The 143,119-nt window shown below is 43.9% G+C and overlaps 1 protein-coding gene and 3 pseudogenes across 5 annotated transcripts; 2 read left to right on the top strand and 2 right to left on the bottom strand.

Annotated features, from left to right (window-relative positions):
* Positions 1 to 21,458: 21,458 nt before the first annotated feature.
* Positions 21,459 to 21,607, top strand: LOC128589270 (uncharacterized; annotated as a pseudogene).
* Positions 21,608 to 45,562: 23,955 nt separating this feature from the next.
* SLC35F2 (solute carrier family 35 member F2) lies at positions 45,563 to 128,198 on the top strand. 4 transcript variants are annotated; one of them, XM_053593825.1, is made up of 8 exons: positions 45,563 to 45,983; positions 99,733 to 99,908; positions 101,226 to 101,353; positions 107,109 to 107,268; positions 108,714 to 108,870; positions 109,398 to 109,450; positions 115,065 to 115,219; positions 125,629 to 128,198. In XM_053593825.1, exons 1-8 carry the CDS (start codon positions 45,874 to 45,876, stop codon positions 125,689 to 125,691), a joined length of 1,002 nt encoding a protein of 333 aa, XP_053449800.1. In that variant the 5' UTR covers positions 45,563 to 45,873; the 3' UTR covers positions 125,692 to 128,198. The 4 variants fall into 4 exon arrangements, with proteins under 4 accessions (XP_053449800.1, XP_053449799.1, XP_053449802.1 ...); XM_053593824.1 differs by having other exon boundaries at positions 125,550 to 128,198; XM_053593826.1 differs by lacking the exon at positions 45,563 to 45,983 and adding an exon at positions 98,945 to 99,056 and having other exon boundaries at positions 125,550 to 128,198.
* Positions 75,533 to 76,224, bottom strand: LOC128587562 (39S ribosomal protein L30, mitochondrial-like; annotated as a pseudogene). Its single transcript, XR_008380612.1, has one exon. The product of XR_008380612.1 is annotated as a 39S ribosomal protein L30, mitochondrial-like (transcript).
* Positions 119,004 to 120,184, bottom strand: LOC128587561 (dynein regulatory complex protein 9-like; annotated as a pseudogene).
* Positions 128,199 to 143,119: the final 14,921 nt, after the last annotated feature.

Here is a 143,119-nt window from a genome sequence, read left to right as displayed (position 1 = left end):
CAATCAGAAATGATAAAGGGGAAATAACAACTGATCCCACAGAGATACAAGAGATCGTCTCTGAATACTACCAGAAACTCTACACCCAGAAATTTGACAATATGAAAGAAATGGATCAATATTTGGAATCACACCCTCTCCCTAGACTCAGCCAGGAAGAAATAGAGCTCCTGAACAGACCAATTTCAAGCACTGAGATCAAAGAAACAATTAAAAATCTTCCAACAAAAAAAATGCCCTGGTCCAGATGGCTTCACTCCAGAATTCTATCAAACCTTCAAGGAAGAGCTTATTCCTGTACTGCGGAAATTATTCCAAAAAATTGAGGAAGAAGGAATCTTCCCCAACACATTCTATGAAGCAAACATCAACCTGATACCAAAACCAGGAAAAGACCCAACCAAAACAGAGAATTTCAGACCAATCTCACTCATGATTATAGATGCAAAAATTCTCAACAAAATCCTAACCAATAGATTACAGGTTATCATCAAAAAAGTCATTCATCATGATCAAGTAGGCTTCATCCCAGGGACGCAAGGCTGGTTTAACATACGCAAGTCTATAAACTTATCCACCATATTAACAGAGGCAAAAATAAAGATCACATGATCCTCTCAATAGATGCAGAAAAAGCATTTGATAAAATCCAGCATCCTTTTCTAATTAGAACACTGAAGAGTATAGGCATAGGTGGCACATTTCTAAAACTGATTGAAGCTATCTATGACAAACCCACAGCCAATATTTTACTGAATGGAGTAAAACTGAAAGCTTTTCCTCTTAGAACTGGAACCAGACAAGGTTGTCCTCTGTCACCTTTACTATTCAGCATAGTGCTGGAAGTTCTAGCCAATATAATTAGGCAAGACAAGGAAATAAAGGGAATCCAAATGGGAGCAGAGGAGGTCAAACTCTCCCTCTTTGCTGACGACGTGATCTTATATTTAGAGAACCCCAAAGACTCAACCACAAGACTCCTAGAAGTCATCAAAAAATACAGTAATGTTTCAGGATATAAAATCAATGTCCACAAGTCAGTAGCCTTTGTGTACACCAATAACAGTCAAGATGAGAAGCTAATTAAGGACACAACTCCCTTCACCACAGTTTCAAAGAAAATGAATTACCTGGGAATATACCTAACGAAAGAGGTGAAGGACCTCTATAAAGAAAACTATGAACTCCTCAGAAAGGAAATAGCAGAGGATATTAACAAATGGAAGAACATACCATGCTCATGGATGGGAAGAATCAACATTGTTAAAATGTCTATACTTCCCAAAGCAATCTACCTATTCAATGCCATTCCTATCAAAATACCAACATCGTACTTTCAAGATTTGGAAAAAATGATTCTGCGTTTTGTATGGAACCGGAAAAAACCCCGTATAGCTAAGGCAGTTCTTTGTAACAAAAATAAAGCTGGGGGCATCAGCATACCAGATTTTAGTCTGTACTACAAAGCCATAGTGCTCAAGACAGCATGGTACTGGCACAAAAACAGAGACATAGACACTTGGAATCGAATTGAAAACCAAGAAATGAAACTAACATCTTACAACCACCTAATCTTTGATAAACCAAACAAGAACATACCTTGGGGGAAAGACTCCCTATTCAATAAATGGTGTTGGGAGAACTGGACATCTACATGTAAAAGACTGAAACTGGACCCACACCTTTCCCCACTCACAAAAATTGATTCAAGATGGATAAAGGACTTAAATTTAAGGCATGAAACAATAAAAATCCTCCAAGAAAGCATAGGAAAAACACTGGAAGATATTGGCCTGGGGAAAGACTTCATGAAGAAGACTGCCATGGCAATTGCAACAACAACAAAAATAAACAAATGGGACTTCATTAAACTGAAAAGCTTCTGTACAGCTAAGGAGACAATAATCAAAGCAAAGAGACAACCTACACAATGGGAAAGGATATTTGCATATTTTCAATCAGACAAAAGCTTGATAACTAGGATCTATAGAGAACTCAAATTAATCCACATGAAAAAAGCCAACAATCCCATTTATCAATGGGCAAGAGACATGAATAGAACTTTCTCTAAAGACGACAGACGAATGGCTAACAAACACATGAAAAAATGTTCATCATCTCCATATATTAGAGAAATGCAAATCAAAACAACCCTGAGATATCATCTAACCCCAGTGAGAATGGCCCACATCACAAAATCTCAAAACTGCAGATGCTGGCGTGGATGTGGAGAGAAGGGAACACTTTTACACTGCTGGTGGGACTGCAAACTAGTACAACCTTTCTGGAAGGAAGTATGGAGAAACCTCAAAGTACTCAAGCTAGACCTCCCATTGGATTCTGCAATCCCATTACTGGGCATCTACCCAGAAGGAAAAAAATCCTTTTATCATAAGGACACTTGTACTAGACTGTTTATTGTAGCTCAATTTACAATCGCCAAAATGTGGAATCAGCCTAAATGCCCACCAACCCAGGAATGGATTAACAAGCTGTGGTATATGTATACCATGGAATACTATTCAGCCATTAAAAAAAATGGAGACTTTACATCCTTTGTATTAACCTGGGTGGAAGTGGAACACATTATTCTTAGTAAAGCATCACAAGAATGGAGAAGCATGAATCCTATGTACTCAATTTTGATATGAGGACAATTAATGACAATTATGGTTATGGGGGGGGGGAGCAGAAAGAGGGACGGGGTGGGGCCTTGGTGTGTGTCAGACTTTATGGGGGCAAGACATGATTGCATGAGGGACTCTGCCTAACAATTGCAATCAGTGTAACCTGGCTTATTGTACCCTCAATGAATCCCCAACAATAAAAAAATAAAAAAAACAAATGGTGCTGGGTGAACTGGCCGGCAATCTGTAAAAGACTGAAACTGGACCCACACTTTTCACCATTAACTAAGATAGACTCTCACTGGATGAAAGATTTTAAACTTAAGACACGAAACTATACAAATACTTGAAGAAAGTGCAGGGAAAACTCTTGAAGGAATTGGTCTGGGTGAATATTTTATGAGGAGGACTCCCCAGGCAATTGAAGTAGTATCAAAAATACACGACTGGGACCTGATCAAACTAAAAAGCTTCTGCACAGCCAAGAACATAGTAAGTAAAGCAAGCAGACAGCCCTCAGAATGAGAGAAAATATTTGCAGGTTATACCTCCGATAAAGGTCTAATAACCAGAATCCACAGAGAACTCAAATGTATTAGCAAGAAAAGAACAAGTGATCCCATCTCAGGGTGGGCAAAGGACTTGAAGAGAAACTTCTCTAAAGAAGACAGACGCACAATCTACAGACACATGGAAAAAAGCTCATCATCCTTAATCATCAGAGAAATGCAAATCAAAACTACTTTGAGATTATCACCTAACCCCAGTAAGATTACCCAAATAACAAAATCCCAAAACCAGAGATGTTGGCGTGGATGTGGAGAAAAGGGCACACTTCTACACTGCTGGTGGGAATGCACACTAATACTTTCCTTTTGGAAGGATGTTGGGAGAATACTTAGAGATCTAAAAATAGACCTGCCATTTGATCCTGTAATTCTTTTACTAGGTATATACCCAGAAGACCAAAAATCACAATATAACAAAGACATCTGTACCAGAATGATTATTGCAGCCCAATTCATAATTGCTAAGTCATGGAAGAAGCCCAAGTGCCCATTGACCCACGAATGGACTAGCAAATTGTGGTACATTTATACCATGGAATATTATGCAGCCTTAAAGAAAAATGGAGACTTTACCACTTTCATGCTTACATGGATGGAGCTGGAATGTATTCTTATTCGCAAAGTAGCTCAGAAATGGAAGAAAAAGTATCCAATGTATTCAGCCCTACTATGAAGCTAATTTATAGCTTTCATATGAAGGCTATAACCCAACTATAGCACAAGAATATGGGGAAAGGGCCAAGGGAGAGGAAGGGAGGAGGGAAGTCAGGATGGAGGGAGGGTAATGGGTGGGGCCACACCTACGGTGCATCTTAGAATGGGTACAGGCAAAACCTACTAAATGCAGAATACAAATGTCTACATACAATAACTAAGAAAATGCCATGAAAAGTACGTTGAACAGTTTGATAAGACTATTTCAGATTGCATATAAAACCAGCACATTGTACCCCTTGATTGCACAAATGTACACAGCTATGATTTAACAATAAAAATTAAAAAAGAAAAAAAGAAAGAATTGATGACGTACCTAAAGTTACCCGATTTTATTTCCAAAGGTGTATTATATTCCCAGGAGAAATTGTTTACTTTCAAGAGCTTCTTGGAGTTTGTCCTAGCTTGAGAATTTCACGCTGTCACTCTTCCTCAGTTTTTACTTCTTCCTTCATTTTTCCTTTCATTCCTTAAGCATGTACTTTGTGTCCAGAGCTGCTAAGCAAGGTGGAAAATACCAGAACAGCAGAAGACACATAATATCTGTCCTAAGAATTTACAATGTATTGTTTCCTTCTGAATATTTGTTTGAATAATCTACAGCTAACTTCAAACAATCTTAGCCCAAGGACAAAAAGGGAGAGAGAGACCAAGCTTGCTGGGTAGACTACTCTAAACACACCTGCTGAGTGCCACTGTTAAGATGCAAAAATGAACAGGCAGGCTGTGTCTCAGAAGCGCCAGTCTACGGGATGAATAGGCATGCAAACGCATAGTTAAGGCACAGCAAGATAAGTGCTGAAATGGGTGGGTCTAAAAAACACCAAATTCACCAGACAGGCAAGTAAGGAAAGGCATTTCAGGAAGGAGGACTACCATATACCGAGACACCGAGCCCTAAAACAATATGGCACTGTCAGAGATTTCAAATACAGGGTGTCCCAAAAGTTCCCATACATGGGCAGAGGGGATGAGAAATTGAAACTAAATGCACCTGGTGGTGCCTGTGGCTCAAAGGAGTAATGCACTGGCCCCATATGCCATAAATAAATAAGAATCCCTGAGCAATAAATAGCATTATCTTATTTTTTTATACATTTTATATAAATAGTATCATACTATATATATGATGCAACTTGCTATTTTTTTTTTTTTTATTGTTGGGGATTCATTGAGGGTACAAGATACCAGGTTACACTGATTGCAAATGTTAGGTAAAGTCCATCTTATAATTGTCTCTTGCCCCCAAAAGGTGTGTCACACACACCATACCCTCCTCCCTCCTCTCTCTCTGCTGTCCCCTTCCCCCACCCAGCACCGTGTACTAGGTCATTAATTGTCCTCATATCAAAATTGAGTACATAGGATTCATGCTTCTCCATTCTTGTGATGCTTTACTAAGAATAATGTGTTCCACTTCCACCCAGGTTAATACAAAGGATGTAAAGTCTCCATCTTTTTTAATGGCTGAATAGTATTCTACAGTACATATATACCACAGCATGTTAATCCATTCCTGGGTTGGTGGGCATTTAGGCTGTTTCCACATTTTGGTGTTTGTAAATTGAGCTACGATAAATAGTCTAGTGCAAGTGTCCTTATGATAAAAGGATTTTTTTCCTTCTGGGTAGACGCCCAGTAATGGGATTGCAGGATCAAAAGGGGAGTTCTAGCTTGAGTTCTTTGAGGTTTCTCCGCACTTCCTTCCAAAAAGGTTGTATTAGTTTGCGGTCCCCCCAGCAGTGTAAAAGTGTTCCTTTCTAGGCAGTGCCTGTGGCTCAGTGAGTAGGGCGTGAGCCCCATATACCAAGGGTGGTGGGTTCAAACCCAGCCCCGACTGAACTGCAACAAAAAATAGCCGGGCTTTCTGGCAGGCACCTGTAGTCCCAGCGACTCGGGAGGCAGAGGCAAGAGAATCGCCTAAGCCCAAGAGCTGGAGGTTGCTATGAACTGTGATGTCACGGCACTCTACCATGGGTGATAAAGTGAGACTCTGTCTCTTAAAAAAAAAAAAAAGTGTTCCTTTCTCTCCACATCCACGCCAGCATCTGCAGTTTTGAGATTTTGTGACGCGGGCCATTCTCACTGGGGTTAGATGGTATCTCAGGGTGGTTTTGATTTGCATTTCTCGAATAACAGGGAGGATGAGCATTTTTTTCATGTTTGCTAGCCATTTGTCTTCTTTAGAGAAGGTTCTATTCATGTCTCTTGCCCATTGATATATGGGATTTTTGGCTTTTTTCATGTGGATTAATTTGAGTTCTCTATAGATCCTACTTATCAAGCTTTTGTCTGATTCAAAATATGTAAATATCTGGGCAGCGCCTGTGGCTCAAGGAGTAGGGCACCGGTCCATATGCCAGAGGTGGCGGGTTCACACCCAGCCCTGGCCAAAAAAAAAAAAAAAACCCAAAATATGCAAATACCCTTTCCCAGTGTGTAGGTTGTCTATTTGCTTTGGCTGTTATCTCCTTAGCTGTACAGAAGCTCTTCATTAAGTCTCATTTGTTTATTTTTCTTGTTGTTGCAATTACCCTGGCAGTCTTCTTCATGAAGTCTTTCCCCAGGCCAATATCTTCCAGTCTTTTTCCTGTTCTTTCTTTGAGGATTTTTATTGTTTCATGCCTTAAATTTAAGTCCTTTATCCATCTTGAATCAATTTTTGTGAGTGGGGAAAGGTGCGGGTCCAGTTTCAGTCTTATACATGTGGATATTCAGTTCTCCCAGCACCATTTATTGAATAGGAAGTCTTTCCCCCAAGGTATGTTCTTATTTGGTTTATGGCTGTAGGTGTTAGTTTCATTTCCTGGTTTTCTATTCTATTCCAAACGTCTATGTCTCTATTTTTGTTCCAGTACCAGGCTGTCTGGCCACTATGGCCTTGTAGTACAGCCTCAAGTCTGATATGCTGATGCCCCAGCTTTTTTTTTTTTTTTTTTTTTTGTAGAGACAGAGTCTCACTTTATGGCCCTTGATAGAATGCTGTGGCCTCACACAGCTCACAGCAACCTCCAACTCCTGGGCTTAAGCGATTCTCTTGCCTCAGCCTCCCGAGTAGCTGGGACTACAGGCGCTCGCCACAACGTCCGGCTATTTTTTGGTTGCATTTTGGCCGGGGCTGGGTCTGAACCCGCCACCCTCGGCATATGGGGCTGGCGCCTTACTGACTGAGCCACAGGCCCCAGCTTTGTTTTTATTACTAAGAATTGCCTTAGCTGTACGGGTTTTTTTCTGGTCCCAGCAAGTTGCGGTTTTGATCAACACTGTTACAGAGTTGTTCTAGGTCCTTCCTATTCACTACTGTATACTACTCCACCACATGCCCATAACCTACTGTATTCATCCGTTCTCTTTATTAATACATATTTAAGTTGAATTCCAATATTTTTTGCCCTTATAAACAATGCCTCAATAGATATCCTTGTATATGTCTCCTGATGCACATATCTAAGAGTTTCTAGTTTTTAGCAGACTGGTAAAAATGGGTTACAGATATGCTAAGATGTAATCTTAGTACACAGCACGGCCCGATGGAGGCCATCCAAGCCATCTAAGAAATTCTGGTCTGTTGCTTTCTGCTAAGAGCAATAAACTCAAGAGTATTCTACAAATATAACTATATTTTTATAAGGAAGTGTAAAGGAATTGTTTCCTCTGGAAATACATTCAAGAATGGAACTGCTGGTCTTAGGGCATGAACATCTTCAAATTTACTTGTTTTGCTAGATTGCTCTTCACAGGATTATTTTACTTTATGTAGTTTAGTCCATTATTCCCAAAAGGAAGGAACTGAAGGAAATCTCTGCCCTTCAAGGGGAAAGAAAGATGTCAGGAACTGGACAAATCCAAAGACATTTTATTAAGCTACTGAAGGACATTTTCACCAAGATGAAGCAGGGGTTAAGGACATGGTCCCTGCAGGTGCAGTCTTTCTGGGCATGCTCTGTCTGCCACCGACTGATGAGGTCAAGCAGGTGACAGGTCACTGCCCCTTTCTCTGGTGCACATTTCTTCCTGATTGCTTGAACTCAGGAGTACAAGACAAGCCTAAGCAAGAGCAAGACTCTGTCTCTACTAAAAATGGACAAACTAGCTAGACGTTGTGGCGGTCACCTGCATTCCAGCTACTGAGGAGGCTGAGGGAAGAGGATCCCTTGAGCCCAAGAGACAGAGATTACTGTGAGCTATGATGACACTATGGCCCTCTATCCAGAGTGACAGAGTGAGACTATGCTTCAAAAAAAAAAAAAAAGCTGACGGTGCCTGTAGCTCAGTGGGTAGGGCACCGGCCACATACACCCAAGCTGTCGGGTTCAAACCCAGGCTGGGCCAGCTCAACAACAAGGACAACTGCAACAAAAAAGTAGCTAGGCATTATGGCAGGTGCCTGTAGTCCCAGCTACTTGGGAGGCTGAGACAAAGAGAATCGCTTAAGCCTAAGAGTTTGGCGATGTAATTAGGTTGCTGTGAGCTGTGACACCACAGCACTCTACTGAGGGTAACATAGTAAAACGCTGTCTCAAAAAAAAAAAAAGCTGCCCTATCCTAAACACAAGAAATTTACCACTTTTTTTTTTTTTTTTTGTAGAGACAGAGTTTCACTTTATTGCCCTTGGTAGAGTGCCGTGGCGTCACACAGCTCACAGCAACCTCCAACTCCTGGGCTTAGGCGATTCTCCTGCCTCAGCCTCCCGAGTAGCTGGGACTATAGGCGCCCGCCACAACGCCTGGCTATTTTTTTGTGGCAGTTTGGCCGGGGCTGGGTTTGAACCCACCACCCTCGGTATATGGGGCCGGCACCCTGCTCACTGAGCCACAGGCGCCGCCCGAAATTTACCACTTTTAATGAGCCAGGAGTATAGTGTGCCAAGAGTCTACAGGAATATGGGCCAAACCAAAAAGTGGAAAAGTAAATTCATTTTGTGTAACTGTCCCCAGCCACACACACTTCCCTCAGAAATCAGCCAAGGAGGGGTACCTGGCCAAGGAACAGGCCTGTAAAAGACTGAAACTGGACCCACACTTTTCACCATTAACTAAGATAGACTCACTGGATAAAAGATTTAAACTTGAGACATGAAACTATAAAAATACTTGAAGAAAGTGCAGGGAAAACTCTTGAAGGAATTGGCCTGGGTGAATATTTTATGAGGAGGATTCCCCAGGCAATTGAAGCAGTATCAAAAATACAACACTGGGACCTGATCAAACTAAAAAGCTTCTGCACAGTCAAGAAGTAAAGCAAGTAGTAAGTAAGCACATAGTAAGTAAAGCAAGCAGACAGCCCTCAGAATGGGAGAAAATATTTTCAGGTTATACCTCTGATAAAGGTTTAATAACCAGAATCCACAGAGAACTGAAACATATTAGCAGGAAAAGAACAAGTGATCCCATCTCAGGGTGGGCTAAGGATTTGAAGAGAAAATTCTCTAAAGAAGAGAGATGTACGATCTACAGACACATTTTAAAAAGCTCATCATACTTAATCATCAGATAAATGCAAATCAAAACTACTTTGAGATATCACCTAACCCCAGTAAGAGTAGCCCTCATAACAAAATCCCAAAACCAGAGATGTTGGCGTGGATGTGGAGGAAAGGGCACACTTCTACACTGCTGGTGGGAATGCACACTAATACTTTCCTTCTGGAAGGATGTTTGGAGAATACTTAGAGACCTAAAAATAGACCTGCCATTCATTCCTATAATTCCTTTACTAGGTATATATGCAGAAGACCAAAAATCACAATATAACAAAGATATCTATACCAGAATATTTATTGCAGCACAATTCATAGTTACTAAGTCATGGAAGAAGCCCAAGTGCCCATCGACCGACGAATGGACTAGCAAATTGTGGTACACGTATACCATGGAATATTATGCAGCCTTAAAGAAAGATGGAGACTTTACCTCTTTCATGGTTACATGGATGGAGCTGGAACATATTCTTCTTAGCAAAGTATCTCAAGAATGGAAGAAAAAGTGTCCAATGTACTCAGCCCTACTATGAAGCTAATTTATAGCTTTCACATGAAGGGTATAACCCAACTATAGCAGAAGAATATGGGGAAAGGGCCAAGGGAGGGGAAGGGAGGAGGGAAGTCAGGATGGAGGGAGGGTAATGGGTGGGACCACACCTACGGTGCATCTTAGAATGGGTACAGGCGAAACCTACTAAATGCAGAATACAAATGTCTACATACAATAACTAAGAAAATGCCATGAAGGCTACGTTGAACAGTTTGATGAGAATATGTCAGATTATATATGAAGCCTGCACATTGTACCCCTTGATTGCACAAATGTACACAGCTATGATTTAACAATAAATAAATAAATAAATAAAACAAGTTAAGAGGATAGATCTTGTATTAAATGTTCTTACCATAATAAAACAAAACAAAACAAGACCTTGAGGTTATCTTTCAGTTCTTCCTTTGTCCTGCCAAGCAATCACCAAGTTCTATAGATTCTACAGACACTTCCTTTGTTTTGGTTCATCTTTTATTCTCCTATACCACACTCAAGTGGACCCTGTTACTACTCATGGTGACATAACAATTACTTTCCAATGTCTTTCCCCACACTCAGAATCTTTTCTTCCTCATTTATTCCACATGGGCAAGCTTCTTAGTACTCTACTGCTCAGGAAAGCCTCTTAATGATTGTCCGCTGCCTATAGAATGAAATTGAAAGTTTTTGACTTGTAATTCTAGACGTTTCACAATTTCATTCCAATTTATTCTTCTTTCCTTTCCTTCTCCTGTTCTCTGTCATAAAAACCCATCTTTCAGCTAGACTGTTTTGTTTATTCTTCCATGTTATACGTGGTACTCCAAATTCTCTTACTCATCATTACCCAAGCCCTGATCGTAATTTAAAGTTCAGAGAAAGAGCTGTCCTTTTTTTTTTTTTTTTTTCCTTTTTTTGAGGCAGAGTCTTTAGCTGTCACCCTTGGTAGAGTGCTGTGACATCACAGCTCACAGCAACCTCAAACTCTGGGGCTTGAGCAATCCTCTTGCCTCAGCCTCCTAGGTAGCTGGGACTATAGTCACCTGCCACAACGCCTGGCTACTTTTGGTTGTGGCTGTCATTGTTGTTTGGCAGGCCTGGGCTGGATTCAAACCTGCCAGCTCCCGTATATGTGGCTGGTGCCCTAGCCACTGAGCTACAGGCACCGAGCCAGAGCTGTTCTTTTTTCAAGAATCTTTCTCAGAATGAATCCAGAGCTAGCTCATCTAGTTCTGAATCCCTATGTAATTTACTGCACTTGTCATTTGATGTTCTACTTTGTCAGTTAGGTCTTAATGCATATGCCTTATTTTTCTAATAAATTGCTAATTTTTTCAATGTGAAGAACACATATACCTATATACCTGTTAATACATATGATAATGTCTTGAGCCCAAGGATCCTACACATTAAAATAAATATTTGGCCAGGTGCGATGGCTCAGGCCTATAATCCCAGCATTTTGGGAGGCTGAGGTAGAAGGATTACTTGAGGCCAATAGTTCCAGATTAGCCTACTAACATAGCAGGACTCTGTCTCTACAAAAACTTAAAATGATAGGCAGGCATGGTGGTGGACACCTGTAAGCTTCAGCTACTTGGAGGGCTGAGATAAGATGATTGCTTGAGCCTAGGAGGTTGAGGTTGCCGTGAGTTATGGTGATACCACCGCACTCTAGCCCAGGCAACAGAGCAAGACCCTGTTTTTTTTTTTTTTTTTTAAAGGAAAACAAATACAAAAAGATAGTACATAAAATAAAATACGTCAGGTGCAGTGGCTCATGGCAGTAATCCCAGCACTTTGGGAGGCAGAAGTGAGAGGATCCCTTGAGGCCAGGAATTCAAGATAGCCTGGGCAACATAGTGAGACCCTGTTGGAACATGTGGTGTAAATGTGTCAGCACTTGTGGGGACACAGGACTGCCATTTGAATTTGGGGTGGAAACTCTGCTCACATTTCATGAAAAATAAGTCCTTTTTGTTGGTATATTTAGTATGTTTTCTTTTTTTTTTTTTAGAGACAGAGTCTCACTTTGTCACCCTTGGTAGAGTGCCGTGGCATCACAGCTCACAGCAACCTCCAGCTCTTGGGCTTAGGCAATTCTCTTGCCTCAGTCTCCAAGTAGCTGGTACTACAGGCGCCCACCATAACACCTGGCTATTTTTGTTGTTGCAATTTGGCTAGGGCTGGGTTTGTACCTGCCACCCTTAGTATATGGGGCCGGTGCCCTACTCACTGAGCCACAGGTGCAGCCCCCCACCCCTTTTTTTTTTGAGACAGAGTCTCAAGCTGTTGCCCTGGGTATAGTGCCATAGTGTCATAGCTCACAGCAACTCTTGGGCTCAAGCAATCTTCTTGCCTCAGTTTGTCTATTTTTAGTAAAGGTAGGGGTCCTGCTTTTGCTCAGACTGGTCTCAAACCTGTGAGCTTAAGCAATCCACCCACCTTGGCCTCCCAGAGTACTAGGATTATGGGCGTGAGCCACCTTGCCCAGCCTTGAGTATGTTTTCTAACCAAGTGTTTTGCAGGGTGGTAAGGGTGATATTATTTGGTATTATGAATTGGAAGTTTAACTGTTTTTTACTCTGTCTGATTTAATGAGAAAACAAGTAAATCAAAGCATGAAAATCAAATACATTCAACCTCAGAATATTCTTAGCTGATTTATTTTGACAAGTGATTAAATTATTTAGCTATTCTGAATTTATTGGAATTTAATTATTTATAACAACACACTGAAGTGCATTAGTAACTGCCTTAAAGAGTGTTTTGTAAAAGTAGGCAGCATCTCAGTAATACCATCACTATATGTCTGCCATTTAATTTTTGCTGACAAGTGGGCTGAGCCTGTAAGGAAAATTTTAAGAACCGTTAAGGGGCGATGCTCAAGCAGTTGGTGCAGGATGGCCCTGTATTTGCCTTTTCAATTCTTTGTGCTACTATTGCTTTTCAATACTTTCAAAACGGTCCCAGCAGTTCAATAAGACTTTCTAGTTCATTCGTTCTTGAGCTTAAAATATCATCTTTATATTGCTCAATGCTATATGCCCAAAGTTCTCAAGTGCTTACCTACTCATATTTTACCAGCAGCACTTTTAAATGCTGCTCTATTTAAATGTCCAAACCTCTTCTCTTTTTACTTCCCCTTGGGAAATTTTCAAAGGCACTTTAGTATTTGAACAATAATTCAATAATCTACAATGTAGATTTTGCATGCAACAATACTAGATCATGGGACTGGCATCCTTATGCATTTTTCCCCCTTAATTGTTTTTCCCTTGGACATTTTCTTTCTTTTTTTAAAGTATAATTTCCATTTTACTTTTTCCCAAAGGATAGTTTTTCTTCAGTCCTCAAGAACTCAACTCTTCACATGGCTTTGGTGGAGGTCGTGGGGGCAGCACCGCAAGTCTAAATCGGTCCTTGCGGCTGCCACTGGTACAGTAACGTAGCTTCACCTCCAGCTTGGGACGCACACAGGTGTCCAACACGCTCGCTTCACAACTGCCCCCACAGCTGCGGCCGCCACTGTTCCCAACCACGAACTTCCTTATGGCCTTGTCTTTGGCACAAGGTGGGCGCAGTTCCTGCAGCTAACAGGTTGCACGTGGCCACCGCCCTGTTTGGCACAACCGTTGTTTCTTCTTTTCTTTGTCATCTTCGAAGTAAGAACGCCTCCCTGGGACATTTTCAACAGAGGCCACTCAGTTACTCCTCAGTGAGATCAGTATGAAGAGGGCCATGGTGAGACGTTCCCAGAGTCTGTTGGCTTTGAGAGCAAAACCAAGATGAATCAATGCATTAATTAATTAACTCTAATGGCGGAGTTCAGCTGCAGGCTGTCCACTCTCAGAGGCGCCCTGATGAAGAACACGGGGACCAAGATGTGATCCCAGCGCTGGCCAGCAACCCAGACAGCACCTCTGGCACCATCCAGGGGAGGGAGACACTGTGTTTCCAGATGTAAACACTCCGCTTACTAAAGAGATGGACTCTCCTGTTGGTCGGGGCTTTCCAATTTATATAACCCCTCTTTTTGGTTTTTCATTTATGTGGTAACGTGATAGCTTAGAACTTCATCCTCTTCCTTTACAAGTGTGCCTTCCTCACTTGTAAAGATTAGAAAGCTAAAAATTAGATTCCCCAGACTCCTTTGTGGATATGTTTTTAAAAATATTTATTTATTTATTTTTGAGACATAGTTTCACTTTGTCGCCCTTTGTAGAGGCTGTTGCGTCATAGCTCACAGCAACCTCAAATTCCTTGCCTCACCCTCCCAAGTAGCTGGGACTACAGGTGTTGGCTACAACGGGCAGCGATTTTTAGAGGCGGAGTCTCGATCTGGTTCAGACCACCCTCCTTGGCCTCCCAGAGGAGGGTGGTCTGCTAGCATTACAGGCATGAATGATTTTTTTTTTTTTTTAAAAAAGGGTTTTTTAGAGGTTAGGCTTGGTGACTCACACCTATAATCTTAGCACTCTGGGAGGCCCAGGCCTGTGAATTGCTTGAGTTCAGGAGTTTCAGACCAACCTGAGCAAAAAATCGAGAGCCTATCCCTACTAAAAATACAAAAATTAGCTGGGCATTGTGGCAGGCACCTGTAGTCCCAGCTGCTTGGGAGGCTGAGGCAAGAAGGTGGCTTGACCTCAAGAGTTTGAGGTTGCTGTCAGCTATGATGACATCATAGCGCTCTACCCAGGGCAACAGAGTGAGAGTCTGTCTCAAAAAAAAAAAAAAAAAATTAGTATCGACACTTTCAAACAAACATTTACAAAAGTAGAAAAAAAGAGTATAATGAAGGGCGGCGCCTGTGGCTCAGTGAGTAGGGCGCCGGCCCCATATGCCGAGGGTGGCAGGTTCAAACCCAGCCCCGGCCAAACTCCAACAAAAAAATAGCCCAGCGTTGTGGCGGGCGCCTGTAGTCCCAGCTGCTCAGGAGGCGGAGGCAGGAGAATCGTGTAAGCCCAAGTGTTAGAGGTTGCTGTGAGCCGTGTGACGCCATGGCACTCTACCCGAGGGCGGTACAGTGAGACTCTGTCTCTACAAAAAAAAAAAAAAAAAGAGTATAATGAATGTCAGGCGGAACTTAATTTCTAAAATAAAGCCAATGATGGCCCGCACCCATAGCTCAGTGGTTAGGACACTGGCCACACATACACTGGGTCTGGCAGGTTCCAACCCAGCCAGAGCCTGCTACACAACAATGACAACTACAACAAAAAAATGGCTGAGCATTGTGGTGGGCGCCTGTAGTCCCAGCTACTTTGGAGGCTGAGGCAAGAGAATCACTTAAGCCCAAAGGTTTGAGGTTGCTGTGACTGTGATGCTACGTAGTGAGACTCTTTCTCAAATAAAATAAAATAAAATAATAAAGTAAAATCAGGGTACTCTGAGGGATTATCTTTTTTTTTTTATTTTGAGACAGAGTCTCACTTTGTCACCCTTGGTAGAGTGCTATGGCATCATAGCTCAAAGCAACCTGAAACTCTTGGGCTCAAGCCATCCTCTTGCCTCAGCCTCCCAAGTAGCTGGGACTACAGGTGCTCACCACAACACCAGGTTATTTTTCTTTCTTTCTTTCTTTTTTTTTTTTTTTTTTGTAGAGACAGAGTTTCACTTTATCACCCTTGGTAGAGTGCCGTGGCGTCACACAGCTCACAGTAACCTCCAACTCCTGGGCTTAGGCGATTCTCCTGCCTCAGCCTCCCGAGTAGCTGGGACTACAGGCGCCTGCCACAACGCCCGGCTATTTTTTTGTTGCAGTTTGGCCGGGGCCAGGTTTGAACTTGTCACCCGTGGTATATGGGGCCTGCGCCCTGCTCACTGAGCCATAGGCGCTGCCCTCTTTTTTTTTTTTTTTTTTTTTTTAGAGACAAGGTCTCACTCTTGCTTAGGCTGATCTCAAACTTCTGAGCTCAAGCAATCCACTGGCTTTGGCCTCCCAGAGCGCTAAGATTACGGGCGTGAGCCACTGCACCTGGCTTATTTTATTTTATGCACTATATTTTTATATGTTTTCTATTTGTTTTCCTTTGTGGGGGGGGGGAGTGAAACAGGGTCTTCCTTTGTTGCCTGGGCTAGAGTGCAATGGCATCATCATAGCTCACTGCAGCCTCAAACTCTGGGGCTCAAGTGATTCTCCTGCCACAGCCTCCTGAGAAGCTGGGCTGCAGGTGTGTGCCACTATGCATGGCTAACTTATTAACATTTTGTAGAAAGAGGGTCTTGCTATGCCAGGTCTGGTTTCCAAATCTTGGTCTCAAATGCTCCTCCCACCTGTGCCTACCATAGTGCTAGGGTTACAGGAGTAAGCCACCATGCCTGTCCTTACTTACTTTTTAAAAACTGGTTATAACCTAAGTGTAAAGTGCACATAAAAGTGCTGGTCAGTGAATTTTTACATCTGTATACTCCAAGTAACCACTATCCAGATGGAGATACACACCATTTTAGAGCCCCAGTGGCCTCCTTCATGCTCTCTCCGACTTGATATCTCCTCACACTGTCCTAGTATTAGTTTAGTTTTGTTTTTTTTTTGAGACAGAGTCTCACTATGTTGCCCTGGGTAGAGTGTTGTGGCATCACAGCTCACAGCAACCTCCAACTCTTGGGCTTAAGCGATTTTCTTGCCTCAGCCTCCTATGTAGCTGGGACTACAGGCACCTGCCACAACACCCGGCTATTTTGGCTGTAGTTGCCATTGTTGTTTGGCAGGGCCAGGTTCTAACCCACCCGCCCCAGTGTATGTGGCTGGCGCCTTAGCAGATGAGCTACAGGTGCCAAGCCCAGTATTAGTTTTTTAGAGCTGCCATGGCAGATTGTCACAAATTGGGTGGTTTAAAACAACAGAAATGCATTCTCTTACAGATCTGGAGGCTAAAAGTCCAGGCATGAGCCACCAAACCCCCTAATCCCCTACCCTCTCCATCTCTCTACCTATCCTGTTGCTGGCCTTGAAAAAGTATCTAGCAGGGCGGCACCTGTGGCTCAGTGAGTAGGGCACCAGGCCCATATACCGAGGGTGGCAGGTTCAAACCCAGCCCCGGCCAAACTGCAACCAAAAAATAGCCGGGCGTTGTGGTGGGTGCCTGTAGTCCCAGCTACTCGGGAGACTGAGGCAAGAGAATCTCCTGAGCCCAGGAGTTGGAGGTTGCTGTGAGCTGTGATGCCATAGCACTTTACCAAGGGCGATAAAGTGAGACTCTGTCTCAAAAAAAAAAAAAAAAAAAAAAAGAGAAAGAAAGAAAAGAAAAAGTATCTAAATGGCTCTACACCTTTATGTTACAGATTAAGTAAATGCAGAGAAGATCCATTTCAGGCAGTGATGTCAATTAGATACTCCCAATGACCCTTCAAACTAAAGAAAATAAAAGTCATGTAAGATAATTTAAAATGCACTGCTGAACTGGTAGAAAAGAAAGGACTCTGAAGGGGTCTCCAAATAAAGTGAACTCAGAGACCTAGAGAAGTAAGAATGTGCTAAAGCCAGTATATGTCCTGAAAGTTTATGCTACATCTTGAAGAATGTGAGCCTTCTGCTTTGGAAATCTCTTGGAGCTACTTCTTTAAGTGTAGAATTTAAAGCCTAGGACATGCTTAGGTGAGAAACCTAGTAATAAGACTTCTGAAGTATACAAGAAAATGAAAAAATAAATCCCATTGTGCTGAAGGGATCAGAAAAGATAGCTGCCTGCCTTGAACTTGGAACTTGGCAGAGGAGAAAGATACTCCTTGAGGATTCCAGACACAAGCTGGCTTTTATGAGTTTTGCAGTTCTAATTCATGCTACCTGTGTGACTCAAAAAACCTCAAAGAGAGACTTTAAAGTGCTTCTATTTGGCAACTGTCCCAGTCTGAAGTAACTTATGCTTGGGAGGATTCAGCTCTAATTCAGACATCAGGCCAGTTGTGGTGACCTAGCACTTTGGGGGGCCTAAGGCAGAAGGATCCCTTTAGGTCAGGATTTCTCAAGCCCAGCTTGAACACAAGTGAGACTCCTCGTTTTTACTAAAAATAGAAAAAATTAGCTGGGTATGGTGGTGTACAACTGTAGTCCCAGCTACTTAAGAGACTGAGGCAGGAGGATCGTTTGAGGCCAGGAGTTGGAGGTTGCAATAAGTTAAATTGTGCTACTGTACCTGGCCAGGGCAACACAGTGAGACTCTATCTCTCTAAATAAATAGATCAATAAATAAATCTAGTTGATCAACACTCATGTGCACATGTGATAGTAAAACTCAATGGAAAGCAAGCAGGTGGGAGGGGCCGAAGGGGACACAGTGCACACTAACTGGGGGTTGGGCACACTTATAAATTTGACTCAAACTATACAAGAGCAATTCATGCAGGTGAAAGATTTATATCCTCATGATATTCTGAAATAAAAATAAACAAATAAATAATAAAATTCAGATGTCAAAATATTTACAGGAAATATTTCAGAGAAAACAGAACAGCTCAAAAGAAATAAGGCACCATTAGTGAGAAACAATAGAATTGATGAACAGCAGAAATATAAAAATTTCAGCGACTGGCATCTTAGGGTAGAAAATAAAATAACTTTGTTTACTGTGTTTAAAGAATGAAGAGTGAAGCTTGAAAATATTTGCAAAATCGGCTCAGCGCTCGTAGCTCAAGTAGCTAAGGCGCCAGTCACATACACCAGAGCTGGTGGGTTTGAATCCAGCCCGGGCCTGCCAAACAACAATGACAATTACAACACCCCCGAAATAATAATAATGATAAAGGCGGTGCCTGTGGCTCAGAGAGTAGGGCGCTGGCTCCATATACTGAGGGTGGTGGGTTTAAACCTGATCCCAGCCAAACTGCAACAAAAAAATAGCCGGTCGTTGTGTCAGGTGCCTGTAGTCCCAGCTACTCGGAAGGCTGAGACAAGAGAATCGCCTAAGCCCAAGAGCTGGAGGTTGCTGTGAGCTGTGATACCACGGCACTGTACCCAGGGCTACAGCTTGAGGCTCTCTCAAAAAAAAAAAAAAAAAAAAATATATATATATATATATACATTTGCAAAATGAACTCTAGAAATACAGGAGGCCCTCGATAGTTGACCACCTCCTTACAGTGCCCACCTTCTTTCAGAGACTGGATGTGTATCACATGTAGGAATCAGTATAGGAGGCCTAGTTCCTCATGTTGACCAATTTGTTACAGTTCCTTAGGTGGTTAACTTATAGAAGTTGTACTGTAACTGAAATTTAAAAAATCCCAAAAGTGGCTTAAACCACCACTAGACACAAGTTTTTTTTCTTTTTGAGACAGAGTCTCACCCTATTGCCCTGGGTAGAGTGCCGTGATGGCATAGCTTACAGCAACCTCAACTTCTTGGACTCAAATGATCCCTTTTCCTTAGCCTCCCCAGTAGCTGAAACGACAGGGGCCCACCACCCACCATACCCAGCTAGTTTTTCTATCTGTAGTAGAGACAGAGTCTCAGTTTTTTGCTCAGGCTGGTCTTGATTCCTGAACTCCAGCAATCCACCCCCTTCACCCTCCCAGAGTGCTAGGATTACAGGAGTGAGTCACGGCTCCTGGCCTCACCATTAGACACAATTAAAAAGAGAACTAACATTAATGCAGATAGATCTGAAGAAATTTGAAGAAATTATCCAGGGTAAGTTCAGAGAGGACTCATGCCTGTAATCCTAGTGCTTTGGAAGGCCAAAGAAGGAAGATGCTGAGGCCAGGAGTTTAAGACCAGCTTGGACAAGACAATGGGACACTTATCTCTAAAACAAAACAAAACAAAACAAAACAAAAAAACACCAGACTGGGCATAGTGGATGCACCTATAGCCCCAGATGCTTGGGAGAGTGAGGGAGGATTGCTTGAGCCCAGGAGTTTGAGACCCTATTTCTAACATAAATAAATAAAAAAGAAAAGGGTGGGAGGCTGAGGTGGATGGATTGCCTGAGCTTACAGGTTTGAGACCAGCCTGAGCCAGAGCAAGACCCCGACTCTGAAAATGGCCGGGCATTGTGCCAAGTACCTGTAGTCCCGGCTACTCGGGAGGCTGAGGGAAGAGAATCACTTGTAGTCCCAGCTACTTGGGAGGCTGAGGCAAGAGGATCACTTGAGCCCAGGAGTTTGAGGTTGCTGTGAGCTATGACTCCACAGCACTCTAGTCTGGGGCAACATAATGAGACTCTGTCTCCAAAAAAAAAAAAAAAAGACAAACGTGTACCACTAAAAACCAAAAAAAATCCAGCTATATGCTATTTCAAAAGGTGTATAGGGTGGCGCCTGTGGCTCAAGGAGTAGGGCGCCAGCCCCATATACTGGAGGTGGTGGGTTCAAACACAGCCCTGGCCAAAAACTACAAAAAAAGATGTATAAACATCAGCCAGGCGTGGTGACTCATGCCTGTAATCCCAGTACTTTTAGGGGTCAAGGGTGGGGGGAATCACCTGAGCGCAGGAGTTAGAGACCAGTCTGAACCACAGTGAGACCTGGCCTCTAAAAATAGCTGGGCTTTGTGGTGGGGCCCTGTAGTTCTACCCACTTGGGAGTCTGAGGCAAGAGAATTGCTTGAACCCAAGAGTTTGAGGTTGCTGTATGATGCCACGGCACTCTACTGAGGGCTACAAAGTGAGACTATCTAAAAAAAAAAAAAAAAAGTATAAGCGTCATTTTTATATAGAAATATTAAAAAGCAAAGAATAGGAAAAAAAATACCACAGGCCAATACTAACTAAAAAGAAGCTAGAGTAGATATCTTAGTATCAGGAAAAATAGACTTTAACACATAAAGTATTACTACAGATAAAAAGAGTCATGTCATAATAATAAAATATTCAATTCACCAGGATGGACAACAATTTGAAACTACTCTGTACTTAATATCAAAAATTGGGCAGCGCCTGTAGGTCAGTGGGTAGGGCACTGGTCCCATATACCGAGGGTGGCGTGTTCAAACCCGGCCCCGGCCAAACTGCAACAAAAAATAGCCGGGTGTTGTGGCAGGTGCCTATACTCCCAGCTACTTGGGAGGCTGAGGCAAGAGGATAGCCTAAGCCCAAGAGTTGGAAGTTGCTGTGAGCTATGATGCCTTGGCACTCTACAGAGGGTGACAAAGTGAGACTCCATCTCAAAAAAAATAAATAAAATAAAAATTAAGACATATGAAGATACTGACAAATCTATAAGGATAAATTGAGAAGGCCCCTATAATGAAGGAATAAATTGGTTCTTTTTTTTTTTTTTTTTGTAGAGACAGAGTCTCACTTTATAACCCTCGGTAGAGTGCCGTGGTATCACACAGCTCACAGCAACCTCCAACTCTTGGGCTTCAGCGATTCTCTTGCCTCAGCCTCCCGAGTAGCTGGTAAATTGGTTCTTAAAACGTAGTATTCCTCAGAATCCCATGATGCTCTTGTTAAACTGATTGCTAGGCACAACTTCAGAGCTTCTGGTTCAGTAGGTTTAGGGTAGTGTCTGAGAATGTCCACTTACAAGTTCTGAGTTGCTGCTGTTGATGTTTCTGATTCAGGAATAACACTTTGAGAACGACTGCTTTATCGCTTCTCGGCCTTTTGGCTAAGATCAAGTGTAGAACCACTGCTTTAACAAATATTTCAATAATTGATAGACCAAATATACAAGAAAAAAATCAGTAGGGGATGAATTTTGGTCTAATTCACATATTAAAACATTGAGAAAACACTTTCTTTAAACACACATGAAACATTTATCAAAACTGATTGTGTATTGGCTCAGCGCCCGTAGTACAATGGTTATGGCGCCAGCCACATACATTGAGGCTGGCGGGTTTGAGCCCCGCCCAGGCCTGCCAAATAAAATAACTGCAACAAAAAATAGCAGGGCATTGTGGTGAGCGCCTATAGTCCCAGCTACTCGGAAGGCTGAGGCAAGAGAATCACTTAAGTCCCAGAGTTTGAGGTTGCTGTGAGCTGTGACGCCATGGCAGTCTCCCAAGGGCAGCATAGTGAGACTCTGTCTCAAAAAAAAAAATTGATCGTATAGCCGGGCGTTGTGGCGGGCGCCTGTAGTCCCAGCTATTTGGGAGGCTGAGGCAAGAGAATTGCATAAGCCCAAGAGTTAGAGGTTGCTGTGAGCCGTGTGACGCCACGGCACTCTACCCGAGGGCGGTACAGTGAGACTCTGTCTCTACAAAAAAGAAAATTGATCGTGTATTAGGTCTTAAAACTTGTCTCAACAATTTGGAAGTATTCATATCATGGACTACACTATCATGCAGTTGAGTTAGAAATTAGTTTTATAAATATAACTAAAAACTATGCTTGGTAAGATACATCCTTAACCAACTCACAGGTCAAAGAAGAAATCATAGTGGAAACTGGAAAATACTGAGAACTGCGTGATAGTGAAACTATTATCAAAATTGGTGGCCAGGCACAGTGGCTCATGCCTGTAATCCTAGCACTCTGGGAGGCCGAGGTGGGTGGATTGCTTGAGCTCACAAGTTGGAGAACAGCCTGAGCAAAAAGTGAGACCCTGTCTCTACTAAAAATAGAAAAACTGAGGCAGGAGCATAGTTTGAGCCCAACTTGGAGGTTACTGTGAGTTATGATGCCACAGCACGGATCTATCCAGGATGATAGCTTGAGACTCTGTCTCAAAAAAAAAAAAAAAAAAATTGGTGAGATGCTGCTCAAAATTAATGGTCTTAACACATCTCTTAAAGAATTAGGGGAAGAAGCAAGCTACATGGCGCCTATGGTTCACTTGGCAGGGCGCTGGCCACATAAACCTAGGGTGGTGAGTTTGAACCTAGCCTGGACCTGCTAAACAACAATGACAACTACAACCAAAAAACAGCTAGGCATTGTGGTGAGTGCCTGTAGTCCCAGCTACTTGGGAAGCTGAGGCAAGAGAATTGCTTGAGCCTAAGAGTTTGAGGTTGCTGTGAGCTGTAATGCCACAGCACTCTATCCAGAGCAACAGCTTGAGACTCTGTCTCAAAAAATAAAAAAATAAAGGTCGCGCCTGTGGCTCAAACAGCTAAGGCACTAGCCACATACACCTGAGCTGGTGGGTTTGAACCCAGCCCAGCCTGTCAACACATACACCTGAGCTGGTGGGTTCGAACCCAGCCCAGCCTGCCAAACAACAATGATGGCCGCAACCAACAAATAGCTGGGTGTTGTGGTGGGGGACTGCTAGCACTGTGGGAGGCAGAGGCAGGAGAATCGCCTGAGCCCAGGAGTTGGAGGTTGCTGTGAGCTGTGATGCTACGGCACTCTACCCAGGGCGACAGCTTGAGGCTCTGTCTCAAAAAAAAAAAAAAAAGAAAAGAAAAAGCAAGATAAACACAAATAATGCAGAAGGAAGAAGCATAGATTGGGACAGAAATTAATGAAATAGAAAATAAATACAAAATAGAGAGAAATAAAAAGGATTTCTCAGAAGAGAGAATCCCTGAGCTGAGTGTTGAAGGATAACAAAGCTTTAGTTAGTCTAAGAACTCGACGAGGGCCATTGGAGACAAAGGGAAAGCAATGTACAAAGTGGCATGATAAATTTCATGAACTACAAGTAACTTGGTCTGTCAAGGGTGATGGTTGTTGTGAGCAGGTACAGGAGAGTGAAGAAAGAAAAATGCAACGAGAAAGACACTGAAATCAATACACTAAAACTTGTGGAAGATGTGTATGAAAAGATAAAATCTTGTGGGGGCCACTTTATGGTTTAGCTTTTTTTTTTTTCTTTTGAGATAAAGTCTCAGTCTGGTCTGACTTGGAGTACCACAGCCTCAGCAACCTCAAACTCCTGGTCTCCAGCAGTCCCACTGCCTCCGCCTCCCGAGTAACTGGGACTATAGTCACCCAGATAATTGTTCTCTTTCTAGTAGAGATGGGGTTTTGCTTTTGCTCAGGATGGTCTTGCCCTCCCTCCCTTCTCCTTTTTGTCTCTGTATCGCCTGACCCCCGACCTCAAGTGAGCCTCCTGCCTTGGCCTCCGGGACAGCCGCCATGCTTTGCTCCTGTTTAGCTTCTTTTGCTGAACTTTAACATGATTATCAAGGCACTTATGGGGCTGCTCTCCATAGACAGGCAGGGAAACACTAAATAAGTAATCAAATAAACGAAGAAGATAATTTGGGGGCAGGGAAACACTAAGTAATCAAATAAACGAACAAGATAATTTCAGATAATTTCTGTATGAGTTTGCTGGGCTTGCCATAACAAGGTACAACAGATTGGGGGCTTAAACAAATTTGTTTAAGACTAGAAATCTGAAATCAAGCTGTTGGCAGGGTTCGTTTCTTTGGACGCCTCCCTCCTTGGCTTGTGGATGGCCGTTTTTCCTCTGTGTCTTCCCTCTGTAACTGTCTGCGTCCTCATTTCCCCTTGTCATAAGGACGCTAGCCACATTGCCTTAGGACCCTCCTTAAGAGCCTCATTTTAACTTTTTATTTGTTTTATTTTATTTTTTTATTTTATTAAATCATAGCTGTGTACATTAATGTGATCGTGGGGCACCATACACTAGTTTCATAGACTGTGTGCCTCATTTTAACTTAATCACCCCTTCAAATACCTTGTCACATTCTGAGGTACTACTACAGGTAAGGACTTCAACAAACAAATTTTGGTGGGACACAATTCAGCCTTTAATACTCTGCCATCTGTCCAATACCCTCCAAAGTCATGTCTTTTCAGCTGCAAAATACATCCATGCCTCCTAACAGCCCCTGAAGTCTAAACTCATTACAGCATCATAAGTACAACATCTCACCTAAATTTCATCCAAATCAGGTGTGGGTGAGATTCATATGAGAGATATGATTCATGCTGAGGCAACGAAGTCCTCTCCAGCTGTGTCTATAAAACCAAACAAGTTATCCGCTTTGCAAATACAGTGGTGGGACTGGCATAGTATAGACTTTGCTGTTCCAAAAGGTAGAAATCAGAAAGGAGAGGAATACAGGTCTCAAGCAAGTCTGAAACCTAGCAGGGCAAATTCCATTAGATTTTAAAGATCAAAAATATTCCCCTTAGGCCAGGAATGTGGCTCATGTCTTTAATCCTAGCACTTTGTGAGACTGAGGCAGGACAGTCTTGGCAGGGGATCACTTAAGGCTAAAAGATCAACAATAGCCTGGGCAACATAGCAAGACCCTGTCTCAAGTGTGATCATCTGCACCAGTAGTCCCAGTTACTCCAGAGGCAAAGGCTGGAGGATGGGGAAAAAAAAAAAAAAAGGAGGCTGGGTGCCCTGTCTCACGCCTGTAATCCTAGCACTCTGAGAGGCCAAGTGGGTGAATTGCTTGAGCTCAGGCATTCAAGACCAGCCTGAGCAAAAGCAAGACTCCATCTCTATTGAAGATACAGCCAGATGTTGTGGTGAGCACCTGAAGTCCCAGCTAGTTGGGAGGCTGAGGCCAAATGATCACTTACCTACACGAGTCTGAGGTTGCTGTGAGCTATGACAACATGGCACTTTACCCAGGACAACAGAGTGAGACTCTCTCAAAAAAAAAAAAGAAAAAGAAAGAAAGAAAGAAAACAGGAAGAAAAGAATAATACTCCTTGGTTTAATGCTCCATCTTCTGGGCCCTCAGGCCGGTTGACTTCAACATATACATTTTGGGAGAGGCATACATAATTCAGCCCATAATAATTCCTGTGTTGTGGCCAGGCACAGTGCTGACACCTGTAATCCCAGCATTCTGGGAGGCTGAGGTGAGTGAATTGCTTTAGCTCACAGGTTTGAGACCACCCTGAGCCAGAGTGAGACCCCCATCTCTAAAAAAAAAAAAAAAAAAAAACAAAAAAAAACAGCCAGGCACTGTAGCTACTCAGGAGGCTGAGGCAAAAGAATCGCTTGAGCCCAAGAGTTTGAGGTTGCTGTGAGCTATGTGATGCCATGGCACTCTACCAAGGGTGACACAGTGAGATTCTGTCTCAAAAAAAAAAAAAAAATTCCTATGTTGTAAATGCAACCAATCAATTTGACTTGGAGACAATAGATTAATTTAGGTCAGGGATGTTTCCTCTGAAGAGATGACACTGGACCTGAGACTATGCTTAGATCTGGAGGCAGATTATTCCAAACAGAGGACATGAGGCACATCCCTCCCCCTCAACTCCTTCCGCAAAAGGAGAAGTAAATGGTGGAGGCAGAGCCTTGCAACACTCCCTTATGAATAAACAGCTGTTACTAATACCATACCTTCATCAGAGCCCCACAGAAAGGTTAAAGGTTAAAGGCTCAGGCATCTACAAGGACTGCCCCACAGATCATTCACAAGGACATTCCTTGCTGGCCTGCCATAGCAAGGTCATGCGAGTTGTAACTTTGGGCTAAGTCTAGTTATGAAAACTAAAGTCTGTTGGATTCCGCACTAATAATGTTCATTGTGAGTTTATCTTCCCCTTCCTGTTCGAACAAGGCAAGGTTAAACATTCTTCCACCCAAAGATATCCTTACAATTGATGCTTCCTTTATTTCCTTTTAACATTTGCCTTACATAAAATACAGATTTCCAGGGTATCACAAAAATGTAAATTTGTCTCACTGTCTACCTTTTTTCTTTCTGTATTCCCTACCTCCTTTAAATACTGAGCTCTCAAATTCCACTTTGGACAGATTTGTTGTGGTTTGTGTTTTTCCTGGGCACGTCCTCAAACTTTGACTTAATAAACCACCATTGATCGAGATCTTTGCCTCAGTCATTTATTTAGGGCTATAATTCCTTAGCTTGAGAAGTGAAGACTGAAATGCTGTATACTGGGACCGGAGGAAGAGGGGAAAGAGCAAGAAAGGGGGAAACAGGAAGTTTTGTTTGGGGCGTGTTTGAGATGCCATAAAGATTTCCTAGTGAAAATGTCAAGTAAGCAGTTATATATATGTGAATCTGGAGCTCAGAAGAGTAAAATTTGGGAATCATAAGCCTGTGGTTGTTATTTAAAACCATTGGTTAGATAAGGAGCAGTTATGGTTAATTTTGTAACAAAATTTTGTCCCTCTTTTTTTGTAAATTTCTCCCGTTCATTTTTTTTTTTTTTTTTCTTTGAGACAGAGTCTTACTCTGTTGCCCTGGGCATCCCTCTATTTTTTGATTTTCTTTTTGTTTTTTATTTTTTATCTGCAACCTATGTTTGTTTCCTTTTCATTATTCTTTCAGTACTTATTTTAGAACTTAGATGACCTCAGGAAAAAGGATTGGGCAATGGCATCTGGAAAAGACAAGAGGGAAAGAGAATCATGCAAGACTGTGAGCAGAAAGGAAGGCGTGAGTAGGAGTTTGCTGGGACTAAAGAATCATCAGAAAAGCTCATTTCTTAGAGTCCTTTCTCCTCAGTTAGGTAGTAAGTTAATTTAGGACTGTGAACAAGTCTTTTCTTTTCTTCCCTATTGAACTGTAAACTATATGAGGGCAAGAACCAACTTCTTTCCTTTCTTCCTTCCTCCCTCTCTTGTTTCACTTTATCACCCTCGGTAGAGTGCCGTGTGTCACAGCTCACAGCAACCTCCAACTCCTGGGCTTAGGTGATTCTCTTGCATCAGCCTACCAAGTAGCTGTGACTACAGGCGCCCGCCAGAACGCCTGGCTATTTTTTTTTTTTTTTGTGCTTTTTGGCCGGGGCTGGGTTTGAACCTGCCACCTCCGGCATATGGGACCGGTGCCCTATTCCTTGAGCCACAGGCACCACCCAACGCCTGGCTATTTTTTTGTTGCAGTTTGACCGGGCCGGGTTCTAACCTGCCACATTCAGTATATGGAGCCGGAGCCCTACCCACAGAGCCACAGGCACCGCCCATCTTTTTTATTTTTTAAAGATACAGAATCTCGGTGGCGTCTGTGGCTCAAGGAGTAGGGCGCCGGTCCCATATGCCAGAGGTGGCAGGTTCAAACCTAGCCCCGGCCAAAAAGAAAAAAAGAGACAGACTCTCACTGTTTCCCAGTCTGGAGTGTAATGGTATGATCACAACTCACTGTATCCTTAAATTCCTGGGCTTGCCAGGCGTGGTGGTTTTTGCCTGTAATTCTAGCACTCTGGGGAGCCAAGGCAGAGGGACCCCTTGAACTCAGGAGTTGAAAAATAGCCTGAAGAAGAGCAAGACCCTGTTTCTATTAAAAATAGAACAATTAGGGCGGTGCCTGTGGCTCAGTGAGTGGGGCGCCGGCCCCATATGCCGAGGGTGGCGGGTTCAAACACAGCCCCGGCCAAACTGCAACAAAAAAATAGCCGGGCCTTGTGGCGGGCGCCTGTAGTCCCAGCTACTCGGGAGGCTGAGGCAAGAGAATCGCGTAGAGTTAGAGGTTGCTGTGAGCCATGTGACGCCACGGCACTCTACCCGAGGGTGGTACAGTGAGACTCTGTCTCTACAAAAAAAAAAAAAAAAAAAATAGCCGGGCGTTGTGGCGGGCGCCTGTAGTCCCAGCTACTCGGGAGGCTGAGGCAAGAGAATCGCGTACGCCCAGGAGTTAGAGGTTGCTGTGAGCCGTGTGACACCACAGCAGTCTCACGGTAGAGTGAGACTCTGTCTCTACAAAAAAAAAAAAAAAAAAAAAGAACAATTAGGGCGGCGCCTGTAGCTCAGTGAATAGGGCACTGGCCCCATATACAGAGGGTAGCGGGTTCAAACCCGGCCCCAGCCAAACTGCAACAACAACAAAAATAGCTGGGCATTGTGGTGGGCACCTGTAGTCACAGCTATTCGGGGGGCTGAGGCAAGAGAATCACCTAAGCCCAGGAGTTGGAGGTTGCTCTGGGCTGTGACACCACGGCACTCTACCGAGGCCGATAAAGTGAAACTGTCTCTACCAAAAAAAAAAAAAAAAGAAAGAAAGAAAAGTTAGCCAGGCATATAGCAGGTGCCTGTGATCCAAGCTACTTGGGAGGCTGAGGCAGGAGAATTGCTTGAGGCTTAGAGTTGAGGCTGCTGTGAGCTATGATGTCACAGCACTCTAGCCTGAACAACAAACTGAGAGCCCATGTGGTGAAAATAAGATGGAGTCACTCAGGCTAGGGCCAACATGACATGCTGGTCTGGTCGGTTTAGATGCTGCGTGGCCTCCACCTCATGTCTTCCATACTTGTAGTTTTGTAAATTTAGCTTTAACTTAAAAGTGTATATCTATATCTTGAGTAGTTTAGAGAGTATAATTGGTTTAGGAGATTAACTTTTTTTTTTTTTTTTTTGTGGTTTTTGGCCGGGGCTGGGTTTGAACCCGCCACCTCCGGCATATGGGACCTGCGCCCTACTCCTTGAGCCACAGGCACCGCCCAGAGATTAACTTTTGAATTAGAAATGTTGTCTGGGTCATAGGTTATGCCGATTATTGTTTATTATGGATCATGGGTTATGTTGATTTTTTTTTTTTTTTGAGACAGAGTCTCACTTGTTGCCCTCAGTAGAGTACATGGCATCACAGCTCACAGCAACCTCAAACTCTTGGGTTTGATTCTTTTGCCTCAGCATCCCCCAAGTAGCTGGGACTACAGGTGCCCGCCATAACGCCCAGCTATTTTTTGGTTGCAGTTTTCATTGTTGTTTAGCTGGCCCAGGCTGGGTTCAAACCACCAGCCTTGGTGTATGTGCCCAGCGCTCTACCCACTGAACTACTGGTGCTGCCCAGGGGTTATACTGATTGTTGTTTAAAATAAGGGTTAACAAGGTTTTAAACTTGATTTTTTTAGGTATAAAACTGTGGTTTGGAAATGGATGTACAGAACAACCTTGGAGAGGCTACTCTCACTGTTTTCCAGAACTGCTAGCCTTCTGACAAAGTTTGTTGGACCTATCCCCATCTCTGCACAGTGGCTGACAGCGACAGGCAGCCAGACCCTCTTCTTCCAGTAACAGAAACACAGGTGTGCACCACCATGCTTGGTTAATTAAAAAAATATTTTTTTAGGCTCAGTGGCTCGGGTGCCAGCCACATACACCAGAGCTGGTGGGTTCGAATCCAGTCCAGGCCTGCCAAACAACAATGACAACTACAACCAAAAAATAGCCGGGTGTTGTGGCAGATGCCTGTAGTCCCAGGTACTTGGGAGGTTGAGGCAAGAGAATCACGTAAGCCCAAGAGTTTGAAGTTGCTGTGAGCTGTGATGTCACAGCACTCTATGCAGGGCAACAGCTTGAAACTCTGTCTCAAATATATATATATTTAGAGATGGCATCTCACTGTGTTGTTTAGGCTGGTCTCAAACTCTTGGCCTCAAGTGATCCTCCAGCCTTGGCCTCTCAAAGTTCTGGGAATATAGGCATGAGCCACTGTGCCCAGCTGAAGTCTTTATTGTTGTTGTTATTTTGTAGAGACAAGAGTTTCCCTTTATTGCCCTCAGTACAGTGCCGTGGCGTCACACAGTTCACAGCAACCTCCAACTCCTGGGCTTAGGCGATTCCCTTGCCTCAGCCTCCCAACTAGTTGGGACTCCAGGCGCCCGCCACAATGCCCGGCTATTTTTTTTGTTGTTGTTGCAGTTTGGCTGGGGCTGGGTTTGAACCCGCCACCCGCTGTATATGGGGCCAGCGCCCTACTCACTGAGCCACAGGCGCCGCCCCTAGCTCTTTGTTTTTTTTTTTTTTTTGGTTTTTGGCCGGGGCTGGGTTTGAACCCGCCACCTCCAGCATATGGAACTGGCGCCCTACTCCTTGAGCCACAGGCGCCACCCAAGCTCTTTGTTTTTTTTTGTGACAGAGTCTCACTTTGTTCTTCAGGCTATAGTGCAGTAGTGTCAGCCTAGCTCACAGCAACCTTAAACTCTTGGGCTCAAGCAATCATCTTGTCTCAGCCTCTCTAGTAGCTGGGATTACTGTGCCTGCCACAATGCCTGGCTATTTTCTTTTAATTTTTAGTAAAGAGGGGGTCTCAGTCTTGCTCAGGCTGGTCTCAAACTCCTGAGCTCAAGACATCCACCCGCCTGGGCCTCCTAGAGCATTAGGATTACAGGTGTGAGACACCACACCTGGCCCGACTGAAGTCTTATTTACTTTTACATTCTCTCTGCCACCTGGTATGGGGCCCTAACATTGCAGATGTTCTAAAGATGTTTGTGGAGGGAAGGAAGGATGGAAAAATGGGAGGAAGGGAGGCGCCTGTGGCTCAGTCGGTAAGGCGCCGGCCCCATATACCGAGGGTGACGGGTTCAAACCCGGCCCCGGCCAAACTGCAACAAAAAAATAGCTGGGCATTGTGGCGGGTGCCTGTAGTCCCAGCTACTCGGGAGGCTGAGGCAAGAGAATCGCTTAAGCCCAGGAGTTGGAGGTTGCTGTGAGCTGTGTGAGGCCATGGCACTCTACCGAGGGCCATAAAGTGAAACCCTGTCTCTACAAAAAAACAAAAAAAAAAAATGGGAGGAAGAGTAAAAACATTATTCACATCACAGTTCAGTCTAGAACAGTGGTCTTCACATCATTTGTATTCAACCAATATGTACTTGATTGATTTGCAATATATCCCATTATGTGATAATGGCAATAATGTGAATTCTCCAAACAAAGTTGCCGTCTAAGCAAACAGTACTATTGATTCACTCTGCTTAATGACCAATAATTCTAACATTCTCATTTGGTACCTTGTGTACTTTTGGCCATTCAAGTCAAAGACAGATTGGCACTAAGCAGTATTCTTTTTTTTTTTTTGAGACACAGCCTCAAGCTGTCGCCCTAGGTACAGTGCCATGGCATCACAGCTTACAGCAACCTCCAACTCCTGGGCTTAGGTGATTCTCTTGCCTTCACCTCCCAAGTAGCTGGAACTACAGGTGCCCGCCACAATGGCTTTTTTTTTGGTTGCAGCCATCATTGTTGTTTGGCGGGCCAGGGCTGGATTCGAACCTGCCAGCTCAGGTATATATGGCTGGCGCCTTAGCCACTTGAGCCACAGGCACCGAGCCTTTTTTTTTTTTTTTTGAGACAGAGTCTTACTCTGTCATCCTGGGTAGAGTGCCGTGGCATCACACCTCACCTCACAGCAGCCTCCAACTCTTAGGCTCAAGGAATCCTCTTGCTCAGCCTTCCAAGTAGCTGGGACTACACTGCAACGCCCAGGTTTTTTTTTTTTTTTTAGCAGAGATGGTGTCTTGCTTTTGCTCAGATTGGTCTCAAACTCCTGTACTCAAGCAATCCACCTGCCTTTGCCTCCCAGAATGGTAGGATTGTAGGTGTGAGCCACCGCACCTGGCCTAAGACCAGTATTCTGGAAGATCTGTGAAGGAGAAAATAAGGAAGCTTGACTGGAATAAGATAGCAATTTGCCTTTGTGAAACCTCCAAAGTAGTGAGTGGAAATAAATGTATTTAAAGGGTGCTAAAAACATAATTTTTTGCAATAAGGGCATAAGATGAACTTTCAATACAACATTTGGAAAGTTCCCATTGACTGTTCATAGAAATGACTTTATTTAACTACCTTAAACATTGGTTCTAGATTAAAGGAGTTTTATTTTTTTATTTTATTTTATTTTTTTTGTAGAGACAGAGTCTCACTCTATGGCCCTCGGTAGAGTGCCGTGGCCTCACACAGCTCACAGCAACCTCCAACTCCTGAGCTTAAGCGATTCCCTTGCCTCAGCCTCCCAAGTAGCTGGGACTACAGGCGCCCGCCACAATGCCTGGCTATTTTTTGGTTGCAGTTTGGCCGGGGCTGGGTTTGAACCCGCCACCCTCGTTATATGGGGCCGGCGCCCCAGGGACTGAGCCACAGGCACTGCCCAAGATTAAAGGAGTTTTAAATAGTGATATCTGTTTTGCAAGAATTGAAAGACAAACACGGGCTGTGCCTGTGGCTCAAGGAGTAGGGTGCTGGTCCCATATGCCGGAGGTGGTGGGTTCAAACCCAGCCCCGGCCAAAAACCACAAAAAAAAAAAAAAGAAAGAAAGACAAACACCACATGGACTCACTATTAAATTGGAGCTAATCAATCAACATTTATGTACACATTTGGCAGCAAAACTCAACAGAATGCAAGTTGATGGGTAGTGAGGGGACTCGTAAATTCACACCTAACAGGTATAACGCACACTATCTGGGGAAACGGCACCGTTTTATTTTATTTTATTATTATAATATATTTTATGTTTTTATTTTTTCAAGACAGAGTCTCACTATATCACTCTGGGTAGAGTGCTGTAGTGTCACAGCTCACAGCAACCTCAAATTCTTGGGCTTAAGCAATTCTCTTGCCTCAGCCCCCCAAGTAGCTAGGACTACAGGCACCCGCCACAACGCCAAGCTATTTTTTGTTGTTGTTGTTGTCATTGTTGTTTGGCAGGCCCAGGCTGGGTTCACACCCGCCAGCCCCCCGTATGTGGCTGGTGCCCTAACCACTGAGCTACAGGTGCCGAGCCTTGCCTCAGTTTTTCATTTTTAATTTATTTTTATTTCTTTTTGAGACAGAGTTTCACTTTGTCTCCCTCGGTAGAGTGCTGTGGTATCAGAGCTCACAGCAAAGTTTTCATTTTTATTTTATTTTAATTCCTCTAACTCATTTATTTTATTTTATTTATTTATTTTTTTTTTTGTAGAGACAGAGTCTCACTGTACCGCCCTCGGGTAGAGTGCCGTGGCGTCACACGGCTCACAGCAACCTCTAACTCTTGGGCTTACGCGATTCTCTTGCCTCAGCCTCCCGAACAGCTGGGACTACAGGCGCCCGCCACAAGGCCCGGCTATTTTTTTGTTGCAGTTTGGCCGGGGCTGGGTTTGAACCCGCCACCCTCGGCATATGGGGACGGCGCCCTACTCACTGAGCCACAGGCGCCACCACTTTATTGCCCTCAGTAGAGTGCCGTGGCGTCACACAGCTCACCGCAACCTCTAACTCCTGGGCTTAGGCGATTCTCCTGCCTCAGCCTCCCGAGTAGCTGGGACTACAGGCGCCCGCCACAACGCCCGGCTATTTTTTTGTTGCAGTTTGGCAGGGGCTGGGTTTGAACCCGCCACCCTCGGTATATGGGGCCGGCGCCCTGCTCACTGAGCCACAGGCGCCACCCCCTCTAACTCATTTATTTACATATTATATGTCTAATATATAATATGTAGATAAATGTATCCTACGGTGAAAAAGACCAACTTACTGAACTTTACATTATAGGACAAATTCTTGAAAGGTTTCATCTCACATTGGATTCTTTTAATAAAAAAAAATATTAAAAATCAAAGAAAAATGTCTGGGCAGGGCTGGAAAGACAAACAGGAATACTTCAGAATCCAAGGCAAGGGTCAGACTGTTTGCCTATCTTCAGAGGACTATAGGAGTGCAAAAAGGGAGGGCCAGATCATGCACAAAAGTACTTGCAAATTACATGCCCGCCCCCACCTCCCTCAATAAAAAGAGAAGAAAAAGATCCATCACTTGACACCGAACAGCAGCATTACCGATACACCCGTGCTGGGCTGCCCATCATGCCTTATTCCAAAGAGGAGGCCTGTGAGGAGAAGCGAAAAGAGCCAGGGTGAGAGGGAAGATCTGCACTCCAGGCTCATGTCCTTTTCTCTTACAGAAAGTCGTCAGTCATCGGATGCCTGACATTGAGCTCTGAGCAGAAACCGAGTAGGTGGTGCCCACAGGGGTGCCACTGTTGGCTGAGTAGCCTTGTCTCAACAGTATGAGGCCTGCACCGGTTTGTGCTCTGCAATGTTTTTACAGCGTCTTCTATTTTAAACCACTCCCTCTTCCTTCCCAAGTTAACTGAGTCCTCCCAGTCTCCAGCACTTCCGTGACAATTAGCACACAGACATAGGTCCTGTGCTTCCTCTTCTGGTCTCAAAAATGCCCGGGTGGCTCCTGTGGCTCAGTGAGTAGGGCGCCGGCCCCATATACCGAGGGTGGCGGGTTCAAACCCAGCCCTGGCCTAACTGCAACAACAACAACAAAAAAATAGCCGGGCGTTGCGCGGGCGCCTGTAGTCCCAGCTGCTTGGGAGGCTGAGGCAGGAGAATCGCGGAAGCCCAAGAGCTGGAGGTTGCTGTGAGTCCTGTGACGTCATGGCACTCTACTGAGGGCGGTAAAGGGAGACTCTGACTCTACAAAAAAAAAAAAAAAATCCCAACGAATCTTCCCAACGTGCCTCTTCACGGACTGCGGCCACGCCCGGCTGCTCCTCAGGCTCCGGGCCTCCTCCAGGGACAGCCCGTCGGTCTGGATGCCGCCCCTGCTCACGAGTAGCGCCTCCTCCTGGCTCTCCCTCGCAGATGCGGGTCTGGTTGGACTTGAGCGTCATCATCCTCCGAGCCCGGGTGGGGGTGCGGTGTGGGTCGCGAGAGTCGAGGGCTGGGGAGCCTGCCCCGGACGGCCGCGCGCGCCCGGCTCAGCCAAAGGAAGAAGGGAGGATCGCTGTTCCGCTCTCGGCTGTGCCGCCGGCCCCCGAGCCCGGTCCCGCGCCGTCGCTGCCACCAACCCAGACCCAAAGTCACAGGGTCTTACTCTTGCATAGGCTGGTCTTGAACTCATGAACTCAAGCAATCCACCTGCCTTGGCCTCCTAGAGTGTTAGGATTACAGGTGTGAATCACCCCAACCAGCCTTTTTGATGCTTTTCAATAGAAAATTTCTATACTGGGCGTTGTGGAGGGCGCCTATAGTCCCAGCTACTTGGGAGGCTGAGGCAAGAGAATCGCTTAAGCCCAAGAGTTGGAGGTTGCTGTGAGCTGTGACTCTACAGCTCTCTACTGAGGGCGACATAGTGAAACCATCTCAAAAAAAAAAAAAAAAATAGCCGGGCGTTGTGGCGGGCGCCTGTAGTCCCAGCTACTCGGGAGGCTGAGGCAGGAGAATCGCCTAAGCCCAGGAGTTGAAGGTTGCTGTGAGCTGTGTGACTCCACGGCACTCTACCGAGGGCAATAAAATGAAACTCTGTCTCTACAAAAAAAAAAAAGCTCCAGTTCCTTACTAATGGCATTTTTTAATGTTCAAATTATGTCCCACAAAATAATATAATATGAAATCATAAACACCTAGAACTATAGTTTTTTGTTTCTGTTTTTCAGACAGGGAGTCTCACTCTGTTATCCAGACTCCAGTGCTATGGCATCAGCCAAGCTCAAACTGCTGTGTTCCTCCTGCCTCAGCCCTTAGTAGCTGGGACTACAGACACCCACCACAATAACACCAGGGTTAATTTTATATTTTTAGTAGAGATAGGGGTATCCCTTTTGCTCAGGCTGGTCTGGAACTGCTGAGCTCAAATGCAGGATTATAGGCGTGAGCCACCTTGCCTGGCCTTTAGAACTATAATCTTATGCTTTCTGACTGATGGGATTGTTTTTTTTGTAGAGGCACAGTCTCACTTTATTGCCCTTGGTAGAGTGCCATGGTGTCACACAGCTCACAGCAACCTCTAACTCCTGGGCTTAGGCCATTCTGTTGCCTCAGCCTCCAGAGCAGCTGGGACTACAGGCACCTGCTCAACGCCTAGCTATTTTTTTTTTTTTTCTTTTTTTTTGTAGAGACAGAGTCTCACTTTATGGCCCTCAGTAGAGTGCCATGGCCTCACACAGCTCACAGCAACCTCCAACTCCTGGGCTTAAGCGATTCTCTTGCCTCAGCCTCCCGAGTAGCTGGGACTACAGGCGCCCGCCACAACGCCCGGCTATTTTTTGGTTGCAGTTCGGCCGGGGCCGGGTTTGAACCCGCCACCCTCGGTACATGGGGCCGGCGCCCTACCGACTGAGCCACAGGCGCCGCCCACGCCTAGCTATTTTTTTGTTGCAGTTTGGTCGGGGCGGAGTTTGAACCCACCACCCTTGGTATATGGTGCCAGCGCCCTACTCACTGAGCCACAGGCACTGCCCTGATGGCACTCTTAATATGGACACGTCTATAATATCTTTTATTATTCAATATGTTGTGTTTGGTGAGGTCTAAAAAGTAGGTCGACTTACAATTATTTTTACAAGCAGCAAGGAACACATTTTGGGAGGGGCTCATACATGCTGGTCACTTAAATTAGAGAAACTGGTGACTCTGACATCAGCACATAGGTTACTATTCTGAAGATCTTGGGCAATTTACTTAATCTTCCTGAGCTTTAGTTTACTAACCTAAAACATAGCACTAATAATGCCTGAGAGAAATTTGAAAAGCATTTGTGACAAACCAGGATGGCTGCAACAGTATCTCCTAACTCACATGCTCATTTCCATGTGACTGGGTGGGCTTGTGACTATGGTGGCAATAAGACAATGTGACCTCTGAGGTCAGGTCATAAAAGGAAGTGCTGCAGGCACATATACCAACTAGGCCCAGCTAGTTTAGAGGCTGACTCAGGAAGAAGACTTGAGTCCAGCAGTTTGAATCCAGCCTGGGTAACATAGTGAGACCTCCTTTCTTTTTGGGGGGGACACAGTCTCACTATGTCCCCCTGAGTAGAGTGCTGTAGCATCACAGTTCACAGCAACCTCAAACTCTTGGGCTTAATTGATTCTCTTGCCTCAGCCTCCCGAAAAGCTGGGACTACAGATGCCCACCACAATGCCTGGCTATTTTTTTGTTGTAGTTGTCATTGTTGTTCAGCTGGCCCAGGCTGGGTTCAAACCTAACAGCCTGAGTGTATGAGGCCGGCACCCTACCCACTGAGCCAAGAGGCCGGCACCCTACCCACTGAGCCAAGAGGCCGGCACCCTACCCACTGAGCCAAGAGACCTTTCTTTCTTTTCTTTTTTCTCTTGACAGAGGTTCGATTTAATTGTATGTGTATATACAAAGATCTCTGTTTTAAAATTCAACATATTCAGGGTTAATTCAAGGAAGAAAGACCTCCTTTCTAAAAACATGAAATGTTGGTGGCAACTGTATCTCAGTGGAGATAGGGCACTGGACTCCCACTGGACAGAGAAAGGAGGGACAGGTAGAGCTCTGCTTGAGGAATGGACACATCCCCCAGAGTAGGGCAGGGCCTTGCTTTGCTCAGAAAGCTTCCTCAAAGGACGATAGCACAGGGAAGATCTGCGCTATGACAAGCCAGGAAGTAGGTCTGAGGGCCCTGAGTGCAAGTCAGTCTTTTTTTTTGGAGACAGAGTCTCAACTTTGTCACCCTCAGAAGAGTGCTGGGGCATCATGGCTCACAGAAACCTCAAACTCTTGGGTTTAAGCAATTCTCTAGCCTCAACCTCCCAGGTAGGTAGCTGGGACTACAGGTGACCACAACGCCTGGCTTTTTTTTTTTTTGGTTGTAGTTGTCATTGTTGTTTGGCAGGCCCGTGCTGGATTTGAACCCACTAGCTCCAGTGTACATGGCTGGCGCCTACTGCTGAGCTGTTGGCGCCGAGCCTAAGTACTAAATGTCTTTCTTTTTTTTGTGTGGCCGGGCTGGGTTTGAACCAGCCACTTCTGGTATATGGGGCCAGCGCCCTACTCCTTGAGCCACAGACGCCGCCTGAGTCTGACTTTCTTTACTAGCTGGATGGCTCTGGAAAATCTTCTCCAGTGGAGATAGGGCGCTGGCCACATACACCGAGGCTGTTGGTTCAAACCCGACCTAGGCCAGCTAAAAAGCAACAATGACAACTGCAACAACAACAACAACAAAAATAGCTGGGCATTGTGGTGGGTGCCTGTAGTCCCAGCTACTTGGGAGGCTAAGGCAAGAGAATTGCTTAAGCCCAAGAGTTTGAGGTTGCTGTGAGGTGTGACGCCACAGCATTCTACTCAGGGCAACAGCTTCAAAAATAAATAAATAAATAAAAATTAAAATTAAAAATCGTGAAATGCAGGGTGCAGTGCTTCATGTCTGTAATTCTAGCACTCTGGGAGGCCAAGGAGGTGGATGGCTCGAGCTCAGGTATTTAAGACCAGTCTGACCAAGAGTGAGACCCTCATCTTTACTAAAAATGAAAAAAACTGAGGTAAGAGGATCCCTTAGAGGTTAAGGTTGCTGAGAGCTATGATGCCATGGCACTACCAAGGGTGACAAAGTGAGACTCAGAATAAATAAATAAATAAAATAGGCTTGGCACCTGTAGCTCAAGCGGCTAAGGCGCCAGCCACATATACCAGAGCTGGCGGGTTTGAATCCAGCCCAGGCCTGCTAAACAACAATGACAACTCCAACCAAAAAATAGCCGGGCATTGTGGTGGGCACCTATAGTCCCAGCTACTTGGGAGGTGGAGGCAGGAGAATCACTTGAGCCCAGGAGTTGGAAGTTGCTGTGAACTGTGATGGTACAGCACCCTACCCAGGGCAACAGCTTGAGGCTCTGTCTCAAAAAAAAAAAAAAAAAAATTAGCCAGGTGTTGTGGCAGGCACCTGTAATCCCAGCTATTTGGGAGGCTGAGGCAAGAGAATCGCTTAAGCCCAGGAGTTGGAGGTTGTTGTGAGCTATGATGCCATAGCACTCTACACAGGGAGTACAGCTTGAGGCTGGGTCTCAAAAAAAATAAAAATAAAAAATAAATACATAAATAAAATAAAAACAAGTAATAAAGGTACTAACCTATATTTATAAACAAACAAACAAAATAAAGGGAGATGCTGAGAAAGACAAAACAACTGTAATCTTTAACATTTGGAAGCTGACTTGGCTCTTACAGCTAGTTAGGCCATATTATTCTCTTACTGAACATAATCTTACAGAATGCCATCCTCAGACAAGAGCACCCTAGCTCATGACTATCTCAGCACTTTGGGAGGCTCAAGTGAGAGGATTGCCTGAAGGCCACGAGTTTCAGGCCAGCCTTGGCAATATAGCGAGACCCTGCCTGTAGATTTAAAAATTGGCTGGGTGTTCAGTTGCAAGGTGAAGTCTCAGCTACTCAGGTGGCTGAACCAGGAGGACCACCTTAGCCAGAGAGTTGGAGTTTGCAGCGAGCACTGATCACTCCCCATGCTCTCCGATCTGAGTGACAGAGTGAGACCTTGTCTCCAAAGGAAAAAAAAAGCAAGATTACTCTGAAACCTTGATAAAATGAGATAAAGCAAGATTAGATTAGTGCATGATATATATATATATATATATTTAGATAAGCACAAAAACAAGGTCACCGTGTCTCCCACAAAATACCAACTTTCCACTTTTTTTTTTTTTTTGAGACAAAGCCTCAAGCTGTCGCCCTGGGTAGAGTGCCATGGCATCACAGCTCATAGCAACTTCCAGCTCCTAGGCTCAAGCAATTCTCCTGCCTCCACCTCCCAAGTAGCTGGGACTACAGATGCCCATTACAATGCCCGGCTATTTTTTGGTTGCAGCCGTAGTCGTTTGGCAAGCCTGGGCTGGATTCGAACCCGCCAGTTCAAGTGTATGTAATGTAGCTGGCGCCTTAGCCGCTTGAGCCACAGGCGCTGAACCAACTTTCCACTTTTGACCATATTGACAGACTGTACTTCTTTACCAATTACAGTTTAACTTTACCCTTGTCTGCCAATATACAGTGAATCCTTGCTTTTTTTTTTCCTGAGCTCCACCTGCCAGGTCTTGAAGTCTGGAATCCTTGCTTTTTCGGACTCTTCCTTGGATCACTGAACCAAAGCCCGAATCCTGTAATAGGTTCTTTCTAATTCCCTCTCACTGAGAATCCACAGTTCCCCCATGGTGAGTATTTTCTCTCCCAGCAAGGAACAATTACAATAGTTCAACCTGTTTAATTATATACATAACCACAGTGGTCTGCGGCTGGAGTACACTGACAATATGCTTTGGCTTTTTTCTCTCAGGGCGTCTTTCTTTTTTTTTCTTTTTTGAGACGGAGTCTTGCTCTCTTGTCTAGGCTACAGTGCCATGCCCTCAGCCCAGCTCACAGCAACCTCAGACTCGTGGGTTCAAGCAATCCCCCTGCCTCAGCCTCTTAAGTAGCTGGGACTACAGAAGCCTGTCACAATGCCTGGCTAATTTTTTTCTATTTGTAGTAGAAACACAGTCTATTTTTGCTCAGGCTGGTCTCCAACTTTGAGCTCAAGGGGTCCTCCCACCTCAGCCTTCCAGAGTGCTAGGGTTACAGGCCTGAGCAACTGCAACCAGCCTTCTTCTTCAGGGTGGAAACCAGCTGCTGTGTAAGCAGACCACTTTCCCTGAAGTCACCAGGTTATAGTAAAGCTCAAATTAATCCACAAAAAGACAAAGGGAGATCATAAGCTAAGTGGGAAGAGAGAGAAACAAAGACAGAAACAGAACAAAGGGAGAAAGGGATGCTGGTCAGGACCTCAACGCTGCAGGCCTAATCTCCTACTCCACCACTTCGCTTTCTAGCTTCCCAGAACTGCCGGGCCCACACCTTCCTGAACTCCTGCCCCACAGAAACTGTGAGAGATAATAAAATGATTTATGTTTGAAAATACTATATATTTGAGAGGATTTGATACATATAAAAGATAACATAAAGTGTCTGGCATGTAGTAGGTGCCCAATAAAGGGTAGCCGGGTTTTTTTTTTTTTTATCTTTTTTTTTTTTTTTTTTTTTTTTTTGTAGAGACAGAGTCTCACTTTATGGCCCTCGGTAGAGTGCCGTGGCCTCACACAGCTCACAGCAACCTCCAACTCCTGGGCTTAAGCGATTCTCTTGCCTCAGCCTCCCGAGTAGCTGGAACTACAGGCGCCCGCCACAACGCCCGGCTATTTTTTGGTTGCAGTTTGGCCGGGGCTGGGTTTGAACCCGCCACCCTCGGTATATGGGGCCGGCGCCTTACCGACTGAGCCACAGGCGCCGCCCCGGGTTTTTTTTTTTTTGAGACAGAGTCTCACTACATGGCCCTGGGTAGCGTGCCATGGTGTCACAGCTCACAGCAACTTCAAACTCTTGGGCTTAAGTGATTCTCTTGCCTCAGCCTCCAAAGTAGCTGGGACTACAGGTGCCCACCACAACGTGTTGTTCAGCAGGCCCGGGCCAGATTTGAACCCGCCAGCCCAGGTGTATGTGGCCAGTGCCCTAGCCACTGAGCTACAGGAGCCAAGCCAAGGTTTTTATATATTTTCAAAATCCCCAACACCTAAATTTTTCTTCTCAGTAAATTTCCTTTCACAAAAATGTGTGGATTGGTGCCCATAGAGCCATTCAATGTAGTTTAATCCTGATACCAAAATAAGGTAGTCTGATCAATACTCCTCAGTAAGTAAAATGAGCTCATTTTAGAGCAATGTTAGAGCAATACTACTATTGCTACCTTTTTTTTTTTAATAGATAGGATCTCACTCTGTTACCCTGGGTAGAGTGCTGAGGGGTCATCACAGCTCACAGTAACCTCACTTTCTGGGCTCAAGAGATTCTCTTGCCTCAGTCTCCCAAGTAGCTGGAACTACAGGTGCTTGCCAAGATGCCCAACTAGTTTTACTATTTTTAGTAGAGACAGGGTCTTGCTTTTGCTCAGGCTAGACGATTGCTATTTTTTTTTGTAGAGACAGAGTCTCACTTTATGGCCCTCGGTGGAGTGCCGTGGCCTCACACAGCTCACAGCAACCTCCAACTCCTGGGCTTAAGCGATTCTCTTGCCTCAGCCTCCCGAGTAGCTAGGACTACAGGCGCCCGCCACAACGCCCGGCTAGACGATTGCTATTTTTAAAAGAATTTTGTGTTTAGGAAATAGATGTAGTCCATAGCTTTAGAATCTGTATGCATGATTGACTATACAGTATACAGTTCACCTTTTTTCATTGACCACTTCCCTTTATTGACCTAATTTTCATAGACCAGACATGTAGCACATGTACATATCAGTACAGTAAGCCTAGTTCCTTAGGTTGACCTCCTCCATTTTAACAATTTTATTTACATATTGTATGTACCAGGTTTTTTCTTATACTCACATTTATGATAAAGTTTAATTTATAAATTAGACACAGTAAGAAATTAATAATTAATAATAACATAGGACAGTTATAATAACATGCTGCAATAAAAGTTACGCGAATATAGTCTCTCCAAAAATATCTTACTATTCTTCACTCAACCTATTTTCAGAGGGCAGTTGACCATGGATAAGAAACCACAAAAAGCAAAAGGCAGATTGGGGGATCTGGGGAGGTACTGTGTGTTGTCAGATAAAAAACAAATCTGTAATCCTAGCACTCTGGGATGCTGAGGCAGGTGGATTGCCTGAGGTCACAGGTTCAAGACAAGCCTCAGCCAGAGTGGGACCCCATCTCTAAAAATAGCCAGGTGTTGTGGTGGGCGCCTGTAGTAGCAGCTACTCCAGAGGCTGAGGCAAGAGGGTCAATTTAGCCGAAGAGTTTGTGGTTGTTGTGAGTTGTGACACCACCGCACTCTACCAAGGCTGACAAAGTCAGACTCTGTCTCAAAACAAACAAAAAACAATAAACAAGGGCGGTGCCTGTGGCTCAAAGGAGTAGGGTGCTGGCCCCATATACCAGAGGTGGTGGGTTCAAACCTGGTCCGGCCAAAAACTGCAAAAAAACCCCAAAAAACAAAAAAAAAACCCCAAAACCAAAAAGAATAAACAAATCTGATTTGATTAAGGAAAGACTTTATTTGAAAGGATTATTATAAGGGTGGAGAGGGGAGGAGTTATTGCAATAGGAGGGGACTCTTCTCTTAGCCTGGGTGAACTGGAATGTAAGGGTGGCTTGATTGGATAAGGTGATAGGGCATTTCACCCTGAGGCCAGCCTATTCTCAGGAGGGACTAGTAAGGAGCGGTTATATCCTGGCTCAGGGCAAGGGTGGGTTAAAATTCAGAGGCCTGAAAAAAAAAAAAAAAAAAAAAAAAGGGGTGGCGCCTGTGGCTCAGTCGGTAAGGCGCCGGCCCCATATACCAAGGGTGACGGGTTCAAACCCGGCCCCGGCCAAACTGCAACCGAAAAATAGCCGGGCGTTGTGGCGGGCGCCTGTAGTCCCAGCTACTCGGGAGGCTGAGGCAAGAGAATCGCTTAAGCCCAGGAGTTGGAGGTTGCTGTGAGCTGTGTGAGGCCACGGCACTCTACCGAGGGCCATAAAGTGAGACTGTGTCTCTACAAAAAAAAAAAAAATTCAGAGGCCTGGGGGAAGGAGAGAAGCTTAACCAAAAATTCTTTCTTTTTTTTTTTTTTTTTGAGACAGAGTCTCACTATGTCACCCTTGGTAGAGTGCAGTTACATCACAGCTCACAGCAACCTCCAACTCTTGGGCTTAAGCAATTCTCTTGACTCAGCCTCCCAAGTAGCTGGACTACAGGTGCCAGCCACAATGCCCAGCTATTTTTTGGTTGGAGTTGTCGCTGTCTTTTAGCTGGCCGGGACTGGGTTCCAACCAGCCAGCTTCAGTGTATGTGGGTGGCACCATAACCACTGTGCTATCGGCACCGAGCCAAACCAAAATTTCTTAGCAAGTATTTTGTGGACCAGCAGTTCAGCCGATCACTTATATGACAAAGAATGAGAAATTGGGGAATCTGTGTCCAGTCTTTTTTTTTTTTTTTTTAAAGGAGTATGTTATTTATTTATTTGTTTTTTTGCAGTTTTTGGCCGGGGCTAGGTTTGAACCCGCCACTTCCGGCATATGGGGCCGGCGCCTTACTCCTTTGAGCCACGGGCACCACCCCGTGTCCAGTATTGACTTAGGTAAACAACGGGGACATTCTTGGGGGCCTTTCTAAGTCATATGGAGAAGGTGTTTGTTTGCACTTTGCCATTTATAGGAACACAAAAGGATGAGAGATTTCCTAGGTGGCAGGGTGGGGCGCATCCATAGTCTCAGCTACACCGGGAGGCAGAAGCAGGGGATTCCCCAACCTTGCACCCAGAGTTCAAGGCCTGGGTTCAAGGGAAACAGAGTGAGACCTGTCTCCTAAAAAAAAAAGTGGGAGGTTTCTTAGTCATCATTATTTGTCACTATTTTCCAGGAGTACAGGAATTAGGTAAAATTAAACACTGTAAACCGGCAGGGTTTAATTAGTTGTTTGCTTTACAAAATGACATCATATTAAACGTGATTTTAACGTCCTCAAGTTTCATGATGTGGTTGTACCATAATATACTGTCAGTCCTCTATGGGTACCATGTTCTTAGCTTTTGGGTTTTCTTCCACTTCCGCATTTCTCTTCAACAATTTTCAAAAAATAATTTCATTTTAACATTGGGGTTCCTGTAGCTGCTAAATCTAGGCTTTCTAAAGCTACTTTTGTTTTCGGAACCTATTCTTTTTCTTAGAATCTTCTTACAGAACTGGCAACTGGTCCTCAGTGGCTGTCTTCTTCAAAACATGTCCATTTCATGTCCCTATTCCCCCCCTTCCCGAGAAGGAGGTGGCCAGGATAAAAAAAAAAAAATGGTCCCAACACCTTTCCTTTTGTCTTCCGCGTCTCCTTTTCCGGAAGCAGGGGGTCAGCCAGACCCGCCGACTTCCTCCGTCGGCGACAGTCAGGAACTTTTGGACCCCAGCTGCTGGTCCCGGTCTGGTCCGCGGTAGGCGTGGCCAGGCCAGGATCCCGGCCGAGCGCGGGGCTGGCACCGGGTCCCTCCCGCACCGCCTACCGCGCTGAGCGCGGAAAGGCTCAGGGCACGCGCCCCACGCCACCAAGACACACCCCCAGCATCTCACCCACGTTTAGCTACGGAAAGAAACAGAACTGAGGTGTCTTCGTTCTTTTTAGATGCAACAGTCTGAGGGAAGGAAACCCGGAGATAAGGGGAGGAGTCCTCCGGGTCTTGCAGTTTGCGAAGTTCAGGCAGTCGCTAAGTCACTGCTCTGTAGGCTGCGACATCCTGGGAATCCGCCAAGGTAACCTCGTATCACCTCATTTGCTATTTCAAACAAGCAGCCATAAAACCTGAAATGCACGTTGCGTGTCACCGCCAAAGCGAAGAAAAAACCCGCCCTTTCTCTCCTTCCACCCCGGGAGGTGCCAGGTCTCAATCTGCAAGTGTATTGTCCGGCCCTTAGGGGTCACGGTTAATGATTGGCGGCAGCCCGAGCGCGGCGGCGGAGCGAGAGGGACGCTAGTAGGGCCGCCCGCGAACAGCAACGTGAGCGCCGGGCCCGCCGAGCCTGCCGGCCGCCTGGCGCCACCTCCCGTCTTCCGCCCCTGGTACCTCAGGGGGTTCCGGGCGCCGGGGACGCGCGGGGGCCCCCATGGAGACAGCGTCGCCGGCGGGACCCGGCGCGCCGCAGCTGGCGGCGCGGGGAGCGGAGAGAGCGTCCCGAAGCCTGCTGCGCAGGATAAAAGACAAACTCTTCACCTGGTGAGTGCAGGCAGCGCACGGCTGCTCCGCCGCGGCGAGAACCGCCGGCGACGCGGGCCGCACGTGTCCGCCGAGCACGCGGAGGCGGCAGCTGCACGGACTTGGGCGCTGGGGGCTCAGCGCGCGCGCCGGGGATGTTGCGCTTCACCTGGCCTCGCGGAGCGCTTCGCTCCTCCCCCTGCTCCCTCTTAGAAATCCTGGCGATGCATTTCAGAGGTTTTGGGAGAATTCCACGCTGTTGGCACTGTTAGGTTGTCCCCACTAGCCTCCTGGCGGGAGGGGGACAAAGTCCCCGGTGATGCTGTGAAGGGAACAAAGTCCCTGGAGATGCTGTGAAGGGGGGGTTCCTGCCCTGGCGCCTGGCAGGTGAGTGAGCTCGGCTTCCTGGCGCCGGCGCCCGCATTCCCTCCCCAGCAGAGACGGTCGCAGTGGGCTCTGTGACCCTCCACTAACTTGAGCTCACCCCAGTGAGAAAGCAGGAGGTCGAGTTTTGCGCTGCAGCCCGGAGAGAGACAGAGCCTGCCTCCTTCCCGGGCTGGAGGGAGGTGACGTGGCTACCACCTCCAGGGCAGGGATCCCGGGAAGCCTGCTTCTGATGACACTGTGTGCGTTCTGTGGGAAATATAGAGAGACGTGTTCTTAAGGGGATTGGCAGCGACTCTGGGGGGAGCATTTTTGTGTTATTGGAGGACTTAACATTCTGGAAATGGGGAATACCCAGGAGCCAAATAGTGAAAGCCTTTTTTTTTTTTTGTAGAGACACAGTCTCACTTTATGGCCCTCGGTAGAATGCCATGGCATCACACAGCTCACAACAACTTCCAACTCCTGGGCTTAAGCGATTCTCTTGCCTCAGCCTCCCGAGTAGCTGGGACTACAGGCGCCCGCCACAACGCCCAGCTATTATTTTTTTTTTTGGTTGCAGTTCAGCCGGGGCTGGGTTTGAACCCGCCACCCTCGGTATATGGGGCCGGCGCCTTACCGACTGAGCCACAGGCGCCGCCCCTAGTGAAAGCCTTTCACTGGGCATTCATTCACTGAGTGTGAGGTGCTGTGCTTAGCGATTCATGTGGGTAGTATCATCTGATCATTACCACTTAGGTGCTAGAATTAAACCCATTTTTCGGATGGAGAACAAAGACAGCTGAACAATCAGCCCAAGGCCACGAGATGATCTGTAATGGGTGGTATTTACAAGCCCTCGTCTAAACTGCATTCACCACTGGCACCTCATGAAACAGGCATTTGATTCTTTTTTGTTTGTTTGTTTTTTGTTTTTTTTTGTGGTTTTTTGGCTGGGGCTAGGTTTGAACCCGCCACCTCCAGCACATGGGACTGGCGCCCTACTCCTTGAGCCACAGGCGCCGCCCTTGATTCTTTTTTCATATCATAAAAGTGAATTTCCCTGTGAAGCTAAGATGTGCTTTTGAATATACATATGTTTTTATTTTTATTTTTTTATTTTTTTTGAGACAGAGTCTCAAGCTGTCACCCTGGGTGGAGTGTGGCATCACAGCTCACAGCAATTTCCAACTCTTGGGCTCAAGCGATTCTCCGCTTCGGTCTCCCAAGTAGCTGGGACTACAGGCACCTGCTACAATGCCCGGATTTTTATTTTTGTTGCAGCCCTCATTGTTGTTTGGCTGGCCTGGGCTGGCTTCGAACCTGCCAGCTCAGGTGTATTTGGCTGGCTGCTTGAGCTGCAGGCGCTGAGCCTGTTTTTATTTTTTGAAAAAATATTCTCTTAAAAAGTGAATTTCCAAGGCCATATGCCATGGCTCAGAAGGTGGGCAGATTGCTTGAGCTCAGAAGTTTGAGACCAGCCTGAGTAAAAGTGAGACCCCATCTCTAAAAGTAGCCAGGCTTTGTGGCAGGCGTCTGTAGTCCCAGCTACTTGGGAGGCTGAGGCAAGAGAGTTGCTTGAGCCCAAGAGTTTGAGGTTGCTGTGAGCTATGATGCCACAGCACTGTACCATGGGTGACAAAGTCAAAACAAACTCTGTCAAAAAAAAAAGAAAGCGAATTTCCTTTTAAAGGTTGTGAAAGCTGTATCCTGTAAAGCCATACCATTTTCAAAACTAGATTGATGAAGGCATATGTATTTTTTGTCATATAAATAAGTGTAGTTTTAAACAGATGCATGTGTTTAAAGGAAAGTTGGCTAGAAATTATCTTGTATCATCTACTTGTGTATGTCCTGATAAATTTTCAGTAAGATCTCAGCTGGGAAGCAGTGTGGTATATTGCCTAGGGGCACAGGTTCTGGACTCAGATCCTGGCTGGGTGACCTTGGGCAAGCCACTTAACTTCTCTGTGCTCCAATTTTGTACAATGTACAAATCTGTACAATGGAGATAATTACAGTATCTACTTTGTAGGGCTTTTGTAGAGATTATGGGTGACCATACTGGAGTGGACAGACAGAACCTGGTTCATTTCAGTGCTGTGCATGGATTAGTTGTCACCATGAGCTCACCATTCCTGGGTGAGGGGAGCTTGTAATAATTGCTTTGGGAGATGCCAGCAGACTTCTGGCTACAAATGTCAGTTCAGCAAGATGTTATAAGAATTAGCGGGCGGTGCCTGTGGCTCAGTCGGTAGGGCGCCAGCCCCATATACCAAGGGTGGCGGGTTCAAACCTGGCCCCGGCTGAACTGCAAACCAAAAAATAGCTGGGTGTTGTGGCGGGCGCCTGTAGTCCCAGCTACTCGGGAGGCTGAGGCAAGAGAATCGCTTAAGCCCAGGAGCTGGAGGTTGCTGTGAGCTGTGAGATGCCATGACACTCTACCGAGGGTGATAAAGTGAGATTCTGTCTCTACAAAAAAAAAAAAAAGAATTAGCAATGATTTGTTTTTCTTCTACTGTCCTAGTATTTTCAGAATCCTGGCATGTTTTTCTTTTTTTTTTCTTTTTTTGTAGAGACAGAGTCTCACTTTATGGCCCTCAGCAGAGTGCCGTGGCCTCACACAGCTCACAGCAACCTCCAACTCCTGGGCCTAAGCGATTCTCTTGCCTCAGCCTCCCGAGTAGCTGGGACTACAGGCGCCCGCCACAACACCCAGCTATTTTTTGGTTGCAGTTTGGCCGGGGCCGGGTTTGAACCCGCCACCCTCGGTATATGGGGCCGGCGCCCTACCAACTGAGCCACAGGCACCGCCCCCTGGCATGTTTTTCAATCAGGACATCCAGTATCCTCCTAAGTATGAGATTTCTTCTCTGAATGAACTTTTTTTTTGAAACAGAGTCTCATTCTATGATCTGGATGGAGTGCCATATCTCACAGCAATCTCTAACTCCTGGGCTCAAATGATCCTTTTGCTTCAGCCTCCTGAGTAGCTGGGACTACAGGTACCTGCCACAATGCCAGGCTAGTTTCTCACTCTTGCTCAGCCTGGTCTTGAACTCCTGAGCTCAGGCAGTCCACCCTCCCAGAGTGCTAGGGTTATAGGCAAAAGCCACCACATTGGCCTGAATGAACTTTTTAAGGTATCTCCCTGCAGGAGTTTTCTTTTCCTGATTTGCCATAGCTGTGGGCCTTTTCCATTCCCCAAGTACAGAGTTCCCTAACTGTAGGAATCATGTCTTTTTAAATTTTCAATAAATGGAAGAATTAATGAAGGAGTGACTGAGGGATCACAAAGGTTCTTGAGGTTTCCTTTCCATTCTGGCTCACTCTTTGAACTCCTCCCTTTGTGGATCTAATTCCAGCAGTCTTCACTGGAGCTTCTTATTTGGTTGGTTGGGTTTTTTTCCCATTAAGGTTTCCAATCCTACCCTGGCAAGCATCCATGCACTTTGATTCTGGATTGTAGTTTCTAATCATCTGACCCAGCAATCAGAAAATTGCAGTTTACCAGTACTCTTTTTTTTTTTTTTTTTTTGAGACAGAGTCTCAAGCTGTCACCCTGGGTAGAGTGCCATGGCATCATAACTCACAGCAGCCTCCAACTCAGACTCAAGCCATCTTCTTGCCTCAGATTTTCTACTTTTAGTAGACATAGGGTCTCGCTTTTTGTTCAGGCTTGTCCTGAACTCCTGAGCTCAAGCTATCTTCCACCTCAGCCTCCCAGAGTGCTAGGATTACATGCATGAGCCACTGCACCCTGCCTAACCAGTACTCTTTATATTCAATGTTTATTTATTTATTTAGAGACAGAGTCTCACTCTGTGGCCCTCAGTAGAGTGCTGTGACGTCACAGCTCACAGCAACCTCCAGCTCTTGGGCTTAGGTGATTCTCTTGCCTCAGCCTCCCAAGTTGCTGGGACTACAGGCACCCACCACAACGTCCGTCTGGCTATTTTTTTGTTGTTGCAATTTGGCTGGGGTCGAGTTTGAACCTACCACCCTCGGTATATGGGGCCAGTGCCCTACTCAGTGAGCCACAGGTGCTGCCCTATACTCAATATTTAAACTCATCTCCCAAGTTCGAGTTTAGTGTTGTGAATCCTCAGCCCTGGCCAGGGAACCTTTGAGGGTGGAGAGAGACTAGCAGATAGATCCGTTATCACCAGATAATATAAGCTACCAAGGGGCTTTTAACCTTTCTACTCCTAGTACCAAAAAGGGCAGGAATTGTCTTTTTGGCAATTTGGTACCAAATACAGGGGGAAAGATTGGGGCCTAGAGCTGCTTCTGTTTTCATTATGAGGAGGATATATTCTAGGTAACCTCAACTTCTGATATACTTACCTCCCTTAGGGTACAGACAACTTTATGATTAAAAATATCAGATTGGGGCGGCGCCCGTTGCTCAGTGGATAGGGCACTGGCCACATACACCAAGGCTGGCAGGTTTGAATCTGGCCTGGGCCTGCTAAACAACAATGACAACTGCAACAAAAAAATAGCCTGGCATGTGGTGGGCACCTGTAGTCCCAGTTACTTGGGAGGCTGAGGTAAGAGAATTGCTTAAGCCCAAGAGTCTGAGGTTGCTATGAGCAGTGACGCAACATACTCTACTGAGGGTGACAGTTTGAGACTCTGTCTCAAAAAAAATCAAATCAGATCATTCATTAAATAAAATTTTTTTCGAGCACCTACTATGTGCCAAACATTCATGATAAAGAGCACCATATGTTCCCAAGTGGACTCTGCTTGTAATTTTGACTTTCATCTTTTATTGCTATCAATTCAAATGATAAATAACTTGGATATCCATAATATCTATTCTAGGCTTCAGTCTTTTTGGCTATCATGATGAATAGGTTTTAGTTCCTGCTCTTGAGAAAGCTCATAATCAAATTATGGTAAAAAGTTATGATACAAGTGCTATAAATATAAAAGTAAGTACAAAGTTCAGTGATGGTATAACGGAGGGCAGAGATCAAGACTCTGGTAAGATAGAGCTGGGGAGCTTGAGGAACAGGGTGATCAGAATCTTTTTTTTTTTTTTAAGAGACAGAGTCTCACTTTGTCACCCTTGGGTAGAGTGCTGTGGCATCACAGCTCACAGCAACCTCCAACTCCTGGGCTTAGGCAATTCTCTTGCCTCAGCCTCCCGAGATGATCAGAATCTTGAAGTGGATGAATTTCCAGGTAGAGAAGGTGCAAGTAAAGTCTGGGCTTGGAAGTGCCAGAGAGTGTTTTGCCTAAGGAACTTCAAGTAGCTAACTTTGTATGAAGGAGGCATGGGCTGAAGGAGCAATGAACAGTAGTTGTTGGTCAATTTACACATACATGCCTTGTTATTGTCTAGCAAAGGGCCTAGGCTGGCCCTTTGGTCACTCTCTTTTTTTTTTTTTTTGAGACAAGTCTGTGGTGCTGGATAAGAGTGCTGTGGTGTCAGCCTCGCTCACAACAACTTTAAACTCTTGGGCTCAGGAGATCCCTTGCCTCAGCCTCCCATATAGCCTCCCACACCTGGCTAGTTTTTCTGTTTTTAGTTGAGATGGGGTCTCACTCTTGGTGATCTTGAACTCCTGAGCTGAAGCAATCCACCTGCCTCGGCCTCCATGAGTGCCAGCATTACAGGTGTGAGCCATTGCACCAGGCCCAGCCTGTTGTTTCTAACTGCCAGAGAGGATTTTGTGCCTCCATAGTCCACCAGTGATGGACAACCGGATTATTTCAACTCCCAGCCTCCACAGACAACGCTGTGGTGAGCATTCTGATACATTTCTCCTATGTACTGAAGAATAACGTATGACAGGCCTTGGTGTAAGTCCCTCCAGGTGACTTTAGATGGAGGGGAAGGGATGAACACCAGGATGGAGAAACCTGGGGTACCAAAGAACCACTGTTGGTTGCTGTTGTTCAGGGCCCCTCCATTAGGCTGTTCTTATTAGCCACTCTGGAAGGAGGAGGAGGCAGTCTTTCTGGGTTGTAGCATATTAGCCCACGGAGCTTGGAGGAGGTGGGTGGAGCAGTGATTGCTGGCTAAACAGCCTGAACCTGTTTTATTAATTTCTCAACATTGCAGGGAATTGTTAAAAGGGCGGGCAGTAATTGTCCCCATGCAGTACAGGTAGGGAGAGGTAAGAGTGTCCTTCAGTGGACCTCTGGCCACTCTCTGTCTGAGGCTCTAGTTCTCTCTCTCCTCTAGACCAGTTCTAGACAACCTTTGGGTGGTTCTTTGCTTCTCTTGTTCAGGTTGATTTCAAGGAAGAGGAGATGGCTGCCAGTGTTCATTACCCATCTTTGACTTTTTTTTTTTTTTTTGAGATAGGGTCTTGTACTGTCCAGGCTAGAGTGCTGTGGAGTGATCATAGATTGCTGCAGCCTCACTGGGCAAGGTGGCTCATGCCTGCTATCTTAGCATTCTGGGAGGCTGAGATAGGTAGATTGTTTGAGTTTAGGAGTTTGAGACTAGCCTGAGCAAGAGTGAGACCCCATCTCTTGAAAAAACAATAAAACATATAATCCTAGTACCTCTGGGTGGCTGAGGTGGATGGTTTGCCTGAGCTCACAGGTTTGAGACCAGCCTGAGCAGAGTGAGACCCTGTCTCTAAAAATAGCTTGGGGTTGTGGTGGGTGCCTGTAGTCCCAGCTACTTGGGGGGCTGAGGCAAGAGAATCACTTGAGCCCAAGAGTTGGAGGTTGCTGTGAGCTGTGACACCAAAGCACTCTACCAAGGGTGACCAAGTGAGACTGTGTCTCAAAAAAAAAAAAAAAAAAAAAGAATTATCCCGGCTTTGTGGGTGCCTGTGGTCCCAGCTACTTGGGAAGCTGAGGCAAGAGGAGCTCTTGAGCCCAGGAGTTTGAGGTTGCTGTGAGCTATGAGGTGACAAAGTGAGACTCTGTCTCAAAAAAAAAAAAAAAGAAAGAAAAAGAAAGGGAACTTCCTTATGTTACTATTTACCGAGGATAATCAGGAAGAACTAATTTCACATAGGTTAGTTTTCTAGATAACTTAAAATGCACTCATTTTTTTTTTTTTTTTTTATTGTTGGGGATTCATTGAGGGTACAGTAAGCCGGGTTACACTGATTGCAATTGTTAGGTAAAGTCCCTCTTGCAATCATGTCTTGAAAATGCACTCATTTTTAAACATTAAAATCTACTCTTTTTTTTGAGACAGAATCTTACTCTGTCACCCTGGGTAGAGTGCCATGGCATCATATCTCAAGAGATCGATCCTCTTGCCTCAGTTTTTTTTTCTTATTTTTAGTAGAGACCAGGTCGCAGTCTTTCTCAGGATGGTTTCAAACTCCTAAGCTCAAGCAATACCACCTGCCTTGGCCTCCCAGAGAGCTGGGATTATAGGTATGAGCCACCGTGCCGGTCTAAAATTTACTTTTAGAGCTGGCTGAGGTTGAGTGCTGTGGCTCATACCTGTAATCATAGAACTTTAAGAGGCCGAGGCAGGAGGATTGCATGAGCTCAGGAGTTCAAGATTAGCCTAGGCAACATAATGAGCCCCCCTTCTCTACAAAAAATACGAAATTGAGTCCAGAGGGTGGTGCGTGCTTATAGTGCCACCTACTCAAGGAGGCTAAGGCAGGAGGATCTCTTGAGCCTAGGAGTTTGAGATTGCAGTGAGCTATGATGATGTCACTGCACCTTAGCCTGGCAACAGAGAGACAGAGAGACCCTGTTTCAAATAAAGAATAAACAGTTCAATTGAATGACACTATTTATATAATGGATTATTCACTTATTCATAATTTTTGTCAGTAGTTCTTCGATGTTTAATTGGTTTGTACCGAACAACTCTAGGGTAGGCCAACCCATTTTATTACTTAGTGGGTCCATTTGTAACCAATCCTGGAAATTTTGCTAAGAAAAAAACAAAATGTTATTTAACATTTGTGACATATTTAAAACAAACATAAGCCTGCTTTTGTTTTAATGAACAAATTGCATTCAACAGCATACGTGTGGCACATTTTCTTTGTGATGCAGGATCATCATTACAACTTTAATTAGTCTCCGGAGTGGCTGCAATATGTTCAGGGGCATTGAAGTGAATTATTTGTCTTATTTTTTTCTGACTTCTTTCTTCCAGGTTGTCATATGTGATTTTTTCGTGTGTGTTACCAAGCATATTGCTGGAAAGCTGTGTTCTTTCTAAATTATGATTTCTTTTTTTGTTGTTGTTGTTTTTGAGACAGAGTCTCACTTTATTGCCCTGGGTAGAGTGCCATGGCGGCACAGCTCACAGCAACCTCAAACTCTTGGGCTTAAGCCATTCTCTTGCCTCAGCTTCCCAAGTAGCTGGGACTACAGGTGCCTGCTACAGCACCCATCTATCTTCACAGATGAGATCTTGCTCTGGCTCAGGCTGGTCTTGAACCTGTGAGCTCAGGCAATCCACCCACCTTGGCCTCCCAGAATGCTGGGATTACAGGCCTGAGTCACTGCGCCGGACCCTAAATTATGATTTTTTTTCTTTCTTTTTTTTTGAGACAGAGCCTCAAGCTGTCACCCTGGGTAGAGTGTGTGGCATCACAACTCACAGCAACCTCCAACTCCTGGGCTTAAGCGATTCTCCTGCCCCCACCTCCCAAGTAGTTGGGACTATAGGCACCCGCCACAACACCCGGCTAATTTTTGGTAGCAGCCATCATTGTTGTTTAGCCTGGGCTGGATTTGAACCTGCCAGCTCAGGTATATGTGGCTGGCGCCTTAGCCACTTGAGCCACAGGTGCCAAGCCCTAAATTATGATTTTTAACCTGTCAGCACTGTAGAAATAAGATAACACAGTTTCTAACAATTGCTTGTAGTGAAAGTATAAATAGGCCCTAAATAAAGAACTGAATGGTTTTTTTTTTTTTTTGTAGTGACAGAGTTTCACTTTATTGCCCTCAGTAGAGTGCTGTGGCGTCACACAGCTCACAGCAACCTCCAACTCCTGGGCTTAGGCGATTCTCCTGCCTCAGCCTCCCGAGTAGCTGGGACTACAGGTGCCCACCACAACGCCCGGCTATTTTTTTTTTGTTGCAGTTTGGCGGGGCCTGGGTTTGAACCCGCCACCCTCAGTATATGGGGCCGGCGCCTTGCTCACTGAGCCACCGGCGCCGCCCGGTTTTTGTTTTAATAGATTACATTGCTTTTAGTCCTCAGATTTTATAATCTTAATTTGGTTGGTTACAGGAGTCTATGTTGATTAAAGTCATCAGACAGACATTATGTCAAAAAACTCGGTTATTTATGCTAATGATAAAGAGAAATTTTATACAAATATCACAGTTAAGTTTAAAACTTCTGGCTTGGCGCCTGTGGCTCAAGCGGCTAAGGTGCTAGCCACATACACCTGAGCTGGTGGGTTTGAATCCAGCCCAGGCCCACCAAACAACAATGATGGCTGCAACCAAAAAATAGCCAGGTGTTGTGGCAGGCGCCTGTAGTCCCAGCTACTTGGGAGGCGGAGGCAGAATCGCTTGCGCCCAGGAGTTGGAGGTTGCTGTGAGCTGTGATGTCACAGCATTCTACCCAGGGGGACAGCTAGAGGCTCTGTCTCAAAAAAAAAAAAAAAAGGGTTCAAAACTTCTTTCTATTCATTGCTTAAAAACCAGAGTATTTAAGGAACAAATGGATTTAATTTCTTCAGTCCAGCAAGTCCTTACTGAGCGCGGTGGCCGGTGTTTTGGGGGTGCAGTGGTTCTTCCCAGGGAGGAATAGGGACATTCTCATCTCAAAGGAGCTTAGGTGATCCTCGGGGAGAATAGCATTTCCTAAGCTTTTCTCATGTGAGAGTTAAAAGTAACAAAGGCCAACCCTTGCTGAGTAAGGTTTACTCTGTGCACCTAGTTACCATACCATTCTGGGGCCTCGGAGTGAATTAATTCATGTAATCCTTATAATCAATTTCTGAAGTATTATAGGCAGTCCCCAAGTTACAAACATCAGAGTCATGTACAACTCACACCTACGAACTGGAGCTATTATTGTAAGTCCCCGAGTTACAAACACGCAATGGTGTATGACTCACACTTAAATGTACCTGTTACAACTTACATCCAAAATCCAGCTGGCCGCTGTACCTCAGTGATTAGTGCTCTGGCCCTGCACACCAGAGGTGTGAATTCAAGCCTCTCCTGGGCCTGATAACAACAATTAAAAAAACAAAAAAATTCAACATACGTACAAAGTCCACTTCAAAACAAACCTACAGAACCTATCTCATTTGTAATCCAGGGCTGCTTGTACTGTCATGGCCCGACCCATTTGATATATGTGGAAGTTGAGGCATGGATTTTAAGCAATTTCCCTAACAGGAAAGCAACAGTAATCATAGCCCTCTGGGAGGCTGAGGTGGAGGTAGGGGGAATTGCTTGAGCTCAGGAGTTCGAGAGCAGCCTGAACAACAGCAAGACTCCATCTCTAAAAAAAACTAGCCCAGTGTTGTGGTGGGGGCCCATAGCCCTGCTACTTGGGAGGCTGAGGTAAGAGAATCACTTGAGCCCAAGAGTTTTGAGATTGCTATGAGCTGTGACGCCACGGCACCCTACCTAGGGACACACACACACACACACACACACACTAAGGAATGCAGCTAGGCTTCCACCAGTCTGGCACCAGAGCTTTTGCACTTAACTGTGGTGCTGCTATCTTGCCGCTTGTGGGAGGACAGCAAACAGAAAATACAGGCCTTGAGCAGTCTGCCTCTGGGCTTCCTCTGGTCTATTTTTATCTGTAGGGGTGCCAGAGAGTATAGAACAGAGCTTTTCAACCATTTTTTGTGTCATGGCACACTTGAACCTATAGTTAAACTTCCATAGCTCACTTAAATTATGTTGATTAAAAAATGAGTTAGAAAAAGAAGTTCCAAGTGTTTTGAACTTCTTTTGAAGGTAATTTAATTAATGATCTTTAGGTGTGCTGCAAAAAATTTTAAAGATACTCTAACAGCATACAGGTTGAAAATCACTGGTATAGAAAGTCACAGGATAAATACAAGGCATCTTCCTGGAGTATCATTTATTTTTTAGATTCCAGTTGCATGGAAGTGGGTAAGTCATAATTCCTAGCTTACCACATGCTCTGATTATGGGCCCATGAATGGCTCAATTGTTTTGTTTATTTATTTATTTATTTATTTTTTGAGAAGGCCTTACTCAAAAAATAGTGTGGTGGCATCATCATAGTTCATTGTAACCTCAAACTCCTAAGTAGCTGGGACTACAGGCCTGTACCACCACACCTGGCTATTTTTTCTTCTTTTTATAGAGATGCTATGTTACTCAGGCTGGTCTTGAACTCTTGGCCTCAAGCCATCCTCCCGCCTCTGCCTCCCGGAGTGCTAGAATTACAGGTATGAGCCGCCAGGCCTGAACTCAATTGATTTTTTTTTAGTGGAATAATTTCCATAATCCCACCACTATCCCTACAACTAGAATTTGCATATGCTTAGCAAATTCTAAATAAGTTACCTCTCTTCCATCCTCCTCTTCTCCAGCCAAAAATAATGATCATCTGGATCTTTTTTCTTTCACTGTTTCTTTGCTATCATTTTAACATAGTTTTCTATCTCTATATGTAATCTGTGAGATGTATTTCCCCTATATCACATTGCTAAGATTACTCCATATTGTTGCCTGATGCTGTAGAACACTCACTTTGACTTTAGGTAGAGTATTACAATACTCTTCCCTTTCATTATACCACACTTTGTTCATGCTGTTGATGGGCATTTGGGTTTTTTTTTAGGTGTTTTTTGCTGTTATAAACATTTAGGAACATTCTTCTACCGATTTCCTGTTAATCATGTGTTAAGATCTTTCATACTGGGTGGCGCCTGTGGCTCAAAGGAGTAGGGCGCTGGCTCTATATGCTGGAGGTGGCGGGTTCAAACCCAGTCCTGGCCAAAAAAAAAAAAAACACACACACACACACACACACAAAAAAGATCTTTCATACGTACACAAACGTCTAGGAGACAAATCGTTGGTTTGCAGGGTATGTTACTTTAAACTTCATAAAATAAGATCAAACTGTTTTCCAAAGTGGTTATATCAGTTTATACTTCCACTACCTGTGTACGAGGAATCTGAAACAACATCGTTTCTAACATTTACTATTGTCATATTGTTAGATTTTTGACAGTTAAATGAATGTAGAAGACCATCTCTTCCCTTCCTTTTTTTGCAGTTTTTGTCCGGGGCTGGGTTTGAACCCACCACCTCTAGGTATATGGGGCTGGCCCCCTACTCTTTTGAGCCACAGGCGTGGCCCCAGAAGACCATCTCTTAATTCAGGGGTCCTCAAACTGCGGCCTGCCGGCCACATGAGGTGGTGTGATTGTATTTGTTCTCGTTTTGTTTTTTTACTTCAAAATAAGATATGTGCAGTGTGCATAGGAATTTGTTCATAGTTTTGTTTTTTTTTTTAAACTATAGTTCGGCCCGCCAGTGGTCTGAGGGACAGTGAATTGGCCCCCTGTTTAAAAAGTTTGAGGACTCTTGGCTCGGTGCCTGTGGCTCAAGCTGCTGAGGTGCCAGCCACATGCACCTGAGCTGGCGGGTTCGAATCTAGCCCAGCCCGCCAAACAACAATGACGGCTGCAACCAAAAAATAGCCGGGCGTTGTGTCAGGCACCTGTAGTCCCAGCTACTTGGGAGGCAGGGTCAGGAGAATCGCTTGAGCCCGGGAGTTGGAGGTTGCTGTGAGCTGTGATGCCACGGTACTGTACTCAGGGCGACAGCTTGAGGCTCTGTCTCAAAAAAAAAGTTTGAGGACGCCTAAATTCGTCTGTGGTGGGTTACTGACGAAGTTGGATCTCCTGTATGTGTCTCCTTACGTGTCTCCACGTCTGTGAATGCCACTGTTCTGTGAAATATCCATCTTTTCCACATTATTTTTTTTTATTATTATTTTTTTTTTTGTAGAGACAGGGTCTCACCTGATCGTCCTCGGTAGAGTGCCGTGGCGTCACACAGCTCACAGCAACCTCAAAATCCTTGGGCTTAGGCGATTCTCTTGACTCAGCCTCCCAAGTAGCTCGGACTACAGGCACCAGCCACAACGCCCGGCTATTTTTTTGTTGCAGTTTTGCCGGGGCTGGGTTTGAACCTGCCACCCTTGGCATATGGGGCCGGCGCCCTACCCGCTGAGCCACAGGCGCCACCCTCCACATTATTTTTATATTACACAGATTGCTGTACACACGTTGCAGTTGGCATGGATTTTAAAGATAACCACATGAAAGTTGAGAAAATTTTGGCTTTCATTGAATTCCCTCTAATGCTCATTTACTTGTCTGAAAGTATAAGTAAGTTGGGATGGAGCCTATGCTCAGTGGGTAGGGCGCTGGCCCCATATACTGAAGGTGGCAGGTTTGAGCCCAGCCCCAGCCAAACCGCAACAAAAAAATAGCTGGGCATTGTGGCGGGCGTCTGTTGTCCCAGCTACTCGGGAGGTTGAGGCAAGAGAATTGCCTAAGCCCAGGAGTTGGAGGTTGCTGTGAGCTGTAACACCACAGAGGGTCATAAAGTGAGACTGTTTCTAAAAAAAAAAAAAAGAAAGAAAGAAAGTAGAAGTAAGTTGAAAAATTTGAGGGTATTGAGTTGGCTGTATTAAACCAGGAGCAGTTGAAGCTGATTAAGGGGAGGACTATGACGCAGTGTTTCTGGTCTGAGGCCTGGAAGGTGTTGGAAGACTGGAAATGGTAGTGTGACTCACAGGAAATCTCCGCCAACGCCTCCGTTTCCTTTGCTGGGCTGGGGCCTGGGAGCTTTCTAGACCGGGCTTGGATTCCTGTTTTTTCTGCTGTCTGGTTGCTGTGTGATGAATATCTGAGGTCAGTTGTTAGAGAAATCTAGCTCACCCGGGCTAGATCTATTTATTAAAAAAAAAAAAAAAGATGGGTTATTCCTTTCCAGAATCCAGGAGGGTTGGGCTGCCACACCCCAGCAGATTCTCTGGGTGCCCCTTGATTTGTGCTTTGGCTCCTTGGTTGGCTTCATTCGTCTAACTGCAGCCCAGCTGATTATCTTCACCCAGTGATCACATTGGACAGTTTAAACCACACAAAACCCAAACCAGAAAACCCCTAAAGTTTTGACAACTTTTGTTTTGATGATCTGCTGGAGGCAAATTTAGATTTTCCAATAGTTACAGAAAATAGTCCTTCAGAACTTTCAAGGTCAGGCAGCAAAATTTTATGGGATGAGGCTTTTTGGCTGCCTGTTGAGAGCAGGATTAGTCTGTGCTCTGTTCCTGTGCCAGACTGGGATGGGCGAGGGTGGGGTGGGGGTGGGGGGTTGTGTGTCTCTCTCAGGGACAGAAACTCTTGTAATCCAGATTCTCGAAACAGTGATACATTTATTACCCAGTGCTAGTCCCAGGCTTTCTAATCCTACTCTTCTCCCACCCCCACGCCCACCTTCTCAGCCCCCGGAGGTCCTGTCTGTCCTTTGGAGTGTGTCCATGCCTTTGCGCCTCTTAGAACTTTTCCCACAGCAGAGTCTGCAGGGACGGACAATTTGGAGGGCAGGGGCCACATCCCCCATCTGTCACCCACATTGTAGTGCTGCCTTTCCCATCTGGCTCCATCCCCCCAATCTGGGCTCTGTGACTCAAATTCCTCTGACCTGTATCCAAGGAGAATAAGTGATTTGAAAAATGTGCTTCACACTTTCTCATTTTAGCAGATCAAAAACAGGAGGCCTAAGAGAAAGACATCATAGATTTTATACCATCTTCCTTAGGTTTATTGTAATACTCCTTACTAAATAATTGTAGAACATGTAATCAAATGGGTTGTGCTAATCAGTGCCCATTGCTAGAGACGCAGGATAATTTGTATCAGTTGATTTCCCTGTATGGTATCATAATTCTCAACACTATATATATTTTATTGGTATTAGGGAGGCAGTGATTTTCTCCATTCATATTGACTTACTAATTCCCTGACCGTGGGCAAGTCACTTCTCTGAGTAACTGAAATTCAGTTCCTCAAGTATATAATTTTTTTTTTTTTTTTGAGACAGAGCCTCAACAAGCTGTCACCCTGGGTAGAGTGCCGTGGTGACAGCTCACAGCAATCTCCAACTCCTGGGCTTAAGCGATTCTCTTCTCTCAGCCTCCCAAGTAGCTGGGACTACCAGGCATGCACCACTATGCCTGGCTAAATTTTTCTATTTTTAGTAGAGACAAGGTCTTACTTTGTTCAGGCTGGTCTCAAACTCCTGAGCTCAAGCAATCTACCCATCTCAGCCTCTTAAAGTGCTAGGATTATAGGCATGAGCCACTGTACCCGGCCATATAATTGTATTAATAATCCCTATTTTACAAGTGTTTTTGTGAGATTTAAAAGAAACATCGTATATAAGCACTTAGTATGAAGCCCACACATATATAGTGTACACTCCATATGCATTAGATGTCATAATTATTATCACTATTATGATTATTGCTAGATATTGTGTGGCTAGGTGTGGCTAGGTGTATATATTTTTGGTCATGGACCAAAAATATCCATGACATGGTTTCCGCATTTAGAAGTCTAGTTAAGCAAGTGCGAAAGAATAAAATACTATAAGCAAGGCTAAGTAGCATAACAAGACTTTGTCTCTGCAAAAAATAAAACATGTAGCTAGGTGTGGTGGCATATGCCTGTAGATCGAGCTGTTTGGGAGCTTGAGGGAGGGGGATCACTTAACCCCAAGAGTGAGCTATGATCATGTCACTGTACTCCAGCCTGGGCAACAGAGTGAGACTCTGTCTCAAAAATTAAACAATAACTAGTCAAGACAAACAAACTACAAACAGAATGTAGAAAATGGAAAAAGAGATTACAACGAAAATGTCATAGAAATGTGGCGGTCGTCATTCTGGTGTGAGCCCCATTCTTACCATCATTAGTCCCACAATTTGATTTTCTTAGCACGGCAGAATGGAAAGAGCACAGACGTGGAATCATGTTAGGGTTTTAATCTATGGCTGCTGTACATTTGCCAAATGAATTCAGTTAAAAGACTGAAATGTTGACAAAATGATAACTACATTATAATGTAAAAAATCTAGTAAGTTAATATATGTGAGAGGTTGGTATAGTGGCTGCACTTTCTCACTCTTATTGTATAGGGGGAGAGTGTTTTGATATGTATCCCTATATTCTTGAGTATCTAAGAATCATGTAGGACATAATATATGAGAAAAAAATCACTGGATTTAAAATGTACATGTAAATTACTGGCTTTAAAATGTAAATTTTTGTTGGTTTGCATAAAACTAGTCCAATAGTTTCTGGCTCTGGCATGATTTTATTTTCTCCCTGGCAAGTGATGAGTGTTTTAATCCAGGGTGGCTCTTGAGCAGCTTTGCCTGTACTTATTTAATAAACTCTTTATTTGATGTCGTTACCTTGTTACTAAGTAGTTACTAAAGAAATTCATTGAGATGAATGTAAATAGTTTACCACATTATGGTTCAAGTGTTGTTTCAAAGTAGCACATATGTTTTTTTTTTGAAGCAGAGTTTCACTCTTTTTTTTTTTTTTTTTTTGATTTTGGCCAGGGCTAGGTTTGAACCTGCCACCTCTGGCATATGGGACCGGCGCCCTACTCCTTGAGCCACAGGCGCCGCCCCAGAGTTTCACTCTTATGTCCCAGGCTGGGGTGCCATGGTGTCAGCCTAGCTCACAGCAACCTCAAACGCCTGGGTTTAAGTAATCCTGCTTCAGCCTCCCATACAGGAGGCTATAGGAGTCCTATAGGTAGGACTATAGTGCCCACCACAATGCCTAGGTAATATTTCTATTTTTAGATGAGATCTTGCTATTGCTCAGCCTGGTCTCCAACTCCCACCTCAGCCTCCCACAGTGTGAGGATTACAGGTAAGAGCCAGTGTACCCAGTCAGACATGAATTATTGATGTAGATATTAGCTTACTATTGCTGTTGTCATAAAAAATTACCACAAACTTAGTGGCTTTTTTTTTCTTTTTTTTTTAGACAGCGTCTCACTATGTCCCCCTTGGTAGAATGCTGTCACAGCTCACAGCAACCTCAAACTCTTGGGCTTAAGTGATTCTCTTACCTCAGCCTCCCATGTAGCTGGGACTACAGTCGCCTGCCACAATGCCCGGCTATTTTTTGGTTATAGTTGTCATTGTTGTTTGGCAGGCCTGGGCTGGATTCAAACCGGCCAGCTCCCGTGTATGTGGCTGGCATCCTAGCTGCTGTGCTACAGGCGCTGAGCCTTTAATGGCTTTTTTAATCAACACAAATTTATTATCTTTTTTTTTTTTTTTTTTTTTTTTGTAGAGACAGAGTCTCACTGTACCGCCCTCAGGTAGAGTCACACGGCTCACAGCAACCTCTAACTCTTGGGCTTACATGATTCTCTTGCCTCAGCCTCCCGAGTAGCTGGGACTACAGGCGCCCACCACAACGCCCGGCTATTATTATCTTACATTTCTGTAGGTCAGAAGGCCAACCCAGGACTTTTTTTTGAGGAGGGGGCGGGGGGGGGAGTCTCACTCTGTTGTCCTGGGTAGAGTGCTGTGGCATCATATCTCAGACCTCAAACTCTTGGGTTCAAGTGATCCTCTGGCCTCAGCCTTGTAAGTAGCTGGGATTATTACAGGTGCCTGCCACCATGCCCAGCTGGTTTTTCTATTTTTTTTTTTTTTTTGTAGAGACAGAGTCTCATTGTACCGCCCTCGGGTAGAATGCCGTGGCGTCACAGGGCTCACAGCAACCTCTAACTCTTGGGCTTCCGCGATTCTCTTGCCTCCGCCTCCCAAGCAGCTGGGACTACAGGCGCCCGCCACAACGCCCGGCTATTTTTTTGTTGCAGTTTGGCCGGGGCTGGGTTTGAACCCGCCACCCTCGGCCACAGGCGCCGCCCTGGTTTTTCTATTTTTAGTAGAAATGAGGTTTTGCTCTTGCTCAGGCTGGTCTCAAACTCCTCAGCTCAAGTGATCCACCTGCCTCGGCTTCCCAGAAGGCTCTAGGGGAGAATCAATTCCTTGCCTTTTCTAGCTTCTTGAGGCCTCTGTTCCTTGGCTCATGGTCCTCTTCCGTCTGCAAAGCCAGCAGTGTCGCATCTCTGACCCTGCTGTAGTCACATCTCCCTCTGACCACAGCTCGGAAAGGCTGGCTCTCCCTTTTTTTTTTTTAAGAAACAGAGTCTCACTTTGTTGCCCTTGGTAGAGTGCTGTGGCTTCACAGCTCACAGCAAACTTCTGCTCTTGGGCTTAGGCGATTCTCTTGCCTTAGCCTCCCGAATATCTGTGATCACAGGTGCCCCCTGCAACACCCGGCTATTTTTTTTTTTTTGTTGTTGTTGTTGCAGTTTGTCTGGGGCCAGGTGTGAACCTGCCACCTTTGGCATATGGGGCCGACGCCCTACTCACTGAGCCACAGGCGCCACCCAGGCTCCCCCCCCCCTTTTTTTTTATTGAGACAGAGTCTTACCGTGTCACCCTCAGTAGAGTGCTGTGGTGTCACAGCTCACAGCAGCTCACAGCAACCTCAAATTCTTGGGCTTAAGCAATTCTCTTGCCTCAGCCTCCCAAGTAGTTGGGACTGTAGATGCTTGCCACAACACCTGGATATTTTTTTGTTGCAGCTGTCATTGTTGTTTAGCAGGCTTGGGCCAGGTTTGAATCCACTTGCCCTGGTGTACGTGGCCAGTGCCCTACCTACTGAGCTATGGGCGCTGCCCTGGCTCTCCCTTTTAAGGACTCATGTGACTGGCTTGGGGCTACCTGGGTAATCCAGGATGCTCTCCCTCTCTCAAGGTACTTAATCTTAGTTTTGAACCTGAAAACTCCTTTTATCCTGTAGCTCAGTGATTAGGGTGCTGGCCACATATACTGAGGCTGGTGGGTTCGAACCCGGCCAGGGCCTGCTAAACAATGACAACTACAACAAAAAAATAGCCAGGCGTTGTGGTGGGCGCATGTAGTCCTAGCTACTTTGGAGGCTGAGGCAAGAAAATCACTTAAGCCGAAGTGTTTGATGTTGCTGTGAGCTGTGATGCCACGGCACTGTACCGAGGGCAACATAGTAAGACTCTGTCTCAAAAAAAAAAAGAAAAAAGTAACCTATTTACAGGTTCAAAAGTGAAGGGGAGAGTGTTGAAGTTTTGGAAGAACCATTATTCTTCCCGCATTTAGTGGTAGAACCTAGAAATGGTTCCAGTAATAAAAAATAGCCTTAGGGTACAGTTGCTCACACCTATAATCCTAACACTCCGGGAGGCAGAGGTAGGAGGATCCCTTGAGTTTAGGATTTGGAGACCAGCCTGAGCAAGAATGACACCCCATCTCTACTAAAAACAGAAATATTAGTTGGGAGCTGGGCATTGTGGTGCATGCCTGTAGTCCCAGGTACTCAGGTGGCTGAGGTTACAGCAACCTCCAACTCTTGGACTTAAGCGATTCTCTTTGCCTCAGCCTCCCAAGTAGCTGGGACTACAGGCCCCACCACAACACCCAAGTATTTTTTGTTGCAGTTGTCATTGTTGTTGAGCTGGCCTGGGCTAGGTTTGAACCTGCCAGCCTCAGTGCATGTGGCCAGCGCCTGTAACTACTGGACTATGGGTGCCGAGCCGTGTTTTTAATTTTTAGAGATGAGGGTCTCACTATGTTGACCACACTGGATTAAAAATCCTATGCTCAAATGATCCTCCTATTCAGCCTTCCGAGTAGCTGGGACTATAGGTGCACACCACCATGCCTGGCTAATTTTTTGATTTTTCTGTAGCATGGTCTTGTTACGTTGGTCAGGCTGGTCTTCAAGTCCTAGGTTCAAGCAGGCTCCCACCTCAGCCTGTCAACGTGCTGAAGTGCTCTGATTACAGGTGTGAGCCACTGCACCCAGCCTCAATTCTGACACTTTTTTTTTTTTTTGAGACAAAGTCTCACTTTGTTGCCCTTGGTAGAGTGCCATGGTGTCACAGCTCTCAGCAACCTCAGACTCTTGGGCTTAAGCGATTCTCTTGCCTCAACCTCCTAAGGAGCTGGGACTACAGGTGTCCACTACAACGTCCGGCCGTTTTTTTAGTTGCAGTTGTCATTGTTGTTTTAGCAGGCCCCGGGCTGGGTTGGAACCCACCAGCCCCTGGTGTATGTGACCGGCGCCCTACCTACTGAGCTGTGGGTGCTGCCCTGAATCCCGACACTTTTAAGTGGCATCATATAGGAGATTCATATCACCTCTCAGCCTCAGTTCTCTTTTTTTTTTTTGTAGAGACAGAGTCTTACTTTATGGACCTCGGTAGAGTGCCGTGGCCTCACACAGCTCACAGCAACCTCCAACTCCTGGGCTTAAGCGATTCTCTTGCCTCAGCCTCCCGAGTAGCTGGGACTACAGGCGCCCGCCACAAAGCCTGGCTATAGTTCTCTTTATCTGTAACCTCACAGCATTGACAAATAGATAAAAAATCAAATAAGATAGGGTATAGAAAAGTTTTTGTAAACTGTGAGACACTATAAAAATAACATAAAGGGAGGTATTATGATGGGGTCCATTAGCATGGCTGTAATAAATAAATAATACCTGACGGTGATGGATGCCTGCTGTCAAGTCCAGGGAGCTTTAAGTCAGCAGTTTGGAAACCTTGAGTTGCCTACGGAGGACCACAGGGCAGAAGGAGGTTGGAGGAGAAACAAAAGTGGGAGATCTGTGAATTCTCGTTAGCCCAAGAATTCACAGTGAGGACTGGAGGAGACATCTTCTAATGCTGTAATGTGTTTTCTCGTAGTCCCTTCACTTACCTGATTCTTTAAAGAAAGACAATAGATTTTTTTTTTTCTCAGACAGGTCTTGCTCTGTTGCCTAGGCTAACATGCAGAGGCTTGATCATAGCTCACTGTAAACTCAGTCAAACTCCTGGGCTCAAGCAACCCTCCTGCATCAGCCTCCTGAGGAGTTGAGACTACAGGTCCTTGCCACCATGCATAGCTAACTTTTTTTTTTTTTTTTATTAGAGACAGGGTCTTGCTGTTGCCTAGGCTGGTCTTGAACTCCTGACCTCAAGAGATCTTCTCTCTCTCTCTTTTTTTTTCTTTTTTTTGAGACAGAGTCTCACTGTGTGGCCCTTGGTAGAGTGCCGTGGCGTCACAACTCACAGCAACCTCAAACTCTTGGGCTTAAGAGATTCTCCTGCCTCAGCCTCCCACGTAGCTGGGACTACAGGCACCCGCCACAACGCCGGCTATTTTTTTGTTGCAGTTGTCATTAGGTAGCCTGCCCAAGCTTGAACCTGCCAGCCTCTGTGCATGTGGCTGGTGCCGTAACCATCGTGCTACAAGCGCCGAGCCAAGGGATCTAATCTCTCTTTAGCCTCCCAAAGTGCTAGGATTACAGACATGGGTCACTGTGCCCAGCCTAGGAATGTAGGTTTTATTTTACTTTATTTTATTTGGGTTTTATTATTTATTTATTTGAGACAGAGTTTCAAGCTGTCACCCTGGGTAGAGTGCCGTGGCATCATAGCTCACAGCAAACTCCAACTCTTGGGCTTAAGCGATCCTCTTGCCTCATTTTTTCTATTTTTAGTAGAGCTCGGGGTCTTACTTTTTGGTCAGGCTGGTCTTGAACCCATGAGCTCAAGCTATCCAACTGCCTTGGCCTCCTAGAATGCTAGGATTATAGGCGTGAGCCATTACACCTGGCCTTGGTTTTTATTTTCATTTTTGAGACAGAGTCACATTCTGTCACCCTGGGTAGAGTGATCTGGTGCCGTAGCTCACAGCAGCCTCAAGTTCTTGAGTTCAAGAGATCTTCTTGCCTCAGCCTCTCAAGTAGCTGGTACTACAGTTGCCTAAAACAATGCCTGCTAGTTTTTATTTTTATTTTTTATTTTTTAATAAATAGTACAGAATCTCACATTGTCATCCCCAGTGGAGTACTGTGCCGTCATAGCCCACAGCAACCTCAGACTTCTGGGCCTCAGCCTCCCAAGTAGGTGGGACAATAGGCACCCACCACAACACCCAACTATTTTTAGAGATGGGGGTTTTGCTGTAGCTCAGGCTGGTCTCAAACTCGTGAGCTTAGGCAATCTGCCCACCTTGGCCTCCCAGTGTGCTGGGATTACAGACGTGAGCCACCGTGGCCAGCCAGTTTTTCTATTTTTGGTAGAGACAGGGTCACTGTATTCAGGCTGGTTTTGACCTCCTGAGCTCAGGAGATCCATCTGCCTTGGCCTCCCAAAATCCTGGGATTACAGACGTGAACTACCACACCCAGCCAAAACATAGGTTTTTAAAGTAGGTTTCTCATTGTTAGAAAACCGTCTGTAGGGGTGGCACCTGTGGCTCAGTGGGCAGGGCGCTGGCCCCCCAAACCCGACCCTGGCCAAACTGCAATAAAAAAATAGCCAGGCATTGTGGCTGGTGCCTGTAGTCCAGGTACTCTGGAGGCTGAGGCAAGAGAATCGCCTGAACCCAGGAGCTGGAGGTTGCTGTGAGCAGTGTGATGCCACGGCACTCTACCAAGGGTGATAAAATGAGACTCTGTCTCTACAAAAAAAAAAAGAAAACCATCTGTACAAAATCCTTAAAGAAGGAAAGAAACAACAACAACAAAATCCCATAATCCCATATGAATTTTCTGATTCTTTTTTTTTTTTTTTTTTTGCAGTTTTTGGCTGGGGCTGGGCTTGAGCCTGCCACCTCCCGCATAATGGGGCCAGCGCCCTACTCCTTTGAGCCACAGGTGCCGCCCGAATTTTCTGATTCTTTTAAGATTTAGTCAATCAGGCAATTTGACCCATAAGTCAATTCATTAAGTGATTGACTTCTTATCCTTCCCACTAGTCTCTTTTGGCCCTAGTCCAGCTGTTCTCCTGTCGCGACCCACAGGAACTGTATTAAAGGGTTGTGGCATTAGGAAGGTTGAGAACCATTGTCCTAGACCCTCTCTTGTTCCTGCAGATTCAGAACTGAATGAAACAGTTCCAGTATTGAGCAGAGTTGGGAATGCCCAGGGGGTTGAAGTTTGTCTTGCTTGAAAATATCCTGAGTTGGGTGGCGCCTGTGGCTCAGTGAGTAGGGCGCCGGCCCCGAGGGTGGCGGGTTCAAACCCAGCCCTGGCTGAACTGCAACCAAAAAATAGCTGGGCATTGTGGCGGGCACCTGTAGTCCCAGCTGCTCGGGAGGCTGAGGCAGGAGAATCGTGGAAGCCCAACAGCTGGAGATTGCTGTGAGTCCTGTGACGTCAAGGCACTCTAGTGAGGGTGGTTAAGTGAGGCTCTGTCTCTACAAAAATAAAAAATAAAAAAAGAAAATATCCTGGGCGGCGCCTGTGGCTCAAGGAGTGGAGCGCCGGTCCCATATGCCGGACGTGGCGGGTTCAAGCCTAGCCCCTGCCAAAAACCACAAAAAAAAAAAAAAGAAAATATCCTGAGTTGCAATAAAGTGACTGTTGTAATCCAGTGGCTCATTTGATGGATCTAGACTCGCACTAAGCTTGTTCTTCCTCTTCTTTTTTTTTTTTTTTTGTAGAGACAGAGTCTCACTTTGTCACCCTCGGTGGAGTGCCGTGGCGTCACACAGGTCACAGCAACCTTCAACTCCGGGGCTTAGGTGATTCTCCTGCCTCAGCCTCCCGAGTAGCTGGGACTACAGGCCCCCGCCACAATGCCCGGCCATACTTTTGTTGCAGTTCGGCGGGCCTGGGTTTGAACCCGCCACCCTCGGTATATGGGGCCGGTGACCCACTCACTGTGCCACAGGCGCCCAAGCTTGTTCTTCTTTTTTTTTTTTTTTTTTTGTAGAGACAGAGTCTCACTTTATGGCCCTCGGTAGAGTGCCATGGCCTCACAGAGCTCACAGCAACCTCCAACTCCTGGGCTTAATTAAGTGATTCTCTTGCCTCAGCCTCCCGAGTAGCTGGGACTATAGGCGCCCGCCACAACGCCCGGCTATTTTTTGGTTGCAGTTTGGCTGGGGCCGGGTTTGAACCCGCCACCCTCGGTATATGGGGCCAGCGCCTTACTGACTGAGCCACAGGCGCCGCCCAAGCTTGTTCTTCTTTAAACTTCTGTTGTATTGTTATAAAATTCTGCAAAATTGGTTCACCTTCCCCTGCTCCTTTACTCTAGGTAGTACAATATGACGTAGAGTGAAGAGGAAAACATATTTTGCCAGTTTCAGAAATGTCCTCCTCTATTATTCTTTTTCTATTCATACATGTAAGAAAATGTATTGTAATGTATGGGGCAATTTTTAGAAAAGCTTGTTTTATTGCTTCATTGAATACCCTGACTGATATTGGCAAAACTTCATGACCACGTTCCTAAAATGGTGGATTTTAGGATAAAAAATAAAAGCCTGACATTTGAACCCTTGGATTCCTGTTCCTTGCTGGAATTTTCTAGTTCTGTATATCTGGTTTCTTTGGGAGTGATAAGTCTCTGGAGAAAGTGGCTCTTGGCTGGGTGCCTGTTTTTCAGTGGTTAGGGCGCCAGCCACATGCACCGGAGCTTGTGGGTTGGAACTCGGTCAGGGCCTACTAAACTGCAATAACAACAAAACCCAAAAAATAGCCGGACTTTGTGGCAGGTGCCTGTAGTCCCAGCTACTTAGGGTGCTGAGGCAAGAGAATCGCTTAAGCCCAAGAGTTTGAGGTTGCTGTGGGCTGTGATGCCATGGCACTCTACTGAGGGCGACATAGTGAGACTCTGTCTCTGAAAAAAAAACAAAAACAGTAAGTGGCTCTTGCAGTTCAAACTCACACTTATATTTGAAAATAGATGTGCTAATTTATAATGAGAATTGTTCACAGCTGTTGACAGCTGGTCACAGTAAGACCACACCAAATGAAAAATCTGCATCAGAAATAAAAGATCTGAGGTTGCTTGGTGAGTCCAGAAAAAGGACAGAAGAATTACATGTCCCCAGTTTCATGATCTATTGTTTCTGCCTTGCAACCAGATGAGATTGTCTTATTAATAATAGGTTAGGAGACTTGCTCCTTCATGAGACTGGAGAACATGTGATAACCTGCCAAGTTTTCTTTTTCTAAAATTTATATCATCCAGCAGAGCAGGTCATCCTCACGCCATCCCTTTTCAACAAGCATTGCAACTTATTTTACATTTTTAAGTTGAGTGCTTTCTGACATTTCCCAGTTAAGCGGTAGAATGATTTGGTTAAGCAGCAGAATGATTTCTTCTTACAATTTCTTCACTCTTGCTTGTTGCAGATGGACTAAGAGAGGTTTCAGACAAGGCCCGTTCTGTGGCGGTGTTTTATACCTTTGCAGCAATTCAGCAGCCAGCATTCATATACTGAATAACAAGAAGAAAAATAACATTGTTTCAGCCTTTTAGGAGTTTACAATCTCCCTGGGGAGTCAAACTCACTAGAATACAATGCGAGACATTTATATTAGAGCAACAATCTAGGTTTTTCCTCCATCATCAACCTCCTTTATTCTTGTCAGTAATCATATGTTTCGAAAGATTTTGACACCCTTCTTTCCCAAATGAATTTGTTAAGAAATTATGAATCAATTTATCTTTTCTTTCTCTCTTGTAAGTAATCATACTCTAGAACTTCTAATTAGCAAGAGAAAATGAGTGTTACCACACTTGGTTGGAATAATTATAGCTGACAGCAAATACATGTGATGTTTTGGTTTGTCTGAACAGCCTTATCATGAGCAAATGGAGGGTTTCTGTCAGGCTTTAAAAAAAAAAGAAGTTTTATTATGGAACATTCAAATAAAATTTGAGACTCTTCTGTACTGTGATGTACCCATCACCGGTTTCAGTAAATATCGACTCACCTTGGTTCTTTTATACACTTCCACTTCCTTCCTTCTGGATGATCTTAGTGACTTTCAGGCGTCATACAGTTTCAGGCATAAATATGTTAATATTAATCTCCAAGAGATAAGGGTGTAAAGACATAATCATAATATCATCATTCCAACTAAGAATTAACTATAACTCTTTAATGTCAAATATTTAGTTCATATTAAAATTTCTTCAATTATATAATAATTTAAAAATATTTTGTTCAAATCGAGATGCAGTTAAGGGTCATACATATCAGTGGATTGTTATATTTACATATCTTTCTCTCTGTAGGCTTTTTTACTCTGTTTTTTAAAATTTCTCTTTTTTTCCCGTACAAGTGAATAGCTCTGCTGTACTTTCCTCGTTTTTTTTTTTTGCTTGCAATTTATTTTTAATGAAACAATTCATTTGTCATGTAGAGTTTTACCCATTTTATAATTTTGGCTGATTGAGTCTTTCTGATGGGTTTACAGCAGTTCCTTCATAGGATAATGTTTTCAAATCCATAAAATTAAATATATTGAAATATAATGAAAAAAATATGTATTTTTTGTTGTTGAGGCAGAGTCCCACCCTATGCCCTAAGCAGAGTGCAATGGCGTCATAGCTAACTGCAACCTCAGACTTGGCTGTGGGTATCCTGCTGCCTCAGCCTCTGGAAGCCGCTGGGATTACAGGCACTCGCCATGGCGCCCGGCTGGGGTTTTTTTTTTTTTTTTTAGGAGTTGGGGTCTCTTGCTCAAGCAAGTCTCGAACTCCTAAACTCAAGCAATTCTCCCTCCTCAGCCTCCCACAGTGCTGGGTTTACAGGTGTGAGCCACTGCACCTAGAAAAAAATAGATATTTTTTATATCTTTGTCCTTCAATAGAAAATTTTTTAATTTATTGATTATAAAAATTTGTGTTTAGGGTGATGCCTGTGACTCAAAGGAGTAGGGCACTGGCCCCATATGCCAGAGGTGGCGGGTTCAAACCTGGCCCCCGCCAAAAACTGCAAAAAAAAAAAAAAATAATAAAATGAAAATAAATTTGTTGTTTAAGTGACCGATAAAGGTTGTATGTATTTATCACATATAACATACTGTTTTAAAATATATTGGGAAATGCCAAAAATGTATACGCATTTTAAGAGATGATGCCTGTGTATCACTTTTCGATGTTGAATTGAATTACAGTAGTAGCGTGTAGTATGATGTTTGCAACACCTCTTGCAGAAGTCAAACGTGATTTATATTCATCTTTTGCTATTGGTGTGTATCGAATATAACAGCTTTAATACAGTTTTTTCTTTCGTAAAAGCTATATACGTTTTTGGGTAGCCTGTGTATGTACATTGCAGAATTATTTATCAAATTATTAAACAAATTATGATATATTAATATATATGCTGCTTTTCTTTAAAGATGCATTAAATAATAAAACCTCACAATGGATCTTTAGTTTGGAATAGTGACGAATGTAAATTTTATTTTGAAATATCTTTTGGCAATAGTCATAGGTATTGCTAATAGTACCATAGTTTGTTGTTCATATTTATAATTGAAGGGACTGTTAAATTTCAGTTAAATTACTGGAAATCAGGATGAATTTTTTTCCACAGAACTTCATAGGCCCCAGAATATTCATATTTTCAGGGTCTAGTCCATACACTCCAGACTAAAACCGCTTATGCTCCTAGCTTTTGGAGAGAATATTTCATAGGTATTATGTACTGCCATCGGGGCTGTCTTTGCACATTTTCTGTTGCTTTTACCAGAATACCTGAGACTTATTTATAAAGAAAAGGGGTTAATTCAGTTCTGAAGCTGGGAAGTCTGAGCTGGGGCAGCCTCATCTTGTTAGCTCTGGTGAGGACTCTTGCTGCACCTCACAGGGCAGGAGGGTGCACTGAAGCCCAGACCAGCTTTTATGACAGATCCACTCCAGTGATAATCCGTTAATCCAATGAACGAATTAGTACTTTCCTGAGGGCTCATGACCCGATCACTTCTTAAAGACCCCACCTCTTAATGCTGTTACATTGGTGATTAAATTGCAATATGAGTTTCAGCGGGGAAAAATATTCAAACCATAGCATGAGGCATGTAACATTTGCTTGTCTCTTTTTGTTATGTTAGAAGCTATTGATGTTTATTGTTTAGATCCATTATTTTGTTAGGGCTTGTCAAGTGATATTTTATTTCTATCATTCCATCTTCATTTATTATCCCCAATAGTTCTGTAAAGGCAAACTTACCTTCAGCTCTTTTTTTTCTTTTGAGACAGTCTCATGTTGCCCTTGGTAAAGTGCTGTGGCATCACAGCTCACAGCAACCTCAAACTCCTGGGCATAAGCAACTCTCTTGCCTTAGCCTCCCGAGTAGCTGGGACTACAGGTGCCCACCACAACTCCCCGTTATTATTTTTTTGTTATTGTTGCAGTTTGGCTGGGGCTGGGTTTGAACCCGCCATCCTCAGTATATGGGGCCAGCGCTCTACCCACTGAGCCACAGGCACCGCCCACCCAGTTACTTTTTTATTTTATTTTTATTTTTTTTTTTTGAGACAGAGCCTCAAGCTGACACCCTGGATAGAGTGCTGTGTCATCACAGCTCACAGCAACCTCCAGCTCCTGGGCTCAAGTGATTCTCCTGCCTCCGCCTCCCAAGTACCTGGGACTATAGGCGCCTGTCACAACACCTGGCTATTTTTCAGTTGCAGCTGTCATTGATGTTTGGCGGGCCCAGGCTGGATTTGAACCCACCAGCTCAGGCTCAGCTCAACCCGCCTTGAGCCACAGGCGCCCAGTTATTTTTGGTCGCAGTTGTCCTGGCTGGGCTCAAATCCGCCAGCCTCAGTGTATGTGGCCGGCGCCCTACTCATTGAGCCATAGGTGCCCAGTCACCTTTTATTTTATTTTATTTTATTTTTAAAGACATGGTCTCCCTCTATTGCCCAGGACATAGTGCATTAGTATGATCATAGCTCATTGCAGCCTTGAACTCTTGGCTCAACTGATCCTCCTGCCTTGTAGCAAGTAGTTGGGACTGTAGGCACCGGCCACCACACCTGGCTAATCTTTCTTATTGTTTGGAGAGATGGGGTCTCTCTATGTTATTCAGGCTTTGTTGGGTCTTTGATTTCTATGGGAAGGGCAAGATAAATATTGCCTCCTTTCCTTTATTTACTAGTTTTCAAAATAATGAGGTGATTCTCTAGCATACTTCAGTGAGAAGATGAGTAAACTTATTTATTTATTTATTTAGAGACAGAGTCTCAAGCTGTTGCCCTGGGTAGAGTGCTGTGGCATCACAGCTCACAGCAACTTCCAACTCTTGGGCTTAAGTGATTCTCTTGCTTCAGCCTCTCAAATAGCTGGGACTACAGGTGCCCACCATGATGCCCAGCTATTTTTTTTTTTTTTGCTATTTAAAATCTATTTTAATGACAACATTCTCATCATTTTAAAACAATTTGCATTGTTTAATCTGAAGCTGTTCTGGCATCAGGACTTAACTTTTCTGCTCCACAGGTTTCAGGTGCCGCTGTATTACTAATTCTCCAGTGCTCTTGAGACACGTGTTAGACATGTCTGCCTCTGTTGGAAGTCCTTGTGGCAGCTTCAGGGGCTTGATTCTTATCAAATGTTTGACCACTTTCAGTTTTGCATTCACTGAAGGGATATTCTTGTGAACTTGAGGGGTATGTGCTTTTTCTAATCCAAGCATCTTTATTGTATCTTTTTCCCAGTATGGACGTCTTTTTGTACTTTTTATTCTAGTAACAATATGCAGTTTATGGGGGTTCTGTGGATCCCCACCATACTTTTCATGATCTGCAGGTGAAGGCTGAAACACTTTATCTGGAATTCTTGATTTGGTAAATTTGTGACGAATCCAATCTGTACAAACAAGCCTTTTGTCACAGTCTGTAGTCTGCCTAATGGCCTCTGAACTACTGTACACAAAATCCCTGCCATAGTGTGCTGATTATTCTCTTTAGAGGCTCTGGAGAGTAAGTACGCTTCCAGGACAAGAGTTTTCCTCTTCGCCCACACCCTCACTTAAGTCTGATAGGTTTCTTGTGTCAACGTGAATGTATCCAACGGTTCTTTTAAAAAGCTTTTCCCGGGCGGTGCCTGTGGCTCAGTGAGTAGGGCGCTGGCCCCATATACCGAGGGTGGCGGGTTCAAATCCAGCCCCGGCCAAACTGCAACCAAAAAATAGCCGGGCATTGTGGCGGGCACCTGTAGTCCCAGCTGCTCGGGAGGCTGAGGCAAGAGAATCACGTAAGCCCAGGAGTTAGAGGTTGCTGTGAGCCGTGTGAGGCCACGGCACTCTACCGGAGGGCGGTACAGTGAGACTCTGTCTCTACAAAAAAAAAGCTTTTCCCCCCAAAAGACAATGTATCTAATTTAAAAAGAGGCGAAAACACTACTAAAAATGCAGACCACAGTATATCCCTTGCAATAAAGTGAGATTTCTGAAGGCCAAAAATTGAGTCTCTTTTCTCAACTCCTAGTGCCTAAGAAGTAGTAGGCAGCCCTCACAACTGCCTCCTCGCAAAAAAGGCAGAACAAGCGGCTTTGAGTGAGTGGAGACCAAAACATGATTGCAAAATTAGTTTTCAGTAAATTGGCAAATATTTCAGATGCCAACTCCAGGCGGTTTGCATTCTAACATGTAGCAATTTTAAAATACGGCAAATTGGTGTCGGCATTTAAAAAAATTAAGTAACACTGATCCCCAATGGGAATCCTAAATTATGAACAACTCAGAAGCACAGAACATGCTAAAATAAACTAGAATTTCCTTTTCCCAAGCCGTCCAGTCTCGGCAGCTCCTAGAGCTCCCAAGAGTCGCGGCTCACAAGTCGCGCAGTCCTGGATCCTTACACTTGGGAAACAGGCTCTGGCCAGCTAATGGCTTTTCGGAACCAGTAAGATGGGAGACAGACCCAATTAGGTCGCTTTCAACTTGCCAATTTAGAACCAAATAGGTAAAATCAATCAGCATCTGCAGTTCCCAGATACACACTCTAGGTACTAGGGTTCATAATTAATGGGTTGGTCATTGTTTCAGGGCTTTTCTGTGGACAGAGATAGGATATATATATACACACATATGTAATATTTAATTATATTTAGCTACTCATTAGTTAATTCTAATGTTCAATAAAATTCATAACTATAGGGTTTTTATCTCAGCTTCTTCAATCTTACATCTTCATTTTCTTTTTCCTATACCAAAAATCAACACATCAGTGTAATTTCTTTTTTTTCTTTTGAGGCAGAGTCTCACTTTTTCACCCTCTGTAGTGTGTTGTGACATCATAGCTCAGAGCAACCTCCAACTCTTGGGCTCCTCTTGCCTCACTCTTGCTCATGCTAATCTTGGTCTTGCTTTTGCTCAGGCTGGTTTCCAACTCCTGAGCTCAAGTAATCCACTCATTTCAGCCTCTCAGGGTGCTAGGATTACAGGTGTGAGCCACCTCGCCTGGCCTTAGTATAATTTCTTTCTTTCTTTCTTTCTTTTTTTTTTTAGAGACAGAGTCTTACTTTATTGTCTTTGGTAAAGTGCTGTGGTGTCACAGTTCACAGCACCCTCCAACTCCTAGGCTTAGGTGATTCTTTTGCCTCAGCCTCCGGAGTAGCTGGGACTACAGGCGCCCGCCACAACGCCCGGCTACTTTTTGTTGCAGTTTGGTTGGGGTCAGGTTCGAACCCGCCACCCTCAGTATATGGGGCCGGTGCCCTACCCGCTGAGCCACAGGTGCCGGCCATAATTTCTTTCTTTTTTTTTTTTTAATTTTTTTGTAGAGACAGAGTCTCACTGTACCGCCCTTGGTAGAGTGCCGTGGCGTCACACGGCTCACAGCAACCTCTAAGTCTTGGGCTTACGCGATTCTCTTGCCTCAGCTTCCCGAGCAGCTGGGACTACAGGCGCCCGCCACAACGCCCGGCTATTTTTTTGTTGCAGTTTGGCCGGAGCTGGGTTTGAACCCGCCACCCTCGGTATATGGGGCCGGCGCCCTACTCACTGAGCCACAGGCGCTGCCCCATAATTTCTTTCTTTTTTTTTTTTCTGAGACAGAGTCCCATTTTGTCGCCCTTGGTAGTGTGCCGTGGTGTCCTAGCTCACAGCAACCTCCAACTCTTGGATTCAAGCAATTCTCTTGCCTCAGCCTCCCAAGTGGCTGGAATTATAGGCGCCCACCACAGTGCCAGCTATTTTGTAGGGTCACACTGGCTCAGGTTGGTCTCAAACCTGTGAGCTCAGGCAATCCACCTGTCTCGGCCTTCTTGAGTGCTCAGTATAATTTCTTATTTGCTTCATTCCACAATTATTTGCACACAGCCACAAAATAATACCAAGACTACTTCTAATAGTTTAAACTACTTTACAGTTTTGTTTTTTTTTTTTTATTGAGAGAGAGTTTCAAGCTGTTGCCCTGGGTAGAGTGCTGTGGTGTCATAGCTCACAGCAACCTCCAACTCTTGGGCTCAAGCTATCCTCTTGCCTCAGTTTTTCTATTTTTAGTAGAGACGGGGTTTCGCTTTTGCTCAGGCTGGTTTCTGACTTGTGAGTTCAAGCAATCCACCTGCCTTGGCCTGTTTTGTATTGTTATGTGTTATGTAAAATACTTAGGTGGTCAAGACCTACCTCTTAAAAAAAAAGAACAGAAAAACAGAGAAGAGAAATAAAATGAAAAAAAAATCCAGTTCTTCATTCACATTAGCCACATTTTAGGTGCTCACTAGCTACTTCTGAAGCATTTTCATCATTGTAGTAACTTTTAGTACATGGCTACATTGCCCAGTTTCGTAGTTATCAGTCACATATGGCTATTTAAATTTATGCACCTGCACAGTGGCTCATGCCTCTAATCTTTAGTGTTACCAGAATTTCTTTCTTTAGTAGATCCTTGGTCTGGGGATTCAACGAATGAACCCATGGACCACAGATCAGTGGTAAGATAGGATTTTATTAGACAGAAAATAATACAGAAGGAGTAAAAAGCACTAGAGCTTCTGGCAGAGGGAAAGACCCAAGGCTCGGCACCTGTAGCTCAATGGTTAGGGCGCCGGCCACATACACTGGGGCTGGAGGGTTTGAATCTAGCCAGGGCCTGCTAAAACAACAATGACAACTACAACCAAAAAATAGCCAGTTGTTGTGGTGGGTGCCTGTAGTCCCAGCTAGTTGGGAAGCTAAGGCAAGAGAATTGCTTGAGCCCAAGAGTTTGAGGTTGCTATGAGCTATGACACCAGGGCCCTCTACTGAGGGCGACAAAGTGAGACTCTGTCTCAGAAAACAAAAAACAGAGGGAAAGACCCAAGTGAGGAGACCCCACATAGGTCCTTTGTCTAGGGGTGTAAGGTCTTGAGAATTATATTCGGCCAGGACTTGGTAGATGGAAAATTTTTTTCAGTGTAAATGAGCATTACTGACAAATGAACGCAGGGCATTCTCTAGCTCAGGGCAAAATGTCTGGGTGTGCCCTTCGTGAAATTGCCAACACCTAGGAAAACTGAGGTCCCCTGTCCAGCCTTAATGGGGGAACCCTGTATCACTAGCACTCCGGCAGACCCAGATGGATTGCCTGAGCTCAGGAGTTTGAGACCAGCCTGAGAAAGAGGGAGACTCTGTCTCTCAAAACAGCTGGGTGTGTGTCAGGCACCTGTAGTCCCAGCTGCTTGGGAGGCTTAGGCAAGAGGATTGCTTGAGCCCAAGAGTTTGAGGTTGCTGTGAGCTCTGGCGCCATGGATGACAGCTTGAGACTCTGTCTCAAAAAAACAAAAAGAACCCAAAAAACAAACCAACGTGAAGTCTGACCCAGCCTTTTACAAGACAGGATGTGAACCACTGTTTTCACTTGTCTGTACTTGTTTCTTTTCTCTTTCATATTTCAAATTTAAGTCTGGGCCTCAATTTTTTTTTTTTTGAGACAGAGTCTCACTTTGTCGTCCTTGGTAGAGTGCTGTGGCATTACAGCTCACAGCAACCTCCAACTCTTGGGCTTAAACGATTTTCTTTGCTGTTTTAGCTGGCCAGAGCCCGGTTCGAACCTGCCACCCTCTGTATATGGGGCCGGTGCCCTACCCACTGATCCACAGGCGCTGCCCAGGGCCTCAGTCTAATTCCTGAGCTTATATTCTTTCTACCATAACATTGCTTGAGTTTACTTCTAAGGGTCTTCTATCTACAGTATTTATCTACCTTGCATTTTAACATGATGGTATCTTAATAATTGAGGCATTTGTTAATTCATTTTTTTTGTAAATATTTTTCTCTTTTTTAATGATCAAGATCAGAATGGATATTCATTAATTTAACAAATATTTACTGAGCACCTACTACAAATAAGAAGTAATTCTGTGGTGGGGCAGCGCCTGTGGCTCAATCGGTAAGGCGCCGGCTCCATATACCGAGGGTGGTGGGTTCAAACCCAGCCCCGGCTGAACTGCAAACCAAAAAATAGCTAGGCGTTGTGGCGGGCGCCTGTAGTCCCAGCTACTCGGGAGGCTGAGGCAGGAGAATCGCTTAAGCCCAGGTGTTGGAGGTTGCTGTGAGCTGTGTGATGCCATGGCACTCTACCAAGGGTGATAAAGTGAGACTCTGTCTCTACAAAAAATAAATAAATAAAAAATAATTCTGTGGGCAAAGAGAAAATGCTAATATCCTTTATTTAGTTGCCTTCCTTGTGAGGAAATAATATATGCCACTACATTTTCTATGTTTGAACATTTGGCTTTTTAGTCATGATGAGTTTTGAATACGACTTTGTTATACATGTATCAGAATGTAAGGTCTTCAAAATCTAGCTAATTATGCTTACTAGAATTAAATGATACACTGATGGCTAAATTTTGAATTGTAGAAATATGGAGATGGATCAAACATCTCACTGAGGCTGCTGCTACTCACTATGTAAAGAAAAACTAATCATAGTTTATTTCAAGCTTGTTTCCAATATAAGTTAAAATGCTTTAGAAATAGAAATTGGATAGCCCATGTACCAGGTTTAAGGATGTAGCATAAATGAATATTTCTTTTCAGATTTGTAGGATTTTTATAGACATGCTGGAAATTATTCTTTGCCAGGTATTTACAGGCGGCAGAGGTGATGGATTTAAAAATCTCCCCACAGTAGCCATACTCCTTAGAAGTCTTTTAGGTGTAAAACTGTATCCTTCGTTTAGCTGACAAGATGTAACCTAGCAGCACACATTTGTCACCCTCCTGCCTATTTTTTTTATGAAGAACGAAGTGGCTCTGGACCAGTCCATCCCTGCCGCAGGCACCCCCGCCTCCGCCCTCACAACTCTTATTTTAACACTTTTCCATTTTATGTGGTTCTGTATTGTCAGACTCCCCAACTAGAGAGAAATTTCCTTGGGATGTTTGACAATGGCAAACTTCCATGTCTGCCAGGCACTATTAACCACAGAGCACATCATGTCCCTGCCCTTCGGGAGCTGAGAGTGTTGGAGGAGAAAAGCCACGAGCAGTGTGGTGGGTTCTGTCCCACAGGGCGGGGGTGGGATGGTATTTGGTCAGGACACAGGGCATGAGTCCCTGATGCGGTCTGGGGAGGAGAAAGAGGGTGTGGGAGTGGCGGCCCCTGCCTGTAATCCTAGCCCTCTTGGGGACTGAGTCAGGTGGACTTCGCCATCAGCCTGTGCAAGAGACCATGTCTCTACTAAAAAAAAATCAAAAAACTAGCCAGGCGTAGTGATGCAGGCCTGTACTCTCAGCTACTCAGGAGGCTGAGGCAAGAGGATTGCTCAAGCCCAAGAGTTTGAGGTTGTTGGGAGTTGTGACGACACTTTGGTACTCTGCCTAGGGTGACAGTTGAAACAATGTCCCCCTCCCCCCCAAAAGAAATTGGGCTTGCCACCAGTAGCTCAGCGGCTAGGGCGCCAGCCACATACACTGGAGCTGGCAGGTTCCAGCCCAGCCAAGGCCCGCCAAATAACAATGACAACTACAACCAAAAAGTAGCCAGGTATTGTGGCAAGAGAATCTCTTAAGCCCAAGAGTTGGAGGTTGCTGTGAGCTGTGACGTCACTGCACTCTAGTGAGGGGGACATAATGAAACTCTATCTCCAAAAAAAAGAAAAAATTGAAATTTCTTTTGTTTTTTTGTAGAGACCAAGTTTCACTTTATGGCCCTAGGTAGAGTGCCACGGCATCACACAGCTCACAGCAACCTCCAACTCCTGGGCTTAAGCGATTCTCTTATCTTAGCCTCCTGAGTAGCTGGGACTACAGGTGCCCGCCACAACACCTGGCTATTTTTTTGTTGCAGTTTGGCCGGGGCCGGGTTTGAACCCGCCAGCCTCGGTATATGGGGCTGGCACCTTACCGACTGAGCCATAGGTGCCGCCCAAAATTGAAATTTCTTATGCTTGAGTCATATTAACCCGTGGATTTTGGTGAATGACAGAAGAGGTTACTGAATGATACATGAATTAAAAAAAGAAGGTAGTTTCACTGGGAAGTGTGTGTTTTCAGTGTGGAGTGAGGGGGTAAGATGGATTTTAAATTTCTTGGAAGAAAGGAGGAGGAAACGAAGTTCCTTAAAATCTTCTCTTTCATTGCTTTGATTCTTAAACTTGTAGACTATGTCCAAACAGGACTGTGGTTGGAAGTGACCTCGCCGAGCCTGTCTCCACCTGCTTGCCCACGCCTGCCCCCACGGTCCTAACATGTTTGCTGAGCTTTCTGGCCCACTGGCTCCCACAGTGGGAAGCCGCCGTGGGGGGGATACATCTTGGAGCTGGGCCATATCCTGCCATTGAAGTTCACTTCAGTGGAGGTTCCGTTTAAAAGCTGTGGCAGGATCTGTCCCCTGGTCAGGTGCACGTTTCCAGCCACTTCCCTCTGACAGGAACAAGTGTTGTGGTGTAGAGGTTTCCTCTGTTCGGAAGTCGCACGAACTGGGGCAGATATGACTGTGGAGCCAGACGTAACAAAAATTGTCTGGAGGCCTTTGATGTCTTTCTGTGAGTTCCAAGTATTTTTCTTTCTTCTTTTCCTCGTTCAGACTCCCTGCCTCCCCAGCTCTGCCCCCTTCCCCCCCTCACTCCTCTCTCGCTCTCCATTATAGATGAGGTCATTATGATTTGGAGCCAAGAGAAGTGATTCCTGTAACTTTAAATCTCCATGTTCAATTTGTGAGTCCTTTTTATAGAAGACGGTTATACTTTATAGTTGCAGGACAGCTTACTTAATTGTGCTGTTTTAGAATGCCAATATGAGCTCACTGGAGGAATTCTGTCAATTTGTGAATAGGGCTTAGTGGTCCCACGCTTCTGATTCTCACTTATTTCAAATTTCTAATTGCTTTCAAGTCCATTATGGGCTGCGAAAAATGGTCTGAATCTGATTAGGTTATCAGACCTTGATTAGATTTTCTGCGCCTGGCACTTTGGGCACCTGACTTCCCCACGATGTACAGCTGTGTTACTGCTGGAAGGAGAAAGATCAGGGGAGGCTCCTTCTTTTCCGCTGGCAAGGTGAGGTGTAAGGAAGCTCTGAAGGAGTTTTTTTTAATATAAGCTCTGTTATGAAATCATAATGGCAAGATGAAGGAGGATGACGAGGATGTGATATGGGAGAAAGAGAGGCATGAAAAAGACTTATAGGAGGCAGGAAGACACCAATGGCGGAGCTGAGCTCCCTGCTGCCCCCGGATCATGTGCTGTAGGAAGTCAGCAGGTGTTTAGTGAAAGCAGGGACTGCGGGGACTCTGGGTATTGCCTCTGCTCCTGGATGACTGTAGACAGAACACTCCCCTCCTCTGGGCTCTCATCTCTTCCACTGGGCATTAGTGACAAAATTCTGCAAATCTGAGACTTTCTTCCAGGGAGCAGAGGAATTGTCCATAGATCCTTTACTTTAAGCAGGTTTTAACCCTTTGATCTAGTCTTTTGATAGGTGAGAACCTGGTTTCCTGTGCCTTTTACTGACAGTATGACTGTGGGGGACCCATGGAACCAGTCTGAATCTCTTTTTCTCCGTCTGTAACCCGAGTGTAGTAAAACATTTCTGTGAGGATTATGTCATTGAGAATGTATGCTGTGATGGGTAATAATTGAACATGAAGTACAGCAAAAGTGGGGGCCTGTTCCTTGGCCAGGTACCCCTCCTTGGCTGATTTCTGAGGGAAGTATGTGTGGCTGGGGACAGTTACACAAAATGAATTTACTTTTCCACTTTTTGGTTTGGCCCATATTCCTGTAGATTTCTGGCACACTATACTCCTGGCGCATTAAAAGTGGTAAATTTCTTGTGTTTAGGATAGGGCAGCTTTTTTTTTTTTTTTGAGACAGCGTTTTACTGTGTTACCCTTGGTAGAGTGCTGTGGTGTCACAGCTCACAGCAACCTAATTACATCACCAAACTCTTGGGCTTAAGCGATTCTCTTTGTCTCAGCCTCCCAAGTAGCTGGAACTACAGGCACCTGCCATAATGCCTAGCTACTTTTTTGTTGCAGTTGTCATTGTTGTTGAGCTGGCCCAGCCTGGGTTTGAACCCGACAGCCTGGTGTATGTGGCCGGTGCCCTACCCACTGAGCTACAGGCACCGTCAGCTTTTTTTTTTTGAAGCATAGTCTCACTCTGTCACTCTGGGTAGAGGGCCATAGTGTCATCATAGCTCACAGTAATCTCTGTCTCTTGGGCTCAAGGGATCCTCTTCCCTCAGCCTCCTTAGTAGCTGGAATGCAGGTGACTGCCACAATGTCCAGCTAGTTTGTCCATTTTTAGTAGAGACAGAGTCTTGCTCTTGCTTAGGCTTGTCTTGTACTCCTGAGTTCAAGCAATTCAAGAGTGCCAGGGGTCCAAATCGGTGCAAACCATGCCTTCAGGAAGAAATGTGCACCAGAGAAAGGGGCAGTGACCTGTCACCTGCTTGACCTCATCAGTCCATGGCAGACAGAGCATGCCCAGAAAGACTGCACCTGCAGGGACCATGTCCTTAACCCCTGCCTCATCTTGGTGAAAATGTCCTTCAGTAGCTTAATAAAATGTCTTTGGATTTGTCCAGTTCCTGACATCTTTCTTTCCCCTTGAAGGGCAGAGATTTCCTTCAGTTCCTTCCTTTTGGGAATAATGGACTAAACTACATAAAGTAAAATAATCCTGTGAAGAGCAATCTAGCAAAACAAGTAAATTTGAAGATGTTCATGCCCTAAGACCAGCAGTTCCATTCTTGAATGTATTTCCAGAGGAAACAATTCCTTTACACTTCCTTATAAAAATATAGCTATATTTGTAGAATACTCTTGAGTTTATTGCTCTTAGCAGAAAGTAACAGACTGGAATTTCTCAGATGGCTTAGATGGCCTCCATCGGGCCGTGCTGTGTACTAAGATTACATCTTAGCATATCTGTAACCCATTTTTACCAGTCTGCTAAAAACTAGAAACTCTTAGATATGTGCATCAGGAGACATATACAAGGGTATCTATTGAGGCATTGTTTATAAGGGCAAAAAATATTGGAATACGACTTAAAGATGTATTAATAAACAGAATGGATGAATACAGTAGGTTATGGTCATGTGGTGGAGTAGTATACAGTAGTGAACAGGAAGGACCTAGAACAACTCTGTAACAGTGTTGATCAAAACTGCAACTTGCTGGGACCAGAAAAAACCCCATACAGCTAAGGCAATTCTTAGTAATAAAAACAAAGCTGGGGCATCAGCATATCAGACTTGAGGCTGTACTACAAGGCCATAGTGGCCAGACAGCCTGGTACTGGTACAAAAATAGAGACATAGACGTTTGGAATAGAATAGAAAACGAGGAAATGAAACTAACACCTACAGCCATAAACCAAACAAGAACATACCTTGGGGGAAAGACTCCCTATTCAATAAATGGTGCTGGGAGAACTGGATATCCACATGTATAAGACTGAAACTGGACCCTCACCTTTCCCCACTCACAAAAATTGATTCAAGATGGATAAAAGACTTAAGTTTAAGGCATGAAACAATAAAAATCCTCAAAGGAAGAATAGGAAAAAGACTGGAAGATATTGGCCTGGGGAAAGACTTCATGAAGAAGACTGCCATGCTAATTGCAACAACAAGAAAAATAAACAAATGAGACTTAATGAAGAGCTTCTGTACAGCTAAGGAGATAATAACCAAAGCAAATAGATAACCTACACACTGGGAAAGGATATTTGCATATTTTGAATCAGACAAAAGCTTGATAAGTAGGATCTATAGAGAACTCAAATTAATTCACACGAAAAAAGCCAACAATCCCATATATCAATGGGCGAGAGACATGAATAGAACCTTCTCTAAAGAAGACAAATGGCTAGCAAACATGAAAAAATGCTCATCGTCCCTAGTTATTCGAGAAATGCAAATCAAAACCACCCTGAGATACCATCTAACCCCAGTGAGAATGGCCCGCATCACAAAATCTCAAAACTGCAGATGCTGGCGTGGATGTGGAGAGAAAGGAACACTTTTTTTTTTTTTAGGAGACAGAGTCTCACTTTATCACCCATGGTAGAGTGCCGTGGCATCACAGTTCATAGCAACCTCCAGCTCTTGGGCTTAGGCGATTCTCTTGCCTCTGCCTCCCGAGTCGCTGTGACTACAGGTGCCCGCCACAAAGCCCGGCTATTTTTTTGTTGCAGTTCAGTCGGGGCTGGGTTTGAACCCACCACCCTTGGTATATGGGGCTCACGCCCTACTCACTGAGCCACAGGCACTGCCTAGAAAGGAACACTTTTACATTGCTGGGGGGACCACAAACTAATACAACCTTTTTGGAAGGAAGTGTGGAGAACCTCAAAGAACTCAAGCTAGACCTCCCTTTTGATCCTGCAATCCCATTACTGGGCATCTACCCAGAAGGAAAAAAAAATCCTTTTATCATAAGGACACTTGCACTAGACTATTTATTGTAGCTCAATTTACAATCACCAAAATATGGAAACAGTCTAAATGCCCACCAACCCAGGAATGGATTAACATGCTGTGGTATATATGTACTGTAGAATACTATTCAGCCATTAAAAAAGATGGAGACTTTACATCCTTTGTATTAACCTGGATGGAAGTGGAACACATTATTCTTAGTAAAGCATCACAAGAATGGAGAAGCATGAATCCTATGTACTCAATTTTGATATGAGGACAGTTAATGACCTAGTACACAGTGCTGGGTGGGGGAAGGGGAGAGCGGAGAGAGAGGAGGGAGGAAGGTATGGTGTCAGTGTGTGGCACACCTTTTGGGGGCAAAAGGCAATTATAAGATGGACTTTACCTAACATTTGCAATCAGTGTAACCTGGTATCTTGTACCCTCAATGAATCCCCAACAATAAAAAAAAAAAAAATAGCAAGTTGCATCATACATATAGTATGATGCCATTTATATAAAATTTATAAAAAAACAAGATAATGCTATTTATTGCTCAGGGGTTCTTATTTATTTATTTTTTTTGTAGAGACAGTCTCACTGTACCGCCCTTGGTAGAGTGCCGTGGTGTCACACGGCTCACAGCAACCTCTAACTCTTGGGCTTATGCGATTCTCTTGCCTCACCCTCCCGAGCAGCTGGGACTACAGGCGCCCGCCACAACGCCCGGCTATTTCTTTGTTGCAGTTTGGTCGGGGCTGGGCTTGAACCCGCCACCTTCGGCATCTGGGGCCGGCGCCCTACTCACTGAGCCACAGGCGCCACCCTGCTAAGGGATTCTTACATAAATATTAAAATCTATGGAAACGGATGAGAATAATAAATGCCAAGTTCTAGGAAAACTAACTGGGGAGAACACAAGGAGAATATGTTGATGTTGCCAATATTTTATTTCTTTTACTTTTTTCTCTTTTTGAGACAGAGTCTCACTTTATCACCCTTGTTAGAGTGCCATTGTGTTCATAGCTCACAGCAACTTTTGGGCTTAAGTGATTCTCTTGACTCAGCCTCCCAAGTAGCTGGGACTACAGGCTGCCACAACGCCCGTCTGTTTTCAGAGATGGGGGGTCTCGCTCTTGCTCAGGCTGGTCTTGAACCTGTGAGCTCAGTCAATCCTCCCACTTCAGCCTCCCAAGTGCTGGGATTACAGGCATGACCCACTGTGCCCGGCCTAATATTTTACTTCTTAATGTGCCTGTTAGATACATGAATGCATGTTGATTATACATTATACTTAGTTCATGTATATTTATTTATTTATTTATTTTGAGACAGAGTCTCAAGCTGTCACCCTGGGTAAAGTGCTATGGCATCATAGCTCACAGCAAACTCCAACTTCTGGGCTCAAGCAATCCTCTTGTCTCTGTTTTTCTATTTTTAGTAGAGACGGGGTCTTGCTTTTGCTCAGGCTGGTCTTGAACTCATGAGCTCAAGCAATCCACCTACCTTGACCTTCCAAGTGCTGGGATTACAGGCATGAGCCACCGTGCCCGGCCTATTGTTTTTTTTGTTTTTGAGAGAGTCTCACTATGTCGCCCTTGGTAGAGTGCTGTGGTGTCATAGCTCACAGCAACCTCAAAATCTTGGGCTTAGGTGATTCTCTTGCCTCAGCCTCCCTGGTAGCTGGGACTATCGGCACCTGCCATAATGCCCGGCTATTTTTTTTGTTGCAGTTGTCATTGTCATTTAGCTTGCCTGGGCCTACCCAGCTCCCTTGGTGTATGTGGCTGGCACCAGAACCACTGTGCTACAGACACTGAGCCACGGCCTATTTTTCTTTTGAGACAGAGTCTCATTATGTCACCCTCAGTAGAGTGCTGTGGCTTGTCATCCTCAGTAGGGTGCTGTGGCATCACAGCTCACAGCAACCTCAAACTCTTGGGTTTAAGCGATACTCTTGCCTCAGCTTCCCAAGTAGCTGGGACTACCGGCACCCGCCCCAACACCTGGCTACTTTTTTTTTTTTTGCAGTTGTCATTGCTGTTTCCAGGCCCAGGCTGGGATCAAACCCACCATCCTGGGTATATGGGGCCGGTTGGGTCTTGCTCTTTGCCCAGGCTGGAGTACAGTAGTGTGATCGTAGCTGTCTGCAACCTGAATCTTGTGCTCAACGTGTCCTCCTGCTTTAGCCTTCCAAGTAGCTGGGACTATAGGAGTGCCCCAGTATGCCTGGCTAATTTTTTTTTAAATGTTTGTTAGAGAGGGAGTCTTGCTATGTTGCTCGGCACTTCTGAGACACAGCCTGCCTGTTCATTTTTGCATCTTCACGGTGGCACTCAGCAGGTGTGTTTAGGGTAGTCTACCCAGCAAGCTTGGTCTCTCTCTCCCTTTTTGTCCTTGGGCTAAGATTGTTTGAAGTTAGTTGTAGATTATTCAAACAAATATTCAGAAGGAAACAATACATGGTAAATTCTTAGGACAGATATTATGTGTCTTCTGCTGTTCTGGTATTTTCCACCTTGCTTAGCAGCTCTGGACACAAAGTACATGCTTAAGGAATGAAAGGAAAAATGAAGCAAGAGGTAAAAATTGAAGAAGAGTGACAGCGTGAAATTCTCAAGCTAGGACAAACTCCAAGAAGCTCTTGAAAGTAAACAATTACGTCTCCTGGGAATATAATACACTTTTGGAAAATAAAATCGGGTAACTTTAGGTACGTCATCAATTCTTTTTTTTTTTTAATTTTTATTGTTAAATCATAGCTGTGTACATTTGTGCAATCAAGGGGTACAATGTGCTGGTTTTATATGCAATCTGAAATATTCTCATCAAACTGTTCAACATACTTTTCATGGCATTTTCTTAGTTATTGTATGTAGACATTTGTATTCTGCATTTAGTAGGTTTCACCTGTAACCATTCTAAGATGCACCGTAGGTGTGGCCCCACTCATTGCTCTCCCTCCACCCTGACTTCCCTCCTCCCTTCCCCTTCCTTGGCCCTTTCCCCATATTCTTGTGCTATAGTTGGGTTATAGCCTTCATATGAAAGCTATAAATTAGCTTCATAGTAGGGCTGAGTACATTCGATACTTTTTCTTCCATTTCTGAGATACTTTGCTAAGAAGAATACATTCCAGCTCCATCCATGTAAGCATGAAAGTGGTAAAGTCTCCATTTTTCGTCTTCTTCTTTTTTTTTTTTTTTGTAGAGACAGAGTCTCACTGTACCGCCCTCGGGTAGAGTGCCGTGGCGTCACATGGCTCACAGCAACCTCTAAGTCTTGGGCTTACGCGATTCTCTTGCCTCAGCCTCCCGAGCAGCTGGGACTACAGGCGCCTGCCACAACACCTGGCTAATTCTCCATTTTTCTTTAAGGCTGCATAATATTCCATGGTATACATGTACCACAATTTGCTGGTCCATTCCTGGGTCGATGGGCACTTGGGCTTCTTCCATGACTTAGCAATTATGAATTGGGCTGCAATAAACATTCTGGTACAGATGTCTTTGTTATATTGTGAATTTTGGTCTTCTGGGTATATACCTAGTAAAGGAATTACAGGATCAAATGGCAGGTCTATTTTTAGATCTCTACGTATTCTCCCAGCATCCTTCCAAAAGGAATATATTAGTGTGCATTCCCACCAGCAGTGTAGAAGTGTGCCCTTTTCTCTGCATCCACGCCAACATCTCTGGTTTTGGGACTTTGTTATGTGGGCTACTCTTACTGAGGTTAGGTGATAATCTCAAAGTAGTTTTGATTTGCATTTCTCTGATGATTAAGGATGATGAACTCATGTGTCTGTAGATTGTGCGTCTGTCTTCTTTACAGCAGTTTTTCTTCAAGTCCTTTGCCCACCCTGAGATGGGATCACTTGTTCTTTTCTTGCTAATACATTTGAGTTCTCTGTGGATTCTGGTTATTAGACCTTTATTGGAGGTATAACCTGCAAATATTTTCTCCCATTCTGAGGGCTGTCTGCTTGCTTTACTTACTATGTTCTTGGCTGTGCAGAAGCTTTTTAGTTTGATCAGGTCCCAGTCATGTATTTTTGATACTGCTTCAATTGCCTGGGGAGTCCTCCTCATAAAATATTCACCCAGACCAATTCCTTCAAGAGTTCCCTGCACTTTCTTCAAATATTTTTATACTTTCATGTCTTAAGTTTAAAATCTTTCATCCAGTGAGAGTCTATCTTAGTTAATGGTGAAAAGTGTGGGTCCAGTTTCAGTCTTTTACAGATTGCTGGCCAGTTCACCCAGCACCATTTGTTAAATAGGGAATCTTTTCCCCACTGAATGTTTTTAATTGGCTTGTCAAAGATCAAATAACGGTAAGTAGCTGGATTCATCACTTGGTTCTCTATTCTGTTCCAGACATCTACTTCTCTGTTTTTGTGCCAGTACCATGCTGTTTTGATCACGATTGATTTATAGTACAGTCTCAAGTCTGGTAGCGTGATTCCTCCTGCTTTGTTTTTATTTCTGAGTAATGTTTTGGCTATTCGAGGTTTTTTCTGATTGCATATAAAACAAAGTATTATTTTTTCAAGATCTTTAAAATATGCCAAAGGAGCTTTTTTTTTGTTTTTGCCAGGGCTGGGTTTGAACCCACCACCTCTGGTATATGGGACCAGCACCCTACTCCTTGAGCCACAGGAGCTGCCCCATGACAATGGAGCTTTGATAGGAATTTCATTAAAATTATATATTGCTTTGGGTAGTATAGACATTTTAACGATGTTGATTCTTCCCAGCCGTGAGCATGGTATATTTTTCCATTTGTTAACATCTTCAGGTATTTCTTTTCTTGAAGTTTCATAGTTATCTTTATAGAGATCTTTCACGTCCTTTGTTAGATAAACTCCCAAATATTTCATTTTCTTTGGCACTGCTGTGAAAGGAATAGAATCCTTGGCTGTTTTTTCGGTTTGGCTATTGTTGGTATATATAAAGGCTACAGATTTATGGGTGTTGATTTTGTAGCCTGAGACATTGCTGTATTCCTTGATCACTTCTAAAAGTTTTGTAGTAGAATCCCTAGTGTTTTCCAGATATACGATCATGTCATCTGCAAAGAGTGAAAGTTTGATCTCTTCTGACCCTATATGGATACCCTTGATCGCCTTTTCTTCCCTGATTGCAATGACTAAAACTTCCATTACAATGTTTTGTTTTTTTTTTTTTTAGAGTCTTTTTTTTTTTTTTTTGTAGAGACAGAGTTTTACTTTATTGCCCTCAGTAGAGTGCCGTGGCGTCACACAGCTCACAGAAACCTCCAACTCCTGGGCTTAGGCGATTCTCCTGCCTCGGCCTCCCTAGTAGCTGGGACTACAGGTGCCCGCCACAACGCCCAGCTATTTTTTTGTTGCAGTTTGGCCGGGGCTGGGTTCGAACCCGCCACCCTCGGTATATGGGGCCGGTGCCCTGCTCACTGAGCCACAGGCGCCGCCCTCCATTACAATGTTAAAGAGCAATGGAGACAATGGGCAACCTTGCCTGGTTCCTGACTAAGTGGAAATGATTTCAATTTAACTCCATTCAATATGATATTGGCTGTGGGTTTGCTGTAGATGGCCTTTTAAGAAATGTCCCTTCTATACCAATTTTCTTAAGTGTTCTGATCATGAAGACATGCTAGATATTATCAAAAGCTTTTTCTGCATCAATTGAGAGAATCCTATGGTCTTTATTTTTTAGTTTGTTTATGTGCTGAGTTATATTTATAGATTTACGTATATTGAACCAGCCTTGAGACCCTGGGATAAATCCCACTTGGTCATGGTGTATAATTTTTTTGATGTGTTGTTGGATTCTGATTGTTAGGATCTTATTGAGTATTTTAGCATCAATATTCATTAGTGATATTGGTCTATAAGTTTCTTTTCTTTTTGGGTCTTTCCCTGGTTTGGGGATCAAGGTGATGTTTGCTTCATAGAATGTCTTGGGTAGTATTCCTTGTTTTTCTATATTTTGGAAGATGTTTAGTAATATAGGTACTAGTTCTTCTTTGAAGGTTTGGTAGAATTCTGATGTAAAGCCATCTGGTCCTGGGCTTTTCTTTTTAGGGAGATTTTGTATAGTTGATGTTATTTAGGAACTTGATATAGGCCTGTTCAACATTTCCACTTCGTTCTGGCTAAGTCTTGGTAGGTGGCGTACTTCCAGGTATTGGTTGATTTCTTTCAGATTTTCATATTTCTGAGAGTACAGTTTCTTTTAATATTCGTTAAGGATTTTTTGAGTTTCTGAGGGGGCTATTGTTATTTCATCTTTACCATTTCTGATTGATGAAATGAGAGATTTTACTCTTTTTTTCCTGGTTAGGTTGGCCAAAGGTTTATCTATTTTATTGACCTTTTCCAAAAACCAACTTTTGGATTTATTGATCTGTTTTATGATTCTTTTGTTTTCAATGTCATTTAATTCTGCTCTGATTTTGGTTATTTCTTTTCTTCTGCTGTGTTTGTGGTTGGAATGTTTTTCCTTCTCCAGTTGCTTGAGATGTCCCATTAAGTTATTAACTTACTTTCTTTCCGTTTTCTTGAGGAAAGCTTGCAGTGCTATAAATTTCCCTCTTAGGACTGCCTTTGCAGTATCCCAGAGGTTCTGATAATCCATGTCTTGATTGTTGTTCCAAAAATTTGGTGATTTCCTTCTTAATCTCGTCTATAACCCATCTATCCTTCAGCATAATGTTATTTAGCTTCCATGTTCTTGTATGGGTATGCAGATTCCTGTTGTTATTGAGTTCAACCTTTATTCCATGATGGTCTGAGAAGATGCAAGGGATAATTTCTATTTTTTAAAATTTGCTGAGGTTAGATTTGTGTCCCAGGATGTGGTTGATTCTGGAGTATGTTCCGTGGGCTGATGAGAAGAATGTGTATTCAGTTTTGTTGGGATAAAATGTTCTGTAGATGTCTGTTAAGTCCTGATGTTGAATGGTTAAGTTTAAATCTAAAATTTCTTTGCTTAGCTTCTTTTTGGAGGATCTATCCAGCACTGCTAAAGGGGTGTTAAAATCTCCAACTACTATGGACCTGGAGGAAATTAAGTTGCTCATGTCTGTTAGAGTTTCTCTTATAAATTGAGGTGTGTTCTGGTTGGGTGCATAAATATTAATAATTGAAATCTCATTATATTGAGTATTACCTTTAACAAATATGAAGTGTCCATCCTTATCCTTCCTTATTTTGGTTGGTTTAAAGCCTATTGCATCTGTGAATAGGATCGCAACACCTGCTTTTTTCTGCTTTCCATTTGCCTGGAGTATAGATGACCATCCCTTCACCTTGAATCTGTATTTGTCTTTTAACGTAAGATGAGATTCTTGTATGCAGCAGACATCTGTCTTGAGTTTTTGTATCCAGTCAGCCAACCTGTGCCTCTTTAGAGGACAATTTAAACCATTCCCATTAATTGAGAATATTGATAAGCCTTTCGAGAGTCCGGTGGACATTTTTAATCCTTTTGCGTGTGGAAGTTGGAATTTGATCAAAATTTTCTCGGTGGGTTTTCTTTTGTGGTGTAGGATTACACTGGTCTTTATGGAAGATAGGTCTGAGAATATCCTGGAGAGCTGGTTTAGTTGTGGCAAATATCTTCAACATGTGAATGTCGTTAAAGTATTTAATTTCTCTGTCATAAATGAAACTCAGTTTAGCTGGGTACAGGATCCGGGGTTGAAAGTTATTTTGTTTTAGGAGATTAAAAGTCGATGACCATCCTCTTCTAGCTTGAAAGGTTTCAGGAGGGCGGCGCCTGTGGCTCAGTGAGTAGGGCGCTGGTCCCATATGCCAGAGGTGGCAGGTTCAAACCCAGCCCCGGCCAAAAACCACAAAAAAAAAAAAAAAAAAAAAATGGTTTCAGGAGAAAGATCTGCAGTTATTCTAGTATTCATTGCCTTGTAGGTGATGGTTTTCTTTCGTCTGGCTGCTTTCAGAATTTTCTCCTTCATATTATCTTTACACTTGATCTTAGCCAAAAGGCCAAGAAGCGATCCTTCATATTATCTTTAGTGAAATTGATTATGATGTGTCTGGGAGATGTCTTATTTGCGTTGGGTCGTGCTGGAGTTCTGAAACTGTCTGCTATCTGAATTTCAGAATCTCTTGGCATGTCTGGAAAGTTCTCCTTCACAATCTCATGGAGACGAGACTCTGTGCCTTGTGAAGCCACTTCATCACTTTCGGGGATCCCTATAAGATGAATATTGGTTTTCTTTGAATTATCCCAGAGCTCTCTGAGAGAGTGATCTGTTTTTGCCCTCCATTTCTGTTCTTTGAGAGTTTGGGAGCGTTCTAAAGCTTTGTCTTCAATGTCAGAAATCCTTTCTTCTGCTTGCTCCATTCTGTTACTGAGAGATTCTTTTTTTTTTTTTTTATTGTTGGGGATTCATTGAGGGTAGTTACTGAGAGATTCTACTGTGTTTCTCAGATCTTTGAGGGCTGCAACTTCTTGTCTCAATGTGTCAATATCTTTGGACATTTGGTCTTTGAATTCTTTTTTTTTTTTTTTTGTGGTTTTTGGCCAGGGCTGGGTTTGAACCCACCACCTCCAGCATATGGGACCGGCGCCCTACTCCTTGAGCCACAGGCGCCGCCCTGAATTCTTTGAATTCTTGAGACATCTTTTGGGTTACTGCTTGGAATTCTAATTTGATCTTATTTGCTATCCAGATTCTGAATTCAAGTTCTGACATCTCAGCTATTTGTTTGTGCATGGCATCTTGTGCTGTGTCTGCCCCATTGATCCTTGGGGGAGTTGATCTACTCTGATTATTCCTATTGCCAGAGTATTTCCTTAGATTTCGTCTCATGATTGTTTTTCACCATTGCCTCTGGCCATCCTCAGAGTTGGGGTGGTGTGTCTCCGAGATTAGACCCGGGGGGAATCACTCTATTGTTGCTGGATCTTTGTAGGGAGTGACCATGTGTAGCTCCTCTGGGGCTGCCCCAGCCAAGGAGTTCTGGTTGTGGGAGCAGCTCCAGAGTGTGACACCGCCAGATCCAGCAACAGGGTGTGGGGTGGTGCACACAGTTCTGGGAGTTCCTGGTGCCCAGTGACTTTGGCACAGAGGGCCCAAGGACCCTGCAGTCTTTGGCCAGGAGAAGGGCTCCGTGCAGAGGCAGGGATGGCTCTGGAGGGGATGCGGCTACTAGAGTCCCTGGCCAGAGGAGCTGGAGGTGTGAAGGCAGGGAGGGTACAGGAGGGAGGACGCAGGTTTGCACGGCTCCCAGAGTTCCTGGTCAGGGTGTGGGGAGGCCCAGCAGGCGGGGTAGCGGGTTCCTGCGCAGCTTTTACCCCGGTCTGGGAGGGTGCTGATCGCGGGTCCCGGGGCAGCTCTTCTGGAGGTCCGGGAGGGTGTCTATCACGGGTCCCCCCGCATCTCTTCCGGAGGTGGGAGGGTGCCCATCACAGTCAAGGCGCAGCTCTTCTGGAGCTCTGGGAGGGTGCTGATGCAATTCTTTCTTTTTTTTTTGAGATAGAGTCTCATTCTGTGGCTCTTGGTAGTGTCCTTGTGTCACAATTCACAGCAACCTCCATCTCTTGGGCTTAGGCGATTCTCTTACCTCAGTCTCCCAAGTAGCTGGGACAATAGGCGCCTGCCACAACACCCAGCTATTTTTAGAGACAAGGTCTCACTCTGGCTCAGGCTGGTCTCGAACCTGTGAGCTCAGGCAAAATGCCCGCCTCAGCCTCCCAGAGTGCTAGAATTAGTTATGAGCCACCTGCCTCGTCCTCATCTCTTCTTTCCACTTACCTTTGACACCTACAACACAGGAAGGTTGGACTGCATGAGGAGTCTCCCCCTGTCTTTCTCGGAGAATCCTAAGGGGAGCTAAAAGAGTACCTGTCTTGAGGCCTCACTCTAGAGCCCTCTGGTAAACGGTCTGGGTTCGGGCCTAAGATTATTTTTTTTAATGATTGTCTTGTTGATTCTAGTGTGCAGCTAGCACTGGAGAACCAGTGAGTTAGATGAACTCTGAGCTTTATCTGATAATGAACTCACATTTGATGCTTCTCTAGTTTTGTTTTTTATTTTATTTTATTTATTTATTTTTTTTGAGACAGTCTTAACTTTGTTACCCTCTGTAGAGTACGACATAGCTCGCAGCAACCTCAAACTCTTGGGCTCAATGGATTCTCTTGTCTCAGCTTCCCAAGTAGCTGAGACTACAGGCGCCTGCCACACACCGGGCTATTTTTTAGAGACGGGGGTCTTGCTCTGGCTTAGGCTGGTCTCAAACCTGTGAGCTCAGGCAGTCCACCTGCCTCGGCCTCCCAGAGTGGTAAGATTACAGGCATGAGCCACCATGCCTGGCTTAATTTTTTGTTTTTTTAAGTTCATGGAAGTATTTGTATAGAGAACATTTTCTTTAAATTCTGACCTGTTCTCAGTTCTGGTCCTTGATCCTTCCAGGACCTGTCTTCATTTCCTTTTTAAAATTTCTTCCTTATGGATCTTCAAGCTTTTTCACTTGTTGTCTGTTGCTTATCTTCCAAACACATTTAATTTTTTTGATCCTTTTTTTTTTTTTTTGTAGAGACAGAGTCTCACTTTACCGCACTCGGTAGAGTGCCATGACGTCACAGGACTCACAACAACCTCCAGCTCTTGGGCTTCTGCGATTCTCCTGCCTCAGCCTCCCGAGCAGCTGGGATTACAGGCGCCCGCCACAACGCCCGGCTATTTTTTTGTTGCAGTTCGGCTGGGGCTGGGTTTGAACCCGCCACCCTCGGTATATGGAGCTGGCGCCCTCCTCACTGAGCCACAGGCGCCACCCCTTTTTTTTTTTTTTTTTAAAGAGACAGAGTCTCAGTTTGTTGCCCTTGGTAGAATGCTGTGGTGTCATAGCTCATAGCAACCTCCAACTCCTGGGCTTAGGTGATTCTCTTGCCTCAGCTTCCCAAGTAGCTGGGACCACAGGTGCCCGCCACAATGCCCGGCTATTTTTTGGGTGCAGTTTGGCTGGGGCTGGGTGTAAACCTGCCATCCATGGTATATGGGGCTGGTACCCTACCCACTGAGCCACAGGTGCTGCCTACCTGCCTGGCTATTTTTTATTGCAGTTTGGCCGGGGCCAGATTTGAACCCTCCACCCTTGGTATATGGGGCCAGCGCCTTACTCACTGAGCCATAGGTGCCGCCCAAATTTTTTGATCCTTTTAACAAAGCAGTAAAGCCCTGTCCTGCACATGCCTATTCACCTCCCTTTCATCTTTGTGTTGGGTGCTCATCTTCCACTTAACTTAGCCCACTGAATTCTGACCTTGGACATTGCCACTGACAAGTTTTCCTTTAAAGATTTAGCAGCTTCCAGCTTGCCAGTCACAGGGTGTCTCCTTGGTCACAGTGCCTCTTCTCTCTGCAGTTTCTGACTCTGCAGTATTTTTGATCTCTTCTTTCTTGAAATGTTTTTCGACTCTTAGCTCTGTGTCTTGGTACTGCCGTAATTCTTAACTTTGACTAGAGTCTACCTTATTGAGAAAGTACAGAATTTCTTCATCCGTTTGCATTCATTTGTTCAGTAAACTTATTGAGTGACAACAACGTGCCTATTATCTATTGCTGTGTAACAAATTACCACCAGGTTAGTGGCTTAAAACACGTGCATTTATTATCTTCCAGTTTTATCAGCAATCTGAGTACAGCTTACCTCAACAGGTGGCAGTCTCACCTGAAGACTCAGCTGAGATAGCACCCATTTCCTAGATCTGTGATTCTGAAGTACAGGCAACATTGAAAATCATTGCTTCTAGAAAGGCAGTGGAATAAATCAGGTATCTCAGAGAAAGAGAGGAGGAGAAAATGTTACGCATCTACTGAATAGGGAGAATCTAAACCTAGAGTTAATGGTGAATTTTTATTTATTTATTTATTTTTAAGACAGAGTCTCACTCTTTCACCCTGGGTAGAGTCCGTGGCGTCATAGCTCACAACAACCTTAAAGGTTCAAGTGGTCCTCTTGCCTCAGTCTCCTGAATAGCTGCGACTACAGGTGCCCACCACAATGCCTGTCTATTTTTAGAGATGGAGTCTCACTCTTAGTCAGGTTAGTCTCGAACTCCTGAGCTCAGGCATTCCACCTGCCTTGGCCTCCCGGGGGTAGTGTTAGAATTACAGGAATGAGCCACTGTACCTGGCCTGGTGAGTTTTTTTTTAAAAAAGTCATAAATACAGACACACAGATATGTGCACATTTCAAATAGTGTGTGACATAGTTATGTAATCATCTGTCATAGTCAATGAGATAGAGAATGTGTCTTTGTGAAAAGGGAGGGGATCATAATTGTAAAAGAGAATAAAAATTTCGTCTCTAGGGCGGCACCTGTGGCTCAGTTAGTAGGGTGCTGGCCCCATATACTGAGGGTGGAGGGTTCGAAACTGGCCCCGGCCAAACTGCAACAAAAAAACAGTTGGGTGTTGTGGTGGGCACCTGTAGTCCCAGCTACTCAGGAGGCTGAGGCAAGAGAATCGCCTAAGCCCAAGACCTGGAGGTTATGAGCTGTGACACCACAGCACTCCACTGAGGGCAACAAAGTGAGACTCTGTCTCTGAAAAAAAAATATATAGTCTCTCAAAATCCAGCAATTCAGTTCTTCTGCACGTGAAAAAATAAAGAACTGCCTGGAATAATTAGCATTTTGCTTTGTGTTTAACACTGAAGTGTATGTGTTAAAGGTATAAATTGCTTGCAAGTTATTCTGAATTCCTCCTTTATTTTCTAGGAACATTTTGAAAACAATTGCTCTGGGTCAGATGTTATCCTTGTGTATATGTGGAACGGCCATCACCAGCCAGTATTTGGCAGAAAGATACAAAGTAAACACTCCCATGCTTCAGAGCTTCATCAACTATTGCTTACTATGCCTAGTTTATACAGTGATGCTGGCATTTCAACCAGGTACGTCAAAGGTGGGAATTACCTTTTCTTTCTTTTTGATCCAGAGTCAGTCTCACTCTGTCGGTTTGGGTACAGTGCTGTGGCGTCACAGCTTACAGCAACCTCAAACTCTTGGGCTCAAGTGATCCTCTTGCCTCAGCCTCCCGAGTAGCTGGACATACAGGCATCCGCCACAACACCCGGCTAATTTTTCTATTTTTAGAAGAGATGGGGTCTCCCTCTTGCTCAAAGCTAGTCTCAAACTCCTGAGCTCAAGCAATCTACCTGCCTCAGCCTCCCAGAGAACTAGGGTTACAGGTGTGAGCCACTGAGCCAGGCTTGTTAATCCTCTCTTAAAATGAACCTCAGTGCATGTGAATTTTATTAGTATGTGTCTGTTTTAAAGAAAATAGAAACCTATTATGGGACAGGGAAAAAAATCTTAAGGCAAAAGCACCAAATTTGGTAAGAGCTTAAGGAGGTGGAAGTAGAACTGGTATGTGGTTAACAGCCCTGATTTTGCTCTTCTCTGGAAGCGTGGGCTGTTAGGAAGTCAGTGAAATTCATAAATAAGTCAGTACAGTCCCCCTAAGACTGTTCAAAGATCTCAACTCCTGGCCTCAAGCAGTCCTCTGGAGGCCTTGGTCTTCCAATGTGCTGGGGTTATAGGCCTGGCCTACTAATTTGTATATATAGAGTTTGGCGGGCAGAATAAAAGATGTTTCTTGAATGGTGCCACTAAGCCTTTTCCTAAACTTATCACTGACTCAGGTTTCATGAAGAATTTTGTTTGAAGAAGCCCATGAATGGAAGTTAAATTACCAATTAATTTATAGAAAACATTTTATTTCCTAGGCTAGTCTGTGGCTTGTTCAGAAATAGGATGACATCCAAGATTGTACCTGGATGTTATATTTCTGTTGCAATAGGAAAGGGACTTTTTCCTTTTTTTGGAGTGGGGTCTCCCTATGTGCCCAGGCTGGTGTCAAACTCTTAGGCTGCAGTGATCCTCCTGCCTCTCCAGTACCTGGGGTTGCAGGGGCATACTGTTGCACTTGGCTAGGAAAGGGAATCTAACCACTTTCCTCCTACTTTCTTCCTGGTGGTTTCATCGAACACTTAGTCTATGATGATAGCTTAACTTGGGTTTCATGCAGAAAAACTTTGACTCTAAAAACTTTGAGCTGTTACAGGAGTTTGCGTTATGAGCAATGGAAATTACGAGGGGACCCATTTGATATGCACAGTATACACTGGCTTTGGCTCTTTAATCTCAAAATTAACAAACGTGATATCATTTTCAAGTGACATGTACTAACTGAGATTTCTTTCAACCAGGCAGTGATAACCTTTTAATAATCTTGAAAAGAAAGTGGTGGAAGTACATTCTGCTGGCATTGGCAGATGTGGAAGCTAATTACCTGATGGTCAGAGCCTACCAATATACAACGTTAACCAGTGTGCAGGTAAGAGGGGTGCCCTCTGATGGTTAGAGCCTACCAGTACACAACATATACCAGTGTGCAGGTATGGGGGGGGCGCCCTCTGATGGTCAGAACCTACCAGTACACAGCATTAACCAGTGTGCAGGTAAGAGGGGCGCCCTCTGATGTTCAGAGCCTACCAGTATATGGCTTTAACCAGTGTGCAGGTAAGAGGGGGGGCTCTCTGGTGGGAGCCTATCAGTACACAGCTTTATCCAGTTTGCAGGTAAGAGGGGCGCCTTCTGACTTCTTTGGATTTTATACCTTCAAGAGAAGAACTCATATGCTTGTTAACCTAATTTTATTGAAAACCTGTTCACTTGGAGAGAACCCAAGCACAGGTGGATGGTATATGCCTCCCTGTGGAGCATCTGCTCTAATGAGTAGTGTTTTCTGGAATTAGTAAAAATACAAGTAAGTTAATCATTTCTCAAACTGCTAATGCTATTGCAGATTAGAACAGTTCCTACCTAAGTAAGCATAAATATTTAGTTGGCAGTTGATGCTGTGATGTTGACAAGAGTTCTGGCTTGTGTGCTGCTCAAACATGGCATATGAAAGTAAATATACCTGGCCAGGCGTAGTGGCTCATGCCTATAATCCTAGCCCTCTGGGAGGCTGAGGCAGATGGATTACGTGGGTTCATGAGTTGGAGACCAGCCTGTGCATGAGAGAGACCCCGTGCTCTAGCTGTGTTTGGTGGTGCAGGCCTATAGTTCTGGCTACTTCGGAATCTGGGGAAAGATGATCACTTGAGTCAGGAGTTTGAGGTTGCTGCCAGCTGTGATGCTACGGCACTCCACCCAGGGCAACTTGAGTGAGACTCTGTCTCAAAAGAAAGTAAGTAAATATACCTTTGTATAACCCTATACAAAGGATATTCATGACAAAGGAACCATTGGAAGGAATTTTGGGGAGAGGTGGTAGCCAAAGGCAAACCTCCCATCCCTATTTCGCTGTTAGGTTTATTCTTGCTGGGTTGAAAGAAAGAAAAATGTCCCTACATTGCTGTGCTTTTCAACTTCATGAAGCTGAGGAAGACTGATTTCAGTTGTCTTAATGTTAGCAAAGCATGGGATGTGTCCTAACACTGACTTACTGTTATTAACAACAAAACGTTTTATAAAGGGAAGTGAAAGTGAGGTAGACTCCAATGCCAAGTTTAGTTGTCACAGTTTAATGAATTTATAACATTTTGATGCATCACTTTTCTTACTATGCAAAACACAAACATGTTTGTTTTCTTTTCTTTTTTTTAATTTGAGGCGAAGTCTCACTCTGTTGCCTAGGCTAGAGTTCCCTGGCATTAGCCTAGCTCACAGCAACCTTCAACTCCTGGGTTTATGTGATCTGGGTTGCTGTAAGCCAGGCTGATGCCTCAGCCTCCCAGGTAACTGGTACTAGAGATGTCTGCTGCAATGCCTGGCTAATTTTTCTACATTTTGGTAGAGTCCTGCTCTTGCTCAGGCTGGTCTCCAAGTTGTGAATTCAAGGGATTCTCCTGCCTAAGCCTCCCAGAGTACTTAAGTTATGGGCATGAGTCATAACGCCTGTGCCACAGACATGTTCTTATTTGCACTCCAAATTTTAGAGATCAGAAAAATTAGAATGAAATTAGACTTATTTTACTTGGAAAAGATATAGATTGATGAACACTTAGTATTTTTCCAGAGTTACCAATAGAGTGCATTTTATAAAGTATTTTCTGTAGCATTGTGCTCACTTTGTCATTAGAAAAGCCAGAAATGGCTCGGCACCTGTGGCTCAAGTGGCTAAGGCGCCAGCCCCATACACCTGAGCTGGCAGGTTCAAATCCAGCCCGGGGCCACCAACCAACAATGAAGGCTGTAACCAAAAAATAGCTGGGTGCTGTGGCAGGCGCCTGTAGTCCCAGCTACTTGGGAGGCTGAGGCAAGAGACTGGCTTAAGCCCAGGAGTTGGAGGTTGCTGTGAGCTGTGGTGTCACGGTACTCTACTCAGGGTGACAGCTTGAGGCTCTGTCTCAAAAAAAAAAAAAAAAAAAGAAAAGAAAAGTCAGAAATCAGGAAATAATTTGTTATGATAGAAATCATAGGAGGCACATAAAGAACCCAGAACCATGAGTTCCCCTAGGGTGAAGTTGACCACAAATGGGGCCAGGTTACGCACAGTTAGCACTGTGTACGCACATCAGCAGGTAGAGAACGGTTTTTCTAGTCACATCTACTCTCACAATCTCACACGCATTTTAGTTAATTACAATTTCCAGAAACTCTGCTCTCTCATAATGAAAAAATGTTTTGGATTGGTGTGAGATCTAAACACAGATAACCAAAACACTTACAGTTGTGGATTTTTAGTACTATAGCTCACGCCTTATACCATCAACGGTTGCTTTCATCCTAGTCTCTTAGAGAAACTTAAGCATTTGGTTGTCAAAAGTCATGTACTTATATTGTCTTAGCAAGGAACATATTATAAAAAGGGTCTAAACTAAAGCTCCTGATAGCAGCAGAGGTTCCTGGCCCTGGAATAATTCAAACTGGTTCTCTACTTGAGTAAATCTCTGGTCTAGGTAATCTGAGAGGGTGGACATTTGAATGTGGTGGTCTTTGAACCTCCTTCTTAAGGATTTCTTCGAAGATTCTGTAATTACAAATAGTGGTGAGGTAGTTCCTGTGAAGTTCATGATGTGTGTGGCTGGTAGATTTCTGCTTGAGTCTCGCTGTACAACCACACCAGCCGGTTTCCCACCCACAGACTGCTTTGTCTCTGCTGCTCTGTTCTTTCTAGAATGCAAACCTTTTTGAACACCTCCTCCCATTATCTAAGGCAGGGGTCCTTCAAACTGTGGCCCGCGGGCCACATGAGGCGGTGTGATTGTATTTGTTCCTGTTTTGTTTTTTTACTTCAAAATAAGATATGTGCAGTGTACATAGGAATTTGTTCATAGTTTTTTTTAAACTGTAGTCCAGCCCTCCAACCGTCTGAGGGACAGTGAATTGGCCCCCTGTTTAAAAAGTCTGAGGATGCCTGCTCTAAGACCTAATTCAATTTCACTTTCTTTTCTTTCCTCTATTTGTAACTCTAATAAGGTCCAACTCTATTTTTTTTGCAGAGAGAGTCTCACTTTATCACCCTCGGTAGAGTGCCGTTGCATCACAGCTCACAGCAACCTCCAGCTCTTGGGCTTAGGTGATTCTCTTGCCTCACCTCCCAAGCAGCTTGGACTACAGGCACCTGCCACAATGCCTGGCTATTTTTTGTTGCAGTTTGGCTGGGCCCGGGTTCAAACCTGCCACCCTCGGTATATGGGACCGGCACCCTACTCACTGAGCCACAGGCGCTGCTGGTCCAACTCATTTTTGTACTCATGTACCCAGGATCTTACTGTGACTATATGATTATTTTAAAATATTAAATTAAGGCTTGGCGCCTGTGGCTCAAGTGGCTAAGGTGCCATTCACATACACCTGAGCTGGTGGGTTCGAATCCAGCCTGGGCCCGCCAAACAACAATGACAGCTACAACAAAAAAATGGCCGAGTGTTGTGGCAGGTGTCTATAGTCGTAGCTACTGGGGAGGCAGAGGCAGGAGAATTGCTTGAGCCCAGGAGTTGGAGGTTGCTGTAAGCTGTGATGGCATAGTACTCTACCCAGGGCGACAGCTTGAGGCTCTGTCTTAAAAAAAAAAAAAGTATTAAATTAAATGAAACCCTTGGAACTGAAAACATCAAAGCAAAGATATCCATCACCAGGAATGCCTTCTGAAAAAGAGGTTCATGCGGATGAAGGACCGACAGTGATGGCATCAGATGAGCAGTCTTGGACTGTTAGACTGGGAGGGAACCTGTGCGGTCATGTGCTGTGATCTCTTTATTTCATATTTCACTCCAAGAGTGATGAGCTAGAGCTGGTTAGTGGCAGGGCTTGGGCCTGAGCCCTCTGGAGCTCTAAGCATGACATAGGCAGTTCCCTTAGTATAGGCCACTCATTGCCCACCAAAAATTGTTAAAGATAGAGGAAATTTAACCTTGATTTTAGGACACAAGGATAGGGAGACCCTTTATCATTTTTAGAGTGTATTTTTCTCCTTTTTTTGTTTAAGAAATGTAGTTCAGACTTTGTTAAGCCATCATGGCTGTATTCTGCTGGTGTCTTCCGGGACAAGCTATTATCCTTCCCATCATTTAATGGTTTGTTATTCAGGCAGGCTCAATAAAGCACTTAGGAGATTAGAGTTCTGCAGTCGGAATAAGAAACAAGGCAAGATGCCTATTCCTACTCATGGTGTGTTGGACTCCAGCAATGATACCGAAGTGAAAGGCAGCGAGTAAACAACTCTGGACAGGATTGAATGGACTGCTGGAGATGTAGGGGCCTGACTTGTCTAAGACTGAACAGATAAAGAGAGAATCAGTGACAAGGTCTAAAAAATAGACAACAGGGTGAAAATAAAACAGTTCCAGGAGTATTAGTAGTAGTAGTATCAGGAATACATTTTTCCATCTGATACACTTGAATGCATTAAGAATTGTCCTTATTCACATAAAATTTGTGAATTCAACACTTGAGTGGCCGGGCATGGTGGCTTATATCTGTAATCCTAGCACTGTGGGAGGCTGAGGTAGGTGGATTGTTTGAACTCAGGAGTTGGAGACTAGCCTAAGCAAGTGTGAGACACCATAATACAAAAATTAGCCAGGCCTTGGGGCAGGCGCCTGTAGTCCTAGCTACTCGGGTGGCAACAGGATTACTTAAACCCAAGGGTTTGGGGTTGCTGTGAGCTATGACACTCTACGCAGGGCAATATAGTGAGACCCTCTCTCAACACAAACAACAAAAAATCCCAAAAAACTTGAGTGAGTGCCATCTCTGTTTTTCTTTTATCTTGTAAATGATTTCAGATCTATTGTAATTTTGGTATGCCTTTCAGATGGGCAGTATTAGGAGTATAGCAGGTGTTTCCTGGACCAAGATCATAGGTGCTGGAGGAGCATGAGATAGAGGTGAAAAGAGCATTTGCTCTGAACAGGTGCCTGTCTCCCGGGGCACAGCTGCACAGGAGGCGTGTGTGTGGCCTCTCACAGTAACCCGTACTGCTCAGTAGCCCTCAGCCCAACTGCAGTTAAACAATCTGCTGATAAAAGAGCATTTGCTCTGAACAGGTGCCTGTCTCCCGGGGCACAGCTGCACAGGAGGCGTGTGTGTGGCCTCTCACAGTAACCCGTACTGCTCAGTAGCCCTCAGCCCAACTGCAGTTAAACAATCTGCTGATAAAATTATTTATTCTGTGTCTTTTCTAGTTCATATCTATCCTGCTCAAGTGAGGTCTGTTTCCAGCTCCTCTCACAGTGCGTTGCACATTTGAAATATTTAATAAATATTTTCTCCCTGAGTGAATGGATGCATGCAGGAAGGACGGTTTGCCTCCTGGGCTGACGGATAAACACTAGTGGGACTGGAGAGGGAAATCACGGGTCTATGGGCTGAATTCTTCGATTCAGCACCTGGCTTTCCCATTTTTAATGGTGGCGACCCATTTCTCCTTTTATAGCTTCATTTTCTCATCTATAAAATGAGATTGTAACATCAGTCTCATAGAGCTGTTGTGAGGATTAAAGTAATTCAGATGTAGCGCTTAGTCCAGGCCTGGCAGTGATAAATGCTGAACAAATGCTGACTCCTATTCTTACTTATTTGCCTGTCGTTTAGCTAATAAGCGATGTTTTCAGCTGTTCATTTCTCTTCTCACGCAGCTTTTGGATTGCTTCGGGATTCCTGTGTTGATGGCTCTCTCGTGGTTCATTCTTCATGCAAGATACCGAGTCATCCACTTCATCGCTGTGTCTGTCTGTCTGCTGGGTGTAGGAACCATGGTTGGTGCAGACATATTAGCAGGGAGGCAAGACAGTTCAGGTAAGAGGGTATAACTTATTTGTGGTTTAGTCACAGAAGAGTTTTGCTTATGTTTTCACTTCTATTTTGCAAAAATATAGTGAAAGGCAGAAAACATGTCCTGGTTAGCTACCTTTTAAATTTTATTTTCAGATTTACCTCTTTTTGATATTTTGTAACCACTCCCACAAAGGAATAATAATAATAATCTTTGTGATAATCTTTTTTTTTTCTCATACATTTGGATTGGATACTGGAAAATCTACGGTAGATTCTTGGTTTTTTGTTGTGTTGTTTTTTTTTGTTTTTTTTTTTGAGACAGAGCCTCAAGCTTTTGCTCTGGGTAGAGTGCTGTGGCATCATAGCTCACAGCAACCTCAAACTCCTGGGCTCCGCCTCCCAAAGCGAGTCTCCTGTCTCCGCCTCCCAAGTAGCTGGGACTACAGGCGTCCGCCACAATGCCCGGCTGTTTTGTGGTTGCAGCCGTCATTGTTGTTTGGTGGGCCCGGGCTGGATTCGAACCCGCCAGCTCAGGTGTAGGTGGCTGGTGCCACGTGTGTGTCGCTTGAGCCACAGGCACCAAGCCTGTTGTTTTATTTTGAAAAGAGACTTAGTATTTATAGAATGACCTTTTCTTAGGCCTCTCTGTGAATAAAGACACTTTGCTCTACTTTGCATCAAATTCAGACAATTGATAGCATAAGTATAAAATCTAATTAAAGTCTATGAATTTCCCCAATCTGCAAATGCTTTCAATGTCTCCTTGAATTAAGAGAGAAAGTTACCAAACTGATGTCACCCTTTTTTTGAGACAGAGTCTCACTGAGTTTCCCTGGAGTTGAGTACCATGGCATCATAGCTCACAGCAACCTCAAACTCTGGATCTCAAGTGATCTTATTGCCTCAGCTTTTGGAGTGGCTGGGACTACAGGCATATACCACCACGCCTGGCTAATTTTTCTGTTTTTGATAGAGACGGGGTCTCACTCTTGCTCAGGCTGGTTTCCAACTCCTAAGCTCAGACTCCAGGTGTGAGCCAACTCACCTGGCCTGTGACCCTTTAATAAATTCCATTAATTTGTCTTTCTTTTTTTTTGCAGTTTTTTGGCGGGGGTTGGGTTTGAACCCACCACCTCCAGTATATGGGGCCAGCGCCCTACTCTTTTGAGCCACAGGCGCCTCCCTATTCCTCTCTATTAATTTGTCATTGTTATAGAATCATTTTCTGAGGGCTTAATTTATGGCATATACCACCATCTTCCAGTCTGTTAGTCCTCCAAATTATGAAAAAAATCATAGCAGAATTATACTAGAAAGTTAGAAAAGTAAGAGACTTTATATGTAGAAACCAGGATTTCTCCCTTTGTAAAGTCTTACTTGGCTGAACACAGGTGAGATGAACTCACAGGGCAAGCTCGGGGTTCACCTGTTCTTATTGTACCCTTTTGTGGCTTGTCTTCCTGCAGGGAGTGACGTACTGATCGGTGACATCTTGGTTCTTCTTGGGGCTTCCCTCTATGGCATTTCTAACGTCTGTGAAGAATACATCGTGAAGAAGCTGAGCAGACAGGAGTTTTTGGGAATGGTGGGCCTATTTGGAACAATTATCAGTGGCATACAGCTGTAAGATTCTCAGATTTTTTTCTAAAAACATAATAAGCAAATATATCATGGGTGATGACTTTTAAACTACTAATATCATTGTTTACTTGGCCCAGATTCACATTTTAAGTCAGTAACTTGCTAAGTGTCTTATCAGAGGATTGTTAAAATGTCAAGAATTATGCTTTATTTTATTAAACATATATAAGGCTTAGTATTCCTGATTACAGTGTGGTACGAGCATTAACAGTAAGGGTTTGTTTTTTATACTAACTATTGTACTAATGAGGACCAGTAAGCATTTCTCCCCCCCCCCATTTATCTCTAGAAAATATTAGAGAGCACTTGTAAAGGCACTTGTAATACTTTTACAAACTCATTTGGTTTTATTCTTTGTCATTTATATTAAAGGTGTTATTTTTATTTTCTAAGAAAAATTCAAAAGTCATAATAATTCCTTCACCTTTGCTGAAGAATAACAACTAAAATGCATATAAAAGTGAAAATAAGTGTGTGGATCTCTCTGTGACCTCTTATTTTAATCTTAGGTTGATTGTGGAGTATAAGGATATTGCTGCCATTCACTGGGACTGGAAAATCGGTATGTAAATAATGCTTTTTTTTTTTTATTAAGTCTTTTGTACACAGATCATAAATACATTTATGCCCATTTACCTCCTTTATGTTTACATGGATGGAGCTGGAAAATATTATTCTTAGTAAAGTATCTCAGGAATGGAAAAAAAAAATCCAATGTAAATAATACTTGTTAGTCAGTTCTTTCCCTTTTTTTTTTTTTTTTTATTTTTTTTTATTTTTTTTTTTTTATTATTTTTTTTTTTTTTATTTTTATTTTTTTTATTGTTGGGGATTCATTGAGGGTACAATAAGCCAGGTTACACTGATTCCCTTTTTTTTTTTTTTTTTTATTAAGTCATAGCTGTGTACATAAATGCAATCATGAGGTACATGTGCTGGTTTTCATCAAACTGGGTAACATAGTCAGTTCTTTCTTTTAATGAAAATGAACATCCAGAGATAAATGCCTTATTTTAATAATATTCAGGCATCTTTGTAAAATCCCAGAGTAATTCGATGCACACCAGCTGTAGACGTTCACATTGACTTGTCTCTGAGAACTGGTGGGTGGACCTCCATCAAAGTTAATCCTTATTCTTTACCTGTAGAAATAGCCTTTATTTACTAGGAATTCTGCACAACGCTGGAGACTGACCCTCGGTCATAGCAGCTTTCATTAGACAGTTTTTGTCCACTTGATGTGATTTGTGAAGCATTAACTTGAGTCACGGATGGTGTGGAATCATCCCCATCTCCCTTTGCTCCTGTCACTTGATATTCTTAGGCACAATAAATCAGCATGAGCAACTCGATTTCCTCCACTTCCATAGTAGTTGGAGATTTTAACACTCCTTTAGCAGTGCTGGATAGATCCTCCAAAAAGAGGCTAACCAAAGAAATCTTTGATTTAAACTCAACCATTCAACATCTGGACTTAACAGACATCTACAGAACATTTCATCCCTACAGAACTGAATACACATTCTTCTCATCAGCCCACGGAACATACTCCAAAATCGACCACATCCTAGGCCACAAATCTAACCTCAGCAAATTTAAAAAAATAGAAATTATTCCTTGCATCTTCTCAGACCATCATGGAATAAAAGTTGAACTCAATAACAACAGGAACCTGCATACCCATACAAAAACATGGAAGCTAAACAACCTTATGCTGAAGGATAGATGGGTTATAGACGAGATTAAGAAGGAAATCACCAAATTTTTGGAATAAAACAACAATCAAGACACGAATTACCAGAACCTCTGGGATACTGCAAAGGCAATCCTAAGAGGGAAATTTATAGCACTGCAAGCCTTCCTCAAGAAAACGGAAAGAGAGGAAGTTAATAACTTACTGGAACATCTCAAGCAACGGGAGAAGGAAGAACACTCCAACCCCAAACCCAGCAGAAGAAAAGAAATAACCAAAATCAGAGCAGAACTAAATGAAATTGAAAACAAAAGAATTATACAATGGATCAATACATCCAAAAGTTGTTTTTTTTTAAAAGATCAATAAAATAGATAAACCTTTGGCCAATCTAACCAAGAAAAAAAAGAGTAAAATCTCTAATTTCATCAATCAGAAATGGTAAAGATGAAATAACAACAGACCTCTCAGAAATTCAAAAAATCCTTAACGAATACTACAAGAAACTCTATTCTCAGAAATAAGAACATCTGAAAGAAATTGACCAAAACCTGGAAGTACGCCACCTACCAAGACTTAGCCAGAACGAAGTGGAAATGTTGAACAGGCCTATATCAAGTTCTGAAATAGCATCAACTATACAAAATCTCCCTAAGAAGACAAGCTCAGGACCAGATGGCTTTACGTCAGAATTCTACCAAACCTTTAAAGAAGAACTAGTACCTATACTACTAAACCTCTTCCAAAATATAGAAAAAGAAGGAAAATTACCCAACACATTCTACGAAGCAAACATCACCTTAATCCCCAAACCAGGGAAAGACCCAGCAAGAAAAGAAAATTATAGACCAATATCACTAATGAATATTGATGCTAAAATACTCAATAAGATCCTAACAAACAGAATCCAACAACACATCAAAAAAATTATGCACCATGACCAAGTGGGATTTATCCCAGGGTCTCAAGGCTGGTTCAATATACGTAAATCTATAAATGTAATTCAACACATAAACAAACTAAAAAATAAGGACCATATGATTCTTTCAATTGATACAGAAAAAGCTTTTGATAATATCCAGCATTCTTTCATGATCAGAACACTTAAGAAAATTGGAATAAAAGGGACATTTCTTAAACTAATAGAGGCCATCTACAGCAAACCCACAGCCAATATGGTATTCAATGGAGTTAAATTGAAATCATTTCCACTTAGATCAGGAACCAGGCGAGGTTGCCCATTGTCTCCATTGCTCTTTAACATTGTAATGGAAGTTTTGGCCATTGCAATTAGGGAAGAAAAGGTGATCAAGGGTATCCACATAGGGTCAGAAGAGATCAAACTCTCACTCATCACAGATGATATGATCATGTATCTGGAAAACACTAGGGATTCTACTACAAAACTTTTAGAAGTGATCAAGGAATACAGCAATGTCTCAGGCTACAAAATCAACACCCATAAATCTGTAGCCTTTATATATACCAACAATAACCAAGCAGAAAAAACAGTCAAGGACTCTATTCCTTTCACAGTAGTGCCAAAGAAAATGAACTATTTGGGAGTATACCTAACAAAGGATGTGAAAGATCTCTACAAAGAGAACTATGAAACTTTAAGAAAAGAAATAGCTGAAGGTGTTAACAGATGGAACAACATATCATGCTCATGGCTGGGAAGAATCAACATTGTTAAAATGTCCATACTACCCAAAGCAATATATAATTTTAATGAAATTCCTATTAAAGCTCCATTGTCATATTTTAAAGATCTTGAAAAAATAATACTTCATTTTATATGGAATCAGAAAAAGCTTCGAATAGCCAAAACATTACTCAGAAATAAAAACAAAGCAGGAGGAATCACGCTACCAGACCTGAGACTGTACTATAAATCGATAGTGATCAAAACAGCATGGTACTGGCACAAAAACAGAGAAGTAGATGTCTGGAACAGAATAGAGAACCAAGAGATGGATCCAGCTACTTACCGTTATTTGATCTTTGACAAGCCAATTGAAAACATCCAGTGGGGAAGAGATTCCCTATTTAACAAATGGTGCTGGGTAAACTGGCTGGCAACCTGTAGAAGATTGAAACTGGACCCACACCTTTCACCATTAACTAAGATAGACTCTCACTGGACAAAGGATTTAAACTTAAGACATGAAACTATAAAAATACTTGAAGATAGTGTAGGGAAAACTCTTGAAGGAATCGGCCTGGGTGAATATTTTGTGAGGAGGACTCCCCAGGTAATTGATGCAGTATCAAAAATACACTACTGGGACCTGATCAAACTAAAAAGCTTCTGCACAGCCAAGAACATTGTAAGTAAAACAAGCAGACAGCCCTCAGAATGGGAGAAAATATTTGCAGGTTATACCTCCGATAAAGGTCTAATAACTAGAATCCACAGAGAACTCGAATGTATTAGCAAGAAAAGAACATGTGACCCCATCTCAGGGTGGGCAAGGGATTTGAAGAGATACTTCTCTAAAGAAGACAGACGCACGATCTACAAACACATGAAAAAAAGCTCTTCATCCTTAATCATTAGAGAAATGCAAATCAAAACTACTTTGAGATACCACCTAACCCCAGTAAGAGTAGCCTACATAACAAAATCCCAAAACCAGAGATGTTGGCATGGAAGTGGAGAAAAGGGCACACTTCTACACTGCTGGTGGGAATGCACACTAATGTGTTCCTTCTGGAAGGATGTTTGGAGAATACTTAGAGACCTAAAGATAGACCTGCCATTCGATTCTGTAATTCCTTTACCTGGTTTATACCCAGAAGTCCAAAATTCACAATATAACAAAGACATCTGTACCAGAATGTTTATTGCAGCCCAATTCACAATTGCTAAGTCATGGAAGAAGCCCAAGTGTCCATCGACCCACGAATGGAGTAGCAAATTGTGGTACATGTATACCATGGAATATTATGCAGCCTTAAAGAAAGATGGAGACTTTACCTCTTTCATGTTTACATGGATGGAGCTGGAACATAGTCTTCTTAGCAAAGTATCTCAGGAATGGAAGAAAAAGTATTCAATGTACTCAGCTCTACTATGAAGCTAAATTATAGCTTTCACATGAAGGCTGTAACCCAACTATAGCACAAGACTATGGGGAAAGGGCCAAGGAAGGGGAAGGGAAGGGGGAGGTTTGGTGGAGGCAGGGTTATGGAGTGGGGCCACATCTGCAGTGCATCTTAGAATGGGTACAGGCGAAACTTACTAAATGCAGAATACAAATGCCTACATACGGTAACTAAGAAAATGCCACGAAGGCTACGTTGAACAGTTTGATGAGAATATTTCAGATTGTATATGAAGCCTGCACATTGTACCCCTTGATTGCACTAATGTACACAGCTATGATTTAACAATAAAAATTAATAAATAAGGGTGGCGCCTTGGCTCAGTGAGCAGGGCGCCAGCCCCATATACCGAGGGTGGCGGGTTCAAACCCAGCCCCGGCCAAACTGCAACAAAAAAATAGCCGGGCATTGTGGCGGGCGCCTGTAGTCCCAGCTACTTGGGAGGCTGAGGCAGGAGAATCGCCTAAGCCCAGGAGTTGGAGGTTGCTGTGAGCTGTGTGACGCCATGGCACTCTACCGAGGGCAATAAAGTGAAACTCTGTCTCTACAAAAAGAAAAATAAATAAATAAATAAATAAAGCAGAAGGAGATAGTGATGGGACAGGAAGGATTTGAACTTTGATGATAGGTGGAAAGAAGTTAAATGTACATAAATGTCATCGAAGATTGTAGCCCATACTTGAACAATTTAATTCAATTAAATTACTTAGATTGCCAACTAGAGGGAGAGAAAAAAAAAAAACAACACATGCACACACAGTGTTGGAAATGGGGTGAGATTAAAGAAGTGGTTGTGAAGTACAGATGTTGCTAATGTGGTGGGCATTCCCATGACGGACCCCGTCCTAGAGAGGATAGTTAGTTATACTGTGCTGTTTTGGAGCATTTAATTTAACGAGATGAACAAATATAGTTGACCTGGTAACTGTCCTCGATGCCTTAAAAACACTTTATTCTGAATCCAGTTACATAAATCATGTCCAAACAAATAAACACAAGGAAAAGGTAATTGAGTGATTTTTCTTGACACATGATGTTGATTCTGCTTTTAATGACCTTTTTATCAGAGACATCACTCTGCCCCGGAGGGTGAGAAGTGACTCCTTGACTCAGTCACACCATAAGTAAGATTTTATAGCCTTGACCATCCGACTCCCTGTTGGATTTTAGAGGTCCTTTATCTACATCACAACTAGTTATTTTTTTTTTTTTTCTTCAAAGAGTTTTTGTACTCCCATTTTCAAGGCTAACTGTTAATGAGGACCTTTGTAGGTAATATATTAAAGTTTCAGGGAGTTTTACATGGCAGCCAGGCCTCAGGCCCTTTTGTCTTCTGATTTCTTCCCATAATATTAGATATTCCGTTTTTCCACAGCCTTGCTGTTTGTGGCATTTGCCTTCTGTATGTTTTGCCTGTACAGCTTCATGCCACTGGTAATTAAAGTCACTAGTGCCACCTCTGTCAACCTGGGCATCCTGACAGCAGACCTTTACAGCCTTTTCTTTGGACTCTTCCTGTTTGGCTATAAGGTAAGCAAACAGGTCATGTTCAATTCGATTGGTGTCAAAAAAGTAGCAGGCTCCTTCAATATTCTTTTTTTATCCCACCCCTTCAAGATTCTTAATCCACAATAACATCTTCTCATTCTTTTTGCAAGAATTTCATTGGGAAGGCTTCATTCCTTTTACTGCTTCCAAATTAAGAAAATTGTTACAAATAAGAATTGCCTGGCCCAGGCACAGTGGCTTTCATTTATAATCCTAACACCTTGGGAGGCTGAGGTGGGAGGATCACTTGAGGCCGGGAGTTTGAGACCAGCCCGAGCAATATAGCAAGCCTCTATTTCTATAAAAATTGGAAAAATTAGCAGTTGTGCCTTGAGAGGCTGAGGCAGGAGGATCACTTGAGCCTAGGAGTTTGAAGTTGCTGTGGGCTATGATAATGCCACTGTACTCTAGTCTGGACAACAGAGCAAGACTCTGTCTGGGGGGAAACATTGCCCTTTTAGGGTTTTTCTAAAGGGTGAAATACAGTGGATCTCATTTTCTATGGCATGTCAGGACACTAGGTCATAGAAGTACTAATGCTCGGGCGGCGCCTGTGGCTCAGTGAGCAGGGCACTGGCTCCATATACCGAGGGTGGCGGGTTCAAACCCAGCCCCGGACAAACTGCAACAAAAAAATAGCCGGGCATTGTGGTGGGCACCTGTAGTCCCACTACTCGAGAGGCTGAGGCAGGAGAATCGCCTAAGCCCAGGAGTTGGAGGTTGCTGTGAGCTGTTTGACGCCATGGCACTCTACTGAGGGCAATAAAGTGAAACTCTGTCTCTACAAAAAAAAAAAAAAAAGAAGTACTAATGCTCATTGCCAGGTGATAAGCAAGCAGTCCCAGAACTTCTGTCAGCCTTGAGGGACAGTCTAACATAGGCTGGGCGCTGTGGGCTTTGCTGTTCACTCTCTTTGCTCTGGCACACCCAGCAGAAAGGGGTGGGGGTGCATCACCGTGCATGCGTGATTGAAATAGTTTCTTTTCTTTCTTTCTTTTTTTTTTTTTTTTTTGAGACAGAGCTTCAAGCTGTCACCCTGGGTAGAGTGCTGGGGCATCCCAGCTCACAGCAACCTCAAACTCCTGGCTTAAGCCATTCTCTTGCCTCAGCCTCTCTACTAGCTGCGACTATAGGTGTCCGCCACAATGCCCGGCTACTTTTTGGTTGCAGCCGTCATTGTTGTTTGGCAGGCTTGGGCTGGATTTGAACCCGCCAGCTCTGATGTACGTGGCTGGTGCCTTAGCTGCTTGAGCTACAGGCGCCGAGCTTGAAATGGTTTCTTCTTTGATAGTTTATGCTCAGAAGGGACCTTAAAACTAATTCAGTCCAATGGTTTTTCAGACTTTTTCTGTCTCCATAGCATCACAGCATTCACAAGGGCAAGCCATTCCCATCAGTAATAGTAATCATGTGTTCTGTTTCTCAAGGTAGGAATGTATCAGTGAGAAAGTTTGTAGTTTGAAAAAATAATATCTCCAGAGAGTCTGATACACCTTCCTTTGAAAATGACTAAACCGGGCGGCGCCTGTGGCTGAGTGAGTAGAGCGCCGGCCCCATATACCAAGGGTGGTGGATTCTAACCTGGCCCCAGCCAAACTACAATAAAAAATAGCTGGGCATTGTGGTGGGTGCCTGTAGTCCCAGCTACTCGGGAGGCTGAGGCAAGAGAATTGCCTAAGCCCAAGAGCTGGCAGTTGGCATGAGCTGTGATGCCACCGCACTCTACCAAGGGCAAGAGTCAGACTCTGCCTCTAAGAAAAAAAAAAAGAAAGAAAATAACTAAACCGTCTCATGTAGAGATGGGGAAAGGAAGGCCCAGGGAGGTTATGTGCAGTTGAGTGACCATCCTTAGTCAGCAGCTGGCCAGTGGTCAAGACTGAGTTTTAGTTTCCAGCTTCCTCCTTCAGTCTTCTCATTGCAGGGCTCTGCTCACTGCACTTTCCCTGTTATTTTCATTATGAAGGTGAGAATCTCAAGCTTCTACATCTATCATGTTAAAATCTTACATAGCAGAGAGAACCAAATAAGTAGATTTTTTTTTTCAACTTCATAGCTAATTTGAAAACACCTAGGACCACAGTTCTTAGACTTTTAAAATCTCAGGACCCTTTTAAATGCTTAAAAATTGATGACTCCAGTCACTTATACCATCATTTACCATATTCAAAATTAAAACTGGGAATTTAAAAAGTATTAATTTATTAAGAATATAATAAGCTCATGTTAACATTAGTAACTTTTTAATTTTTCACTCTGTTGCCCAGACTAGAGTACAAAGGTATGATCATAACTCACAGCAACCTTGAACTCCTGGGCTCAAGAGATTCTCTTGCCTCAGTTTCCAAAGTAGCTGTGACTACAAATGCGTGCTACCATGTCTGGCTAATTTTCCTATTTTTAGTAGAGACAGAGACTTGCTCTTGCTTAGGCTGGTCTTAAATTCCTGGGTTCAAGTCATCTTTCTACTTCATCTTCCCAAAGTGCTGGGATTATAGGCTTAGGAGGCTGAGGCAAGAGGATTGCTATATAACCCAGGAGCTTGAACTTGCTACGAGGTAGGCTGATGCCTGTAGCCTGGGTGGTGACAAAAAAAAAAAAGAATAAAAAGGAAAACAGGTGGATTCTCAGATCTGCTTCTTTATTCTGCTTTGTGATACCTTCTGTTGCCTCTGGAACATTCTACCATGCACTTATACAACAACAAAAATGGAAAGGATAATATAGCATGTTAGTACTATAGTAATAATTGTTTTGACCTTGTGGATTCCCTTCATGGATCTCGGGTTGTGTTTTGAGAACTGCTGCTGTAGAAATCTGCCTGTCCTTGGCACGCCTTCAGTGAAGTCTTCATGACCTGACTCCTGTCTTTCCCCATAGTCATTTGAGCAAATAGTTATGCTGTTGTCTGATGCCTGATAATTTAGTTTCATTAGGGGGATTATCAACTACAATTTTTCGTGTTTGTAAAATTTTGTATCCGGACAGAAATCCTTGATGCTGATTTACGCATTCCCAGGAATTGGCCATGAACTCACAACACTTAGCAAAATTATTGATACATTAAGCTCAGTGAGTTCTCAGAAATTTCTGCTTAAGAAGCATAAGTCTTTTTGTCTTGCAAGGTTACATGTGACAGGAACCCACTGTTGTTACCTTTGCAGACTTGCTGGTTAAGGTATTTGTGAACTAAGACGGAAGTAGTATTTATAGCTTATTGATAGTATCATAAAAAGTAGCAAATGTCAAAGTGAATCAGAGAAGTGGTTCTTTTTTTGAGACAGTCTCACTTATAGCCCCCGGTAGAGTGCTGTGGCATCACAGCTCACAGCAACTTCAAACTCTGGGGCTCAAGCAATCCTCTTGCTTCAGCCTGCGAGTAGCTGGGACTACAGGTGCCCACCACAATACCCGGTTAGGTTTTTTTTTTTGAATTACTGAAAATTTTAATGCATGGCTGTAACCAAGCCCATGAACTCTTTTTTTTCTGGTGAGAAAGAGCAAGAAGAATCTTGACAAGGCTGCCAGAAATACTTCTTCCCAGCAGAATCCAAAAGAAGAGGAAGCTCTAAATCAATGGTGTAGTCCTAATTCAGGGTTTGAAAACTAATATAACAGGCAAAGTGAAATAAGCAGGCTTTATCTGTGAATGTCTACATAAGAAACAGCCCGCAGGTGAGCCATCTGTAACAGTACAAGGTGCTTCTTCCTCCCCACGTCCTCACTCCCATCTTCAGAACACCCGAGGAAAGGACAAACGATCATGTGGTCACTGCTTGCTTCTCTGCTCATCCTTGTCTTTGCCTTTACCTTGTGAGTCCTCGTTACCTACCATCTTTGTCCCTGGAGAGTTTGAAACCACCAGTTTCCTTCCGTACCCCAGTGCCTCGCCACCAGGCCTGGAGCTTTATGATGCTTCTTAATTCCAAGAGATCCTGTTCTGTCTTTTTCCTGCTCTTCTCCTATCTTCGATGATGACCGTTCGTACTCCCTCGTCACCTTTGCAAGGTCTTGAAGGTGTACTAAGTCACAGGCCTTTGCGGCTTTGAGAGCATTTAGTTCATTCTGTTTCATTTCTGTGTCCTTATCAAATTTCTTCATCCAGAATTCTAGTGTCTCCTCAAGTTCTTGCTCCTTTTTAAGGAAGACTTCATTCTCCCCAGGAATCCGGTTCTCTTTTTCAGTTTTCATCCTCAGTTTCTCAGTCTCCTCCAGCAAGAGTTCTTCTGTTTTGTTGCATTTTTTCTGGGTCTGGGCAATTTGCAGCTCAGTATTTTTTTTTCATATACTGATTTTCCAAGTTGGTTTTTGCCTTCATCTCTTGCAGTTGATCCTTGAGGTGAGCAATATATTCATTCTGATTCTGTACTTCAAATTGCCGTTCTTTTTTAACATTAACTAGCTGTTTTTGAAGAGATTTTATCTTTTTTCTTCTTTCTTCCTTCATTTTGTTTCCCTCTCTTTGTTTAAAGCTGCCAGGAGATTAGTAAAAGTGCCTGAATCATTCAGCTCCTTAATGGTATCTGCAATCACATCCCTGGAAAATCGCCTGTCCATCTGAATTTTCTTCATGTCTCTGCCGTGAATGTTGTTTGAAGACAAGATCCGGCACTCTGTTAAACTCCGTGGCAGTTTGGCCTCCTTGTCTGGTTACTGGTAACTTGCTTCCTTCTTTAGGTATTTTTGAAATTGTTGCATATATTGGAGGTTCGTCTAGGCTCTTTCCCTCTACATTCATTTCTTTGCTTTTCATGCTGGTGCTTAGTCCTCCTTCATCCTGAATCAGCATGACATAGTTTAGAATAGAGAGCTGGTCTAGTGCATCTTCCAGAACGGCAGAGATCCTCAGCACATCTGGGAGGAAGCGTGGCTCTGTGATTTCTGGGATGATTTCTACCCCTTGTCTATAGCTGTTCCTTCTTCTGTAGCAGTAGGTGGTTCACCAGTTACTGAAACCTCATCTCAGAATGACCAACTTGTAGAGCAAGGTTTGAGGCATGACTTCTTCCATTCTTCTTGAGTAGTTTTGTTATCTCCCGTGGTATATTTACAATGTCACAAAAATGCCGTGACTCATCCGTCCTGTCTCTACACCATCATCTCTCATTAGGCTTCTGTCAGGAGCCTGTTGCTTGATCTTCCTGTGGTGCCTTTGTCTCAATACAGTGACCCTTCGTGCACCCAGCCTTTCTCTTCCAGGGTAGGTAGGATCTGAGAGTATCCACCGTTTCTCCCTACTCCTGTAGGGGATGAGGGAAAGACATATCCATGTTTGTGAATGAAACTGAGAATCAGTCTTGAGGTGTAGGGTGGGGATGGAAGTCTCGGGGTAGGGGGTGAGGGGGTGTCTTAGAGTAGAGCTACAGCCTTTCCACCTACAGCACTCCTTGACGCAGGACCTAAGCAACCAAGGAAAGGTGTTTCTACCACCCGGTAGTTTTTGTTTTTAGAGACAGTCTCACCTTGTCACCTTTGGTAGAGTGCTGTGGCGTCACAACTCACAGCAACCTCCAGCTCTTGGGCTTAGGCGATTCTCTTGCCTCAGCCTCCCGAGTAGCTGGGACTACAGGCACCTGCCACAACACCCGGCTATTTTTTTGTTGTTGTTGCAGTTTGGCCGGGCCGGGTTCAAACCTGCCTCCCTCAGTATATGGGGCTGGCACCCTACTCACTGAGCCCCAGGCGCTGCCCCCTGCCCAGTTAGTTTTTAAGATGGGGGTTTTGCTCTTGCTCAGGCTGGTCTTGAACTCATGAGCTCAGGTGATCTGCCTGCCTCTGCCTCCCAGAGTGCTGGGATTATAGGTGGGATTTTTTTTTTTTTTTTTTTTAGAAACAGTCTCACTTGGTCGCCCTCACTCAGTAGAGGGGAGTGGCGTCACAGCTCACAGCACCCTCCAGCTCTTGGGCTTAGGCGATCCTCCTGCCTCAGTCTCCCGAGTAGCTGGGACTATAGGCGCCCGCCACAATGCCTGGCTATTATTTTGTTGCAGTTTGGTTGGGGCCAGGTTTGAACCCACCACCCTTGGTATATGGGGCTGGCGGCCTACTCACTGAGCCACAGGCGCCACCCAGTGGGATTTTTTTTTTATTGCCCTCCCTCCTTCTGCCAGATGTCCTCCCCCTCCCCCTTCCTGCTTCTGTCTATCCCCAACTGGACTGTATTAGTGTTTTCTTGTTCTCATGAGCATGTAATTGTTCATATATTGATTTCATATTAGTATGGAGTACATTGGATATTTATTTTTCCATTTTTGTGATACTTTACTAAGAAGAATGTATTTCAACTCCATTCAGGTAAATGTAAAAGATGTAAAGGGGCTTTCAACCATTTTCAGAACTGGAACATACAGTCTAAAAATCCCTTTTTAGTTCTTTTTTTTATGTTGCTTTGTCCCTGTGTGTCTAGCAGTTCACTCTTAGATTTTATTGTTCTTGGTCAAAGGTTGCTTTAAGACTTACAGAGCAAAGAGCAGTTTGCCTGTGATCTTCACTGTTAATTAGAGAGGAAAAAAAATTCAGAGAATAGTGAAGATACCTACCGTCTTAGAAGTAATTTTTAAAGATAAGCAGAAGCATAATATGTACCCAACTAAAAAAATTAAAAGTATGCAAAATAACCTTAACTCTAATTTTTTGAAGCAGATAGTTAAAAAAGAGGTTTAAAATTTTTTACACTTACCTGTGTCAGACCTTAAGTACTCTGCCTTCTCTGGAATTGATTCTGAGTAAATACGACCGAAGGGAGTACCCACAAGAAACCTCCTGTATAGATCCAGACACAAAGGGTAGAATCTACAAAAAGAAAAAAGTAAAAGCCTCTAATTCAGGAGACTTACCTCACTCCATTCTCCATTTATTGGTCTCCTTGTTCTTTTTTTTGAGACGGAGTCTCACTTTGTCACCCTCAGTAGGGTGCCGTGGCATCACAGTTTACAACAACCTCCAACTCAGGGGCTTAAGCAATTCTCTTGCCTCAGCCCCCAAGTAGTTGAGACTATAGGCGCCTTTTTTTTTTTTTTTTTAAAGAGATGAGGTCTTGCTCTGGCTCAGGCTGGTCTCAAACCTGTGAGCTCAGACAATCCACCTGCCTGGGCCTCCCAGAGTGCTGGGATTACAGGCATGAGCCACCACCCCCGACTTAGTCTCCTTGTTCTAATAAAGATGTCTCCATTCAATGACCTGCCTTCTTGAGAGACACAAGTTATTTTTTTCTTTTGAACATTAAAAATCACCAAACCAAACAGGATGGGTTTTGAACAGATTATACATGTTTTCTCACAGGCAAACTATGAACATTTTGTAGGATACCATGATTCCCTAAAAAGTATTAACTTTTAAAGCTTAGGATATTCTAAATAGTGCTAACTTCCCCTAATATTCGTTGAATCATTTTTTTTTTTTTTTTAGCAAATACTTATTAAATACCTGCTGTGTGTTGGTCACTTTGCTGAGTATGAGATGTCAGTGCTGGGAAATTATAGTTGACCACTCAGCTTGACCTCACTGCTTTGCACTGTCACTGAATCCGGGGAAGGGTGTCCTGTCCTGGGGAGAATTCATTAAGGAATATTCAAGCTTTAAGGTTAAGAAGAAGTAATTGCGCATCTGTAAAAAAAAATTTAACATGTGAGTGCAACTGGTAACCCACTGGGATGTGACCAGCATTTGCTTAATACTCATTTCAAAAACCTATTTAGTTTTCCCTTTTACTTTTCTGTTCTCTCTCTCTCTCTCTCTCTGTGGCCCCTTTCTCCCCTTTCATATTCTTTTTCTTCTTCCTCAGCCCATTCTGTTTTCCTTTTTTTCATTTTTTTTTTTTTTTGTAGAGACAGAGTCTCACTTTATGGCCCTTGGTAGAGTGCCGTGGCCTCACACAGCTCACAGCAACCTCCAACTCCTGGGCTTAAGCGATATTCTCTTGCCTCAGCCTCCCAAGTAGCTGGGACTACAGGCGCCCGCCACAACGCCCGGCTATTTTTTGGTTGCAGTTTGGCCGGGGCTGGGTTTGAACCTGCCACCCTTGGTATATGGGGCCGGCGCCTTACCGACTGAGCCACAGGCGCCACCCCCTTTTTTTCATTTTTTTGTGACAGTCTCACTCTGTCACCCTGGGCAGAGTGCTGTGGCATCATGGCTCACAGCAACCTCAAACTTCTGGGCGTGAGCAATCCTTCTTGCCTCAGCCTCCCAAGTAACTGGGGACTACAGATGCTCTCCACAATGTCTCCACAATGTCCAGCTGGTTTTTCTGTTTTTAGTAGAGATGGGGTCTCTGTCTTGCTCAGGCTGGTCTTAAACTCCTAAGCAATCCATCCACTTCAGCCTCCCAGAGTGCTAGGATTATGGGCGTGAGCCACTGCACCCAGGCCTCATTCTGTTTTCTTATTTGAATTGAGCTCTATTTATTGGGCATAATACGAAATCTAAACTAAGTTGTTTGTTTTTTTGCAGTTTTTGGCCGAGGTTGGGTTTGAACCCACCACCTCCAGCACATGGGGCTGACACCCTACTCCTTTAAGCCACAGGTGCCACCCTAAACTAATCTTTTTTGAGACAGAGTCTTATACTGTTGCCCTTAGTAGAGTGCTGTGGCATCGTAGCTCACAGCAACCTCAAACTCTTGGGTTTAAGCTGTTCTCTTGCCTCAGCCTGTGGAGTGGCTGGGACTACAGTTGCCCACCACAGCGGCTAGCTATTTTTAGAGACTGGGCCTTGCTCTTCTCAGGCTGGTTTTGAACTCCTGAGCGCAAGTGATCCACCTGCTCTGGCCTCTTATGCCACTACGCCATGTGAAATCTAGGCTAATATTTAAATATTTGTTGGTTTGAAAAAATAATGTGCCCCCATTCATAACTTTAAAATCAAGTTGGCAGGACTATTTACAAGTTAAGTTTACTTGTTCCCTAAGGAAAAAAACAGATCTTGGGCATGTAATTACATGTTAATTATGCTACATGATTTTTATCATTTTTACTGCACCATTTTTTGTCAGCCCTTAGTTACTTTTTTTCTGTGCGTTATTTATCATACAATTAAAAACAGATGCTGATTTATTGAACTTTAATATGGAACCGTAACTCAAATAAGAGCAAATGTAGAAAGTACTTTATGTAATTTATTCAGACTTCTGGGGCATGGCAGAATGCCATTTTCAGTACATGTACCAGTGAATTAGTGTTCTGTCCACACTGCATTTTGCTCTGGGTGATTGGTTTTACTCCTAAAAGGGGGCAGGTTGAGGAAAGTCACCCACACCTCCCATCTGTCCTTAGGATGTGTTTGTTAGAATGCACTCCTGCTGTAGTGGCCCTGGAGGGCAGTGAGGTCAGGAGATGCCTCCTGCAGGGCTCCGTTCTTTGTGGTCCTGTGCCCTGGACCTTACACCAGTCACTTCTTTGGGCTGCAAACTCTTTTTAAAAATGATGCCACAGGCTCTTTCTAGCTCTAAAAATCTGAATCCACCGTAAGTTTTACCATTTGCCTAGGGCCAGGCGAGGTCATGTCTATAATCCTGGCACTTAGGGAAGCCAAGACGGGAGGATCAATTGAGGCCAGGAGTTCAAGACCAGCCTGAGAGTAAAGCTCCATCTCTACAAAAAATAGGAAAGAAAAAAAAACAGTAGCCAGGTGTGGCTGCATGCACCAGTAGTCTGAGCTATTCAGGCGGCTGAGATGGGAAGGTTGCTTGAGTCTAGACTCTAGGAGTTCGAGGTTTGCAGTGAGCTGTGCTGACACTACTTCATTCTAGCCTGGGCACCAGAGTGAGACCCTGTCTCAAACCCCCCACCCCCCTCATACACAAAGGGCAAAAAGAGCCAAAAGAAAAAGCCCACTTGCTTAAGAGACAAGATCATTTATTAAATTTTAACATAATGAATGCATTGGAACGACGTACATTGCAAGGCTGTTGACCAGATGTCACATCTGTCACAGGTCCTGTGTTCCTCTGTTTCGTGCCAAGAGTGTGAGCTGTCCAGGGTCTGAATTGGGCCGTCCATGGTGTCCAGGCGCACCTTTTACTTTCTCCCCTAAATGGGACTACTTGCAGGGTGGAGTGCAGCTGGATTATCCTAGAGAAAGGCGGAAATACCATTTCTCATAAAATTTCAGGGATTCAGCTGGCTGATGGCCCGGAGCCCTTGCCAGAGGCCTCACATTCACCACTGTACCCGGGAGGGTTTCAGGCGGTAGCATCTCCTTAGGCAACTTTCAGGAAAAAGGTTATGTGAAGGTGACCCTGAAAGCGCAGCTGGCAGAAGGCAGCAGCAAAGCCGCCTCGGCGGGAGACAATGCTTTGCCTGTTCTTCTCTCCTAGTTTTCAGGGCTCTATATCCTGTCCTTCACCATCATCATGCTGGGGTTTATCCTGTACTGCTCCACCCCGACCCGCACAGCAGAGCTGGCCGAAAGCACCGTACCTGCAGTCACCAGCATTGGGATCGACAACCTGGGCCTGAAGCTTGAGGAGAATCTCCAGGAGACCCACTCTGTGGCCTTGTAGCTGGAGAAGACAGCGCTTCCTGGGCCCACCGGGATGGAGCAGAGTCTGCTGACTGCTGAGGGACACGGGGAAATATCAGGCTTGGAGTGAACACTCTGCGTCACTGGACTGGATCCAGGGGTTAGATTTTGGAAAGAAACATTAAATGATGTATTCAAAGTAAAAAAGAGAGCAGAACCCAGGCTAGGACTGTGTTTCTGTATGTTTGAGGACCAACCTGTTAGTGTCTGGGAGGCAAGTGTGGGCCCCAGGCTGGGAAGAACAGGGCAGGAGGGATGCCCGGGAGTGAGCAGGCCTCAGGACCTGGCCGAAAGCAGGGTCGGGGCTAGGCTCTGTGGGCAGAAGGAGGGCAGGCCAGGATGGCTCTGGAGTAGTTTTCTTCAGTTTGAGGCTTTGAGTTTGTAATCTGTGTCATTGTCCACAGGCCTTGTGGCCTTAGGCATGTGAGGCCTGGTGACGATTGCATATGGTGGGAAGATGGATGGGCCAGCACTGAAGAAGTCCTGAGGTTCAAGTATGAGTACTATAGAAGCATTAGGCTGGAGTGCAGTCAACTTAGGAACCCTCTCCTAATTTTTTTAAAAAACATATCTCCTCTGCCATTCATTCCAGGTTCATCAAACTCTTCTCTGCTCCCACAGTCTGTGACACTGGACACTTTTTCTACATTTTCAATCCTAGATTCTATTCTCCAGGATTTCTTAGACTGGAGTAAATAAATGCATGTTATCTTTTCTGAAAAGTTCTCATGACCCCTGGGTCGTAATTGGTAAACTAAATTATCCAAAAAAGAAGAAAACTTCATTTCTATAACTGGTAGATAAAAATAATCATCGAAATGAAAACACAATAGTAATAATTTCTCAGAGTATGTCTGGCAACCCTGCAAGACCTCGGTGTTAAAAGAAGATACTACCCCATTTCTTCCCAAATATTTGTAATGACATGAGATTTTATGATACGTACTTCAATACAGAAACGTTAACATGTAGCATCAGTATAATAATCAACAAAATGCCACTTTAAGAAAACTGTATGTAGGCGGCGCCTGTGGCTCAGTGAGTAGGGCGCCGGCCCCATATGCCTAGGGTGGCGGGTTCAAACCCAGCCCCCGCCAAACTGCAACAAAAAAAGTAGCCGGGCGTTGTGGCGGGCGCCTGTAGTCCCAGCTACTCGGGAGGCTGAGGCAAGAGAATCGCTCTAAGCCCAAGAGTTAGAGGTTGCTGTGAGCCATGTGACACCACGGCACTCTACCGAGGGTGGTACAGTGAGACTCTGTCTCTACAAAGAAAAAAAAAAAGAAAAGAAAACTGTATGTAAATTTTTTTATAATAATAAGAAATGATGGATAAGTGTTCATACTAGTAAAAGACTTTGAATTCCTGGGAGTACAGTCACTGTATGGTTTCATTTTTTTTTTTTTAATTTTATTTTTCTTCTTCCCCTTGTGCATGATAAATAACTTAATATTCAAGATTTCTTGATATTTAACTTTTCAGAGTCATGCCTTCTGTGAGGTGAGGCAAAGCTGTCTATCTGGGGCTGTCCCAAGACCAAAGGGAATTCAGAGTGGCTCATGGATCATTTACAGGAATACATACTTTCCAGATCCGAATTACCACAATGGGTTTTTTACTTTTGAGTGAAATAATCTTTCATTCTCTGCCATGAAATAAAACTTCCTTTTCAATTGATGTTTGTTTTTCATTAACAACTATGTGTTATCAGTGAATGGAGAAGGTTACAATGTTTGGCTACTTTGGGAAGACTTGATTTGGTTAGCCCACTGATTGTCATCATTTTTAAATTTGTGTCATTGTGCTCATTGTTCTGTTTTATTCATACCAATGACAGCTGCAGTCAAAACCATGGTTGCTGGAGGCATCCATGCTCAGTGGGTAGGGCGCTGGCCACATACAACAAGCTTGGCGGGTTCAAACCTGGCCTGGGTCAGCTAAACAACAATCACAATTGCAACAAAAAAATAGCTGGTGAGGGTGACATAGTGAGACTCTGTCTCAAAAAAAAAAAAAAAAAAACCCTCCAAAACTGTGGCTGCTGATCCTCCACCTGTAAGATTGCTATTTAACTGCCAGCATCATTCACAAGGTCTTTGGTTACATATTTGGGCGTTCAGCAAATTCATGCCTGCACATTATGATGGACTTCAGAAAAAGGAGGTAGCAATTTTTTGAACCCTAGGAAATCACCCAAATCTCAATTTGTCTCTGTTAACTTCTAGAAATGTACTTTGTTTACATATTCAAGTGAAAACACAACATTAAACATTTCAGAGAATGAACTTCGAAATACATATCAAACTGAGAAATACTTCATCATAAGTAAATATGTGTATTTTAACATAATTGAATTATCCCACTTGAGTCTGCGTGTTCTTGGAAAAACCTTAAGTTGCTCCTTGTAACTGATTTGTGTTCCTCCTCAATAAACAAATATTTATTGAATGTTTACTATGTTCAAGTCTTTGAAACTTGGCTAATAATGTTAATAATCAAGGAATTTGAAAACCTTGACCTCTGATCTATGGAAGGGCTTTAGTTATCATCTTGTTCAATGCCTTTTTTTTTTTTTTTGTAGAGACAGAGTCTCACTGTACCGCCCTCGGGTAGAGTGCCGTGGCGTCACACGGCTCACAGCAACCTCTAACTCTTGGGCTTACGCGATTCTCTTGCTTCAGCCTCCCGAGCAGCTGGGACTACAGGCGCCCGCCACAACGCCCGGCTATTTTTTGTTGTTGTTGCAGTTTGGCCGGGGCTGGGTTTGAACCCACCACCCTCGGCATATGGGGCTGGCGCCCTACTCACTGAGCCACAGGCGCCGCCCTCAATTCCCATTTTTACTCCTCACCCAGTTCCTTTTTAAAGTTCCTACCTAAAGCATAGGAAGGTGATACAGTTTGTCTAAGTTTTATGTCTAAAAGTGCTAGTTCATTATACTCCCTAACTTAGTAGAATGTCAGAAACACCGGAGGGGCTTTTTAAAAATAGATTCTCACCTGGGCAAGGTGGCTCACCTGCAATCCTAGCTAGCACTCTGGGAGGCCGGGGCAGCTCAAATCCTTGAGCTCAGGATTTGATACCAGCCTGGAGAACCCATCTCCACTAAAAATAGAAAAATGAGGTTGCTGTGAGCTAGGCTGACATCACGGTGGTTCTTGATTGTCTCTGCGCGCTGCTTCCTCAAACACCTGACGCGCAGATTTTCTTTGGTTCCGTGAGCGCCCCCTGGAGTGCTTGTGGTTCACTTGCCTTTCACGCAGTAAACACCTAACGCCCAGAAATGGCTTTTTTGGGTCTTTCTAGCCCTTTGGTCCATCTCAGCTCGAGTATTTATTAAATAAACTTTGCCTTTGGTCCTAGTTTAGGATATTGAAGGGGAGATTGATCTAAAGTGAGGTGCACTGTTTTCCTCCCAGGTCCTTTAATCCCAGTCTTTCCCTTGGCCTGCTTCTCATCAGGAGAGGGGCAAAGTAGTTCCAATCTGGACATGTCAAGTTAAAATTCAGAATTCAGTGTCCAGAGAAACAGTGCTAGGAATGACAGTCAACCATTCCATAGTGATACTGTAAGGCTGTGCATCCTGCCTTAAATAAATTTGTGAGAACTAGTTTAACCAGCTTAGATAACATTGCTTCCCTGGAAAAAATGTGTTTTCAAACATCTAGATTACACACAAATTTAAAAATTTTTAACAGTATAGTTTAACCTCCTCCCCTTTTTTTGTTTTGTGACAGTCTCACTTTGTTGCCCTCGGTAGAGTGCTGTAGCATCACAGCTCACAGCAACCTCAAACTCTTGGGCTAAAGATACTCTCTTGCCTCAGCCTTCCAAATAGCTGGAACTACAGGTGCTGCCACAATGCCTGGCTATTTTTAGAAACGAGGTCTGGCTGTGGCTAAGGCTGGTCTCTAAACGATGAGCTTAGGCAATCCGCCCATCTTGGCCTCTCTGTAACAGTATATTTTGGCCAGGTGTGGTGGCTCATGCCTGTAATCCTAGCACTCTGGGAGGGTGACATAGTGAGACTCTACCAAAAAACAAAACAAAAAAAGTATATTATAATTGACACAATGTATTAAAAATATTGTTCTAGCATGTGTCACTAACTACATTTCATGCACCCAGTAGCCACATGTGGGTAGTGACTACCATGTTGGGCAATGCAGCTTACCTTGTTCATAGTAGGCTATCTGAGGAATCATTGTCTTATTACAGAGATTAATAGTCTTAAATTATAAATGTGTTTGATACAACCCATCAATTTTGATAATGAATCTTTCAAATGATTATTTTACTATAAAATCTATTAATGAAGGTAAGAAATTATCTGAATACATGCTGATTCCTGATGCTAAAACTGAGGACCAAGCTCAGCTTCTGAAACACAACACATTCTTTCTTTGAGAATCTTGAAATCTTCTGGTCTATTCAACAATATTGATTTTTTTTTCAATTTTTTTGGTAGACATTCATGACATTTAAAAAAACCCCACCATGCTGAATAATGTAATAGTATTGAATAAATGTAATATATTATACAACTAGGCTATGGATGCACTGTCAGAAGAGAAGGCTTTGCTGGTGCCATTTTTGCTATTTGTGTTTTGAAACTAAGTTCTCACTTGTGGACAAGCAGTTAATATTTTCTCATCTTTCTGATACCAGCCTCTTATCAGTGGAGCTTCCAGCAGATAGCGCTTTAATAATTGTGACAAACCGAGGCACCTGTGGCTCAAAGGAGTAGGGTGCCAGCCCCATATACCGCAGGTGGTGGGTTCAAACCTTGCCCTGGCCAAAAACTACAAATAAAAAAAAGTAATAATAATTGTGACAACCCAAAAATCTGTGGCATAAACAAGTCTGTCTCATTTTATAGCACCTCCATAATGTCCTGTTAAATCTATGGATTTTGTTTTGTTTTTATAGAAGCTATTATGACAGTTACCTTCAGCAGAGATTGCCTTTTGGTTAACAGTTGAAGAACTGAGGTCTCAGAAAAGTTGAAACATCCTTCACAGGTCACACAGAGCTTTGTGGCTAGGTTTGGTGATTAAAATCCGGGGATTTTAACCTTTCAATTTAGTCAGCAGCCGAAGTACCCACTCAGTGAATTCCCAGGGGGTCACAGTTCCTGCAGAACTGCTGAGCCAGCGAATACAGATGCATCTCTACTAAATGCTGTAGGAAAGATTTTCTTGGAAAAACTAGCTTGGGAGTATAGTTTTCTCTGCAGCTGTGGAGACTGCCCTTTTCAGAGGCTGTCTACAGTTCTTCGTGGGGTTTTATGTATGCATGGTCACGATTCTCTTTTCTGTCATAATTATGGTGATGTGCCATTTCATCTACATTTAATCACTTAGCTGAGGACAAATCCTCAGCTCTCAAAAGATATCAAATAAATCAAGGAAATTCAGTAGATAGCCACTTAGCTGATTAAAAGGCAAGAGATTTATGAGGAAATTAGGTAATGCTGAACATGCATTTCTCCAATAGTCATATACAAGGTGTTTTGACAAGTTGACAATACACAGGGTGGATATAAAGTTCGTGTGCAATTTAAAATAGTTTAACATAGTAAACTGCAAATGAACTTCATGACCAGCCTATATATATATTTTACCTCCCCTTCCATGCAAGTATTAATGTCCCAAGGTTTATTCTCCTAAAGCTCAAACTTTCATAATGCATTTTATTCCTTGGTTTAAATATTGTCATCTTTTAGCAATCTTAATTTAAAAAGCAGACATGGCCAGATGCAGTGGCCTGTAATCCTAGCAGTCTGGGAGGGTGAGGCAGGCAGATTGCCTGAGCTCAGGAGTTCAAGACCAGTCTGAGCAAGAGCAAGCGTCCCTCGTGTCTACTAAAAGTAGAAAAATTAGCCAGGCATCTTGGCAGGCGCCCGTAGTCCCAGCTACTCTGGAGGCTGAGGCAGGAGGGTCATTTGATCCCCAGAGTTTGAGGTTGCTGTGAGCTAGGCTGACACCATGGCACTCTAGCCTGGGCAACAGAGTGAGACTGTCTAAAAAAAAAAAAAATTGCAGACACTTGGAGAAGGAAATTTAGATCGAAAGGGGTAGGGAATTTATACCAATAAAACAATATGAGCCATTTGAACGGTTACTGTTTCCAACTGACCATAACAACTATTTGGAAGGGGCCGTATACTTATGGCTCAATCATCTGTTACCAATCACTGCCTGCCAAGTGGGGAGGACTCAGGCTACGCAGGACGAGACGCAGAGAACTTGCTGTGTGGTAGCTGGAGTTTCCATGCTGTTAGTCTGGGGTTTCTAAAGGAGTACCCAGAATGGGTAATTTACAATGAACAGAAGTTTATTGGCTGAGAAGTCCAGGGTGAAGGTGCTAGCATCTGACGAGAGCCTTCTTGCTGTGTCATAACATCATGTGGTAGAAGAGAAGGGAGAGAGAAACAAGAGGGGTGGACTGTTGAGGATGAAGCCCTTACGACCTTAACACCGCTTAAAGGTCCCACCTCCTAATACTACCACCACAATGGCAATGAAATTTCAACATGGGTTTTGAAGGGAACAAACATTCAAAATATAGCACACGCCAAGTCCCACCTTCCCTGACCTTGGATGTTACTTTTTACCTGGTGACTGCTCTTTTCCATTATTGTCTGAATGATTCATAAATTTCCAGGTCCATATCTGACTTTCATCTCGTGATCCCATGTGGGATCTTACCTGTCTTTGTCTGCCTTGCTGGTTCAGTGCATGTATCTAGGAGGACTCTAGGCCAGGAGACACTGGTGAGGAGGTCTACTGTGGAGAGCAGGGCACACTACCCGCCTGGAGTTCAGTGGCTGCATGCCAGTCACCTAGGAAAAAGGCTGGGAGGGCTTGGGAGGGCACTTAAATAGCCCTAAAGATTAGGATCCATGGGTCAGGGAGGAGAAATGGGAAGGTGAGAGTCCTGAGCCCCTGGGACTGAGATGAGCCCAAGAAAGGTACCCGGGGGGCATCAAAGACAAACTGAACTCAATTTGGCCCCCAAATAGACCTTACAATGTCTATTACAATGTCTCCTTCCTTCCTTCCTCCCTCCCTCCCTTCCTTCCTTTTTTGAGACAGAGTCTCACTCAAACTCTTGGGCTCAAGTGATCCTCTTGCCTCAGCCTGCCAAATACCTGGGACTACAGGTGCCCGCCACAATGCCTGGCTATTTGTTTATTTGTTTGTTTTAGAGGTGGGGAATCTCACTCTTGCTCAGCCTGGTCTTGAACTTGTGAGCTCAAGTGATCTGCCCAGCTCAGCCTCCAGAGTGCTAGGATTACAGGCATGAGCCACCGTGCCCCGCCCTTTAACTTCTAAAACAGTCGTTTTCTCCCCCTGACTGATTATCCATTAATGCCTCAAGCTCAAGAATCAAACTGAAGCATGTAATGGCTCCTCTCTCCTTCATTTCCTGTGTCGTGGGCTCTCCGAGTTTCCACTTCAGATTTTCATATTTTATTAGTTGGCAATTTTCTGGTGTTGCCCAGACACAGACCTTTGAAGCTACATTTGATTTACTCCTCACCCTTCATATCCAAGGACACCGATGTCTGTTAGTTCTTCTCTGGTGACGTCTCCCTTAGTTTTTATTTATTTGATACTTACAGTGGTTGTAACTGTTTATGGGGTAAGTGGTATTTTGATATATGCATACAATGTGCAATGATCAAAACAGGATAATTGGGATATTCACAACCTCAAGCAATAAGTATTTCCTTATGTTGTGAATATTCCAAAGTGTTTCTTCTAGATAGTTTGAACAATAAATTATTGTCTCTCTCGTTTAGTTTTTAGCTCAAACCCTCCTTACTTTTGCTCATACCAGCTCCGTAGTCTTCTGTATTAGTCAGGGTTCTCCAGAGAGACAGAACCAATAGGATATAGATGTTGACATATGGAAAGCGATTTATTGTGAGGGTTTGGCTCCCATGATTTTGGAGGCCGAGAAGTCCCACAACATGCTGTCTCAAGTGGGAGGACCAGGAAAGCTGGCGGGGTAGTTCTAGCCTGAGCCTGAAAACTGAGAAGCAGTTTTCCACTAGTATAAGTCCTAGCCCAATTCTGAAGAACCGAGAACCAAGGGTCCCTGGTCTGAGAGGAGGAGAAAGAGATGGATGGCCTGGCTGGAGCAGAGTAAATTCACTTCTCCCCTGCCTTTTTGTTCCATTTAGACCCTGAAGGGACTGGATGATAACATCTCAAAGTTAGGGAGGAAATCCTTTTATTTATTTTTATTTATTTATTTTTTGGCCAGGGCTGGGTTTGAACCCACCACCTCTGGCATATGGGATCGGCGCCCTACTCCTTGAGCCACAGGCGCTGCCTAGGGAGGAAATCCTTTTAAATCAGCCTACTGATTCCAATGCTAATAATCTCTTCTGGAAACACTCTCACAGACATACCCATAAATAATGTTTTACCAACTATCTGAGCATCCGTTTGCCCAGTCAGGCTGACACATAAAACTAACCATCATCCTTCTAAATATCTTAGGTCTGTGTAGCATTTATTTCATTCTCTACATTTTCCTAAATTGTTTTCAATCCTATACATCTCTGTCAGGAGAACTTTTCTACAATATCACTAATTGACTCAAAAATCTTCCATGGGTTATTACTCTTAGAAAAGTAAGTCCAAACTGAGGCTGACTGACTCTGTTCTTCCTTCCCAATCTTACCTCCTGTTACTGCGCTCACGCCCTGGTCTGAGCTCCCGTGCTCTGTGCATTCCTTCTTCATGTACTCCACAGGTGTGCGTTTCTCCTTCACACACTCTACAGGAGTGCCTTCCTCCTTCACACACTCTACAGGAGTGCGTTCCTCCTTCACACACTCTACAGGAGTGCGTTCCTCCTTCACACACTCTACAGGAGTGCGTTCCTCCTTCACACACTCTACAGGAGTGCGTTCCTCCTTCACACACTCTACAGGAGTGCGTTCCTCCTTCACACACTCTACAGGAGTGCGTTCCTCCTTCACACACTCTACAGGAGTGCCTTCCTCCTTCACACACTCTACAGGAGTGCCTTCCTCCTTCACACACTCTACAGGAGTGCCTTCCTCCTTCACACACTCTACAGGAGTGCCTTCCTCCTTCACACACTCTACAGGAGTGCCTTCCTCCTTCACACACTCTACAGGAGTGAGTTCCTCCTTCACACACTCTACAGGAGTGCGTTCCTCCTTCACACACTCTACAGGAGTGCGTTCCTCCTTCACACACTCTACAGGAGTGCGTTCCTCCTTCACACACTCTACAGGAGTGCGTTCCTCCTTCACACACTCTACAGGAGTGCCTTCCTCCTTCACACACTCTACAGGAGTGCCTTCCTCCTTCACACACTCTACAGGAGTGCCATCCTCCTTTACACACTCTACAGGTGTGTCCTCCTCCTTCACACACTCTACAGGAGTGCCTTCCTCCTTCACACACTCTACAGGAGTGCGTTCCTCCTTCACACACTCTACAGGAGTGCGTTCCTCCTTCACACACTCTACAGGAGTGCGTTCCTCCTTCACACACTCTACAGGTGTGCCTTCCTCCTTCACACACTCTACAGGAGTGCCTTCCTCCTTCACACACTCTACAGGAGTGCCTTCCTCCTTCACACACTCTACAGGAGTGCCTTCCTCCTTCACACACTCTACAGGAGTGCCTTCCTCCTTCACACACTCTACAGGAGTGAGTTCCTCCTTCACACACTCTACAGGAGTGCGTTCCTCCTTCACACACTCTACAGGAGTGCGTTCCTCCTTCACACACTCTACAGGAGTGCGTTCCTCCTTCACACACTCTACAGGAGTGCGTTCCTCCTTCACACACTCTACAGGAGTGCGTTCCTCCTTCACACACTCTACAGGTGTGCCTTCCTCCTTCACACACTCTACAGGAGTGCCTTCCTCCTTCACACACTCTACAGGAGTGCCTTCCTCCTTCACACACTCTACAGGAGTGCCTTCCTCCTTCACACACTCTACAGGAGTGCCTTCCTCCTTCACACACTCTACAGGAGTGAGTTCCTCCTTCACACACTCTTGAGGTGTGTGTTCCACCTTAACACACTCTACAAGTGTGCATTCCTCCTCCACAGGCTCTGCAGGTGTGCATCTGACCTTCACACACTCTACAGGTGTACATTCCTCCTTCACACACTCTGTAGGCATGCATTCCACCTTTGCACACTCTACAGGTGTGCATTCCACCTTCACACACTCTACAGGCATGCATTCCTTCCTCACCCACTCTACAGGCATGCATTCCTTCCTCACACACTCTACAGGTGTGCATTCCTTTTTCACACACTCTACAGGGGTGCATTCCTCCATGCACTCTGTAAGCATGCATTCCATCTTCGCACACTCTACAGGCATGCATTCCTTCCTCACACACTCTACAGGTGTGCATTCCTCCTCCACGCACTCTATAGGCATACCTTCCTCCTTCATGAGCTCTACAGGTGTGCATTCCACCTTCATGCACTAGACAGGTGTGTATTCCACCTTCAAATGCTCTATAGGCATGCATTCCACCTTCACATATCTATAGGCGTACGTTCCTCCTTCACGCACTCTACAGGTATGTATTCCACCTTCCCATACTGTACAGGCAACTCCCTTCAGCCATGATTCCTTCTTCCATTTCCTTTATGTAGCTAATGCTTGCTTCATTCTCCCAGCTTCAGCTCAAGCTCACCTCCCTTTTATATGATGGAATCTGCCAGGTTCTCTTCCTCCTTAGACTGCCTGGAGCCCTTACTTGTCCTGCCCAGTTGATGATTCTCATGGGAATCATCCTTTACCAGAAGCACACTGGGTGCCTCAGCAAGTTGAATGTGGAATTCAAACACGTTTACATGTCATCAAGGTGGAAGAGGTTTATTCCAAGAGGCCACGAAATTAAAAATAGTCAACTACATTTCACATTTTAGACACTGACTTTGGTGATATGCTTCAGTATTTTCTAAGCATTTTTTTCCACATTCTCTACTCCTTTTACTTCACATCTTAACAGTCCAGTGATCCTGATTGGGGTCATAGATACATCATTTTCATGATTTCTATATTTTTGAGAAATCGAAATAGCTTCCCTTTTTGTTCCATTGTATTATATTTATGATAATTATACTTATCATTGGGACCTCATCCTCCTTTTTATAAAATAAGCTGAGTGAGATGAGACAAACTAGTTGAAGAGTTACATAAATACCCATAATTGTCCAGTGGGAATAATGCTAGAATTAAACTTGTCTGGGCTGGGCGCCTGTAGCTCAGTGGTTAGGGTGCCCACCACATACACTAAGGCAGGTGGGTTCCAACCCAGCCTGGGCCTGCTAAACAATGACAACTGCAACAAAAAATAGCTGGGTGTTATCATGGGTGAGTGCAGTCCCAGCTACTTGGGAGACTGAGGCAAGAGAATTGCTTAAGCCCAAGAGCTAGAGGTTGCTGTGAGCTGTGATGCCACGGCTTTCTACTGAGGGCAATAAAGTGAGACTCTGTCTCAAAAAGTAAAATAAAATAAAATAAAATAAAGTGTTGTCTGGTAGCAGGATCATTCATCTATTCCCTCAAAATATATATTTATTGAGCAACTGAATGGGGCACTGTTCTATGCTATAGAAAATGGGAATCTATAAAAATACTAAATTTGAGGTCTTCCATCTGCCTTGAGTTGCTTGTTCACCTAATTTACAATTCATGTGATGATGTTATCCTCCTAATGATAATATATTCGTAGGATATAATGATTCACATGATTATGACATGATATATATCACTCACCATCAATCATTCATGTAAGTCATTCATATAATATGATTACAAGATCTTTATAGACAGAGATTGTGTCTCGCTATAGAGTAAATGTTTGGTTTCCCCTAAAATTCTTATGTTGGAACCTAATCCCCAATGTCATGGCATTAGGAGGTGGGGTTTTTTTGAGGTGATTAGGTCATGAGAGCGGAGCCCTCATGAATGGAATTAGTGCCCTTATAAAAGAGACCCCAGAGAGCTCCCACCCCCTTCCTCCATGTGAAAGCCCACTAAAAATGGCTTTCACATGGAGAGAGGCTCTCACCAGAAAAAGTGCTTTTACCAGTCATAGAACCTGCTCACACTTTGAGCTTGGAATTCACAGCCTTCAGAGTTACGAGAAATAAATTTCTGGTTTTTTTTTTTTTTTTAAATTTCTGTTTTTTATAAACCAGCCCATGTATGGGGTTTTTGCTATAGCAGACTGGATGGACTAAGACATGCCTTATACTACTTTGTGGTATACCAAAACCTTAATGGAATGAGAAAGTTCAGAAACAAACATTTTTTAAACATTCAATGTAGCACCAAACATAAAGCCTTAAAGATAGGAACTCAGGTCTTGGTGCCCGTAGCTCAGTGGGTAGGGTGCCAGCCATGTACACTGAGGCTGGCAGGTTCGAGCCTGGCCTGGGCCCGCTAAACAACAGTGACAACTACAACAATGACAACTGCTGGGCGTTGTGGTGGATGCCTGTAGTTCCAGCTACTTGGGAGTCTGAGGCAAGAGAATCCCTGAAGCCCAAGAGTTGGAAGTTGCTGTGAGCTATGATCTGATGGCACTCTACCAAGGGTGATATAGTAAGACTCTGTCTCAAAATAAAATAAAATAAAATAAAATAAAATAAAAAGACAGGAATTCAGTATTACTGCATTTGTATTTCTTGACTAATTATGTTTTCCCCATGTTCTATCAGATTCTAAACTCGCAAATCACTATTTTTGGTTTGGGTAAGTAGTAACAATTCTACAAAATAAGAAACTAAAGGATGACTTAATATTCAAGAAATTGCCCAAATATGATATGCATGAATGATATATTCATCTCTCCCAGGAAGTCTCATTCTTGGCATCAGCTAAATGGAGCAGAACAAAGAATTTTAGAAGATGCTTGATGAAGAGGTGCTGTTCCAGTTTAGAAAAAGGAAAGCCTAGATTGCTAGGTTATTATTTCCTATTATTGGAACACATATTACTGACAAATGACAAGCAAAATAAATAGAAGGGAAATTAGAGGAAACTACAGTCACTCCAGTGTTAACATGGATGTTGGTGAAAATGACATTTGGAAGCCAGAATCTGCATAGTGAATAGATGATTGATGCTTTTATACACACTCCAGGCGACTGCTTGGGAGTAAAGAAACTGATCCTGTCATAAGAAGCTGGATGCTCTGGAGTGATTCTTTGCCACTTCCCTCTCATGTAGCGCTCTCTGATCTGGAAGTAGTGTATGTTTGACAATTCTCTAAGTTTTCTTAACCATGAATTATTTAAACTTCGCAACATCCTAAGGAGATAGGTGCTATTTATATCTCAATTTAATGAATGAGGAAATGGAGTCTTGTATCAGTCGAGATAAACTAGGTTTTGCTATTGTTTATCACAAACAATTCCAAATGTGTTATTGGCTTAAAACAACACCCATTTAATTTTTAGCCATACTATAGTACCACTGCAGATGTGCTTTATCTTGTTCTCACTCTGGGACCCAGTCCAGTGGAGATTCCATGGCAGAGGGACAGAGGGAACCATAGAAAGTTTTCCTTGCTCTTTAAGAGTGCCAGAAGTGACGTGCACCACTTTCTCTTACATTTCATTGACCAAAGCAAATCACATGGTCACTTCCAAATTCAAGGAGTTGCAGAAATGCAATTTTACTATTTACTTGAATGGAGAGAAACCTGGGTGTTTTTGTGGACGCCTTAGAGTGTCAGAAGCCTTAAAGAAATTAAGTAGGTTTATCAAATTGAAACTCCTGCTGTGAGGCTCAGTGCCTGTAGCTCAGCCACTAGGGCACCAGCACACGCAGTGGAGCTGGTGGGTTTGAACCAGCCCGGGCCTGCCAAACAACAAGTACAACAAAAACAAATAGCTGGGTGTTGTGGCGGGCGCCTGTAGTCCCAGCTACTTGGGAGGCTGAGGCAAGAGAATCGCTTAAGCCCAAGAGTTTGAGGTTGCTGTGAGCTGTGATGCCGCAGCACTCTACCGAGGGCAACAAAGTGAGATTCTGTCTCAAAAAAAAAAAAAAGCAAGAGAATCGCTTAAGCCCAGGAGTTGGAGGTTGCTGTGAGCTGTGTGAGGCCACGGCACTCTACCGAGGGCCATAAAGTGAGACTCTGTCTCTATAAAAAAAAAAAAAAAAAGAAAGAACCCCCTGCTGTGTGACTTCAGAGTCTGTGCTCTTGGCCACCCATGGCGTATTGCTGTAGTAAAATAGTAAGTCGTGCATTCTTGATCACTGTTGAAATAATATATCAGCATCCTGGGAAGAAAATAAAAAGGATGACAAAATTGTTTTTAACCTTTATAATAAAATCATTTTCACGGAGTTCGTGGAGGTCTTATTAGAACCCAGAGAACTTGTCAGCTTAAGTGCTGGCATCTTGCCACATCTATTAGCAGTGTTGGTTTGGCGGTGCTCACACCCTCCAGAGAGAGTTTCTAGCCTCTGGGAATTTGAAAACAAGTTCTGAGGTTCAGGTTTTGGCTGTTTCCCTGACGCAGGCCTGCTACCCAGGGAGTATGGGAAATGCCAGCCAAGAGAACTCATGTGCTGCTACATTAAACCCTGTGAGAAATGGAGTTCTTCATCTAAAGTTAAAAAAAGAAAGACAAAAAGCAAAGCACTCTGGGGGTGACCTGGAGTTCACAGATGGGTTGGCATCTGCAGGGCCTGGCCAGAGATTTTTTGTGAGCACCGCTGGGTACAATCCTGCTCCTCCTCTTGCCGGGAGAGCCCAGGCGAGTGGTTTAAGTTGAGTGTCTGAGTTTCGTCATCTGAAAAAATGAGTGCTGAATGAGGGAGTGCGCTTCAAGCTCTGAGCGCTGCAGGCACTGCCCCTTTGGCTATATTGGGTCCACGGTGCTCTGGGGACGCTGACACTGCCTCACAATGTTACTGTCACTCTCTTCATAAACTTTGGCTTTTCTTTTCTTTTTTTTTTTTTGAGACAGGTCTTGCTCTGTCACCCAGTCTAGAGTACAGTGGCCTGATCATAATTCAAACTCAAGTGATCCTCCTGACTCCATTTCCTCAAGGAGCTGGGACTACAGGTACACACTACCCAATCTGGCTTTTTTTTTTTTACTTTTTTTATAGAGATTGGAATCTTGCTATGTTGCCCAGGATGGTCTTGAACTCTTGGGCTCAAGTGATCTTCCCACCTTGCCCTTCCAAAGTGCTGGGATTACAGGTGTGAGCCACCATGCCAGGCCAGCTATTTCAAGTTTAATAATCTGACTACCACCCCAGTTACCCTGAGATACTCAGCTGTTTCCTTTGTTGACAGGAGAAAGATCCCAAAATAAAGGAAGCACAAAGTGACTTTTTTTTTTTTTTTTTGCTCTGAGGAAAACCCAGAGTCACTTTGTTAATGTCATGAATATAAACTGCTTCATAGAAGTTACATCACATTTATTTTGCTAATGAATTCACCATTCTTACTACCAAGAAGTTCTCTCTCTAGGGGCTCTCTCCTTCCCTGGAATTATCTGAAAATTCTAGAGGGCTTTAGCAAGTGAGAATGGTTGAGGGATGCTTTTGTTCAACTTTTGTTCCCAGACAGGATGAGCTGTTTCTGATCAGTCAGCCTCTATTGTTCCATCTCCCAAACATGTGGAACTACTGTGGAAAAGCTGGTCTTCCAAAGTGTGATGCCTTTACGTTCGGGGGTGAGGCCTGCACCCTTGCAGACCTGCACAAATTTGATGTGGTTCCCTGATAGAGGATGAATGACTCAGGCCTGCCGAAGCTTGGCTAGTCATGCGCCAGCCCCTAATACTTAGCATTTTGCTTTATACACAATCATCTCCAAAGATGTCAGTTGGCCTCAGGCACTTAAGAGGACTGGGTTAAGTGTTTCCTGTCCAGAGCTACTGACCACCTTTCTTGCCCAAGGATTTACGCCTTCAGAGGTTAAGCAGTTTTAAAATTTTCAATCCTCTGGAGACGCCATCTTCCAGTAATTCACCAAAATGACAAACACAAAGGGAAAGAGGAGAGGCACCTGATACATGTTCTCTAGGCCTTTTAGAAAACATGGAGTTGTTCCTTTGGCCACATATATGCGAATCTACAAGAAAGGTGATATTGTAGACATCAAGGGAATGGGTACTGTTCAAAAAGGCATGCCACACAAATGTTACCATGGCAAAAGTGGAAGAGTCTACAATGTTACCCAGCATGCTGTTGGCATTGTTGTAAACAAACAAGTTAAGAGCAAGATCCTCGTGAAGAGGATTAATGTTCGTATTGAGCATATTAAGCACTCTAAGAGCCGAGATAGCTTCCTGAAACGTGTGAAGGAAAATGATCAGAAAAAGAAGGAAGCCAAAGAGAAAGGTACCTGGGTTCAACTGAAGCGCCAGCCTGCGCCACCCAGAGAAGCCCACTTTGTGAGAACTAACGGAAAGGAGCCTGAGCTCCTGGAACCCATTCCCTATGAATTCATGACATAATAAGCATATAACATAGCACACAGGAGAACCAGTGGACCCATGTTTTTAGGAGCAAGAACCTATTTATTCCCCATGAGTTCATGGCATAATATGTGTACAGCATAGCACACAAGATAACCAATAGTTCCCATGTAACAGTGATACAAGGTGCTGGAACCTATTTCCCATGAATTCAAAAGTCAATCAACACTTTGTCACATTAAATGGCAAGGTGCCTCCCTGAGCTGCTGGAACCTCTTCCCCTAAGAATTCATGGCATGGTAGATACAAATAATAGCATAAAAATGTTTCTTGTTCATTCACTACAAGTGTGGTTTTTTTCTCCCCCAAAGAAGTATTAAAGCAAATTTTAATGTGTCCTAAAAAAAATAATAATAAAAAAAGATAAAATTTTCAATCCTCAAAACAGAATGTCCTTTTCTCCACTGCCCAGCCAAGACCATCAAGCACCCAACTCTCAGTTACCACCTGCGAGTGCCAGGAAGATACTGAGCTCTTTAGAGGAGACACCCCAAGAGTGTCTACTGTGCTCACATCTGCTTCTGGAGCAATGACTATCGTCAATGAATCTAAGCGCTCCCATTTTCTTTCAAAGGGAGATGCTCTCAGTACATTAAGGGCTATTTTCTAGTACCTTCTTTGCTGACGAAAAGAAAAAAAAACTTCACAAGTTTATCTGGAAAGTTGCATTTCATTATGTTATTGGGATGATTTACACTTAAGAGGAAACTATCAAATTTGAAAAATATGACTTTTTTTTTTTTTTTTAGAAAATCATAACATCTACTGGGAGCCTTTTCTCTGACGGGGATTAATAGATTGTTCTTTATTCTTTATTACCATAGCAATGAAATTTGT

Source organism: Nycticebus coucang, chromosome 6 (genome assembly GCF_027406575.1).
Source record: "Nycticebus coucang isolate mNycCou1 chromosome 6, mNycCou1.pri, whole genome shotgun sequence".
Lineage (NCBI taxonomy): Eukaryota > Metazoa > Chordata > Mammalia > Primates > Lorisidae > Nycticebus > Nycticebus coucang.
This window is presented reverse-complemented; position numbering and strand designations above follow the sequence as displayed.

What these genes read in the sequence shown, in the direction of transcription:
- SLC35F2 (XM_053593824.1), top strand. Translation starts at nt 45,874, where the DNA reads ATGGAGACAGCGTCGCCGGCGGGACCCGGCGCGCCGCAGCTGGCGGCG. An exon ending in TCACTGGGACTGGAAAATCG is followed by an intron (nt 109,451 to 115,064) that starts GTATGTAAATAA and finishes GTTTTTCCACAG; the next exon opens with CCTTGCTGTTTGTGGCATTT. An exon ending in TCTTCCTGTTTGGCTATAAG is followed by an intron (nt 115,220 to 125,549) that starts GTAAGCAAACAG and finishes CTTCTCTCCTAG; the next exon opens with TTTTCAGGGCTCTATATCCT.